Source organism: Eurosta solidaginis, chromosome X (assembly GCF_040869045.1).
Source record: "Eurosta solidaginis isolate ZX-2024a chromosome X, ASM4086904v1, whole genome shotgun sequence".
Classification (NCBI taxonomy): domain Eukaryota; kingdom Metazoa; phylum Arthropoda; class Insecta; order Diptera; family Tephritidae; genus Eurosta; species Eurosta solidaginis.
The window spans coordinates 86,493,538-86,637,716 of record NC_090324.1 but is presented as its reverse complement, the minus strand read 5'-3'; the positions used below and the strand labels follow the sequence as shown (position 1 = coordinate 86,637,716).

The 144,179-nt window shown below is 37.4% G+C and overlaps 1 protein-coding gene and 2 pseudogenes across 1 annotated transcript; all 3 read right to left on the bottom strand.

The window, feature by feature from the left end:
- Positions 1-51,050: 51,050 nt before the first annotated feature.
- LOC137234206 (phosphoglucomutase-like) lies at positions 51,051-52,810 on the bottom strand (annotated as a pseudogene).
- Positions 52,811-53,335: 525 nt separating this feature from the next.
- LOC137235036 (beta-1,3-galactosyltransferase brn-like) lies at positions 53,336-112,872 on the bottom strand (annotated as a pseudogene).
- Positions 112,873-127,038: 14,166 nt separating this feature from the next.
- LOC137235035 (putative nuclease HARBI1) lies at positions 127,039-132,925 on the bottom strand. The gene is made up of 5 exons (XM_067758276.1): positions 132,891-132,925; positions 130,368-130,809; positions 130,167-130,309; positions 130,020-130,104; positions 127,039-127,170 (listed from the first exon to the last, which is right to left on the bottom strand). The coding sequence occupies exons 1-5, from the start codon at positions 132,923-132,925 to the stop codon at positions 127,039-127,041; spliced, it is 837 nt and encodes a 278-aa protein (XP_067614377.1).
- Between the last annotated feature and the right edge of the window lie 11,254 nt (positions 132,926-144,179).

The following is a 144,179-nucleotide window of genomic DNA, read 5'->3' as shown; positions in this document are numbered from 1 at the left end:
ACAAGTCCGTGGGCGCTGATGGATTGCCTGCGGAGCTATTCAAGTTCGGCGGCGAGGAGTTGGTAAGGCGCATGCAGCAGCAGGAATCTAAGTGTTCTTTGCCCAATCCACAAGAAGGAGGATACTGCAAAATGCACCAACTATCGTGGAATCAGCCTTCTTAATATCGCATATAAGGTCCTTTCAAGTGTATTGTGCGAAAGATTGAAGCCCACAGTGAACCGGCTGATTGGACCTTATCAGTGCGGCTTCAGACCTAGTAAATCTACCATCGACCAGATTTTCACAATGCGCCAAATCTTGGAAAAAACCCGTGAAAAGAGAATCGACACACATCACCTCTTCGTCGACTTTAAAGCCGCCTTCGACAGCACGAAAAGGAGCTACCTATATGCCGCTATGTCTGAATTTGGTTTCCCCGCAAAACTTATACGGCTGTGCAAAATGACGTTGAGCAACACCATCAGCCCAGTCAGAATTGGGAAGGACCTCCCCGAGCCGTTCGAAACTAAACGAGGTTTCAGAGAGGGTGACCCCCTATCGTGCGATTTCTTTAATTTGATGCTGGAGAAAATTATACTAGCTGCAGAACTTAACCGCACTGGAACAATATACTATAAAAGCGTGCAATTACTGGCATATGCTGATGACATTGATATCATCGGCCTAAACACCTGCGCTGTTAGTTCTGCTTACTCCAAACTGGAAAAAGAAGCGGTAAAGATGGGTTTGATGGTGAATGAGGACAAAACGAAGTACCTGCTGTCATCGAGCAAAGATTCAGCGCATATGCGCCTTGGCAATCACGCTACAGTTGGCAGCCATAATTTCGAAATAGTAAAAGACTTCGTTTATTTGGGAACCAGCACCAATACTAGCAACAACGTCAACACTGAAATCCAGCGAAGAATCAATATTGCCAATAAATGCTACTTTGGACTAGGTAGGCAATTGAAAAGTAAAATCCTCTCTCGGCGAACGAAAATCATACTCTACAAGTCACTTATCGTACCCGTCCTGCTATATGGGGCAGAAGCATGGACCATGACAACAGCAGATGAAGCGGCTTTGGGAGTGTTCGAGAGAAAAGTTCTTCGAAAGATTTATGGACCTCTACGCCTTGGCGATGGCGAGTACAGATGAAGATTTAATGATGATCTGTACGAGCTATACGCAGACATCAACATAGTCCAGCGAATTAAAACGCAGCGGCTGCGCTGGCTAGGCCATGTTATGCGAATGAAAGATGATGCTCCGGCCAAGAAAGTGTTTCTACCGGAACCCGCCTATGGAAGCAGAGTTAAAGGGCGGCCCCCACTCCGTTGGAGGGACCAGGTGGAAAACGATTTAAACTCCCTTGGTGTGACCAATGGGCGTCGGTTGCCGGAGCGAAGGAGCGACTGGCGCGCCTGGTTGGACGGCCATAACCGTTTAGACGGTTAAACGCCAATTAAGTAAGTTAGTAAGATAGCACGAACCCAAAGACGGTGCCTTGGGCTATTAGAGGATCAAGATTGCCTGCTGGGATTGTGCCCCTGTATATTTTAGGGAACACGTCTGCTCCTAGTATTAGGTGAACCGGGGCAGGACTATGAAACCGCGCGTCGGCAAGCTTTAGATTGGAGTACGCTCTGAAGATTGCACTATCAACCTCTTTAGGCGGTGAGCGCTTGAAAAAGTTCCGCAGAACAATAGCATGCGTTGTTACCATACTCGCATGCCCGTAGTTGCCTCGTAATTTGATGAAGCATCTTTTTGCTTATTTTTCGCCGTCATAGATAGGTTGAAATCTTTTACAAGGCCGTCCGCGATAATTGAGGTACTGGCGCTTGGATCAATTAGCGCACGAACTAAATGTAATCGTCCTCCGGATTCGACCTTGACGACTGCAGTCGGTGTAATCGCTGTGGTATACTGTATGCTCATTAACGCAGCAGGTTCCTGAACACCAGATCAAAAATTATTGCGAACCAGAGGCTGGAAATCGTAGGGTTTCACTCTCCTCCGGGGTTTATTTTGCTTTTGGCGATGTTTTTGGGCATTTTGTTGTCGACGGTACGGCTTAGTCGCTCGTTGCGCATCTTGTTGCCTTCTGTCATGATGCAACAACGGTCTAATTCGTCGGTCGATCATATCAATGCTTCGTGCGGTTGGGAGTGCATCTGACTCCCTTATCTCATTGGTGTCTCTACGGGAAGCACTAGTTCCCGCTTGCGAGACAGGCATTTCACTTTCCTCCAACTCTACAGGCGCATTATTTTCAGCTTCGACCACTGATGCTTCTAGCGAAATATGTCGTCATCGTCGTCGTCTTTGTGGCGTGAGTACCTTGGTGGTTTGTGCGTTGTTCTTCGCAGGTCGGCAGAGGTGTCAATATGGAGAAGAGTGTGGTGGTCATCGTTGCATCGACGACATCTTCCCTCATTTGAACAACTCTCTGTTCGATGAGTGCCTGCCAGGCAATTTGTGCAATAGCGGTGTATGCGCACGGCACGTAAGCAAACTTCCGGTTTTTTGGACCGAAAAATTGGACAGAGCCGAATCGGATGATATCGGCCGCAGAATTTGCACTTGAGGCTGTATTGTCCTCCGAACTCAATGCGTTTGCGCATAGCAGAATAGCGGGTCATATTGTGCTGTAATGACATTTTTCCCCGTTGAGGTTACACTGGTATAATGGAAAATGTCATGTATATATGCTGGTGAGCAATAATTCTACCGATTACCTCAATTAGAAACTGAGGTGGTTTGAGCGGCTTTAATAATAGCGGCTGCGACTTGTGGCTAAAGTGTTTATTCTGGGTGGCAAGTATGTATTTTTATCCAGAAATCAAAATTTTGTAACTTATTAGACTCGAGCATATATACATGTTTCTTTATTGAATATGCGATCCAAAAAATAAAAGATTTCGTACGACCATTCTGCAAATAAGTAAATTAAATCTTCAGCATCAACACTTGACATATTTTGGAGCGATTTTTGTTAATCTGAAGTATTTAGTATCCTTCCCCCTTTAATCAATTTTCATTAAATTTGCCTTTATACGGACTTAAATAGTAAATTTTACAACGTTTTCATACATTTCATATCGATTCCGGGATCTTGCATTCAGCCCACACAACTAGTTGCATGTTGTGAACGCTGCATGATCACACCTGTCGATACCTTTGGTGCATTTATCGAATTGAAAAAATGCATCACCACCCACCACTACTTTCATGATGACCGGGAACAAAAGAAGAACAAAATCAAAACAAAGTGCCGGTAAGTGGTAGATTTGTATGCAAGAAAACAGGGTGCTGGAAAATGTACCCAAGTGCAATGGCCCAATTTCAGAAATGCGATAATTTGAAAAAGTTGAATTTTAATGTGATTTTAATTATAGTCCGCGTGTTATGTTTACTTAATTGTTCAAATAAATTGGCAAAATCAGAATGAGCATTAGAGTGGGTCGGTGCCCTTGAAAAAAAAAAAATCGAGAAAAAAAATTTTGAAGGAACGTGAAAATATTTTTCAGATGGGTTTTTATTTTGGATGTGCACTAAACAAAGTGTATAATCCGCCGAAAGCTGATATGAGTTGGAGTGTGTTGCCAACAAAAATTAAATTTTTTTCTTTTTGAACTTATCCGTATTTTTGTGAAGTTCGATTAAATTTCAATGAATGCAAAAATTATATAAATCAAAAGATATGCAAACGCGAAAAGTTGATATGAAAAAAAATGAATTTTATGGGCAACTCCAATACCATTGGTAATTTGGATTACAGCATCATATTAAAAAAATGTTTGTATTTTCGAGTAAAATGAACGAGATGCGATGAGAAAAAAAAATGTTTTGAACTATGAAAATACGAATGAATGTCGATGGTGGTAGTTTAAAGTAAAAAGTAAGAATTTTTTTTTTTTGTTAAAATTTGCCTAACTGCTAATTGGCTGATTAGGGTTTTTCCTAGAACTAGTTTTCAATGGTATCTGTTGGTAGTAGTACCAACTTCACTAACAGTCGTGTAACCTGACCATATTCTGTAATAAGGTCTACTGCGAACTCGGTTATCGAAACCGGGATATAAATTGATCACTCTTCCCATTCTCCATTCGTTAGGTGGCAAATTATCCTCTTTGATGACGACAAGATCTCCGACCTTTATGTTAGTTTGAGGTTGCTTCCACTTATTCCGTTTGTGTAGTTCAGCTAAATACTCCGACTTCCATCTTCGGCAAAACTTATGGTGTAGAGTTTTCATTTTCTGCCATCGATTAAAAATCGAAACCGGATTCTCGTTCGTATCTTATTCTGGTGGGGCTAATAGATGTCCTCCTACTAAGAAACGACCCGGGGTAAGAGGTTCTAAGTCAGAAGGTTGGTTAGAAGCAGGGTTTAAAGGTCGCGATTTGAGACACGACTCTGTTCGACATAGGAGCGTGCTAAATTCCCCAAAACGTGTCTTTTCCCTCAAATGCTGCTTTTTAGAATGTGCTTTAAAGCTTTTAACGCCCACTTCCCAGAGGCCGCACATATGCGGCGCAGATGGCGGTATGAAGTGCCATGCAGTGCCATGCAGTAGTTGATGTGCATGCTTTGATAAGGTTTTATTACGCGAATCAGCAATAAAGGCCTTAGGTTCCTTTTTAAGAGCCCTTGAAGCTCCGACAAAATTCGTTCCGTTTTCGGAATACATATTTTTCGGGCACCCTCGTCTAGCAATGAACCTGGCAAAAGCTGCTAAAAAGGATGCGTTACTTAAGTCACTTTTGGCTTCTAAATGAATAACTTTGGTAGCAAAGCAATCAAATAAACAAACGTAACCTTTTGAAATGCGGCAACCACGGCCGCGATAACTTTTAATATCAAATTGTCCTGTAAAGTCAACCCATGTATTGGTAAACGCTCGCGAAAGGTAGTTCGCTCCTTTGGCAATGCACCCATAAGTTGGTTTTGCGATCGTTTTATATAGATCGTGCATATCTTACAATTATGAATAACAGACCTAATCATTGTTTTCACTCGAGGAATCCAATATTGCTTCTGATAAGTCGCAACATTAGTTGGTTTTCACCGTGAAGTGATATGTCATGGATAAATTGAACTATCAGACGTGATAACCTACAATTATATGGGAGAATAATGAGGCAACGTTCGTTGAACGGTAAATCTGCAGATGCCCCATTACTCCCTTTTATCCGCAAAACATTATCTTCGTGAATAAATGGATTGAGAGAAAGTATTTCACTATTTGAATTTATTAGTTCTCCTGCTTCGAGTTTATTAATTTCTGAACTAAAGTGTTACCTCTTTGCAATGATTATTAATCGAGTAATCGTTAATTTAATTTCGCCTGCTACAACTGAGCAATTCGTTGGTTCAAGAATATCACTAACATTGCCTGTGGTTGTAATATGTACTTTGACACTTTTTCCTCGCTATTAGTAGTATAGTCTGTATTTTGTGGCGGGCATTTTTCTTTACCTTCTTGAAGCCAAGAATGACCCTGCCACCACAAGGAATTGTTAAGCAACTCGTGTGCTTGTACACCCCTACTAGCAAAGCCTGCTGGGTTGGTTCCGGAATCTACATGAGACCAACTTGAATTTCCTACTTTATCTAGGATTTTAGTAATGCGATGGGCCACAAAGGTAGACCATGAGCATGGGGGTTTGCGTATCCATGCGAGAACTATCGTAGAATCGGTCCAAAGATGCAATTTCAAGTTACCTAAATCAAGATTATTGATAACCTAAATCAAGAAAATGATTTCTGCGAGCAGAACGGCCCCACAAAGCTCCAAGCGCGGCAGAGAAATAGTTTTAACTGGAGCAACTCTAGTTTTCGCTAAAAGTAAGTTGACTTGTATCCTGTCTTCCCTTTCCATGCGTAGATAGACAGCAGCAGCATACGCTTTCTCCGATGCATCGCAAAATCCATGAATATCGACGTTGTCCTTTGGAGAAAATAGTACTCATCGTGGAATCCTCATTTGCTCGATTGCAATGTGGTTTTGCGCGAAAATTTTCCATTGATCCTGCGTGGCTCGTGAAACCGGTTCATCCCAATTAGTACCCTCTAACCAAATGTTTTCCATCAAAATTTTAGCAACTATAATAATTGGTGCCAGCCACCCTAATGGATCGAAAAGCTTGGCAATAGCCGAAAGTGTTTCTCTCTTAATTAGAATTTGATTAATTTCAAAAGATTTGACTTTGAAATAGAAATGATCAGAATGAGCATTCCATCTAATACCAAGTGCATTGGCACTGCTCGTATCTTTGAATTCGAGAAAATCTTCATGCAAAGATGCGCTTTTGAAATCCCGCCTAAAGTCTCACTAAAATTCGAAGTCCATTTTCGTAATGGAAAAACAGCTGATTTCAAACCCGTATTAACTTGATCTCGCGCTTTAATTTTCGATTTCTCAAAATATTCGATGCGATTGGGTATACGGGTTCCGAGTCATCAGCTACCTGCAATATAGTGTTAATTGCTAAGGAAGGAGCACAATTAACTCCGAAAGTCACAGTCTGCAATTCATAAAGACTGAGAGGTTCATTCGGACTAGAACGAAAAGCTTATCTCTGATATTTCGTATGGTCACTATTAACCAGAATCTGGAGATACATCTTCTCAATATCGCTATTGGAGACGTATTTATAAAGTCGCCAACGTAATAACAACATAGTTAAATCAGACTGAAGCACCGGCACTGGAAGGAGAACGTCGTTAAGGCTTTTGCCATTTGCTGTTGCAGACGAGGCATTAAGAACCACCCTAACCTTTGTTGTTGTACTTTCCTCTTTGATTCCCGCATGGTGAGGTAAGTAATCATTGTCAGTAGCCTTAGCTGACTGTATTCCAGGTAATTTGGACATGTGGCCCATGGATTCATATTCCATGGCCACCCTATAATATTCCTGTTGTAACTCGGGCCTTTTCGCTAGTCGTGATTCGTTTGAATAAAATTGTGAACAGGCCTTTCCTAACAAAGGGCCCAAATAAATGCTCTTTGGGAAATCTGATCGGAAAGGAAGTGAAAGGATATATCTTCCCTGATCATTCCGCACTGTTACGTTTGAAGAACTCTTCGCATCGTTGCTCATCTTGCGTTAGAATTTTTGCTTTTGGTACATCTTCCAGTCCCCAAAAGCTTCCTAATTGTTTCACTAATGAAACTTCATTGAAATAAGATGCCCGATGGTTACATGGCTTTACTGCGTCCGCACGACCAATTAAAATCCACCCGAACACAGTTTCTTGGGCTAAAAGTGTATTAAGCACATTTTTCCTACTACCCTCTAATATTATTTGTGGGTAAACGTCTCCACCCAAAACAAGATCAACTTGCTCGTTGATGAAGAACCGCTTATCCGCCAAGATAAGATCTTGAAAAGCATGTTGCGCCAACGCCGAAATTTGGCATGTTGGCAAGTTCCCACTTGTGGCAAAATAAGAACCATAGCCTCGATAGCAATCAGGGGGTCGACAGGTGACCGCAGTTGGATCATGCACGCTTCCTTTACCTGCGCAGAAACCGTGTTATTGATGCCTGAAACTTGAGCATGCATTTTACGCGTTGGCAAGTTTATTCTGCGTCTGAGCCTCTCCGTAATGAAGGAACACTCTGATCCTAAATCTATAAGTGCACTGGCAGAAAAGTTTGTATCATTGTGATGTATGTTAACCCGCGCCGTACCTAATAAAATCCCTTTGCTTGTATTAGCATGATGGATTTTACATTGCTAGCAGATGGTTTGTTACTCCTAGTAGAGTCGCGCGTTTGTTGGGCTTGTGTAGAAGTGGATTGTATATTATCCGTTGGTTTCTGTGATTTGTTATACGGTTGCTTCGATCGTTGATTCTGTAAATGCAATAAAGAATGATGTCGAGAGTGGCAAGTGCCGCAATTGTACGGGCTAGTACTTCTCGACACCGAATGTCCCGAAGAGAGGCAATTGAGGCAGCAGCCATTGGATTTAATAAAACTAATCCTTTTGCTAACCTCTAACTTTTTGAAATTTGGACATCTGTGAATTTTGTGCTCTTTTGATTTGCACATTTTGCACGCATTATTGGCGACACTAGATTGATATGCGCCAAGCTTCTTTTGCGAAGGTTCTGGGGAGGATTTATTCGAACTATTAGATTTCTGAATCTTTGGCTTGGCCTCTCGGAGACCTGAAACGCTTTCCAAAGTTTGAAATCTATCTGTGAGAAACTTGTCCATGTCCTCCCACTTAGATATGTCCGTTTTATTTTCGACTGACTGCTCCCAAAGCGATATTGTTAGTTCAGGTAATTTAGTTGAACATAAGTAAGTAATAATTGCATCCCAGTTAGCAATGTCAATTTTGTGACATTTAAGGGCGGATATACAATTGTTGATATTCCTCTGCAATTTTTTAATAGAAGTCCCGCACTCTGACTCTATTGAATCTAAATTGAAAAGAATTTTCAATTGAGAATTAATAAGAACTAGTATAGCCTGTGGTCGAATTTCGACCAACTTGTATTTTTTTTCAACTCAGTCTATGCATCAAGTGTTGGAAATATAGCAAACTGGTCTAACTTAAATTTTTCATTAAAATTTTGAATTTGATCTAAGACGTTGTAATTTTTGATTGTATTTTCTTAAATTTTCTACAATCTTTTCAAATGTAATTATAACGTTTTGGTACGGAGCTCCTTAAACAAGAATATAAAAATTATGTAAAATCAAATGAAATTGACATAGAATTATGGTTAAATTACATGAAGTTGAATTGAAAAATAGGTTTTTCTACACCACCAGGAAGGTCCCCGTTGGCGCGCTACCGAAGTTAGTTTTGGGTGCTCGGTTCCCCAGTAGGCATATATCACCCATATACATATATCGCCCATTTACTTCAATAGTGTCATAATTATAGTTAAAAACGAAGAAATGTGCTAAAGGAATTTAGCCCATTTCACGCCACCCGTTAGGTATGCAATTGGCGCTTTACCGAGTTTAATTTTGTATAAATACATGTGTAATATGTAAGTGTGACACGAAACGAAAATTTCGAGTAGAATAGAGGATACCTTCATAAAAAATACAATAAAAATAAAAAAAAATTATGTAATGGGAAAGAACGCAGAGTTTATTAAAAAAATGTTAATGAAAGAAAAAAATAAAGTACTTAAAGTGCGAAAAGTTAAGTGAAGTGAATAAACAGTTCCATATAAAAACGTAATAAGTGCACTTAGACTTTTTTCCGGGTGTTAATGTTATCATAATTTTCGGATATTTAATGTTGGGATTCCCATTGAGATCTATGTACTAATTAGTACTAAATTTGTAAACGCTTCATTTCATGAATATATATTCCCATATCTACCATAAAATAACGTCTGTGAACGATATAATACTAAGATATAAAAAAACAGAATAAATTACAAAGAAAAGAGAAACAAACAAAAATATTGAAATTATTCACGCAAACATATTTACTAAAACGAAATTAATTTCTTAACTTTAAGCGACATAAACAAATTAGGGTTATGGGATCTAAGCATCCGATTAATGGATATATAATCCAACAAAGCCTAATATGCAACGTGAAATTTTCCGATTCATGCATTTAAATAATAATAAACTAACTTGAAATAAGACAATATATAATAAAATAAAATAAGAAATAAAATAAATTAGCATGAAAGACTATATAAAAAATTTAATGTTATATTTTTGTAACTTTTTTTGCTCAGTATAAGACGTACTTTATCTAAAAAAAAAATCTAAAATGCCATTAATTGTTATAAATAAATTTAGTTAGTTTCAACAAAAGTTAACTCATTATTTGTGATTTCATGTTTTTTTGAAAACAACTAAAATAAAAAACATAGAGTCTGTTTAATAAAGACCTATATATTTACGTGTAAGTGAAATTTGCCACAGAAAATGGGCCGGTCAAAAATTAATCCTATTTAGGATTTTTTGGTACGCTACAAATTATTTTGGAACACTTTTTTAGGATTTTAGTAGAGGCTATTATAGGTAAGTGGCAACAATGGGAAACCATGTTTTAATCTTTCACTGTCTAGCGCGTACGCTTATGTAGGCTTGTGTCTTAGAGCACTTACATAATTGGTCCACAGATGGCGCGCTTTTGTGCAAGAAAGTAAATATCGATATTTGGAGAGATTGTTGGATTTGCAAAAAAACTTTTAATTTTAATTATAAACAAATAGAGTAATATTTGTTAACAAAAATAGGCCTGTGCACTGCGGCTGATCCATACGAATCGATTCATATAACTTTTATATGATTTTACGTATGCTAACTATGCGAAACCGCCTGTCAATTGATTGTATGGAAATTTTGTTAGCGTATTAATATATTGTGACGAATATTAGCAACACTTAGGGGTACTGTCATCTCTAAGCCGATACTAAGGAGTGACTTGTATGCATATAAACAAATGAATTATTATGTCTACTCATATGTCCATACAAGTAGCGGAGAGAAAACGCACAAACACATGCATATATCTGAGATACTCCCAAACATATGCAATAATTTGTGCAAGTATCACTCACATATACACGCGCATATGAGAGGCTATAGGCGGGAATCTATAGTTATATCTGATAAGATTATGCTGATAAATAAGTAGTTCTAGAAATGGAAACACCTAGAAGTATGCAAGCGACACAGCAAAGAGTATAAAAGAGCGCCAGTCGAGGCACGATGAATAAGTTTGATTTAAGCACGCTATATGTCGAGTAATAGTAGTGTTAATATGAAGTACCTTAAAGTAGTCTAATAAAGACCATTTTGCATTATTGAATATTGGAGTTATTTATTCAACAGTTTAGTGATTTGTACGTTAGCAGAAAGTTGCAAATAAGAGGCATTGCACTAGATTCGTTACAATATAGATAGTGGGTAATATACTGCCTATGCAATACGGCCGCCATGATGCCGGTTGCCGTTTTACCCTAAAATCGAAAACGTTTTTGGGTCGTTATTTTCGTTTAATATACAACGTGAAATTTTCCGATGCAATCAAGTTGCATTTAAATAATAATAAACTAAGTTGTAATAAAAGATAATATAATAAAATAAAATAAGAAATATCAAAATAAATTAGCATAAAAGACAATATAAAAATTTTAATGTAATATCTTTGTACCAAATTTTTTTTTTTTTTTTGTTCAGTATAAGATGTGCTATATCTAAAATGAGCATAAAATCTGGAAATGCAATAAACATTTTAGGTCAAATTTGCAATTAATTGTTTTAAATAAATAAATTTATTGAGTTTGAACAAAAGTTGACTCATTATTTATTATTTCATTTTTTTTTGAAAGCAACTAAAATAAAAAACAAAGATTCTGTTAAATAAAGACCTATGCATTTACGTGTGAGTAGAATTTGTCCAAAAAAAATTAGCCGGTTAAGTTATTACTTCTCTTTAAAGTTTTTTTGTGCGCTAACACTTATTTTAGAACACTTTTTTAATGATTTTGGTACAGACCAATGTAGGTAAGTGGCAACAATGGGAAACAATATTTTATTCATGGTTCAACTATATACAGGTTGGCTCATCTGTAAAGCAACAAAATATGTCTGTTCAAATTGTCAAAATCTGTGTATTGGTGTTGGTGCGAATGGTATGGAATGGAAACATAAAACTTAGCAGTTTTTGTATGTGTAAGTAAAATGTTGCCAATGTGTTGGTTTCATTTTGAGTTTGCAATCTCCTTTTGACAATCCCTTCGACCATGCAATGACATAAATAAAATCAGCTGATGAGATGAGCCAACCTGTACATAATTGAACCATGATTTTATTTGAGCTGAAAATGAGTTAGGCAGTAGTTCTCTCACCGTTTGGCGCGTACGAATATGTACATATGTAGATGAAACATTTGAGCAACGCGACAATGCAGCTTTTGGAATTTCGAATTCAAGAGAGTTTGTGAACATAATTGGTCCTACAGATGGCAATTTCGATATTTGCACAGATTTTGGAATTTACAAAAAAACTTTTTCTATTAATTATAAACAAATAGAGTAATATTTGTTAACAAAAATTGGCCTATGCACTGCGGTTGATCCATACGAATCGATTCATATAACTTTTATATGATTTTACGTACGCCAATTATGCGAAACAGCCTGTCAATTGATTGTATGCAAATTTTGTTAGCGTAATAGTATATAGATTCTCTTATACTTATACCTATCGCTAAGGTTTTTCCAAGCGGAGTCAAACCCTTCATTGGTCAACGGATATTTCTCAACAATTTCTTTTGCTTCATCTTGTGTCTTTTGATTTAAGCAGTAAAGCTTTCGACTTCTTCAAGTGTGCCATTTTTAATATATATGGCCGTAACATATCACGAAACGTCGGCCATGAAATATAATCACCCTTGAAAACTAAGGTATCGCAAGGTGGCAAACGGATATTATGACGCTTTAATTGCTTTTCGTCGTTTTCCTTGCCTTTTGCTTCCTTTTCAAGCATTTTGCTTAAACTATGTATTTTTGCCATCGTTCTTATGAAGGCTGCATAGCATATTTTTTGCTTTTTACGAATTGAGGCAATTGTCTTATCAGGAATGGATACATCTGTCAACAATCCGTCATATGCTGCTTTCACTTTGTCGTACATAGCGTTAAGATCAGTTTGCCGAATTTTCAGCGAATGTATTGTATGGTCACTTATAGGAGTGCTTAGAAAATCTTGGTCATATTCTACTATCTACTGAATCGGTGAGTCTAATAAAGGTTTCCATTTTGTTAGAAAAAACTAATGAAAAGCTTCGAAATTAATTAAAAACGAAAATTGCAAAATAAATTTATATTTTAAGGGTTTGTACACACAAAAATTAATTCCAGCAGGAGAAAATATATGTTTTTAGACAAAGAAACGCAAAAAACTGATATCTTTAATATTTCGGTAAAGTAGTTCTCTGGGCCAGTTTCGGTCCAGTATAATGGATGGGTGAGAGCTTTGTAATGCTGTGCTAAGATACTCGTGGTTATGGTAACCAATTTATATGTTTCCTGTACAGCCATAAGCTGTGTCGGATATTCCTTATCAGGGTAGGGGAAATAACCGATAGCAAAGAACTTTGTTGTACGAGGTCGAAATATTAACTTGTGAACTTTTCCTTGTACAGCCCTAGGCTGTGTCGAATATTTCTTACCAGAATATGGGGAAAATACTCGATAGAAAAAGACTTTGTCGTACAAGATAATTTTTAGTAGCACTGATTTTATGTTTTGGCAATCAGATGACCGCTCGTACCTAATTGCACATATGTACATATGTATATGTATGATAGTAAAATATCAAAGTGGTGTATTTCTCGCCAGCCAGCAAAATTTTAATAATTAAAAACAAGTGTAGTTATTTTGTAAAATAATTGAAGTGACTTTTAAAACTATAATAATTTAAGTGATTTCGTGAAATGAACAATTGTTTTTATATATGTGCACTGGCCAAGTGTTAAAAAGTGAGGTTAAAAGGAAAAGTGTGATACTCCTATTCTCTAGCCTTTTCCCTAGCTTTATAAGAGGTCACTGAGGTAGAAACCCTCGGCCAACCCCTGCAGTCGAATGCAGTCAAAACCTCCAGACGAATATACTCTAAGCGCAAATGAAGTCAGAAACCTTCAGGTGCGCTCTTGGTCGGTAGTAATAAAGCCTACCGACTCATATGCCTGTCTCCTGAAACTTTAAAAGCAAATTAATTTAATGTAAAAATATTTGTGACTAATCAACAAAAAATTTACCGAAATCACAAAAAATTATTTTAACACTCTTTTTGGCCTTTGCGTGCACTATTTATGGAATCAAGAAAAAGAAAATGTACGTACATGTGTGCGTGGGTCACAAACAAAAACAACCCTTAACATCAATTAATTGCAAAATCACTTTTAACAATTTTAATAAAATTTAAATTTAATCAAATTAATTTTATTAAGCAATTTCAAACCAATATTTTTTAAAAAAGTGCACTGAAATTTTTCACACGTACCTTTTGTTTAAAATTCGCAGATTTGTTGATGTATGTATGTGCTGGCTAAAAAGTGCGCTGGACCGCCAATTCAAAGTTGGATGACAATGTATGTATATCCTTCACTGGACCACCAGTAATTATTATTTTTTCCTTGCTGGATCACCAAAATAGCACCCAAATAAAGTTTTGAGTGAAATTATCCTCGCAAAAAATTTATATGGAAATTTGGTAGCTGGAAATAAATTTGTTTCTCTTTTAACGGCCCCGAAGGACCATGTTCGAGGGAGCAGGAGACCTTGGGCTCGTCCGACGAGATAAATTATTTATTTACTTAATTAAATATGCAAAATTGTTTAATTAATTACAATATGATATTGTAATGTGTTGGTGTGTATATGTATATGTATATATGAAGATATTAATATGAGTTTAATTTTTGTTACTTACGTGAATCGTGGTGGCTGGAGTTTGCTGATAATCCTTGCTGTGGTCGCAAAAGAAGTGGAAGAGCCACCGTTTGCAAGTGTTTCGCTAAACCTTGAAAACGGTAAAATCTTTCCATTCTTGTAGTTAACTGTTTGACTAAAGTAGTCAACAGTTGATGTTAACATAATGTTAACATCTCACAAACTAGGGCGACACAAAATATTTATGTTTTGGACCGTAGGCATAAACAGCAACTGTTGTGAGGTTAACGAACTTGTCATGAAACTGGTGGTTTTTGGTTTTGGTTACCCTCTCGTCGTCCTGCCAGCTTGTCCAATTTTCGGTTCAGCGATCTGTATTTTTGTTGTAGTTCCTGATCGATCTCTGCCTTTATGCGGTCGAAACATTCCATTAATGCAGTCGGGGGTACCTGTTCTGCCAATCTTAAATGGACAGATAATAACTCGGTATTTAACTCATCATTCTTGGAGTATAAGCTTTCCAACTCATATTTTAAAAAATCTCTTTCCGCTTTTCTAACGGTTTTCCTGCTAGACTTTGTATTTGCCTTTATTGTTATTTTAGCGAATTTTGGAGTAACATTCACTTCCAGGCATTGTTTGTTGAACCAAATGCTCGCCTTTGTTATATGCGTTTTCAGTATACGTCGCTTGCAAATTGTTTGTAGTCCGTTCGCGTCCAAGTTAAAAGCCTGACGAGCATTAGCTGACTTATTTTGTTGTGTTGATTTTCCGACAGGGTGGATAAATGATGTATATTGGAAATTTGGTTTCCAGACAAACCGGTTTCGGCGTTGTGTCATCATCGGTGTCGATTTTCGTTCTGATTTGTTGTTGTCGTTTGTCCCGTATTTATAGTTCGTAGGTACATGAGCAGGTATTGTCAGAATTGATGCTTGTGTATATTTAGCTATGTGAATATGCTGCGTGTTCATTCAGAATCGAGGGTGGTTTCTACTGATCGATTTGTGTGGCTGCCTGAGGTAGGTAAAAATCCGTTAATTTATTCGTTTAACAAGCACAATATCATGGACCAAAATACAGTAAGAAAAACGGAGCAAGCGATTGTAGATGCGGAGATCGCAATATCATTGATACCACAAGAAGTAAAGGAGCACGCAAGACACATGTGCAGGGAAATCATAAAAAAGAAGGTAAAAGCACAGGAAGGACAAAAATCTAATACAGAGGAAAAAACAATAAAGAATCTACGGCACAAACTAAGGAAACACAATATTGTCACAACGAAAGCGGACAAGGGAAACACCACTGCGCTAATCGAAAAAGAGAAATACATATCCAAAACCGAAGATCTCATAGAGGAAATGTAGTATCGTAGAATGAAAGAGGATCCCACAGATGAACACCAAAAACAAATCAAAGTTGCTACAAAAAATGCAACAAATATAGTATATTCTAACATGGCACATAGATTGGTCCAAATGAACCCTTCGGCTCCTCCACTGATTGCGCTACCAAAAATGCACAAGCGCGACAATCTAATGAGGCCCATTATTAATTTTAAATCGGCACCATGTTACAAACTGTCCAAATATTTAAAAACGATATTGAAAGATACTCTGGAGCTAAGGAACGAATATGCAATAGCTAACACAAGAGAACTAATAGAGAGACTTGAGACCGTAGAGCTAACAAAGAACAGCAAATTGGTATCTTTTGACATAAAATATATATACCCATCAATAACACTATCGGAGACTCTGGACATAGTAAGCTCAACAATAGTTCATAATACAAAAAACAAAGTGAAAATTATGCAAATCACAAATACGCTAAGAACCACTTTACGTCAAAACTATTTTCAATTCAACAATAAAATATATAGAAAAACAAACGATCTTGGAATGGGAAGCCCCACATCAGCCATTCTTATGGAAGTGTTCATGCAAAATCTGGAAGAAAAGTAGATACAGGAGCTGAAGTCCAAATTAGGCGTGCCATTTTATGCTAGATACGTGGATGACATAATATGCGTTTTAACTACTAATAACGAAGAGCTTGTACTGGAGTACCTCAATAAGCAGCACGAAAATATAAAATATACAATGGAAACCGAAAAAGGCGGAGGAATCAACTATCTAGACCTCTCGATAAATATTGATAAAGAAGCCAAAATATTTAACTATGACATATATAGAAAGCCAACGGCCACCGACACAATAATGCATAATACCTAAAATCACCTCCAAAGCATCAAAATGCAGCATTAAGGCATTTGGTACATAGACTTGAAAGAACACCTCTTATACAAGAGGCATATAAGAGAGAATTTAAGGTCATATATAACATCGCTGAAAACAACGGATATAAAAAAGCACTAGTAGATAGGCTCAGAAGGACAAATGTTGAACTATAATATATCAACTGAAATTAGAGCAAAATAGATTTTGTGGGCGCTAATGTTCAGCGCAGAAATCTGATTGTTTGCTTTATTGATGAAATTCAGGAAGCAATATCGTGGACCAAAATACAGTAAGAAAAACGGAACAGGCGATTGTAGATGCGGAGATCGCAATATCATTGATACCACAGGAGGAACAGGAGCACGCAAGACACATGTGCAGGGAAATAATAAAAAAGGAGGTGAAAGCACAGGAAGGACAAAAAGGAAATGCAGAGGAGAAAACAATAAAGAATTTACTGCATAAACTAAGGAAAAACAATATTGTCACATCGAAAGCGGACAAAGGAAATACCACTGTGCTAATCGAAAAAGAGGAATATATAGCCAAAACCGAAGAACTCATAGAAGAAATGAAATGTCGTAGAATAAGAGAGGATCCCACAGACGAATATATAAAACAAATCAATGTTGCTATAAAAAATGCAATAAATATAGTAGATTCTAACGTGGCACATAGATTGGTCCAAATGAACCCTTCGGCTCCTCCACTTATTGCGCTACCAAAAATCCACAAGCCGGACACGCCAATGCGATCCATCATTAATTTTAAATCGGCGCCATGTTACAAACTGTCCAAATATTTAAAAGCGATATTGAAAGATACTCTGGAGCTAAGGGACGAGTATGTAATAGCTAGCACAACAGAACTAATAGAGAAACTTGAGACCGTAGAGCTAACAAGGAACAGCAAATTGGTCTCTTTTGACATAAAAAATTTATATCCATCAATACCACTATCGAAGACTTCGGACATAGTTACCTCAACAATAGTTCATAATACAAAAAACAAAGTGAAAAGTATGAAAATCGCAAATACGCTAAGAACCAGTTTATGTCAAAACTATTTTCAATTCAACAACAAAATATATATACAAACAAACGATCTTGGAATGGGAAGCCCCACATCAGCCATTCTTATGGAAGTGTTCATGCAAAATCTGGAAGAAAAGTACATACAGGAGCCGAAGTCAAAATTAGGCGTGTCATTTTATGATAGATACGTGGATGACATAATATGCGATTTAACTACTAATAACGAAGAGCTTATACTGGAGTACCTCAACAAGCAGCACGAAAATATGAAATATACAATGGAAACCTAAAAAAGCGGAGGAATCAACTATCTAGACCTCACGATAAATATTTATAAAGAAGCCAAAAGATTTAACTATGACATATATACAAAGCTAACGGCCACCGACACAATAATACATAATACCGCAAATCACCCCCAAAGCATAAAAATGCAGCATTAAGGCATTTGGTCATATACTTGAAAGAACACCGCTTACACAAGAGGCATATAAGAGAGAATTTGAGGTCATATATAACATCGCTGAAAACAACGGATATAAAAAAGCACTAGTAGATAGGCTCTGAAGGACAAATGGGAAACTATAATATTGTTAAGAAATGTTTAAAGACCGACAATTGTTTAATATGTAATATGGAATTTAATTTAATAAAAGAATTTAGAAAAAGTACAATAAATAAAAAAAATAAATGTAAGGCGCGATAACCTCCGAAGAGATCTAAGGCCAGCTTCTCTTCCAATTTGCGTCGTGCTCCTCTTGATTTTTCCCTACAAATTGGCCGGACGGGACCTACATGTTTTATGCCGACTCCGAACGGCATCTGCAAGGCAGATGAGTTTTCACTGAGAGCTTTTCATGGCAGAAATACAATCGGAGCGCTTGCCAGACACTGCCGAGGGGCGACCCCGCTTAGAAAAATTTTCTTCTAATTGAAAAATCTTATTTCTAAAATTTTGATGTTGCTTTGCCCGGGAGTTGAACCCAGGGCATACGGTGTGATAGGCGGAGCACGCTACCATCACACCACGGTGGCCGCCACAAAAAGTACAATACAAAATTTAATTATTTAATATAACAAAATTAAGTACGTTTGTCGTGATGGCCGTTCATCTACCAACTGACTAGCTGCTCTTCGTCTCACTTCTTAGCTGTCGTCGTGATTTCGCTCTCTCTCATCTCTTTATTCTCCAGGCTTGCCATCTGACTTTGACAGGCCTTTCCTGATCGATCATATCTCCGTACGATTCTTCGCTGTCGTACCCATCGTTATTATTGCAATTGTTGTGGTGATCGGATTTTTCAATCTCTAAGTCGTCGTCTACTAAACTTTGAGTACACCATGGTTTCATGTTTTCATTTGTGAATACGCCTACATAGGGCTTTCGTCGAGTTAAATTATCTGGCAGATCTTCTACTACGTAGCGGTTTTTAGGTAAAATTTTGGTTACCAAATACGGTCCTTTGTACGACGGATCAAGCTTGTGCGAGGTACCAGTGGGTTGAGGTACATAGTTAACCATGATCAAATATCCTACGTTATATGTTTTTGGCGTTTTATGGTTCGCATCAAACCGTTGCTTCCATTTGGCCCTTTCAGAATTAATTCGTTCAGCCACTGATTCCATTCGGAAGTCGTCGTGGCGCCTAGTATCATCACGTTAATTTTGTACGGCCTGAATCAATCGATTGGTGGTGACGTTACGAAGTTTATATGTAAAAATGGGGCTATTTGGACTCTGATTGGTTGTTGCATTACTTTGAGAGTTGATGCACCACTGAAGTTGTGGTAGTGCTTCGTTCCAAACCTTGTCGGATTTAGTGCTGCATTTAAGCGATGCCAAAGTAGTATTATTAACACGTTCTGCCTGACCGTTGGCACGAGGTGTGCGTACTGCTACGTTTGTATGACGGATGTCGTATCGTTCGATAAAGTTTTGAAACTCCTTGGAAGTAAATGGAGTGCCTCTGTCCGAAACAATTTGCTTGGGACATCCGTAAACCGTCATAAAATAACGTATTGCCTTTAATACTGGAGTTGTTTTCGTATTCCGTAATGGTCGTATAACTACATATTTCGTGAAAGAACAAACAATGACAAGAATGTACAAATATGTACGCAACGGAATTGTAGTGGTACAACATCGGTAATATGTAGCTGGGCTTCTTTTTTACCCCCTGTGACTTTATTGATACAACATTCTGGACATGATGATATGTAAGATTTCACATATTGACGCATACGAGCAAACCAAAAGTCTTTGGATAACCGTTCACAAGTCTTTTCCAACCCGAAGTGACCTGCTTCGTCATGGCACGGTCTTGTTAATCGCCATTTTACGCCCTTCGGAACTACCAGTAGTTTATTTCCATTGACTTTACGATATAGACGTTGACCTTGTAGTACGTAGTTATCCTTCAGTTGACGTGCATTAAATATTTCCTTACCGTTAAGAACATCGACGATCTCTTTTAGGGTTTCATCCTGTCTCTGCATTGCCGACACCCAATCGTTGTCGATACTGACCAATTGGTATACTGATTCCGCTATCGTTATTTGTTCCGTTGGTGGAAGAGTTGGACTTCGGCTTAAGCCGTCAGCCATTGTATTCTTTGCACCTGCCCGATGGATATATTGAAAATCAAACTCTTGTAGTTTGAGCCACCATCTAGCCACTCTGGATAACAATGGGGTAGTTGCTTTTGTCACGGCTATAGCATTACAGTCCGTGATGACGTTAAATTTCTGTCCAATTAAATACATTCTGTATCGTTGCAAAGTTTCAACTATTGCCAGAACCTCTAGCTCATGGCTGGCATAGTTTCGTTCAGCTTCGTTACATTGTCTACGAAAATAAAATACAGGTTTCCATTCAGTGCCGTTGTCGTTTTGTAGTAATACTCCGGATAGTCCTATGGAACTCGCATCCGTATGCACCTCATGTGGCTTAGTTGCATCGTACATTGTTAGTACAGGCTTCGTAATTATCATCGTTTTTAGTTTTTCAAAAGCGTCGTTTTGTTCCTGATTCCAAACAAACTCTGTATTCGTTTTAAGCAACATCGTTAATGGACGAGCCAATATACAATAATTTTTAACAAATTTTCTGAAATAACCTGTCACTCCTAAAAACTGTCGCACCTCTTTGGTTGAAGATGGTTTTGATATTCTTCGATGACCTTTGTCTTATTTTCGCCGGGACGTATTACCTCACTGTTGATATCGTTACCAAGAAACTGAACCTGTTTGGCCATAAACCTACACTTAGATGGCCTAAGCGTGAGACCTGCTACTTCGATAGCTTCCAAAAACTCTTTAAGTACCGTGACACCTTCGTCGACTGTCTTCGTGGCTATAATGACCTCATCAACATAGCTTACCACCTGTTCACGATGCATAAGTGATTTGATTAAGTTTACAACTATTTCCTTAAAAACCATCGGCGCGTTGACTAAACCAAAAGGCATAACGTTATGCTCAAACAAACCCTCGTGAGTTAAAAATGCTGTAAACTTTTTTGATTCTTCGTTCATCGGTACCTGGTAATAACCGGGCGTCATATCTAATGTCGTATAATATTTATTACCCGAAAGACGTGAGAGTTGTTCCTCCACTATTGGCATTACGTAATTTTTTCCTTACCGTAACTTCATTAAGTGCACGATAATCGATACACATTCGATTTTCGCCATTGGATTTTTTACTAGAAGTACTGAAGCTACATGTGGTGAACTACTTGGACGTATAATATCGTTGTCCAACATCTCTGACAAAATTCTCGATAGCTCTGGGCGTTGTCAAAAAGCAACTTGATATCGTTTACCAAGTATAATACTTGATTTAGTTAACTCTATCGTCATTTGTGCGTTTTTACATCTACCAATGCGGCTTATATCTTCCGCAAAACAATTTTGCTAAGCAACTAAACGATTACGTACCTTGTTTTTCTCTTCCTCAGATAATTCGCTGAATATATTAAAATTATTTAACTTAGCTTCGTCTAGATGTAACACATCTCTGTCCATAACCATGTTATATCAATTGTTTTGTAAGACATCCCGACCCAATGAAATTTCGTAGGGCAGTAGTCTATCCGCGACAACATAAAGAGTTATTTCTTGTTGAACGTCATTAATATTTGCGACGACGTTGACTTGCTTTGTCACTTGCACCTTGGATCCGCCGAATCCCGTAAAGCATCTGTTAGCCTCCAGTATCTCCATACCATCTGTAGCTGATTCGCGTATCAAAGAACAAACGCTTCCGGTGTCAATAAATGCTTCGAACTGTTTTCCATTTAACTCAACCGATTTCATGACCGGAGGAGCTTCGTTGCTTTCATTGTGGTTACCAATCTTTGTGACTGTTGGTTTCTTGTTGCAGCTCTTGGCTTCGTGCCCTATTTTCATACTTACAGTACAACGTATCTTTCGTTGAGGTTGTGGACACTTGATTGCGATATGACCGTTCTCATTACAATTGAAGCACTTTATTCGCGTTGGCTTCGAATTAGATTTCGTTTCGGACTTCAATGCTTGCTGCGTTGGAATTGTGGATGTCGTTTTAATACTGCTTGCCATCGTCAAGTTCTTCAGTGCAAGTAGTAATTGACTACATTGCAATTGACTCATTGCTGCTAGTGCTTTTGTTAATGCACCGTCGTTGAGACCACTAATTATATGCGTATTGATGGAAACATCATCAACCAAACCCTGTCTACCTATAGTTAGCATAGAATAATAATATTCTACATAGTCTTCACCATTTTTCGGCTTGCGTCTCATAAGCATTTTATGTGCCTCAGCTGCATTGTGTGTTGAAGGAAAATCGATTTTAAATGCGATCACGAATTGCGACCATGATTGAAAAAGAGGTTGTGCATCCAGCCAACGTTTGGCCATACCCTTCATTTTGTGCTGAACTGCAATCAATACCATTTCTTCTTTCCAACCGTGGCATTTTTGCAACTGCTCAATACGGATTAAAAACTGCGCTGGTGATGCTGACGTTTTGAGTGGGTCGAATTCGGGCATCACCCCGATCATATCTTGAGTAGTTACTCTTGGATACCATACTCCACGTAAATCATCAGCTAACGCCCAAGGTGGTTCATTTACAACTGACTCAGCCTCGTCGTTATCGTTAGATGCTGGTTCTGGCGCGCTGTTGTTTGGTACCTGTGGTGGATTTAAATTGAATGTCCCAAGTGCTGACGTTAACCCAGCCATTGCTTCCCTCAAGCTGTTGAGTTGTGTTCTTAAATCATTTGTTGACTCGACACTCTCGTCTTCAAGTTCTGCCGGATCTATTTCATCCACGCCTAAAACTTCTTGAAGCTTCGATACTTTGGCTGCCTTAATACCAGTTGTTGGCAAACCATTAGCCGCAGCAGTGTATTCAACTGAATTACCCTTAGCGTATTCAGTTTGATCATTGTGCATGTAAAATAAAATATTTTATTACTAGGAAATACAATTCGTTTATATTTTATTTCACCCTCCTTGTAAATTTTAGCATTTGCCGTTCGCTAAAATTATACTACCCGTTCTTATTTCTTTCTCTTCCGCTGTATTTTACTTTGATTTTTCGTCGTTGTATATTCCTATTCGTATTAATTTGCTTTGCTACAAATTATGTTACCGATTTTCAATGCTGTATACACACTAATACCTATGGCTGTGTGTATTTCGCTCTTCAAATGTGTACGTTGGTTCTTTCAGCAGTGACGATGAGTTGAAGTCGATTCGCTTCGTAGCTGCGCAGTCGAAAATGTATGCGCAAAGAAAGTAGCGCCTCTGTTGGTTTTCGACGTCAACTGCTCTGTCGTTTATCTGCTGGTCGTTGTTTGTGAACTTAAGCGTAAAAGTTATACAAAATTTGACGTTTTGCGTATTTGCAATTCGTTGCAAAATTCGTGTATTAAATAATTTTCGTTATACAACCTTGACGATACGTTGTGGCGTTTTATTGCAGTACTAATACCTCACTGCGTCGTTGAGACTTCTCTGTCCAAAAGCTGCTGCCGTTTAGCAACCACTTGCAATTTGCGCTGCTTTCCACGTTGAAAGTTCTCGAAGAATTTTTTTCTTATACTTATGTATATTTGTACAACGTTTCGTTTTGTTGTAGGCGTTTGATATACAATCCCACTTCTGAGTTGTTAAAAAATGTTTAAAAAACCGACAATTGTTTAATATGTAATATGGAATTTAATTTAATAAAAGAATTTAGAAAAAGTACAATACAAAGTTTAATTATTTAATATAACAAAATTAAGTACGTTTGTCGTGATGGCCGTTCATCTACCAACTGACTAGCTGCTCTTCGTCTCACTTCTTAGCTGTCGTCGCGATTTCGCTCTCTCTCATCTCTTTATTCTCAAGGCTTTCCATCTGACTTTGACAATATATTAACTGAAACTGAAACAAAATAGATTTTGTGGGCGCTAATGTTCAGCGCAGAAATCTGAATGTTTGCTTTATTGATAAAATTCATTCCTATTTATACAAAAGTTCTTAACCTTTACATATGTACATACTTACATTAATATTTACATACTAGGGGTGCATGGCTCAATAGTGAGAAATGGTTTGTCAGCAAATTATTATATTGACCTACATATTGTCAATATGGTTCCCGCTTGAGCAGTTTGTTATGACGCATCAATATATTGGGTGAGTTGGCAAAAGCGAATGAACTCATGGTGGTTATCTGGGTCAATTAGATATGAACGTTTGTTGTAACGTTAACGTTAAGCGTGTTTGAAGTGAGGTGAATTCCACGCAATACTACAGAAACAAAAAGAAATAATGAAAAGAAAATAATAGTTGAACGACTATGACATATACTGGAAAAGCAACATATAAATTGGCAAACTTCTTTCAAAAATACAACACTAACACAGCATTCAAAACATCGATCTAAGGCGAAAACCAAGAACTAGCACTAACTCAGAGGATATGTTTAGCAGCCACGGCGTATACAAGCTTACCTGCGGATGCCAACATAGTCACATAGGACAAACAGACGGCAAATAAGAACGAGGTTCAGAGAACATATTAGAGATTACAACAAAAAAATACGGAATCCAAACATTATACCAGAGTCTAACTTCGCGAATCACATGGTCGAGAATGAATGTTCCCCAGCAAACATCATTAAAACAGTTAGGGTTCTTCACATGCAAGCAAAAGGCCGACGTCTCAACGTACTCGAAAACATGGAAATCTACAAACAGAAAACATTCGACGGTAGAATAATAAACGAATAGATAAACACAACTTCTGACACAATATTCGAGCCCTTAAAACTTTTTTACAAGAAACAAAGTACAACATACAGACATAGGTACAACAGACAAACACACAACAAAAAATAAACCCAAAACAATCAACGCACGAAAACAACAAACCCACGAAGAAGGTCAAACGACTAAAATTACGGATTTTTACCTACCTCAGTCAGCCACACAAATCGATCAGTACAAACAACCCTCGGTTCTGAATGAACACACAGCACATTCCCATAGCTAAATATACACAAGCATCAATTCTGACAATACCTGCTCATGTACCTACGAACTATAAATACGGGTCAAACGACAACAACAGATCAGAACGAAAATCGACACTGATGATGGCACAACGCCGAAACCGGTTTGTCTCGAAAACAAATTTGACAAGGGATGACGCAAAATCGTTCCAATATACATCATTTATCCATCCTGCCGGAAAATCAAACAAATCAAAATAAGTCAGTTAATGCTCGTCAGGCTTTTAACTTGGACGCGAACGTACTACTAACAATTTACAAGCGACGCCTACTGAAAATGCATAAAACAAAGGCGAGCATTTGGTTCAACAAACAATGCCTTGAATAGAATGCTACTCCAAAGTTCGCTAAAATAACAATAAAGGAAAACACCAAGTCCAGCAGGAAAACCGTTAGAAAAGCGGAAAGGGATTTTTTAAAATATGAGTTGGAAAGCTTATACTCGAAGAAGGATGAGATAAATGCCGAGTTATTATCTATCCATTTAAGATTGGCAGAACAACTACCTACGACTGTATTAATGGATTAAGATAGAGGTCGATCAGGAACTACAACAAAAATACAGATCGCTGAACCGAAAATTGGTTAAGCTGGCAGGACGACGAGAGGGTAACCATAACCAAAAACCTCACCAGTTTCATGACAAGTTCGTTAACTTCACAACAGTTGCTGTTTATGCCCATGGTCCAAAACATAAATATTTTGTGTCGCCCTAGTATGTGAGATGTTAACATTATGTTATCATCAACTGTTGACTACTATAGTCAAACAGTTAACTACAAGAATGGAAAGATTTTACCGTTTTCAAGGTTTAGCGAAACTCTTGCAAACGGTGGCTCTTCCACTTCTTTTGCGACCACAGCAAGGATTATCAGCAAACTCCAGCCACCACGATTCACGTAAGTAACAAAAATTAAACTCATATTAATATCTTCATATATACATATACATATACACACCAACACATTACAATATCATATTGTAATTAATTAAACAATTTTGCATATTTAATTAAGTAAATAAATAATTTATCTCGTCGGACGAGCCCAAGGTCTCCCGCTCCCTCGAACATGGTCCTTCAGGGCCGTTAAAAGAGAAACAAATTTATTTCCAGCTACCGAATTTCCATATACATTTTTTGTGAGGATAATTTCACTCAAAACTTTATTTGGGGTGGTATTTTTGTGATCCAGCAAGGAAAAAATAATAATTATTGGTGGTCCAGCGAAGGATATATATTGGTGGTCCAGCGCACTTTTTAGCCAGCACATACATACATCAACAAATCTGCGAATTTTAAACAAAAGGTACGTGTGAAAAATTTCAGTGCATTTTTTTTAAAAATATTGGTTTCAAATTGCTTAATAAAATTAATTTGATTAAATTGAAATTTTATTAAAAGTGTTAAAAGTGATTTTGCAATTAATTGAAGTTAAGGGTTGTTTTTGTTTGTGACCCACGCACATATGTACATACGCACATTTTCTTTTTCTTGATTTCATAAATAGTGCACGCAAAGGCCAAAAATAGTGTTAAAACAATTTTTTTGTGATTTCGGTAAATTTTTTGTTTATTAGTCACAAATATTTTTACATTAAATTAATTTGCTTTTAAAGTTTCAGGAGACAGACATATGAGTAGGTAAGGCTTTATTACTACCGACCAAGAACGCACCTGAAAGTTTCTGACTTCATGTGCGCTTAGAGTATATTCGTCTGGAGGTTTTGACTGCATTCCACTGCAGAGGTTGGCCGAGGGTTTCTACCTCAGTCACCTCTTGTAAAGCTAGGGAAAAGGCTAGAGAACAGGAGTATCACACTTTTCCTTTTAACCTCACTTTTTAACACTTGGCCCGTGCACATATATAAAAACAATTGTTTATTTCACGAAATCACTTAAATTATTATAGTTTTAAAAGTCACTTCAATTATTTTACAAAATCACTACACTTATTTTTAATTATTAAAATTTTGCTGGCTGGCGAGCAATACACCACTTTGATTATTTACAATCATACATATACATATGTACATATGTGCAATTAGGTACGAGCGGTCATCTGGTTGCCAAAACATATGTTCATATATATAGAGTAGGCCGGGTCGATTTGTGGGGAGGCAAAAAAAAAATCGCCCATTGCTCTGTGAAAATCATATTCTACGGATCAAAATAAGAAACTTTGCCGAAGGAACCATACCCCTAAAACGAATTCTGATGCCCCCCCCCCCCCCCCCCCCCCTTTGGCTCGTAGCGGCAAATTTTGAAAAATCCCACTTTGAAATGCCTATGCTTTTCCTTTTTGGAGTTTATTTTTCTCTTTAGTTATTTATTCATCATCTGTCATCACTGTGATGCATTTGCATGTCTTAAACATAGTTGTGTGGGTTTTTTATTCAACCGTTTTAAAAAATGAAGGTATCACTGTGACACAATTGCAGATCGTAAAATTGCTTGTGTTGTTTTTTTTAAGCCTTTTTTTTAAGCCACCACAAGACACAGAAGGTAGAATTGAAATTGCCCCTACCCAAAAGTTCGACCCAAATTGGGGGAAATCAGAATTCGTTTTAGAGGTATGGTTCCTTCGGCAAAGTTTCTTATTTTGATCCCTAGAATACGATTTTCATAGAGCAATGCGCGATTTTTAAATCGACCCGCCCTAATATAGAGTGTCTGGTTGTGTTAGCTTTTGTTAAAATCAGTGCTACTAAAAATTATCTTGTACGACAAAGTCTTTTTATATCGAGTATTTTCCCCGTATTCTGGTAAGAAATATTCGACACAGCCTAGGGCTGTACAAGGAAAAGTTCACAAGTTAATATTTCGACCTCGTACAACAAAGTTCTTTGCTATTGGTTATTTCCCCTACCCTGGTAAGGAATATCCGACACAGCTTAGGGCTCTAAAGGCAACATATTAATTGGTTACCATAACCACGAGTATCTTAGCACAGCATTACAAAGCTCTCACCCAGCCACCCTTATACTGGACCGAAATTGGCCCAGAGGAACTACTTTACCAAAATATTAAAAATATCAGTTTTTTGCGTTTCTTTGTCTAAAAACATATATTTTCTCATGCTGCAATTAATTTTTGCGTGTATAATCTGTGGTGGCAATACACAAACCCTTGAAATATAAATTTATTTTGCAATTTTCTTTTTAAATTAATTTCGAAGCTTTTCATTAGTTTTTTCTAACAAAATGGAAACCTTTAGCAGACTGACCGATTCAGTAGTAGAATATGACTAAGATTTTCTAAGCACTCCTATAAGTGACCATAAAATACATTCGCTGAAAATTCGGGAAACTGATCTTAACGCTATGTATGACAAAGTGAAAGCAGCATATGACGGATTGTTGGCAGATGTATCCATTCCTGATAAGACGATTGCCTCAATTCGTAAAAAGCAAAAAATATGCTATGCAGCCTTCATAGGAACGATGGCAAAAATACATATTTTAAGCGAAACGCTTGAAAAGGCAGCAAAAGGCAAGGAAAACGACGAAAAGCAATTAAAGCGTCATAATATCCGTTTGCCACCTTGCAATACCTTAGTTTTCAAGGGTGATTTTATTTCATGGCCGACGTTTCGTGATATGTTCACGGCCATATACATATGTATATTAAAAATGGCACACTTGAAGGAGTCGAAAAGCTTTACTATTTGAATCAAACGACACAAAGTGAAGCAAAAGAAAATGTTGAAAAATATCCGTTGACCAATGAAGGTTTTGACACCGCTTGGAAAACCCTTAGCGACAGGTATGAGAATAGGAGAATTCTTATTAATTCTCAATTGAAAATTCTTTTCAATTTAGATTCAATAGAGTCAGAGTGCGGGACTTCTATTAAAAAATTGCAGAGGAATATCAACAATTGTATATCCGCCCTTAAATGTCACAAAATTGACATTACTAACTGGGATGCAATTATTACTTACTTATGTTCAACTAAATTACCTGAACTAACAATATCGCTTTGGGAGCAGTCAGTCGAAAATAAAACGGACATATCTAAGTGGGAGGACATGGACAAGTTTCTCACAGATAGATTTCAAACTTTGGAAAGCGTTTCAGGTCTCCGAGAGGCCAAGCCAAAGATTCAGAAATCTAATAGTTCGAATAAATCCTCCCCAGAACCTTCGCAAAAGAAGCTTGGCGCATATCAATCTAGTGTCGCCAATAATGCGTGCAAAATGTGCAAATCAAAAGAGCACAAAATTCACAGATGTCCATATTTCAAAAAGTTAGAGGTTAGCAAAAGGATTAGTTTTATTAAATCCAATGGCTGCTGCCTCAATTGCTCTCTTCGGGACATTCGGTGTCGAGAAGTACTAGCCCGTACAATTGCGGCACTTGCCACTCTCGACATCATTCTTTATTGCATTTACAGAATCAACGATCGAAGCAACCGTATAACAAATCACAGAAACCAACGGATAATATACAATCCACTTCTACACAAGCCCAACAAACGCGCGACTCTACTAGGAGTAACAGACCATCTGCTAGCAATGTAAAATCCATCATTCTAATACAAGCAAAGGGATTTTATTAGGTACGGCGCGGGTTAACATACATCACAATGATACAAACTTTTCTGCCAGTGCACTTATAGATTTAGGATCAGAGTGTTCCTTCATTACGGAGAGGCTCAGACGCAGAATAAACTTGCCAACGCGTAAAATGCATGCTCAAGTTTCAGGCATCAATAACACGGTTTCTGCGCAGGTAAAGGAAGCGTGCATGATCCAACTGCGGTCACCTGTCGACCCCCTGATTGCTATCGAGGCTATGGTTCTTGTTTTGCCACAAGTGGGAACTTGCCAACATGCCAAATTTCGGCGTTGGCGCAACATGCTTTTCCAGATCTTATCTTGGCAGATAAGCGGTTCTTCATCAACGAGCAAGTTGATCTTGTTTTGGGTGGAGACGTTTACCCACAAATAATATTAGAGGGTAGTAGGAAAAATGTGCTTAATACACTTTTAGCCCAAGAAACTGTGTTCGGGTGGATTTTAACTGGTCGTGCGGACGCAGTAAAGCCATGTAACCATCGGGCATCTTATTTCAATGAAGTTTCATTAGTGAAACAATTAGGAAGCTTTTGGGGACTGGAAGATGTACCAAAAGCAAAAATTCTAACGCAAGATGAGCAACGATGCGAAGAGTTCTTCAAACGTAACAGTGCGGAATGATCAGGGAAGATATATCCTTTCACTTCCTTTCCGATCAGATTTCCCAAAGAGCATTTATTTGGGCCCTTTGTTAGGAAAGGCCTGTTCACAATTTTATTCAAACGAATCACGACTAGCGAAAAGGTTCGAGTTACAACAGGAATATAATAGGGTGGTCATGGAATATGAATACACATGGCCAAATTACCTGAATACAGTCAGCTAAGACTACTGACAATTATTTCTTGTCTCGTCATGCGGTAATCAAAGAGGAAAGTACAACAACAAAGGTTAGGGTGGTTCTTAATGCCTCGTCTGTAACAGCAAATGGCAAAAGCTTTAACGACGTTCTTCCAGGGCCGGTGCTTCAGTCTGGTTTAACTATGTTGTTATTACGTTGGCGACTTTTTAAATACGTCTTCAACAGCGATATTGAGAAGATGCATTGCCAGATTCTGGTCAATAGTGACCATACCAAATACCAGAGAATAGTTTTTCGTTCTAGTCCGAATGAACCTCTCAGTCTTTATGAATTGAAGACTGTGACTTTCTGAGTTAATTGTGCTTCTTACCTACCAATTAGAACTTTATTGCAGCTAGCTGATGACTCGGAACCCGTATACCCAATCGCATCAAATATTTTGACAAATTATATGTACGTCGATGACGTCCTTGCTTTGGGTCACTCCATAGAATTGACAATTAAAGCGCGAGATCAAGTTAATACGGTTTTGAAATCAGCTGGTTTTCCATTACGAAAATGGACTTCGAATTTTAGTGAGACTTTAGGTGGGATTCCATAAGCGCATCATTTGCAGATTTGAAGATTTTCACGAATACAAAGATACGAGCAGTGCCAAGGCAGTTGGTATTAGATGGAATGCTCATTCTGATCATTTCTATTTCAAAGTCAAATCTATTGAAACTAATCAAATTCTAAGTAAGAGAGAAATACTTTCGGCTTTTGCCATGGTTCAACTATATACAGGTTGGCTCATCTGTAAAGTAACAAAATATGTCTGTTCAAATTGTCAAAATCTGTGTATTGGTGTTGGAGCGAATGGTATGGAATGGAAACATAAAACTTAGCAGTTTTTGTATGTGTAAGTAAAATGTTGCCAAATGTGTTGGTTTCATTTTGAGTTTGCCATCTCCTTTTGACAATCCCTTCGACCATGCAATGACATATATAAAATCAGCTGATGAGATGAGCCAACCTGTACATAATTGAACCATGGCTATTGCCAAGCTTTTCGATCCATTAGGGTGGCTGGCACCAATTATTATAGTTGCTAAAATTTTGATGCAAAACATCTGGTTAGAGGGTACTAATTGGGATGAACCGGTTTCACCAGCCACGCAGGATCAATGGAACATTTTCCCGCAAAACCACATTGCAATCAAGAAAATGAAGATTTCACAATGGGTATTATTTTCTCCACGTCGAGATTCATGGATTATGCGATGCATCGGAGAAAGCATATGCTGCTGCTATATATCTACGTGTGGAAAGGGAAGACGGGATACACGTGAACTTACTTTTAGCGAAAACCAGAGTTGCTCCAGTTAATACTATTTCTCTGCCTCGCTTGGAGCTTTGTGGGGCCGTTCTACTCGCAAAAATCATTTTCTTGATTTAGGTTATCAATAATCTTGATTTAGGTAACTTGAAATTGCATATTTGGACCGATTGTACGATAGTTCTCGCATGGATACGCAAACCCCCATGCTCATGGTCTACCTTTGTTACCCATCGCATTACTAAAATCCTAGATAAAGTAGGAAATTCAAGTTGGTCTCATGTAAATTCCGCAACCAACCCAGCAGTCTTAGCTAGTAGGGGTGAACAAGCACACGAGTTGCTTAGCAATTCCTTGTGGTGGCAGGGTCCTTGTTGGCTTCAAGATGGTAAAGAAAAATGACCGCCACAAAATACAGACTATACTACTAATAGCGAGGAAAAAAGGGCCAAAGTACATACTACAACCACAGGCAATGTTTGTGATATTCTTGAAAGATTTTCTAGCCTACCCAGAGCTTTGAGAGTGATTTCATATATTTTTAGGTTTTCTAAGAGAAAATATCAACGACCAACGTCTTGCTCAGTTGCAGCAGGCGAAATTTAATTAACGATTACTCGATTAATAATCATTGCACAGAGGCAGCACTTTAGTTCGGAAATAAACTCTAAGCAGGAGAACTAATAGATTCAAATAGTGAAATACTTTCTCTCAATCCATTATAAGGCATCTGAAGATTTACCGTTCAACGAACGTTGCCTTATTATTCTCCCATATAATTGTAGGTTATCACGTCTGATAGTTAAATTTATACATGACTTTTCACTTCATGGTGAAAACCAAGGAGCGAACTACCTTTTCGCGAGCGTTTACCAATACAGGGGTTGACTTTACAGGACCATTTGATATTAGAAGTTATCGCGGCCGTGGTTGCCGCATTTCAAAAGGTTACGTTTGTTTATTTGTTTGCTTTGCTACCAAAGCTATTCATTTAGAAGCCACAAGTGACTTAAGTACCGCATCCTTTTTAGCAGCTTTTGACAGGTTCATTGCTAGACGAGGGTGCCCGAAAAATATGTATTCCGACAACGGAACGAATTTTACCGGAGCTTCAAGGGCTCTTAAAAAGGAACTTAAGGCCTTTATTGCTGATTCGCGTGATAAAACCTTATCAAAGCCTGCACATCAACTACTGCATGGCACTTCATACCGCCATCTGCGCCGCATATGGGCGTCCTCTGGGAAGTGGGCGTTAAAAGCTTGAAAGCACATTTTAAAAAGGTAGCATTTGAGGGAAAATACACGTTTGAGGAATTTAGCATGCTCCTATGTCGAATAGAGTCGTGTCTCAAATCGCGACATTTAAGCCCTGCTTCTAACCAACCTTCTGACTTAGAACATCTTACCCCGAGTCATTTCTTAGTAGGAGGAAATCAATTAGCCCCACCAGAATTAGATACGAACGAGAATCCGGTTTCGGTTGTTAAACGATGGCAAAAACTGAAAACCCTACACCATACGTTTTTCCGAAAATGGAAGTCGGAGTATTTAGCTGAACTACACAAAGGGAATAAGTGGAAGCAACCTCAAACTAACATAAAGGTCGGAGATCTTTTTGTCATCAAAGAGAATAATTTGCCACCTAACGACTAGAGAATGGGCAGAGTGATCAATTTATATCCCGGTTCCGATAACCGAGTTCGGGTCGTAGACCTTATTACAGAATATGGTCAGGTTACACGACCGTTAGTGAAGTTGGTACTACTACCAACAGATACCATTGAAAATGAGGAACCTACTTCAAGGGAAACAAGATCTAGGAAAAACCCTAATCAGCCAATTAGCAGTTAGGCAAATTTTAACAAAAAAAAAATTCTTTCTTTTTATTTTAAACTACCACCATCGACATTAATTCGTATTTTCGTTGTTCAAAACATTTTTTTCTCATCGCATCTCGTTCATTTTACCCGAAAAATACAAACATTTTTTTTAATATAATGCTGTGATCCAAATTACCAATGGTATTGGAGTTAGCGCACATCCAAAATAAAAACCCATCTGTAAAATATTTTCATGTTCCTTGAAAATTTTTTTTCTCGAAATTTTTTTTTTTTTCAAAGGCACCGACCCACTCTAATGCTCATTATGATTTTGCCAATTTATTTGCACAGTTAAGTAAACATAATACGCGGCCTATTATTAAAATAACATTAAAATTCAGAAATTACCGCATTTCTGAAATTGGCCCATTGCACTTGGGTACATTTTCCAGCACCCTGTTTTTCTTGCATACAAATCTACCACTTACCGGTACTTTGTTTTGATTTTGTTCTTCTTTTGTTCCCGGTCATCATGAAAGTAGTGGTGGGTGGTGATGCATTTTTTCAATTCGATAAATGCACCAAATGTATCGATAGGTGTGATCATGCAGCGTTCACAACATGCAACTAGTTGTGTGGGCTGAATGCAAGATCCCGGAATCGATATGAAATGTATGAAAACGTTGTAAAATTTACTATTTTAGTCCGTATAAAAGCAAATTTAATGAAAACTAAAGGGGGAGGATACTATATACTTCAGATTAACAAAAATCGCTCCAAAATATGTCAAGTGTTGATGCTGAAGATTTAATTTACTTATTTGCAGAATGGTCGTACGAAATCTTTTATTTTTTGGATCACATATTCAATAAAGAAACATATGTATATGCTCGAGTCTAATAAGCTACAAAATTTTGATTTCTGGGTAAAAATACATACTTGCCACCCAGAATAAACACTTTTAGTCATAAGTCGCAGCCGCTATTATTAAAGCCGCTCAAACCACCTCAGTTTCCAATTGAGGTAATCGGTAGAATTATTGCTCGCCAGCATATATACATAACATTTTCCATTATACCATTGTTACCTCAACGGGGAAAAAGTTCATTACAGCACAATATGACCCGCTATTCTGTTATGCGCAAACGCATTGAGTTCGGAGGACAATACAGCCTCAAGTTTCTGCGGCCGATATCATCCGATTCGGCTCTGTCCAATTTTTCGGGCCAAAAAACCAGAAGATCGATTACGTGCGGTGCTCATACACCGCTATTGTACAAATTGCCTGGCAGGCACTCATGGAACAGAGAGTTGCTCAAATTAGGGAAGATTTCGTCGATGCAACGACGACCACCACACTCTTCTCCATATTGACACCTCTGCCAACCCGCGAAGAACAACGCACAAACCATCAAGGTACTCACGCCACAAAGACGACGACGATGACGACATCACTTCGCTAGAAGCATCAGTGGTCGAAGCTGAAAATAATGCGCCTGTAGAGTTGGAGGAAAGTGAAATGCCTGTCTCGTAAGCGGGAACTAGTGCTTCCCGCAGAGACACCAATGAGATAAGGGAGTCAGATGCACTCCCAACCGCACGAAGCAGCGATATGATCGACCGACGATTTAGACGGTTGTTGCATCATGGCAGAAGGCAACAAGATGCGCCACGAGCGACTAAGCCGTACCGTCGACAACAAAATGCCCAAACACATCGCCAAAAGCAAAATAAACCCCGGAGGAGAGTGAAACCCTACGCTTTCCACCGCGATTACACCGACTGCAGTCGTCAAGGTCGAATCCGGAGGGCGATTACATTTAGTACGTGCGCTAATTGATCCAAGCGCCAGTACCTCAGTTATCACGGACGGCCTTGTAAAAGATTTCAACCTATCTATGACGGTGAAAAATAAGCAAATAAGCAAAAAGGATGCTTCATCAAATTACGAGGCAACTACGGACATGCGGGTACGGTAACAACACATGCTATAGTTCTGCGGAACTTTTTCAAGCGCTCAACGCCTAAAGAGGTTGATAGTGCAATCGTCAGAGCGTACTCCAACCTAAAGCTTGCCGACGCGCGGTTTCATAGTCCTGCCACGGTACACCTAATACTAGGAGCAGACGTGTTCCATAAAATATACAGGGGCACAATCCCAGCAGGCACTCTTGGTCCTTTAATAGCCCAAGACACCGTCTTTGGGTTCGTGCTATCTGGGGCCTGCTAAAAACATATAAGTCGTTATTTTTTTTTCTTTCATTTTTCATTCAACTTTTGAATTTATATACATATATGAATTGTTAAACTTTATATAATTAATTTGTTGAATTTATACATGCACTTTTTATACGCCAACCAACTGAATTTATAATATAATAAGTGCAACTGAAAATTTGAATACACGTACATAACTTTATTTCTAAAATTGTTCCTAGAGAGAAAACTGCCAACAGGTAACCCGGAATCTTGGTGGCTGCCTGCGGTTCTTCTACGGGATTGCTTATCGCAAGGGGCCGGTATGTTTATGCCCGCGGTCCAAAACATAAATATTTTGTGTCGCCCTAGTATGTGAGATGTTAACATTATGTTAACATCAGCTGTTGAGTACTTTAGTCAAACAGTTAACTACAAGAATGGAAAGATCTTACCGTTTTCAAGGGTTGGCGAAACTCTTACAAATGGTGGCTCTTAAACTTCTTTTGCGATCACAAAAAGGGAAAAGCAGCAAACTCCAGCCACCGCGATTCACGTAAATAACAAAAATTAAATGCATAGTAATATCTTCATATATACATATACATATACAAACCAACACATTACAATATCATATTGTAATTAATTAAACAATTTTGCATATTTAATTAAGTAAATAAATAATATTATAACGTGAAAGCTAATACAACATTTTTGATTTTTAATTTATCTCGTCACTGTCCAAATATTTAAAAACGATATTGAAAGATACTCTGGAGCTAAGGAACGAATATGCAATAGCTAACTTGAGACCGTATAGCTAACAAAGAACAGCAAATTGGTATCTTTTGACATAAAAGCTTTATACCCATCAATACCACTATCGGAGACTTTGGACATAGTTAGCTCAACAATAATTCATAATACGAAAAACAAAGTGAAAAGTATGCAAATACCAAATACGCTAAGAACCACTTTACGTCAAAACTATCTTCAATTCAACAATAAAATATACAGACAAACAAACGGTCTTGGAATGGGAAGCCCCATATCAGCAATTCTTATGGAAGTGTTCATGCAGAATCTAGAAGAAAAGTACATACAGGAGCTGAAGTCCAAATTAGGCGTGTCATTTTATGCTAGATACGTGGATGACATAATATGCATTTTAGCTACTAATAGCGAAGAGCTTGTACTGGAATACCTCAACAAGCAGCACGGAAATATAAAATTTACAATGGAAAGCGAAAAAGACGGAGGAATCAACTATCTAGACCTCACGATAAATATTGGTAAAGAAGCCAAAAGATTTAACTATGACATATATAGAAAGCCAACGGCCACCGACACAGTAATACATAATACCTCAAATCACCCCCAACAGCATAAAAATGCAGCATTAAAGCACTTGGTACATATAATTGAAAGAACACCTCTTACACAAGAGGCATATAAGAGAGAACTTGAGGTCATCGCTGCAAACAACGGTTATAAAAAAGCACTAGTATATAAGCTCAGAAGGACAAATGGAGAACCAAAAAGAAATAATGAAAAGGAAAATAATAGCTGCACGACTATGACATATACTGGAAAAGCAACATATAAATTGGCAAACTTCTTTAAAAAATACAACATTAATACAGCATTCAAAACATCGTGCAATCTAGGGCGACAACTAAGAACTAACAGTAACTCAGAGGATCCGTTTAGCAGCCACGGCGTATACAAGCTTACATGCGGATGCCAGCATAGTTACATAGGACAAACAGGACGGCAAATAAGAACGAGGTTCAGAGAACATATTAGAGATTACCACAAAAAAATACGGAATCCAAACATTATACCCGAGTCTAACTTCGGGAATCACATGGTCGAAAATGAATGTTTCCCAGCAAATATCAATAAAACAGTTAGGGTTCTTCACATACAAGCAAAAGGCCAACGTCTTAACGTACTCGAAAACATGGAAATCTACAAACAGAAAAGATTCGACGGTAGAATAATAAACGAACAGATAAACACAATTTCTGACACAATATTCGAGCCTTTAAAGCTTGTTTACAAGAAACAAAGTAATAATACAGGTACAACAGACAAACACACAACAACAAATAAACACACAAAAATTAACACACCAAAACAACAAACCCACAAAGAAGGTCAAGCGACTAAAATTACGGATTTTTACCTACCCCAGTCAGCCACACAATCGATTAGTAAACCACACTCGGTTCTGTATGAACACACGGCAACATACACATAACTAAATATACACAAGCCTCAATTTTGACAATACCTGCTCATGTACCTAGGAACTATAAATACAGGACAAACGACAACAAAAGATCAGAACAAAATCGACACTGATGATAGCACAGCGCCGGAAACCAGTTTGTCTCAAAACCAAATTTGACAAGGGATGACGGAAATCGTTCCAATATACATTACATTACATATAAATTTTAGAGGAATCAACTTACAATAACTGTGTGGGTATTTGCCAGAGGTCTGCTTCGAGTACTAATAAAATTAGTGCACTTAGTCATGAGCCAAAAAATTGTGTCTAAATATGTACTTAGTCAAGTACAGACAAATACTATGAGTGACAAGCACATAAAATAGAAAATACATACGAGTGCCCCGCAACACATATGTCCCCATACATATATGACATTGTTGAGTATAAACTGAAATCACAGTCGCGTTAACTCAGTAGCATGTTGGTTTCGTGTGTAATACACTGTATACTTCGTTTATTATCGGTTTTTCTTTAGCGCTGTATTCAGTTTAGTTTCGTGTACATCGTTGTGTTGCTAGCGTCAGAAGACTGATATGACTATATTCGTTTTATTGTACTGATAGTCATACTGGTTCAAATTAGTGTTTTCGTATAACACAGTTGACTTTCTTGCTCAATAAGACAATTGACTATTGAACTGATTCGTGGCTTAATGAGCGGTTATTCATTTTATGAAGCATGACTATGCAAATGTGTTTTAGTGGATATAAGTGCTTGATATTCTTTGTTTGTGTACGCACTAATACTTTTTTTGGTTAGTCCACTAATAACCTTAAAACATGAATAATTGCAGCCACTGGTATGTGCCTACCACTACCTTAATGACGCAATGCCGACGGCAAATGGAATGCTTTTGTTGATGTTGATGATATGATGATGCTGATGGTTGTAACGCCAATTGAGATGATTGTTTGATGGCAGGAAGCTTTACTGTTCACCTTTTGTGTGCGCCAAGTGACTACTTGATGTCGAGGATGCCTTGGTGTAGCTTTGATAAAAAATGGGTTAAGGAGCAGTGCTGCTGCATTCGATAATATGAGCCCAATGTTAAATGGAGGGCCGAGCCTTCTATTAATATAATATTACCTTGACCTTGTATTTCCGATCTGGAACGCTATGGTGGACGGATTGCTATACAATTGGATGTCCAGAGCCTGGTTGACTTGATGGTGGTACTTTGCCGTAACGCGATTGTTGGCAAACAGATTAATTTAACCTTCGCATTTTAACTAGCTCAGTGATACGCGTGAGCACAGCGAATTTTTATGGCACAGGGGTACAGCCCAAGTCCTTTTCAATATAGATTACGCAATGATACGCTTGGGCGCAGCAGTATAAAGTTGCATAAAAAAGTTTAATTTATTTTATAGGACTGTCCTGTCACGGTCGCTAAATGTTTCTTTAAACGTCTTCACAGTTTATTTGCTTTTAGTCAACTAACTTGTAATTATAATGAAATGATATGCTAAGTAGAAATATGTATGTATGTAAATCTTATTATAAGAGAGAGGCATAATAACTTGCAATGCTCTATAACCTAGAGTACAGGCATTGACTTCAAATGCCAATAAATATATCATTTATTCTTATGTTACAGTTAGTGCGTGAATAAATAGAGTGAATACATGGGCACTATCTTAACAACAGTAGTGCGTAAAGAAATTAAATGCATAGATGGGCACTCTCACCCAACAGCCTTTATTATAGGATACTACATCGAGGACAATAACCTGATTATTAATTTATCGATTAGAGCTAGGTTCTATTTATCATGTATCCCTCAAGTTTAGGCAACATTTATCTTTTGTTTTTTAGTTTACCTCAGGCAAAATAAGGCGTTTCTATGAAGCGTACGATGTACTCTTTTAACCTTATTCTAAGGTTTACTTGTCAGAAGTGAAACCAATATTCCTTATTGCTTACAATCGATTATGTCAGTTTTTGCTGTGGCTGCGCCCTTAGCTGTTGTTTGCGAGTGTTAAGTTGTTTACTACTTCATCTGCATATACTTCTGTTGCTATTGTACAGCATTTATTTACTAGCATTCCGTTCTAGTCAGTTCGTCTGAGTACAGTATCATCCTCGGCTCAACTGCAATTTGTCAGGCTTTCTTGGTTGAGCTGAAAATTTAAATAGGCCTCAAGTTTGGCTTTGTGCTTCCTTGTGGCGTTATGGCGGATTTTGGGGATGCAATGCTTCCCTGACCTGGAGGCAGGGTGGTATTTTTGCGCTCATAACAGGAATTAGTGTGACAAATAACTTTGAAATACATATTACTTATTTTGTGCCTGGCGTGGTGCCATTTAAAAACCAAATTACTATTGATTTTGTGCTGGCGTGGTGCAATCTAAAAACCTAAGTACTATTGATTTTGTGCCTGGTGTGGTGCCATTTAAAACCAAAAAATTTACATTTCTAGAAATAACGGAATTTAAATATTGAATAACGGAGCTACTGTGAATAACGGAGGAACATGTGAAATGAAACGACAATCTAGAAACCCCATTTTGATTATGTGCCTGGCGCTATGGTCATAGAACACTGCCATTAATCCCAAATCCCCCAAAAAAAACAAAAAATTTATTTACTAGCGACCTAGTGACGTACCGAAATTGCTGGTATTCTCCGCCCTGCCCTTCACCTAAGTCTTATGATTCCAGTCGAACAAATTTCATTTTATTCCGTGATTTGCCAATGGTTTTTATGCGGTAGACAATATCTTTGATTCGTTTTATAACTTTATACGGGAAATATCGAGATTAACCCTTTCTCAGGTTGTGGGTTTTATAACAGCACTAAATTAGCTTCCAGTCCGAAGAAATTACTTTGTCGTACCTGGTGATGTCGTGTATTTCGCTCACAACTTCCCCCAAGACACCAGTGGATTTCCTGGCATTTCTTACCGCCTCTGCACTTGTCCTACACTTCAAATCAGGTGGCAACCAAAGCTCGTTGCCGTAAATTTACGTCACGGGCGTCTGTGCCGTTATCCTCATGTACAGTGGATAGATAGGTCAGCTTCTATTGAATCGTTCCACTATACCAACGAATTGCGGATGTTTATTTTACAAATAAACTTTATTCAAGGATATTGCATATATTTTAGGCTTAACCATGTTATTTCTTTGCTGCTACAGCGCGAGTGACTATTTCTTGTAAGAGTTCTAACAGTCAGTTAATGCAATATATCGAGCCCTTCCCGCAATTTAAGTGTAACCAACAAAAATACAGGTATTAGTTTTTTGCTGAAAACCGATAGTTTTGCATGATTTGATTCATCTCACAAATTTTTTATAATAGAGAATAGTACCGTTATCAAGCTAAATCAAAAAGAAATTTTAGTGTAAGTGAATTTTGAAGTTTGTGTTTATTTTTCTTTGTGACCGCAAATTGCTACTTACCTCAAAAGTGCTTTTCTGTGGTATCTTACGAGTAATGTTTATTTTCACTTTTATCGTGTATATTTTATATTGTACGCAAAAGCACTTGTTGCAATTATACTGTATATGCATGATTTAAGGCATCCATTTTGCAAGAGAAAAAAATATGGCTGAAAACGAAAATATATATTTTAGTTTGATACAAATCATTTCTGTTTAAGTTTCGTGAAATCCAATAAAATTGTTTTATATTTTGATATCGAGCTTTACAAAATAAGGCGATTAATTATTTTATATTATCTTTAAAATAAAATAACAAAACTGTGTTTTTATACCAATGAACGATCAAGAATAACTCACTGGTGCCATATAGCGATACTGAGTCTTAAAAGACATATTCTGGGGAATTAGAAAACGAGATATGCGTTGGAAGAGGGTACAAGAAAGAAACGAAAACTTCCTAAGACTTGGGGGGTAAAAACGAAAGCAGTTAAACCAAAGAAGTTAAACCAAATCTCCGCGTAGGTAAAAGGTGTGGAAACAAGTGTTGTGAAAAGCTTAGTGAGCAAGATAGGTTGGTGCTAAATGAACACTTTTGGGGATTAGGCAACAAGATACGACAAAGAGATTGGCTTCTATCGTGCATGACCCGAAATGCGTTCAAAGGAGAACATCAGATAGTCTTAAAAAACAGTGAAGCTATGCATATTTCATTACCTATGGCGAAGAGCGTTTTAAAGTTTGTCAGCAGTTTTGTACTGAAAACACTTAAAAACAAAAACAAAAACAATTGAGTACACTTAATATTTCCCAAAACAGGTTAATATGTGTTAGAAAAAAACACAACTCTTCAATACCTCTTGCCTGACCAAAAAAGACCTCCTCCCCATAACAAGTCTGACCAAATAAATGTGGCTCTTTTGAAATCATTCATTGAATACCTACCAGCAGTTCCTTCCCACTATTGTAGGAACAAAAGTTCTAATTTATATATTCCACAGTACTTTCGAAAATGTGCCAAATTTATATAGCTGTTACACGCAGCACTTGATAAATACAAATCAGGAGCAAGCTCAGTTATCCCTAAGAGTTTTTCGTACCATTTTCAAAAATGAATACGATATAGGCTTCCATTTGCCAAAAAGGGCAATGCATTATTTGTGAAAAGTATAAGAATTCGGACAGAGAAGCACAAAAACTTTTACAACAAACTGAGGAACATAAAATGCACATACGGGACAGAGATAAATCAAAAGAAATTTTCTTAGAGGACCAAAGAAAAAGCAAAGAGAATGGAACGTATATCTGCGCCAACTTCGACCTTCAGAAAGTATTGAATACACCACACGGAAAAAGCGTAAACCTTTTCTATTCAAGAAAATATGCTTTTTATAATGAAAGCGGTTACGAAAACGGCACAAGAAACGGTTATTGCTTTTTATGGGGTAAATCGGATGGAAAACGTTTCAAGTGCAATTTTCCAATACATCAATATCGTGGATGAAAGGGGGACTCATTCTGATATAAGTCTATATTGTGATAGTTGTGTTGGGCAGAACAGGAACAGACCTATGCAAGTAATGATAATAGATTTCTTAGAGAAGGCTGCTAACATAGAATACATTAAATTAACTTACCTGTTGCCTGGGCATAACATGATGCCCGTGGACTCCATACATAGCTGTTTAGGCCCAATGCCTAACTTTTATCTAATTGACGGCGCCCCTCCCTAACGTTTTAATAATATTTCCAGCCACCCACACTCACGCCGCATTTGTGTGCACGCATGCACATGCATGCGTTTCATACGCATGCACGTGTGTGTGGGGGTTGTCAGCACCCATGCACGTATATGTGGGGGTTGTTGTGTGTGTGGCTTTTTTTCCCCTCCTTAATACCAGAGGACCTTTTCGCGGCTTAGCGGTTGTCCTCAACGGGATAACCGGCCTCTTTTCTCGATTGACCGCCAACCAGCACACATCGCAAGGATCACCATCGTCACTTAAAACACCAAGGTAATATTGTCACCACAGTGTATATTTTCCGTCACTCTAAATTAAATATTATATTATAACGAGGAAATTCCTCTTTGTGTTCTTATTTATTTCTTTTGAGCGAACCATCCATTCCAAGATCGACCCTTGTGCGCCTACCCACTGCCGGTTTACGACGCACCCAGGCCGAACATTGGTCCTTACGCACCGAAAAAAGAACTACAAGCCTTAAATTACAGTCCACAACGCAGCAAAATTTTGCCTACTAGACAATTTGCAGAAGGATTTTGCCTACAAAAAATTTATTTGCCACAGCAGATCACAGCAGCCAAAAATTGACAAGGAAAAAGTTGGAGTTTTTATATTGTACATAGGTGACCAGAGCCACAGAATATTCGCCAACCACAGCACAGCAAAATCAAATTTTCTTACGACAAACTAAGAAGTAAGTGTTATATTTCTTGCCACTTTTTTTTGAGTGTTGTTTTTTTTGCAAAATAATGAAGAAACCCGTGTAGTGCGCGAAAAAAAAAAATTAAAATCAAGAAAAAAAAAAAGTGAAAACAGTGAAGTGATTTAGTGAGCACCAATTTATTTTCTATTTTCAAAGGTTAAATCACTCGGTTTGTTAGCCTTTATTTCAGTCCTTGTGATTATCTGGTCTATCCCCCCACCAGTGGTAAGGTTTTCCAGACACAACACAAGGAAGAGGGTAACCTACCCTCACTTTCCGCACCATACTAAATAGGCTTTTGTTGTTGTTTTTTTTTTTGTACTTCACAAACACGAAATTAAGTTCACTTTAATTAATTAATCCGGTGCTCACTTCACCTTTTAAACACTTTTTACACTTTTTTGGCGCTTGTTTTGCAATGTCGCACGCATTTTTTCACTTTCACCAAAATACACCCATTATTTGTGGAGGTGGCGAGTGGTCCCCTTTTTGTTGTTGCCGCTGAGACAAAAAATTTGGAAATTAAATCTTTTGCTGTTGTCCCTGCTGTGATAAAAGGTCCAAAAATAAACCCTTTTTGTTGTCGCTGTTGTGACAAAAAGTTGAAAAATAAACCTTTGAACCGAGACAAAAAGTCTGCAATATAAAAATAAATAATAAAGCATCGAATTTCAATAGAGTTTATTTACGGCTGGGCAGGTATTTTTTACTCAAAATCGTCCCATTTCTCTAATCGGCAATTATTTCCTTTATAAATTCAAATAAGACCATGGAAACCTACATCAGACTGGTAGAATTAATCGCAGAGTTTGATACAGAGTACAGCCTTATTCCGGAAAGCGACCATAGCAAACACACCCTTGCGATACAGCAGGAAGAGTTGCGGTCCTTGTGGAAGAAGGTAAAGTCTGCGTTTGATTCGCTGCTAGGATCTGAGGAGGTGTCAGGGGATGGCGTCATGGCGGTAAGAAAGAAGCAAAAAGCAGCATACGCAATCTACATGCAATGCTTAGCGTATATATCTGCTGAGGCAGAAAAGCACAAGAAAGATGAAAAGAACGTCAACCCTGAGCAAGAACCTCATGCGCATAAAATTCGCCTCCCTGCTTGCGACACGGAAGTTTTTAAAGGGGATTATCTGTCTTGGCCAACCTTTCGCGACCTGTTCACGGCAATATATATAAACAATTCTAGTTTGAAAGGGGTGGAAAAGTTATTCCATCTCAACAACAAAACGCAGGGCGAAGCAAAAGATATCGTTAAGAAATGCCCCCTCACAAATGAAGGTTTCGAGATGGCTTGGAAAAACTTGTGTGAAAGATACGAAAACAAACGTATCTTAGTTAACACACAACTACAAATTTTATTCAACTTAAAAAAGGTAGAAAGTGAGTGCGGCAGTTCAATAAAAAAGCTGCAAAATGATATAAATAATTGTATTTCGTCCCTCAAATGCCACAAAATTGACACTTCCAATTGGGATGCAATCCTGACCTATCTATGCTCAACCAAGTTACCAGAGAGTACGCTGGCTCTTTGGGAGCAAAGTATAGACCATAAAATGGACATATCCAAGTGGGAGGATATGGATAAATTCCTGTCTAATCGGTTTCAGACACTTGAAACAGTGTCTGGTTTTACAGGGCATACCACTTCGAAAGTGCAAAAACCAAACGCGTCGCGACAATCGTCAGAAACCCCTACGAAAAGACTAGGTGCCTTTCAAACGAAGGTATCCAAGCAAACAATAAAATCAATTTGTAAACTGTGTAAATCCCCTGAACACAGATTACGCAACTGTTCACGCTTCTGCGAGTTAACCCCAGTAGAAAGGATTAAATTTATAAAATCCACAAGTGGCTGCCTGAATTGCTTATCCCCAGGACACACCGTGACGAAGTGCACCATTTCCTACAACTGTTCCAAATGCCACTCTCGTCACCACACGCTCCTGCATGCGGATACATCTCAGCACACGGCTGTACGCAATCCTTTCAAAGATGCGGATAATATCCCAACAACTTCGGCACAGGCGCGACAATCTGCGAACCAGAATGTAAAATCCTGTCATGCCAATTCCAGCACAGGCGTGCTATTAGGAACTGCTCGCGTACACATCCGTCATAATGGTACTGACTTCTCCGCACGGGCATTAATTGATTCAGGGTCTGAATGTTCCTTTATAACTGAAAGACTGAAACGCAGAATCAATTTGCCAGCGAGAAAAATGCATGCCCAAGATTCCGGCATCACAAATTCGGTGTCAGCTCAGGTGAACGAAGCATCCAAAATTGAATTACGTTCACCAGTGGATGCCTGCTTCAGCCTGACTACACCCGTTCTAGTCTTAGCCAAAATCACTGGGAATCTTCCATCCTGCCATATCAACGCCATGACTATGCAGGCATTCCCAGACTTGGTTTTGGCAGACAAGAGGTTCTACATCAACGAAGATGTAGACCTCATACTTGGAGGAGACATATATCCCCAAATTATACTGAGCGGTCTGAAAAAGAATGTACTAAATACACTTTTGGCCCAAGAGACAGTGTTCGGTTGGATACTAACCGGTCGCATCGAAGCAACGAGTCCAACGAAGAGCATCATGTCATTCTACAACGAGGTTGCGTTGGACAACCAATTAAAAGCTTTCTGGGAGGTAGAAAATGTTCCCAAAAACAAAATGCTTAATGAAGAAGAAAGGTATTGTGAACAATTATTTAAGGACACAACAAAACGTGATGAAAGTGGAAGATATACAGTTTCGCTACCATTCAGGCAGGATTACCCTGAGAAGATTGCATTAGAAACGTCCCTAAAGCGCGCATGTTCACAATTCTTCAGAAATGAGCGATTACTGAAAAACCAAGAGTTAGGGAAAGAGTATGTTCGGGTGTTATCCGAATACGAAACGCTTGGACATATGAAAAAAATTAAAAATAATGTACCATCCGACGATTCGGATAATTATTTCCTGCCCCACCACGCCGTTGTAAAGGCGGAAAGTACCACTACCAAGGTGCGCGTCGTCTTCAACGCGTCAAGTCCGACAGCAAATGGCATTAGTCTAAACGACATACTCCACCCAGGACCAGTACTCCAAGCAGACTTGCCTATTTTAATTTTACGTTGGCGACTGTATCGCTTTGTCTTTAATAGTGACATAGAAAAGATGTATAGGCAAATTTGGGTGACCGATAATCACGCCAAATTTCAAAGAATTGTCCATCGAACATCCCCCAACGAACCCATCAGTCTTTACGAACTAAAGACTGTCACATTTGGTGTAAACTGCGCCCCCTACCTCGCGATACGGTCACTTCTACAATTGGCTGATGATGTAGAAAATACCCACCCAATAGCATCGGGTATATTACGCGAAAGTATGTATGTCGACGACGTTTTATCCGGAGGGCATACAATAGCGTCAACTATCAAAGCAAGAAACGAGATTCGCGAAGCATTACACTCCGCTGGCTTTCCATTGCGCAAGTGGACATCAAATTGTGAGGAAATCCTTCAGGACATCCCCAAAACGGATCTGCTCAGCGAGGACTTCCTAGCGTTTGAAGAGGCTAGCTCGGTGAAAGCACTCGGAATACGATGGAACGCGCATTCAGACATGTTTTACTTCACCGCAGGAGTTTTAGAGAATGGCGAGAACATCACCAAACGCGTAATCCTATCCGCTATAGCCAAACTTTTCGACCCTTTAGGCTGGCTTGCACCAATGGTCATAGTAGCAAAAATACTAATGCAGAACATCTGGTTAGAGGGCACCGGGTGGGACGAAACTGTCTCCCCAACTACCTTAGAACGGTGGGAAAATTTCACCCAACACTATAACGAAATAGATAACATTAGGATACCGCAATGGGTAAATTTTACGCCCGAGGACGACATCGAAATACATGGTTTTTGCGATGCGTCGGAAAAGGCATATGCAGCAGCAATATACATGCGCGTAAAAAGGGACGATAAAATTTTCACAAATCTCTTGCTAGCCAAAACCCGAGTAGGCCCAGTGAAAACCATCTCACTGCCACGTTTAGAACTTTGCGGCGCCGTGCTGCTCGCAGAAATCATGGAATCAATATTCCGAAACATTCATTTGGGGCCAGCAAAAGTTCACCTCTGGACAGATTCAACCATCGTACTCGCATGGATAAGAAAGCCGCCCTGTTCCTGGTCAACCTTCGTCGCACACCGAATCACTAAGATCATCGATATGGTCGGTAGCAAGGACTGGCTTCACGTGGACTCGGAATCCAATCCAGCGGATCTAGGAAGCAGAGGACTACTTGCATCAGAGTTGGTCAACAATTCGTTGTGGTGGCAGGGACCTTCATGGCTGCAAGAAGACAATTCTCACTGGCCAGCACAAGAGATCGAATACAAAACGTCCGTTGAGGAGAAGAGGGCACAAACATATGCCACGAAAAGGGTAGATCATGTAGATATTCTCGACCGTTTTTTCAAATTTACCCAGGGCTTTGAAGATTCTATCCTATGTTACGAGGTTTTATAAAAGAATTCACCCAAGAACAAAAGCCTCGTTCCACGAAAAACCGTGTATAATCTCAGCCGATGAGATTAAGGCAACGACTCAAGCATTAATACGAGTCTGCCAGAAACAGTTTTACGGGACAGAATATTTAAAATTGAAAAATAGGGAAGCGATCGACCGAAAGAGTGAAATACTGTCACTCAACCCATATATCGACAAAGATGACATTATTAGAACAGGGGGGCGTCTAGGGGCGTCAAAAGACATGTCATACAACGAGCGTCATCCGATCATCTTGCCGTACAATTGTAGGCTGTCTCGCCTTACAGTTATGATGGCTCATCATGACTCCCTTCATGGCGAGAACCAGCTCATGCTCCGTCTCATCCGAACCCAATACTGGATACCGAATGTCAAGACCATGATCAGAGCCGTCATCCACAATTGCAAAACCTGCATTATTCATCGAAAGCAGGCACAGTCCCAACTTATGGGTACCCTTCCCTGCGAACGGACTACTTTTACCCGCGCGTTCACCAATACCGGGGTAGACTTTGCGGGGCCTTTCGACATCAAAAGCTACCGCGGTAGAGGATGTCGACTGTCAAAAGGCTACGTATGCCTTTTTGTCTGTTTCTCCACTAAGGCCATTCACTTAGAGGCCACTAGTGACCTCAGCACCCCATGCTTTCTCGCAGCCTTCTCGCGTTTTATCGCGAGAAGAGGATGTCCGAAGAACATCTACTCCGACAATGGTACAAACTTTGTCGGAGCTTCCAGATCTCTACGATCGGAATTCAAAGCCTTCCTGGCAGAAAGCCGAGACAAAACAGTCTCCAGGTATAGCCATCAAGCATTAACTTGGCATTTTATTCCCGCTGGCGCTCCACATATGGCCGGCTTGTGGGAGGCGGGAGTGAAGAGCTTCAAAAGCCACTTCAAAAGGATCGCGTCTCCCCAGAAGTACACCATAGAGGAGTTCCAAACCCTTTTGTGCAGGATTGAGGCGTGCCTCAACTCGCGCCCTCTCAGTCCAGGGTCGAATGACCCAACGGACCTGGAACCACTAACCCCAGGAAATTTCCTAACGGGCAGGCATCTTCTGGCGCCGCCAGAACCGGATGTAAACGAAAGCCCGGCCTCCATAATAAACAGATGGCAGAAGCTCAAGGCCCTCCATCAAACCTTCTGCCGTCGTTGGAAAACCGAATACCTTTCCGAACTTCAAAAACGAGTGAAGTGGAAACAGTCAAAGCAAAATCTTAAAGTGGATGATCTAGTTGTCATCAAAGAGGACAACTTATCTCCCAACGAATGGAGGTTAGGTAGAGTCATCAACGTACACCCCGGCGAAGATAACCGAGTACGTGTAGTCGACCTCATAACCGAGAAGGGTCAAGTCAGACGACCTTTGGTCAACCTGTCCTTCTTCCCACGGAGATAGATTGTGAGAGGACCAAAAGCCTCTCTTAACAATCCCCCCGATCCTCCATATCCCGCCTTTCAAAAAATATCCCACAAATTCACTCGCTCACCCCGAGCGAGGACACCAGAAATCTCCCCACTCACTCGTTATTCCATAACGAGTATACCAGGAAAGCTTTTACGCAGACCCTCGGTCTGCCACAGAAAACCAAGGCACTCGGCCCATAATCTTTTAAATTTTTAAAATTTCGAAACCCAGCGCTCGCCCACCGAGGCCAATCAACCACCCTAATGCAGATCCCCATCTGCCACAAAACACTTATTTTTAATTTTCAAAACCAACCCACAATTCACCCGCTCTCCCAGAGCGAGGACAGCAAATCAACCCAACTTCACCCGCTCACCCCGAGCGAGGATGACAGAACACCTACACACTCGGCCAAAGGCACGAGGCCAACCAAAATGTATCAATGTATGTATTGAAATAACTATTAAAAAATAGTAAAAATGGAAACCAACCGTTTCCTTCTTAACTATAAATACAATCAAATAAAAATCCATGCGCAACTACCCATAGAGGTTGCACCTACCCAATACGTGCCTCCTTTCGAAAAGGAGGTATCTTCTTTTCCAGCAACTGCAGAAAAAATGAAATTCTGAGTTTTTTTGTTCGTATAATCTTTTTTTTCTTGTAATTGGCTACATTGAAGGCGAAAGCACCAAGGACAACCGATGTTTCACTCGATTAGGCATTCAATAAAGCAATAAGGAGACAGTTGAGAATTTGTATTTTGTATCAAAGATTGAGTTCGATAGGGCTTTAATGTAGAAAACTTTGATAATTATTTCATTAGCGCTCCGCGTGAAATTGGTATTATATTTGTAAAACAACATATTCATGCTTATATAAAACACAAACATTAAATTTTATACTAATAAAACTTTTTTTTAAAAAATGCAATTAAAATAAAAAGGGCATCAGATATACATACATAATTTGGTCAAAGTGTTCGTAGTGGTTTTTTGGTTTGAGTATAAATAAAGTTTCAAAAACTGTATAAAGTGCAAAACAAACTCGCATAAAATCCCTATGTGATAACAGTAGGGGCATTGCGTCCAGTAAATTTCGGCAGCTGACAAATTTCTAAAGCAATATCAATCAATGGTTTAAGCATTTCGCTAGCCAAACCAAGTACATTATCCTTCTCATAAGAGTCAATGTATAAACGTACAGTAGCCCCAGAACTGCCTGTACCACTCAACCGGAATATAATGCGACTGCCATCCTCAAAAACAATACGTAAACCCTGCTTCGTAGCAACAGATCTGTCTACTGGATCAGTATAACTAAAATTGTCTGCAACCTTAACTTTATAAGTTTTGCTATCGCTTATAAAGCTCTTGCCTACAAATTCTGGACTTGTTATATTCTTCTCCCTAGTTGCAATCATTTCATTACACGGTTCCAGTTCACATTCCTCATAATCGTACCGTGTAAAATAGTTGCGCCCATAGGTGGCCCAATGAACTTTGAGGATATCTTCGGTTCCTTTGCCGGTGTGCTGCATAACAGATAGCCAAGCCAAAATGATTTGAACCGGTACCGAAACTCACTTCCCCACATAAACATAAACGTCCTGCATCCATAAGATTACCAAAGTATTTCCAACCGGTAGGCACTTCAAATTCCTCTTTACCCAACTTTTTACCAACCAAATCAACCGCTGATGCAGTTGGCTTTTTTTTAGCGAAGCCTTGTATACCATTCTTCTTAAAATATGGTATACATTCTAAATTATTTTCAATTACTGCCAATGAGTCGCTTGGTGTAACAAAGAATACACGGTGACCAATTATCATGTTGCGGTCTACATCGCCATCGAATGCAGAGCCAATACCGTAATCACCCTGTGCTACAGCTTGTACTAAATCCTTGGCGTAGGTTAAATTCGGATCAGGATGTAGGCCTCCAAAATCAGGTAGTGGTGTTGTATGTACTACACAACTCTCTGCGGCACCCAAACAATTCAAAAAGATTTCACGTACATATGAACCTGTTACGCCGTTTAATGCGTCGATACGCATTTTAAGCGGTTTTCCAATAGTTCTGCCACTAACAAAATCACGCAGGTTTTCAAAATCGAAAATCTCTTTCATATGTGACACATAATTTGCCACTGAATCGATAACATCAACAACGAACGGCTTGCCATTCACTTCATATTTGTTTGTACCTATTTTATTAATTTCAATCTCTAAACCATTGACAATTTTGTATTCTTTAATTGCAGTGGATAGTAGGTAGATGTTATTGGTTACTGCATCTGGGGCGGGTCCACCATGTTCGCAATTGAATTTGATACCGAAATCATTTTCGGGACCACCAGGGTTATGAGATGCGGTGAGCACAATTCCACCGAGGGCCTTCTACTGACGTATCAAACTTGAAACTGCCGGAGTAGACAGTATACCATTTTGCCCAACCAGTAATTTTGCAACTCCATTTGCAGCACACATACGTATAATAAGCTCTGCTGCTTCCTTACAATAGTAGCGCCCATCACCCACAACAACAAGTAGAGCTCCATTTAATGCTGCACCATTCGCATCCAAAATACATTGCACAAAGTTTTCAGTGTAATTTTGTTGCGTAAATACTTTTACCTTTTTGCGTAATCCACTGGTGCCGGGTTTCTGGCCCTCATATGGCTTTGTCGTGACTACAGTAATATTTTGCATTTTCGAAGAATTTACAATTCCATAATTTAATTAAAAGCAAAATGATTGTATGATAAAGATCTACTAACGTTCGCTATACTCAAATTCTGACAATTACCCATGAGTACAACGCCCATGCCACGCAAACTGGTACGGATGTTTTGCATCTGTTTTAGATCCAACAGTGTCAGCGCCGACAATAAAACGTTTCGGATATTCATCAAAATGTTCAACAACTTTCAGGAAATCTTAACCTTTTCAAACAGCTTTGTTCTCCCTAACCATTGAGAATCAAGTAGTGTATTAGGGACTCGTATTTCGAATTGAAGAACAAAGCGCAAACGTGTGCAATCGACGGTGTCTTTGACCAAAACTCTATTTATGGATTTGAATTTCAAATAAGAACGAAAAAGGGACCCGTACTTGGCGAAACAAACAGCAAGCAGATCTATTATTAATACCTTCATATAATTTCGGCGTGTGTTCAATGAGTTAACAAATGTAATAAAGGAATTAGTTTTTTTATTCATTTTTCAAAATCTGACGGTTTCGTTATCAAATTTTGTAAAATACACGCAGAATGAACATTCCGTGGAACACGGAATGTTATGTCGACTCCAAGTATTTACGTTATGCGAAACCAGTTGAGCGGCACTCATTACAAATCTTTTCTAATTCTATGTCATTTTGAAATCCGTGCGAAGCAATAACAAATTGAAAACTTTGGGGCCCCTTATATTTGGGCCTGCAAAAGTAGAAGTCGGTGGTTTAATTTCATATCAGATTTCAAGGCAGCTATCCCCAAGAAAACGTCATCAAATCTAAACTGTTTTAAATGTAACGCAGTTTTGTAAAGCTTCATCAACCAACGCATTCCGACTTAAAAGGAATGCCCCAGCTATGCCATATGGTGGCCATAAATTAAATGGGCATTCACTGAGTGGTACATACCATTTACTAAATTTGTGTCTATGGGGAGCTGTCTGCAATACCAACCCAGCGTATAGATCATCTTTTAGGCCTTCTGCAACATAAGTATTAGAGTTGGGTCTGGGATACAAATTTGGACTAACTAGAAATTTTAGCAAACTTTTCGCCGATACATAGTAATCATCGTCGACAAAAAGAAAAAAAAAAAAACTCACTATTCGCGCAGTAGTTGAAGGCCCACTGCATACCCATAATGGTTTTAATAGTAATGTTAAAGTAAACGTCCAAGAAGTCTATCTGCACTATGTCCTTTTCATCTGAAGATTCGTTAGCCACGATAAGTTGTATTGACAAATCATTGCTATACCCAAACAAAAATATCCGTCTGATTTGAACATCAGAGAACCGAGGTTCGTACCCCCAAGTACGACGGCTGACATTGCGATGACCAAGATTTGCCAAAGCAGATTTTACTATTATTGTTAATTTGGGCGCCGCCGAACCGCATTTGTCTGCAGCATTTATAAATGAATAGTTATAATCCACTGGCGTGCCTGCGGGATAATAGGAATATCAAACCTAATCTATCTCGTGCCAAATTCCAATATAATCCACGGCATACAAAGCTAATCCAATAATAATAATATTTTTCAAATAACTTGCGGAATGACATCCCATTTTACAGGGTAATAGAGATGGACGAGAGAACCCATATAAAAATAATATATATGGATAGTTATATATTAATGTTTAACCAATCTACAAATATACATACCTACATTCACACATGACATAATGGCGCTGCATCTCGGTTTTCATTGGCCAGCTTTTCGCACTCCAACTTCAATGTATATTGTGCTTGTAGAAAATTGAATTCCTCCTTGATGCGTTCAAGTGTATCAACGCTAGTAAATTTCAATGGCCGCTGTGGTGGTGGCCCCCCGCCGAGGGATGACGCACCGGTGCAGGATACATTTTTGCACTAATCCACACAACTGTCCTTACTGTTGCTGCGGTTGTAGTTTGCGGCCAAGGTCAGTTCTAAATTGGAGCTGTGAAGTTCTTAGGTTCGGTGTGCCTAATAAAATTATTGAAAGTCCAACACTATCCAGTTTTGTAAACAGCTAGGCAGTAGGAAAGCAAAATTTGTTTGCCGGTTCTGATACCACTAGTGTAATTTGCTGTGCTTTTGCTTTACAATGTGCCTCATAAACTAAGGAAATATTTTGTGCACAGGCGTACGCCACGCCGTAGTAAAAAATGAAATGAACGAACGGAAAATCACTGTATACATTTCCCGTTGTTTGAATTCTTAGGAATTTTACATTCCATACACGGGTGTGTATGAATGTGCACAATGTGTTTGTCTTTGCTGCTGGTAAATATTTACCAGTGCACGGACCTTTTTAAAGGCAAAATGTTGGGAGACGGAAAATGGTAGTAGAAGTTTCGTGAAAACGATAACTGCGGTTTATATTGGTACCAAAAAATTCCCAATTTATCGTAAAACAAACAAATCACAAAATAAATCACATCCCAAAACGTCTACCTACCACAACAATTTTCCAAGGTACCAAAATTACTGCCGCCAAATAACCAAGTTCAGCATGTTATCGTTTACGTAAAACTTCTTATTGTCGTTCAAATTATGCAAAAGAGAAAAAAACTGAGAAAATTAGCGCAGAAAATATTCGCGTACTCAGTCATTATATTTCTCTACTCAAAAATCTATTTCCTGTTTAAGTTCTTCACAAATTTTTCAAAATTTACTGATTTGGTCAGTATCGCCTCCTAATGTTAGTTGGGTGGGCTCTGCAATTCAATACTTTAAAATTATCGCAGTATACGTTTTCAGTGCGAGAATACTGAAATATTGGTAGAATCTAAGTTTTGGTAGCAGAAGTAGTAGAAAATGAAAACTGGGTCAAAAGGGTTGGTCAAAAACCAATGCGGTAAAGTCCGTGCACTGACTGCCCATATACTTATACCAACGTATGTACATATATATGCCGAGTTTTAAATGTGCATTATATTAGGGATGCATAAAATGATGCAAACGGGTACCGAAGAACCCGTTTCCGAAAAATCGGTACCGGAGCCAAATACCCTTCGGGAACCGTGCCATTTGCTAAAGGCCATCAATTAAACAGGACTACAAGCGTACTTGGGGAAAGGTTGAATAAATAACCGAAAGGTAATACAAAAAGAGAAAAATGATACATTCTACAAATGATTCTCCTCATCCAAAACGAACATTTTTTAAGCCGGAGTCGTTGGTGCCGTATGTCGTGTCGCTGTATCCGGATCCCTAACGTAATCAGCTGTTTATCGTTACGACGGTAAACCAAACCCCAATTGGTTGGCTACGATACGGTTACAACCCTAGCGGCACCAATAATCGATTGCATTGATTCTCATAAGGTTGGTCGAATCAGCTGTTATAAGGCTACCGATACGGTTACCGGTAAAGCACCAATGTCTCCAGCTTTATTTTTTCTTTACATCGCATACAATTTTGCTGTCAAAACATTTTTTTTTTGTGGCGGGCAGGGAAGTTGTTGGGTTTTAGCACCAACAACACAAATAACAGCGAATCAAAAGAACCCACGCTATACACTTTCTACCCGGTCCGGCACCAGAATGTGCGAACCGAAAAATCGTAAATGCTCATTTTCTGCAGCACTAGTGTGCCCGTGGCCAACTAAAACGCTACCGGGTGACACAAAATAAACAAAATAAGGCACTAAAGACCCAGGCACATAACGTGCGGGGAAAGAGGTCATGCATATAATGCACGCCACATATGAATATTTTTTTTATGCAGCGACAGATGTTTCCCCTTATGCGCGCGCTAATAAAATTTCCCAAATCCCCAATAATACAACTAGGGACCACTCGCCCCCGCATTTTCGAGAATGACTCGACCCAGTCAAACATATTGCATTTCTTTCAGAAAAATGGGTCGCTTTGCCGCTATGCAACGAAGCGCTGCCAAGAATGTCATGCGTTATACGTCGGAATGCCGCGCTTGTTTTAAGCAACATCCCATACGCCTGTGCCCCATCTTTCGGGCCAAAAAACCCGAGGAGCGTCTTTACTTAGCGATCCGCGGGAGCTGCTGTGGAAATTGCTTGGCTCTAGACCACCGCTCGGACGCGTGCCCAAGCCAAGGCCGATGTAAAAAATGCGGCGAAAAACACCACACGATGCTTCACATCTCCTCAATTGATGAAGAGGAACAGCTACTCCACAAAGCCCGCTCCAAGCCATGGAGTGTACAAGTTGAGGAGGAGCTGGAATCACCCCGTGAGCGGATTGACGACTCCATATCGTTATATGCGTCAGATGCTGGAACGGAGACTGGGCCTCTTCGTCCAGCTCGAATCCACCGAACCGGAGCGGAGACTCGGTCTCTTCGCCCGAACACAACACCAGCAGCCAAATCGTTTAGACCGCTTTTGCAGCATGAAAGGAAGCGGCTCCAGCACAACACATCTACAGTCCAGCGCCGTGTTCGTGACGGCCGAGCGGAGACTCGGTCTCTTCGCCGGCAAACTAAGAACCCTCAACGAAGACAACCACCGCGCGATCGCAGAGCGGAGACAAGGCTTCTTCGCCTGCAACAAAGATATCACACCCATCATCAACCACGAGATCGCAGTCATGGATCCAACTCGCTGCAGCTCACTACCGTGTCCGCCTTCCGGGCAGGGCTCCTAGCCCCGCATTCAGCTGCCACCGCCACCATGATACCGACGGTAGCGATCACCCCCACCGCGGTCGTGAAAATAGAAGCAGGGAGGCGGCTACACCTCGTTCGCGCCTTAATCGACGGATGGTCCCCCACCACAGTGATTGCGGATGAGCTCGCCCAGGAGCTCCAACTTCCTACCAGCAACATTGGCGGGCAAGCAGGATGTCTGCTGCGTATCCGAGGAAGACACGGACAGAACAGAAGGATTGCGACCCATGCTGCGGTCGTAGCCAATTTTCGGCGCACGACACCCACAACCAGCATCGACAGTGCCATCGCAGCCCCGTACGCACATCTTCGTCTGGCGGATCCGCAGTTCTACTCATCCGCCCCGATCCGCCTCGTCCTAGGCACAGATATATATGCCGAAATAATACTCCAAGGGATTCTGCCCACCACGTTTGGCCCTTTGTTAGGTCAGAGTACCATCTTCGGTTGGGTACTCTCGGGCACAGCGAAGGCCTAACAGCAAAATGTTCGGTAACGACCGAAATACATGAATTTTTACACTTTTTATCCTTTTTATTTTATTGAATTTCTGTTGTACACAGTCGCAAGAGGTGTGCATTGTGAGTTCGTACAAGTGAAAAATCTTTCTATCCCTCCATTGCCATGCCTACGTGTCAAATCATAGCTGACAGGGAGAACGGCTGTCGCGAAGGGCCAGAGAATGGAAGAAAGGTTTCTTTTTCTTGTGTTCGCCGTTATTAAATTGAGGTGCCATGAATTGCACATTTGTTTCAAATCAGCTTTTCCTTTAAATTTGTATACAGAAAACATATTAATACTCACTCGCTGTTCACTATTGTGAACGTTTTATCGAAAATTCGCCACTTGTATGAATTCACAAGGGAGGTGTGCGTTTTAAAAGCTTGTATCATTACAATAAGTTATTTTTTATTGAATTTTCTTCATGCAAAATTCACAAGCATAGAATTTCCAATGAATTTGTAATAAACGGCAAGAAATATGAACACGTATATCTTCTTACGTCTTTTCGCAATCCCTAGCTCTAGGCAAACCTGGCTCACGCCTTACACCATAACGGGAGAATTGGTGAATGACCGAGGCAGCAGCAACCAAGCTCCCACACTGCGCAAACCATTTTGCGTGCCGCCAAGCCGGCGGACTGGCCGGCATTATGTTAAGTTAGATATAATTAATTATAAGTTTTTTATTTTTTTTCTCTTCTTCACGGTCGGTGATCCTTGGCGGACTGTGATGTTGCGTACCGCAAGGGGGGCGGCATGTTTAGGCCCAATGCCTAACTTTTATCTGATTGACGGCGCCCCTCCCTAACGTTTTAATAATATTTCCAGCCACCCACACTCACGCCGCATTTGTGTGCATGCATGCACATGCATGCGTTTCATACGCATGCACGTGTGTGGGCGGGTTGTCAGCACCCATGCACTTATATGTGGGGGTTGTTGTGTGTGTGGCTTGTTTTCCCCTCCTTAATACCAGAGGACCTTTTCGTGGCTTAGCGGTTGTCCTCAACGGGATAACCGGCCTCTTTTCTCGATTGACCGCCAACCAGCACACATCGCAAGGATCACCATCGTCACTTAAAACACCAAGGTAATATTGTCACCACAGTGTATATTTTCCGTCACTCTAAATTAAATATTATATTATAACGAGGAAATTCCTCTTTGTGTTCTTATTTATTTCTTTTGAGCGAACCATCCATTCCAAGATCGACCCTTGTGCGCCTACCCACTGCCGGTTTACGACGCACCCAGGCCGAACATAGCACTATTGAGTCTATTATTCGCGATAGAAATGTTTGGGCTCCAAGTGAATGGTATACAATTATTTCGAACGCAAGAACTATACCAGAAAATTATACATGCATTTCAATTCATAATTCGGATTTTAAAGATTGGAAAACTTTTTCTCAAGCTTTGCTTCCAGCTTCAGTTAAAATATCATTTACGTCTTTGCGTTGCGCTATCTTCGAAAAAAATTCTCCATTGGTTAAACTAAACTATGGTTATTTTGACGATAGCGAAAAAAAGGTAAACGATCTCAGTACCATGGCGCGGTCAAGACGAAATTCTCTCATACTTAGTAAGGGTCCTGTTACCATGTATGATCACTTCTTACACACTTCATCTTTAAAATATAACGACCTAAAAGCTCTTTGCGAAAAGAATATCATACCAACACAATTTCACTATGAATATATTAGCTTATCCCATACTGGAATGATAATAGATACGTTGCCTGAGACAGAAGAAGATGACTGAATTATTTTGTTTATAACAATACTGTTTAATATATTGTGTTCAAATTTGGAATTGTATAAGTTTCCTTTAATTTCAAATGTATGTATGTACTAAAAAATTACAATAAATACGCCTTTAATGTGCCCATATGTAATCTGAAAAAATATAATTGAATAACTTAAAATTTAAAGTAACCAACAAAATAGTGTTTTGAAAGTGAGCCAACATGACAGCAAAAAAACGTAAGTACAGATAACAGGGCTTTCGGTACAGTGTGGTCAAACACCGAAGTCTTAATTGTAGGCTCAAGAAATATTTTATACACATACCAAACTTCATGATAGTAGCTATTTTTTGTCAGAAGATAATTACAAAAAACCTTCTACTCTAAAATTTACTTTTTGTTGGTTACACTTAAATTGCGGGAAGGGCTCGATATACTTGTACTTACATACACTAGTAGAAAGTGTATCTTAAATTTAAACCAATAAAATGTTAGTCAACTTTTTAAATTTTATTTAAGCAATATGTAAACATTTGAAAATACTAAAAGTATTTTGAGTAAAACTTGGTTTACTTTCTAGACTGCAACCACAAGAACAACGAGACAACTGATTCAAGTCTCTATGAACCTAAACATAAAACCAACAAGTAAGGAAGGTTAAGTTCGGGTGTAACCGAACATTGCATACTCAGTTGAGAGCTATGGTGACAACATAAGGGAAAATAACCATGTAGGAAAATGAACCGAGGGAAACCCTGAAATGTGTTTGTATGACATTTGTATCAAATGAAAGGCATTAAAGAGTATTTTATGAAGGAGTGGGCCATAGTTCTATAGGTGGACGCCATTTAGGGATATCGCCATAAAGGAGGATCAGGGTTGACTCTAGAATTTGTTTGTACAATATGGGTATCAAATGAAAGGTGTTAAAGAGTATTTTATGGGGGAGTGGGCCATAGTTCTATAGGTGGACGCCATTTAGGGATATAGCCATAAAGATGGATCAGGGTTGACTCTAGAATGCGTTTGTACGATATGGGTATCAAATGAAAGGTGTTAATGATTATTTTAAAAGGGAGTAATCCTTAGTTCCATAGGTGGACGCCGTTTCGAGATATCGCCATAAAGGTGGACCAGGGGTGACCATAGAATTTGCTTGTACAATATGGGCAGCAAACGAATGGTGTTAATGAGTATTTTAAAAGGGAATGGGCCTTAGTTCTATAGGTGGACGCCGTTTCGAAATATCGCCATAAAGGTGGACCAGGGGTGACTCTAGAATGTGTTTGTACGATACGGGCATCAAATTAAAGGTATTAATGAGGGTTTTAAAAGGGAGTGGTGGTTTTTGTATAGGTGGTCGCCTTTTCGAGATATCGCCATAAAGGTGGACCAGGGGTGACTCTAGAATGCGTTTGTACGATATGGGTATCAAATGAAAGGTGTTAATGATCATTTTAAAAGCGAGTAATCCTTAGTTCCATAGGTGGACGCCGTTTCGAGATATCGCCATAAAGGTGGACCAGGGGTGACCCTAGAATTTGTTTGTACAATATGGGCATCAAACGAATGGTGTTAATGAGTATTTTAAAAGGGAGTGGGCCTTAGTTCTATAGGTGGACGCCGTTTCGAAATATCGCCATAAAGGTGGACCAGGGGTGACTCTAGAATGTGTTTGTACGATACGGGCATCAAATTAAAGGTATTAATGAGGGTTTTAAAAGGGAGTGGTGGTTTTTGTATAGGTGGTCGCCTTTTCGAGATATCGCCATAAAGGTGGACCAGGGGTGACCCTAGAATGCGTTTGTACGATATGGGTATCAAATGAAAGGTGTTAATGAGCATTTTAAAAGCGAGTAATCCTTAGTTCCATAGGTGGACGCCGTTTCGAGATATCGCCATAAAGGTGGACCAGGGGTGACCATAGAACTTGCTTGTACAATATGGGCAGCAAATTTTGCTGTCCAAACATTTTTTTTTGTGGCGGGCAGGGAAGTTGTTGGGTTTTAGCACCAACAACACAAATAACAGCGAATCAAAAGAAAACACGCTATACACTTTCTACCCGGTCCGGCACCAGAATGTGCGAACCGAAAAATCGTAAATGCTCATTTTCTGCAGCACTAGTGTGCCCGTGGCCAACTAAAACGCTACCGGGTGACACAAAATAAACAAAATAAGGCACTAAAGACCCAGGCACATAACGTGCGGGGAAAGAGGCCATGCATATAATGCACGCCACATATGAATATTTTTTTTATGCAGCGACAGATGTTTCCCCTTATGCGCGCGCTAATAAAATTTCCCAAATCCCCAATAATACAACTAGGGACCACTCGCCCCCGCATTTTCGAGAATGACTCGACCCAGTCAAACATATTGCATTTCTTTCAGAAAAATGGGTCGCTTTGCCGCTATGCAACGAAGCTCTGCCAAGAATGTCATGCGTTATACGTCGGAATGCCGCGCTTGTTTTAAGCAACATCCCATACGCCTGTGCCCCATCTTTCGGGCCAAAAAACCCGAGGAGCGTCTTTACTTAGCGATCCGCGGGAGCTGCTGTGGAAATTGCTTGGCTCTAGACCACCGCTCGGACGCGTGCCCAAGCCAAGGCCGATGTAAAAAATGCGGCGAAAAACACCACACGATGCTTCACATCTCCTCAATTGATGAAGAGGAACAGCTACTCCACAAAGCCCGCTCCAAGCCATGGAGTGTACAAGTTGAGGAGGAGCTGGAATCACCCCGTGAGCGGATTGACGACTCCATATCGTTATATGCGTCAGATGCTGGAACGGAGACTGGGCCTCTTCGTCCAGCTCGAATCCACCGAACCGGAGCGGAGACTCGGTCTCTTCGCCCGAACACAACACCAGCAGCCAAATCGTTTAGACCGCTTTTGCAGCATGAAAGGAAGCGGCTCCAGCACAACACATCTACAGTCCAGCGCCGTGTTCGTGACGGCCGAGCGGAGACTCGGTCTCTTCGCCGGCAAACTAAGAACCCTCAACGAAGACAACCACCGCGCGATCGCAGAGCGGAGACAAGGCCTCTTCGCCTGCAACAAAGGTATCACACCCATCATCAACCACGAGATCGCAGTCATGGATCCAACTCGCTGCAGCTCACTACCGTGTCCGCCTTCCGGGCAGGGCTCCTAGCCCCGCATTCAGCTGCCACCGCCACCATGATACCGACGGTAGTGATCACCCCCACCGCGGTCGTGAAAATAGAAGCAGGGGGGCGGCTACACCTCGTTCGCGCCTTAATCGACGGATGGTCCCCCACCACAGTGATTGCGGATGAGCTCGCCCAGGAGCTCCAACTTCCTACCAGCAACATTGGCGGGCAAGCAGGATGTCTGCTGCGTATCCGAGGAAGACACGGACAGAACAGAAGGATTGCGACCCATGCTGCGGTCGTAGCCAATTTTCGGCGCACGACACCCACAACCAGCATCGACAGTGCCATCGCAGCCCCGTACGCACATCTTCGTCTGGCGGATCCGCAGTTCTACTCATCCGCCCCGATCCGCCTCGTCCTAGGCACAGATGTATATGCCGAGATAATACTCCCAGGGATTCTGCCCACCACGTTTGGCCCTTTGTTAGGTCAGAGTACCATCTTCGGTTGGGTACTCTCGGGCACAGCGAAGGCCTAACAGCAAAATGTTCGGTAACGACCGAAATACATGAATTTTTACACTTTTTATCCTTTTTATTTTATTGAATTTCTGTTGTACACAGTCGCAAGAGGTGTGCATTGTGAGTTCGTACAAGTGAAAAATCTTTCTATCCCTCCATTGCCATGCCTACGTGTCAAATCATAGCTGACAGGGAGAACGGCTTTCGCGAAGGGCCAGAGAATGGAAGAAAGGTTTCTTTTTCTTGTGTTCGCCGTTATTAAATTGAGGTGCCATGAATTGCACATTTGTTTCAAATCAGCTTTTCCTTTAAATTTGTATACAGAAAACATATTAATACTCACTCGCTGTTCACTATTGTGAACGTTTTATTGAAAATTCGCCACTTGTATGAATTCACAAGGGAGGTGTGCGTTTTAAAAGCTTGTATCATTACAATAAGTTATTTTTTATTGAATTTTCTTCATGCAAAATTCACAAGCATAGAATTTCCAATGAATTTGTAATAAACGGCAAGAAATATGAACACGTATATCTTCTTACGTCTTTTCGCAATCCCTAGCTCTAGGCAAACCTGGCTCACGCCTTACACCATAACGGGAGAATTGGTGAATGACCGAGGCAGCAGCAACCAAGCTCCCACACTGCGCAAACCATTTTGCGTGCCGCCAAGCCGGCGGACTGGCCGGCATTATGTTAAGTTAGATATAATTAATTATAAGTTTTTTATTTTTTTTCTCTTCTTCACGGTCGGTGATCCTTGGCGGACTGTGATGTTGCGTACCGAAAGGGGGGCGGCATGTTTAGGCCCAATGCCTAACTTTTATCTGATTGACGGCGCCCCTCCCTAACGTTTTAATAATATTTCCAGCCACCCACACTCACGCCGCATTTGTGTGCATGCATGCACATGCATGCGTTTCATACGCATGCACGTGTGTGGGCGGATTGTCAGCACCCATGCACTTATATGTGGGGGTTGTTGTGTGTGTGGCTTGTTTTCCCCTCCTTAATACCAGAGGACCTTTTCGTGGCTTAGCGGTTGTCCTCAACGGGATAACCGGCCTCTTTTCTCGATTGACCGCCAACCAGCACACATCGCAAGGATCACCATCGTCACTTAAAACACCAAGGTAATATTGTCACCACAGTGTATATTTTCCGTCACTCTAAATTAAATATTATATTATAACGAGGAAATTCCTCTTTGTGTTCTTATTTATTTCTTTTGAGCGAACCATCCATTCCAAGATCGACCCTTGTGCGCCTACCCACTGCCGGTTTACGACGCACCCAGGCCGAACATAGCACTATTGAGTCTTTTATTCGCGATAGAAATGTTTGGGCTCCAAGTGAATGGTATACAATTATTTCGAACGCAAGAACTATACCAGAAAATTATACATGCATTTCAATTCATAATTCGGATTTTAAAGATTGGAAAACTTTTTCTCAAGCTTTGCTTCCAGCTTCAGTTAAAATATCATTTACGTCTTTGCGTTGCGCTATCTTCGAAAAAAATTCTCCATTGGTTAAACTAAACTATGGTTATTTTGACGATAGCGAAAAAAAGGTAAACGATCTCAGTACCATGGCGCGGTCAAGACGAAATTCTCTCATACTTAGTAAGGGTCCTGTTACCATGTATGATCACTTCTTACACACTTCATCTTTAAAATATAACGACCTAAAAGCTCTTTGCGAAAAGAATATCATACCAACACAATTTCACTATGAATATATTAGCTTATCCCATACTGGAATGATAATAGATACGTTGCCTGAGACAGAAGAAGATGATTTTGTTTACAACAATACTGTTTAATATATTGTGTTCAAATTTGGAATTGTATAAGTTTCCTTTAATTTCAAATGTATGTATGTACTAAAAAATTACAATAAATACGCCTTTAATGTGCCCATATGTAATCTGAAAAAATATAATTGAATAACTTAAAATTTAAAGTAACCAACAAAATAGTGTTTTGAAAGTGAGCCAACATGACAGCAAAAAAACGTAAGTACAGATAACAGGGCTTTCGGTACAGTGTGGTCAAACACCGAAGTCTTAATTGTAGGCTCAAGAAATATTTTATACACATACCAAACTTCATGATAGTAGCTATTTTTTGTCAGAAGATAATTACAAAAAACCTTCTACTCTAAAATTTACTTTTTGTTGGTTACACTTAAATTGCGGGAAGGGCTCGATATACTTGTACTTACATACACTAGTAGAAAGTGTATCTTAAATTTAAACCAATAAAATGTTAGTCAACTTTTTAAATTTTATTTAAGCAATATGTAAACATTTGAAAATACTAAAAGTATTTTGAGTAAAACTTGGTTTACTTTCTAGACTGCAACCACAAGAACAACGAGACAACTGATTCAAGTCTCTATGAACCTAAACATAAAACCAACAAGTAAGGAAGGTTAAGTTCGGGTGTAACCGAACATTGCATACTCAGTTGAGAGCTATGGTGACAACATAAGGGAAAATAACCATGTAGGAAAATGAACCGAGGGAAACCCTGAAATGTGTTTGTATGACATTTGTATCAAATGAAAGGCATTAAAGAGTATTTTATGAAGGAGTGGGCCATAGTTCTATAGGTGGAAGCCATTTAGGGATATCGCCATAAAGGAGGATCAGGGTTGACTCTAGAATTTGTTTGTACAATATGGGTATCAAATGAAAGGTGTTAAAGAGTATTTTATGGGGGAGTGGGCCATAGTTGTATAGGTGGACGCCATTTAGGGATATAGCCATAAAGATGGATCAGGGTTGACTCTAGAATGCGTTTGTACGATATGGGTATCAAATGAAAGGTGTTAATGATTATTTTAAAAGGGAGTAATCCTTAGTTCCATAGGTGGACGCCGTTTCGAGATATCGCCATAAAGGTGGACCAGGGGTGACCATAGAATTTGTTTGTACAATATGGGCATCAAACGAATGGTGTTAATGAGTATTTTAAAAGGGAGTGGGCCTTAGTTCTATAGGTGGACGCCGTTTCGAAATATCGCCATAAAGGTGGACCAGGGGTGACTCTAGAATGTGTTTGTACGATACGGGCATCAAATTAAAGGTATTAATGATGGTTTTAAAAGGGAGTGGTGGTTTTTGTATAGGTGGTCGCCTTTTCGAGATATCGCCATAAAGGTGGACCAGGGGTGACTCTAGAATGCGTTTGTACGATATGGGTATCAAATGAAAGGTGTTAATGAGCATTTTAAAAGCGAGTAATCCTTAGTTCCATAGGTGGACGCCGTTTCGAGATATCGCCATAAAGGTGGACCAGGGGTGACCCTAGAATTTGTTTGTACAATATGGGCATCAAACGAATGGTGTTAATGAGTATTTTAAAAGGGAGTGGGCCTTAGTTCTATAGGTGGACGCCGTTTCGAAATATCGCCATAAAGGTGGACCAGGGGTGACTCTAGAATGTGTTTGTACGATACGGGCATCAAATTAAAGGTATTAATGAGGGTTTTAAAAGGGAGTGGTGGTTTTTGTATAGGTGGTCGCCTTTTCGAGATATCGCCATAAAGGTGGACCAGGGGTGACTCTAGAATGCGTTTGTACGATATGGGTATCAAATGAAAGGTGTTAATGAGCATTTTAAAAGCGAGTAATCCTTAGTTCCATAGGTGGACGCCGTTTCGAGATATCGCCATAAAGGTGGACCAGGGGTGACCATAGAATTTGCTTGTACAATATGGGCAGCAAACGAAAGGTTTTAATGAGTATTTTAAAAGGGAGTGAGCCTTAGTTCTATAGGTGGACGCCGTTTCGAAATATCGCCATACAGGTGGACCAGGGGTGACTCTAGAATGTGTTTGTACGATATGGGTATCAAATTAAAGGTATTAATGAGAGTTTTAAAAGGGAGTGGCGGTAGTTGTATATGTGAAGGCGTTTTCCAGATATCGACCAAAATGTGGACCAGGGTGACCCAGAACATCATCTGTTGGATACCGCTAATTTATTTATATATGTAATACCTGCCAAGATTTTAAAGGTTTTTTATTTCGCCCTGCAGAACTTTTTCATTTTCTTATACTTAATATGGTAGGTGTCACAACCATTTTATAAAGTTTTTTCTAAAGCTATATTTCGCTTCAATAAACCAATCCATTTACCTCACCATGTTTCATCCCTTTTTTCGTATTTGGTATAGAATTATGACATTTTTTTCATTTTTCGTAATTTTCGATATCGAAAAAGTGGGCGTGGTCATAGTCCGATTTCGTTCATTTTTCATACTAAGATAAAGTGAGTTCAAGTAAGTACGTGAACTAAGTTCATTAAAGATATGTCGATTTTTGCTCAAGTTATCGTGTTAACTTCCATGCGGAAGGACATACGAACGACTGCGTATAAAAACTGGGCGTGGCATCAACCGATTTCACCCATTTTCACAGAAAACAGTTATCGTCGTAGAATCTATGCACCTACCAAATTTCACAAGGATTGGTAAATGTTTGTTCGACTTATGGCCTTAAAAGTATTCTAGACGAATTAAATGAAAAAGGGCGGAGCCACGCCCATTTTGAAATTTTCTTTTATTTTTGTATTTTGTTGCACCATATCATTACTGGAGTTGAATGTTGACATAATTTACTTATATACTGTAAAGATATTAAATTTTTTGTTAAAATTTTACTTAAAAAAAAAAATTTTTTTAAAGTGGGCGTGGTCCTTCTCCGATTTTGCTAATTTTTATTAGGCGTACATATAGTAATAGGAGTAACGTCCCTGCCAAATTTCATCATGATATCTTCAACGACTGACAAATTACAGCTTGCAAAATTTTAAATTACCTTCTTTTAAAAGTGGGCGGTGCCACGCCCATTGTCCAAAATTTTACTAATTTTCTATTATACGTCATAGGATCAACTCATCTACCAAGTTTCGTCGCTTTATCTGTCTTTGGAAATGAATTATCGCACTTTTTCGGTTTTTCGAAATTTTCGATATCGAAAAAGTGGGCGTGGTTATAGTCCGATATCGTTCATTTTAAATAGGGATCTGAGATGAGTGCTCAGGAACCTACATACCAAATTTCATCAAGATACCTCAAATTTTACTCAAGTTATCGTGTTAACGGACGGACGGACGGACGGACGGACATGGCTCATACAAATTTTTTTTCGATCCTGATTATTTTGATATATGGAAGTCTATATCTATATCGATTCCTTTATATATGTACAACCAACCGTTATCCAATCAAACTTAATATACTCTGTGAGCTCTGCTCAACTGAGTATAAAAATGTTTGAAAACTTTCAAGGTTAGGTTAGGTTGAACTGGGCGGTCCATGAGGACCTCACATAGACTGAATAAATCCGTAGTGTTACCAGAAGTTTGTTTTAACAACCAAACTGAAAAACCCTACCAAAAACCAGGACCTATGTTATAAAATAAATCCATCCTCTTGGCAAATACTAGAAGCTTCCTAGGATTTAAGCCACTTGCTGCTTCTAGATCTGACAGCTGTATCACTCCTAATAGCTGGAGTCTTAGCCTGGCAAGCGCAGGGCAAGAGCACAAAACGTGCACGATCGTTTCCTCCTCCAGCCCGCACTTCCTACATCTGCTATCACTGACCAAACCTAATTTAAAGGCATGTGACGCCAGAAGGCAGTGTCCAGTCAGAATACCCGTTATGAGTCTACAGTCCTCTCTTTTTAATGATATAAGCAACTTTGTTAGTCTAAGGTTGTAAGACCTACACATAATCTTCGACACTTTACAGCCCCGCGCTTGAGCCCATGCCTTTCCTGCTTGGTTGATCATGTGCACTTCTCGTCTTCGCTTAATTTCGCCCAGTCTAATTGGGACGTCTATGAAGCCAGCTTCAAGGGATGCGCCCTTTTTAGCTAGTTCATCCGCTTTTTCATTCCCATTTATTCCCATATGCCCCGGGACCCAATAACGATGTATGCTTCTCCCTGTCCCGATTCTCTCCAGGGACTGCTTACACTCTAACGCATTTAGATGCTGTGCTATGCGAGAGTTTTGCCTTAGTTGCTGTTTGACTGTCAATATAAAAGTTAACACGACTGCAGCTTGGGCTATTTTCTTCCAGGGTTTCTACTGCTTTGTTTACGGCTACTATTTCCGCTTGGATAACGCTACAGTAATCCGGCAGCCTGTAGGAACTGCTTATTTCCGGATCAGCACTGTATACCGCATATCCTACTCCTTCCACTACTTTCAAACTCAGATGAAATTTTCTTTAAGGTCACAAGCAATTGTTTTTAAAAGAATAAATTCAAAAATATATTAATTCTCTGAACTAAAAATCAATTATTGTTAAAAGAAATACCAATCCTGTCATGAAATCCAAACGTAGAACATATGAAATAAAATAATGAAAAAAAATTTTAAGTTAAACGGTTTTATTGAAAGCAATACGTACATGAAATAATAATAATGCGAAAAGCTAGAAAATAATTAGGTAGGTCCTAGGTACTAGTCATCACACTCCTTATCAATCTAGGGCGTTGATCAGACAATTAAATAAAAGCGTTGGGCGCGTGAAATTTCTAAAAATGTGAGGCGTAGCATAACCTGATTAAGGTTCAGTTGGTTTTACTTATGACTATCAATAGAAATATGACGCGTCCAACGCTTTTATTTAATTGTCTGATCAACGCCCTAGATTGATAAGGAGTGTGATGATTAGTACCTTGGACCTTCCTAATTATTTTCTTTCTTTTCGTATTATTATTATTTCATTTAAGTATTGTTTTCAATAAAACCGTTTAACTAAAAAATTTTTTTTAATTATTTTATTTTCAAGTTTTTAGTCTTTATTTAAATGCCTATTTTTTCTCATTCTATTTAGTTCATTCAGTGGCTCATTATTACAAGGACTCTTTCCTGACAATTTGTTACAACCTAAGTCCTCAATACATAATCCTTCCAAAGAGTTTACTCGACTCTGCGCCACGTATGCTTGTCCCTCCTCCAACTCCAAAATATTTTGATGTCACTTCTACTGGACTGTATGCAATATTTGTTCCAAATATGAGCCAAATCGGGTATCTTAGGTCGCTTTCTATTCATGTATGTATTATGTGTTCCAAATATGGACCAAATCAAATCGGACCACAAATACCATTTTTGTGAATATCTCGATCCTTGCGCCACCTAGCGGCCATTTTTTTTGATAGGTCGCTTTCTATTCTTGTATGTATTATGTATTACAAGCATGAGCCAAGTCGGACCACAAATACGATTTTTGTGAATATCTCGATCCATGCGCCACCTAGCGGCAATTTTTTTTTCATAAGTCGCTTTTTATTCTTGCTTGTATTATGTGTTCCAAATATGAGCCAAATCGGACCACAAATACGATTTTTGTGAATATCTCGATCCATGTGCCACCTAGCAGCGATTTTTTTTCACAGGTCGATTTCTATTCTTGCATGTATTATGTGTTCCAAATATGAGCCAAATCGGACCACAAATGCGAATTTTGCGAATATCTCGATCCATGCGCCACCTAGCGGCGATTTTTTTCACAGGTCGATTTCTATTCTTGCATGTATTATGTGTTACAAATATGAGCCAAATCGGCCCATATCGGCGATTTTTTTCTTATTATTGCTATGTCATCGGGTTCTGAACTATATTCCAAGTTTGAAGCTTGTAGCTTATCGGGAAGTTACTTAAATTTCAATTACAAGATTCGTTCACAACGGCCGTGCGGCCGTGCATGCGGCCTGCCTGTCAACTCAAGCTAAATAAAACCGTTTAAAAATGCAGGCACTATTAAAGATGCAAATGGTTTCAATTTGGGATGGTAAATATTTCAAGCTGACCCACTTTATATGTTTCATAAGCCGTTTGTGTTTAGCGGATGTGGAAACACTAATACTAGGTTCAAACACACACCAAATTGGCAATTTATACTGTAATAATAAATTGCCAATTTAAAAAAAATTGCGTAATAAATTGTTTCAAACTGCAAATGCAACATTGTAAAGTGTGTTTATTGAGTATACTTAAACGTCAATTACGCATGGCTGAACTATATGGTTGGCTCATCTAATCAGCTGATTTTATGTCTGTCATTTCACTGGAGTTGGATTGTCAAAAGAAGATGGCAAAATCAAAATGAAACAAAAACATTGAACACATTTTCTTACAACACACAAAAATTTCAAAGTTTTATATAATTTTCTTCCGATCTGTTTGGATAATATTTATGTATATTTTAAGCTACGCAGATCTATTGTGTTGGGTGCAAATAAAAATAAGAATAAAGATTATTCCACCTTTCAGCTCGACGTTTCGCCAAATTTCCTTGGCATCTTCAGGAGCGTGACAAATGATTAACGAAAAACACAATTTTTACTAAAACATTTAAACATTTAAAACATTTGAATATTGCGGAAAGTTAATAAAGTACAAAAAATCGATACCACCTACATGCGGTAAACTTGTCATACTGTGTATGTGAGTATGACAAGTTTACCGCATGTAGGTGGTATCGATTTTTTGTACTTTATTAACTTTCCGCAATATTCAAATGTTTTAAATGTTTAAATGTTTTAGTAAAAATTGTGTTTTTCGTTAATCATTTGTCACGCTCCTGAAGATGCCAAGGAAATTTGGCGAAACGTCGAGCTGAAAGGTGGAATAATCTTTATTCTTATTTTTATTTGCACCCAACACAATAGATCTGCGTAGCTTAAAATATACATAAATTCAAAGTTTTATGTTTTCATTCCATTTCATTTGCCTAATAATGTGCGTGTTCATTTTGACAGTCTGAACAAAGGTATGTTCTTGCTGTAGAGATGAGCCAACCAGCTATCAAATTACTATTGTGTAAGCTAAATCGAGTTGTATGAACAGCACTCAATTCAAATCGAAATTTCCTCAATTTATTTTTCTGTTTGAACATAGTATAAATTTATATTTTATCAATTATAATACCTGTGTTTTTTTATTACGTGCTTATACATCTGCACTTAAACTTTCTATGGACTGCTAAGGGCACAGCTTTATCCACACTTATGAAGTAGATGATAAATCAGTACTTCCAAGTTTCATTATGTAGCTTTTTCAATACCTAATTAAAAAAAAACATGTCAACAAATGAAATGTAACTATTTTTGTGTAGGTTGGACTGGCCGGTCCATGAGGACTTCACACAGACTGAATGAGTCGGTAGTGTTACCAGAAGTTTATCTAACGACCAAACTCAAAAACGCTATCAAAAACCAAGAACTTTGTTATAAAATAACCCTTGTCAAATACTAGACGCTTTCTAGGACCTATGCACATACTGTTTCCAGATCTCGCAGCTGTAGCACGGCCGCAGTTTAAGCTATTGCCTTTCAATTTTTCTACTGCTTTGGTTACGCTTAATACTTCCACTGGGAATACGTTACAGTGATCTGGCAGCTTGCAGGATCAGTTTATTATCTGATCAGCACAGTATACCGCAGACCCTAATCCGTCCACTACTTTGGAACCATCTGTGTATACATGTATCGCCTCGTCCGCAATTTGAGCACCCTTGCACCACCCATCCACATATATTAAGGTTTTAAGAGCCTCTCGAAGCGCAGATAAGGAATCAGGAGGTATGTTCGTCCTGCAATTAATAAGGCTATATTATAATGACCGTATGGTCTGTGCTCAATCTGCCCCGAGACACTGAGACTCATTGCTGTTTTTAACGATATGTCCTTTGACACCAGGTCTACAGGTGGAATGTGCAGAATGGCATACAGTGCAGTGCAGGGCTGCGTTATGATAAGCAATGATATCCTGCATACATCATTATGTACGCATTATGAAAATTGCAAAGTCAAGCCGTAAGTTTTACGAATAACTCATCTCACACAATCCCCATTGTTAAGACCACCCAAGATCGCCCATTTGGAAACATTGTTGAAAGCCCCGGCAATGTGTAAGAAGACTACTAGAGCATACTCCTTTTATTCCAGGGCTTTCTCTATGTTCGTTACAACCTTATGCAGTGTAGTGTCTACCGACTTGCCTTTAGTTTCCACGTTGGACTTAATGTACACATCAATAAACCTCTTAAAGGTTTTGAGCAGAAATGGTGTTAAGCTCATGGCCTGAAGTTTTTGAAATACATGTGACAGATCTTCCCCGCCTTTGGTAGGAAAGCTACAGAAAAGTGCTGTACATCATTCATTCTAATGCATTCCACTACCGCTCTACTTGAAACCTGTTGCATGGCTGGGAATATACCATCTGAACAAGAATGGTGGTCGAAATGTGAGTGCTGTCTCCTGGCATTTCTGAATTAAGTCCCGATGGGAAATGTGTATTGAACAGCACCTCAAGGGACTCCTCACTATTACGTGACAATTCTCCGTTCTCTTTCTTTATTAGTCCCTGGACTATGCTTCCCCTTGTTAAGTTTTTTTGTACCGTGCTGTTTCGATGGGGCACTCTATGTCCGCACAGACATTTTTCTATGATATTCTCTTCGTTTTGAAAATTTCACGCTTGAAGATCCCTATACTCTTCCCGACATGCTTCGGTTTCCGCGGTCTTTGCAAGCTTAAACATTTATTTTACCTGTCCTCTGAGATAACTCATCTCATTTTTGTTTCTACATGTTTCTGGAATTTCATCCAGTCCGCTGACCTAGGGTTTATAAAGGCTCCTCCCTTTTCTACCGTCATAAGGGGGATGTTGAAGCTGTTCTAAGCATGGTCGGAGAAGGATGGTCTAGCAAAAACCATCCAATCATACTTTGATATATCACGTTCAGAGATCAATGTATTATCAATAACATTGCTGGCTGTTGCACCAACGTATGTGGGGACACTTCCCTTGTTGTATATCTGCAAAGATTGCAGGATGTAAAAAAATAGAGATTCGCCTCCCCCATTCGTATCTCTGTAACTGAACTAGCCCCTTGCACTCCACATGTGGAACCTCCGCAACATGGGCCATGAAGCAGGATGCCAGTATATATGCCTGCTTATTCTTTTGCTCAACGGCCACCACTACGAGGCCTTCAGTAGTGTAATTACCATGACTGCAGCTCGCACTAGTCCTTCCGTTTGCGCGTAGTAAACGCCAAATCCGCACGCGCTGAGTTCAGAAACCTTTCCTCCCGATGAGAACCACGGCTCCTGGATCAGCGCCACGTCAAACGAACCCTCCTCAAGGGATAGGAGGAGCTCGCTCGATGCCGCTTTACTGTGTTAGAGGTTTATATGTAAGACTCGCAACACTAATGGGCTGTTTGTTCCCCTCCAGCACCTTCGTCGTGACGTCTTCGTCCTCACCTTGCCCTTTTGGTTTAAAGTTTTCGAGGCCCCCTTCAGCCTCTTCCACTTCTTGCAAATTGCGATTGGTATCTTCGGGACTTCTTTTCTGGTGTAGTAAATAATAACAATAAAGTCTATCCAAACAAGTATTGCATTCGTAATATCAAAATAATCGGCTGTATAAGATATGTACCATATAGAGAACAGATGTACATACTTAAGCGACTTTTAAGATATATGTCATATTTTTTGTAGTCAACATGAAACATATATGACCATGTATAACTTATCTTAATAATATATGTCAAATACTCAAATATTTGATGAAATATACAGATTCTAGCCAGGGGCAGATATGACCGTTTATATGGGGTATATACCATATATACCACCGCTCTCTTTGATTTTTTCAGACAACAATATGTGCTATTCAGGTAAGCATTTGGTGAAATTTGAAGCTTCTTGCTGTTAAAATCGAGCAGAAATTATGACAAGTTTTTTATGTGAACAAACGGTTGTATGGGATATATGCTATATACGTAAACATTTGGTGAAACTTGAAGCTTCTCGCTGTTAAAATGGGCAGAAATTACGAAAAGTTTCTTATCTAAACAATCGGTTGTATGGCATATATACTATATAAGATCGATCTCTATGATTTCTTCAGACAACAGTATATGTTATTTATGTACGCATTGGGAAATTTTTGAAGCTTCTAGGTGTTAAAATGGGGCAGAAATTACGACTGGTTTGTTATCTGAACAATTGGTTGTATGGGATATATACTATATATACGACCAACCTATAATTTTGTTTCAGACAACAATTAACATACGTAGACATTTGGTGAAATTTGAAGCCTCTAGCTAAAAAGATGGGACAGAAATTAGGAAAAGTTTCTTATCTGAGCAATCGGTTGAGGGGGTCATATGCTATATATACGACCGATCTCATCGATTTGTTCAGATAGAAATATGTGCTATATACGAAAGCATATGGTGCAGTTTAAGGCTTCAATCTGATAAATTGAGGAAGATATGACAAAAATGCTCTTTTCTGAAAAATCGTTTGTATGAGGGATATATTTAGCATATAGGTCCGATTTGGTCGGGAAATGTCTAATCGGACACCCTAATATACCCGTTCACCAAATTTTATCAAGGTATTTCAAAAATTGAGGGACTAGTTTGCGTTCAAACAGACAGACGGCCAGACAGACAGCAGACATGGCTAAATCAACTCAGCTCTTTATCCTGTTCAATTCGGTATAATTATTGGTGGGTCTATCTCTTCTTCTTTAAGGGCTTACAATTTTCAGATGCGAGATAAACTTAATATATCATTTAATTTTCATGAAAGGTGTAAAAATACAAATGTATCAGAACCTCAATGTAACAACTATTACATATATTAAATACATGAATATAGCTTAAACACTCTAGTCCCGATTAAAGATGTTTAAGGCGAGTCGCACAAAGGCCAAAGTTCAAATTATCCCACGAAGACTCAAAAGTTAAAGTAATTTTTATTGTTTCTATCTAAAGCAATATTTGAACCTTGACCTCTGTGCGACATGCCTTCCAATCGGAACAAAAACATATTCGGCATATCCTTAACGATGTTTTTACCATGCCAATTTCAAATAAAAAATTGTCTTTGTCAAGGAATCTTTGGAACTATCGAATGCTAATAAAAGATTAATCTCACGACAAACGATGGCTATGGATTCGGCAATACCGCTCACTTTACCTCACGTATCTCATTTTGGAAGTGTATTAAATTCAAACGTGAATATTACTCCTACGACGCCCTTAGGTCCAAATTCACCTATTTCAAGTACGGCTAACATATCAGCTATTCGAAAGAAAATTACTGTTAAAACTCCCATATCAATTGCGGGTGGTAAGTAATTAACTAGTTCACAACGTACGTAAATTTATTTAAAAAATCACAAATTGTTTATCGGAATGGAAATACCTATAATGTCAGTCAGTATCTTTAATTCGGTTCTGTTTTTTTCTGTCAAAATAAAACATAATAACTAAAAAAACATTTTATTGTGCGAGGTGTGTAAAACTTACTAAAATTTACCAATTTATAAGATGTCAAGACGATTAAATCCCAGATCCTAACAAAATTAGAGTACAGGTGATAGTAGTGTCATAACAAAGAGAAGAAACAACACAAATGCCTCGTGCATAGAGTGATATATATGTAGAAATAAATTGGTTTGACGTGTTTATTAATCGAAATCTTCTTCTTTACAATTGAAATACTTATGTATTTTTCACGATGGGCAAATTCTTCTCCCAGTTTTTATTTTTTATAAATACACTTTAAAGAAAAATATGGCCTTGTAAATTCTCTTTCAAATCTCTTTTTTAGAAAACAGGGCGTTGTCCTTACACTTTTCGTCCAGTTTGGCAGAAATATTCGCGGACGTTTTTTACTCGATATTTAATAGTAGACCGCTGAGCCCTCCTTGTCAGGCAGGTGATCGTACGACCAAGATGGACAACTCAAGACCTTATGTTAAAAAGGAGGATAAGATAGGAAGAACGGATACGCAAGCCAAGTAAAAAAAGTGCTATAAGCTATGCATCGGATTCGGCGAGAAAAAGTAGGGGAGAGCCAACGAACATCGTGATAGAACGTAAATTAAATCCAAACGGAGTAAAGTCGAGAAGGGTTCGGAGCGGAGGAAGTAAGAGAGCTCTGTTGCAGTAGGGTAGAGAACTAAGAATTTTGCAAAGCTAAGGAGCAGTGATCGGCTCTGCGTCTTGGGAAGTTAGCGCTTGGAATATGCGCATGAGGCAGTACAAGTAAGTCGAATGCAGTTCAAGGGCTTTGCTGCGAAAAACCATAGATACTGCAACCGGCATGAGGAGGAAGAAGCCTTGAGCGTCAGTATGAGAAAACAACGTTCGACTGAGTCCAACAGTCTTTGAAAAGGTAGAATGGACCTAGGGAAGTGAAGAGGGGCGATAGTATGGATACCTTCCGTGATGAAGACGGTAGATATGCTGCGACTTCTGCACAATTGAAACCCGAATATACTAACACAGGACTGAACAGTTCTTATGGCATCATTCTTTATTCCGAAATAAACACACAGGCGTAGGATATGTTATTCAAGAAGCTTGGGAAAATGTCTGAGGCTCAGGTAAAATTTGTCAGTGAATCATTAAAAAAAATTCTTAGCGAAAACAATCCTAACACCCTGGAAGCGGTCGAGGTTGAAAAGAACCATGAAAGCCCTAAAATGGGGGACAGGAGGAGAATCAGCTACAGGATCCCCCAAAGGGGGATGGGTTGAAACTTTAGAAGTCTGGGTCTACGAGACGTTTCTATGAAGCGTACGATGTACTCTTTTTACCTTATTCTAAGGTTTAGCTGTCAGGACTGAAACCCATATTCCTTATTGCTTACAATCGATTATATCAGTTTTTGCTGGGTCTGCGCCCTTAGCTGCTGTTTGCGAGTGTGAAGCTGTTTACTACTTCATCTGCATATTCTTCTGTTGTTATTGTACAACATTTATCTACTAGCGGCCTAGTGACGCACAGTGTTTCAACTGTATGGAGTTAGGTGGAAAAAAGTTAAAACCATTATAGTTGTGCTCCTATATTAACTTAACCACTGACTGGATGATACAGAAGCCCCCATGCTTCTAATACTAAAAATTTGAGTGTGTGAGTGTGTCTACATATACATTAGGGTGCTTAAAAAAAAAATGTTTTCCCAACTCTTACCCTTTTAAATCCATTTTATTGTAAAGATAATTATACTTTGTCTCAGATTTGCTCAACAGTTCTTTATTGAATAAAAATAGAACTACAACGTACTTCTATATACGGTTATCATTCACTTATGTCTTTACTCACCCTTATCGCGAAGTTCACGCGGAAAAGTGTTCGCCTTCACTTCCTTTGTTCGGGTGAACTTTTTCCGCCTATCGGCAATTTCGGGCGAAGAAAAGTTCGAAACAGCTGATGCACTATTGTGAATTAGCAGCGAACAAATAATTTACTTGCAATTGTGTAAATTTTGTAACCAAGCATATATTTCCTTAAAATACAACAAAAATAATAGAGATAAAAAATGTATAAAATAATGTTTAGTATTGCACTTAGGTTGGTGTTGATTGAGCGCGAGGAGAATATAAATTTGAAAGCGATTCGGAGGTAATTAAGAGAAAATTCTAACCATTTGGAGCTAAGTGATTCACTGTAAGCTAATAATTACTATTTTCAGCACTTTTGAATAACAAGTTAATTTTTTTTTTAATTAGCTTTGGTAAATATTACAGGCTAAACAAGCCGCCATTCTAATATTTGCTAGATTCTTACCAACTCCTTGCCACCATTGAAGCAAAAATTTGGAGTTCCGCCAATTGTAAAGTTGAGTACATGTCTTCGTTTTTTCGCATTGTGAAAAGGCGTTGGAAAGGACGATGAAGTGGGCCTTAGCCAATCTTGTTTCAGTGAGGTGCTCAACATTTTGGAATCGTTGCTTTGTCCACAATGGATAACTTGGCCGACTGATACGTTGTCATAAAAAATAAAATTTACATACTTAGCAGTACAGGAATTTCACTTTTCCCACTCAGCTTCCGATTGTGCATTATTTATTGATTTATTTCTAATAATAAAAGTACATATAATTATAAGAGTACCAAATTTCAAAACAAAAATTACTTACATTTTTCTTCGTTCCCCTGTAAAATGTAAATGAACAAATTTGGGTTTCCGCGCTGTTCATTTCGCCCGAACAAAGAGTTGCCGATAAGATGAAATCTTTTTCGAACACGAAAAATTGTTTCGCCACCCTCTGCGAAAATAAAACTCGCGATAAGGGTGACTGTAAATAAATATTTCAAAGCTGCAATCGTCTCTGACTTTTTTTTACTTTTGCTTGATTTGGCTTTCTCTTTCATTAAATATGCTTTGGTTCTCTCCTCGGATTTGCCAACTTTTAGGGGCAATCTATATGATATATGTAATAAAAACTCAAATGTTTTTATCAGCGCATGGAGTGTATACAACCCATAATCATAATTTTCAGTCTTTGCAATGTAAGAAGCAACTGGTACTTCGTTTTGTGACGTCGCAGCGTCAAGTTCGGTTTTCCCCACAACTCAACGGTGTGTTATTAAGGGACTCTACTCACGCGGTTTAGAATAAAATGGCGGAAAGTGTGGGAGTCGAAATGACAAAAATTTAATTAAAAATACTTACGAATTGTGCGCGTTATCAGTTCATCGTAAAAATATGCAAATTGTGCAAAGAAAGATTCATTTGCTATCGGGCAAAAATCCTAAAAAACATTAAAATAAAAATATGCACTTTGTGCAAAAATATACATATAATTGCTATCGGGCATAATGAAATTTAACATTAATATGTTAATAAATTTATGCAACATATAAACAAATTTAAAAGAAATAAAAGCATATAAGTAAAACTTTCGTTTTACACATATATATAACTTTTATGATACCATCATCAAAGTGCAATAAACGGAACATGTAACGGGATAGAGAATACCGTATATAAAAACAAGTAAGGAAGGCTAAGTTCGGGTGTAACCGAACATTACATACTCAGTTGAGAGCTGTGGAGACAAAGTAAGGGAAATCACCATATTGTAAAAAAACCTAGGGTAACCCTGGAATGTGTTTGTATGACATGTGTATCAAATGGAAGGTATTAAAGAGTATTTTAAGAGGAAGTGGGCCATAGATCTATAGATGGACGCCATTTAGGGATATCGCCATAAAGGTGGACCAGGCCTGACTCGAGAATTTGTTTGTACGATATGGGTATCAAATGAAATGTGTTAATGATAATTTTAAAAGGGAGTGGGCCTAAGTTCTATAGGTCTTTTCGAGATATCGCCATAAAGGTGGACCAGGGGTGACTCTAGAATTTATTTTGTACGATATGGGTATCAAATTAAAGGTATTAATGAGTATTTTAAAAGAGCTTGGGTCTAAGTTCTATAGATGTACGCCTTTTCGAGATATCGCCATAAATATGGACCAGGGGTGACTCTAGAATTTGTTTGTACGGTATGAGTATCAAATGAAAGGTGTTAATGAGTATTTTAAGAGGGCGTGGGCCTTAGTTCTATATGTGGACGCCTTTTCGAGATATCGCCATAAACGTGGACCAGGGGTGACTATAGAATTTGTTTGTACTGTATGGGTATCAAATGAAAGGTGTTAATGAGTATTTTAAAAGGGAGTGGGCCTAAGTTCTATAGGTGGACGCATTTCGGAATATCGTTATAAAAGTGGACCTGGGTTGACTCTAGAATGCGTTTGTACAATATGGGTGTCAAACGAAAAGTGTAATAAGTGTTTTAAAAGGGAGTGGGCCTTTGTTCTATAGGTGGACGCCTTTTCGAGATATCTCCATAAAGGTAGACCAGGGTGACTCTAGAATTTGTTTGTACGATATGGGTATCAAATGAAAGGTGTTAATGAGTATTTTAAAAGGGAGTGGGCCTTAGATCTATAGGTGGATGCCCTTTCGAGATATCACCATAAAGGTGGACCAGGGGTGACTCTAGAATTTGTTTGTACGATATGGGTATCAAATGAAAGGTGATAATGAGTATTTTAAAAGGGCGTGGGCCTTAGTTCTATAGGTGGACGCCTTTTCGAGATATCGACATAAAGGTGGACCAGGGGTGACTCCAGAATTTGTTTATACGATATGGGTATCAAATGAAAGGTGTTAATGAGTATTTTAAAATGGTGAGGGCCTTAGTTCTATAGGTGGACACCTTTTCGAGATATTGCCATAAAGGTGGACCAGGGGTGACTCTAGAATTTGTTTGTACGATATGGGTATAAAATGAAAAGTGTTAATGAGTATTTTAAAAGGGCGTGGGCCTTATTTCTATAGGTGGACGCCTTTTCGAGATATCGACATAAAGGTGGACCAGGGGTGACTCCAGAATTTGTTTATACGATATGGGTATCAAATGAAAGGTGTTAATGAGTATTTTAAAATGGTGAGGGCCTTAGTTCTATAGGTGGACACCTTTTCGAGATATTGCCATAAAGGTGGACCAGGGTGACCCTAGAATTTGTTTTTACGATATGTGTATCAAATGAAAAGTGTTAATGAGTATTTTAAAAGGGCGTGGGCCTTATTTCTATAGGTGGACACCTTTTCGAGATATTGCCATAAAGGTGGACCAGGGGTCACTCTAGAATTTGTTTGTACGATATGGGTATCAAATGAAAGGTGTTAATGAGTATTTTAAAAGGGAGTGGGCCTTAGTTCTATAGGTGGATGCCTTTTCGAGATATCGCCATAAAGGTGGGCCAGGGGTGACTCTAGAATGTTTTTGTACGATATGGGTATCAAATGAAAGGTGTTAATGAGTATTTTAAAAAGGCGTGGGCCTTAGTTCTATAGGTGGACGCCTTTTCGAGATATCGACATGAAGGTGGACCAGGGGTGACTCTAGAATTTGTTTGTACGATATGGGTATCAAATGAAAGGTGTTAATGAGTATTTTAAAAAGGAGTGGGCCTTAGTTCTATATGTGGACGCCTTTTCGAGATATCGCCATAAACGTGGAGCAGGGGTGACTCTAGAATGTGTTTGTACGATATGGGTATCAAATTAAAGGTATTAATGAGGGTTTTAAAAGGGAGTGGCCCTTAGTTGTATATGTGAAGGCGTTTTCGAGATATCTACCTAAATGTGGACCAGGGTGATCCAGAACATCATCTTTCGGGTACCGCTAATTTATTTATATATGTAATACCATGTACAGTATTCCTTCCAAGATTCCAAGGGCTTTTGATTTCGCCCTGCAAAACTTTTTCATTTTCTTCTACTTAATATGGTAGGTGTCACACCCATTTTACCAAGTTTTTTTCTAAAGTTATATTTGGCGTCAATAGACCAATACAATTACCATGTTTCATCCCTTTTTTCGTATTTGGTATAAATTTATGGCATTTTTTTCATTTTTCGTAATTTTCGATATCGAAAAAGTGGGCATGTTCATAGTCGGATTTCGGCCATTTTTTACACCAATACAAAGTGAGTTCAGATAAGTACGTGAACTGAGTTTAGTAAAGATATATCGATTTTTGCTCAAGTTATCGTGTTAACGGACGAGCGGAAGGACACACGATCGGCTGTGTATAAAAACTGGGCGTGGCTTCAACCGATTTCGCCTCACAGCAAACAGTTATCGTCCTAGGAGCTAAGCCTCTACCAAATTTCACAAGGATTGGTTAATTTTTGTTCGACTTATGGCATTAAAAGCATCCTAGACAAATTGAATGAAAAAGGGCGGAGCCACGCCCATTTTGAAATTTTCTTTTATTTTTGTATTTTGTTGCACCATATCATTACTGGAGTTGAATTTTGGCATAATTTACTTATATGCTGTAAAGATATTAACTTTTCTTTTAAAATTTGAATTAAAAAAAAAAAATTTTTTTAACAAGTGGGCGTGGTCTTTCTTCGATTTTGCTAATTTTTATTAAGCAGACATAAAGTAATAAGAGTAACGTTCCTGCCAAATTTCATCATGATATCTTCAACGACTGCCAAATTACAGCTTGCAAAACTTCTAAATTACCTTCATTTAAAAGTGGGCGGTGCCACGCCCATTGTCCAAAATTTTACTAGTTTTCTATTCTGCGTCATAAGCTCAACTCAGCTACCAAGTTTCATCGCTTAATGCGTATTTGGTAATGAATTATCGCACTTTTTCGATTTTTCGAAATTTTCGATATCGAAAAAGTGGGCGTGTTTATTGTCCGATATCGTCCATTTTAAATAGCGATCTGAGATGAGTGCCCAGGAAGCTACATACCAAATTTCATTAAGATACCTCAAAATTTACTCAAGTTATCGTGTTAACGGACAGACGGACGGACGGACGGACGGACATGGCTCAATCGAATTTTTTTTCGATACTGATGATTTTGATATATGGAAGTCTATATCTATCTCGATTCCTTTATACCTGTACAACCAACCGTTATGCAATCAAAGTTAATATACTCTGTGAGCTCTGCTCAACTGAGTATAATTACAAAAATACATATAACTGCACCGAGGACAAATAACGGGATAGAAAATATCCTCATATTTTAATGTACAGTCATGTACACATGACTAGAGTGACTATAATTTCTATAAAATTTAACATTAAATACGAAGGAAATCCTTTTACAAAAATAATAAAATTGAAAAATAATTACCATAATTTAATGGATAATTAACAACTAAAGACAAATTGAATATAACCTGGCGTGGTGCCATGAAAAAACCGAACCATATTGTATTTTTCACGATGGGGAAATTCTTCGCCCAGTTATTGCTCCTGAAACGTTGAAGAACGACTACACAAAAAATTGGCAGAGCCACGCCCATTTTTAAAAATAGTTTTTATTTTTTATAAATACACTTTAAAGAAAAATATGGCCTTGTGTATTCGCCAACTCTTTCAAATCTCTTTTTTTATAAAACAGGGCTTTGTCCTTACACTTTTCATCCAGTTTGGCAGAAATATTCGCGGACGTTTTTTACTCGATATTTAATAGTAGACCGCTGAGCCCTCCTTGTAAGGCAGGTGATCGTACGACCAAGATGAACAACTCAAGACCTTATGTTAAAAAGTAGGATAAGATAGGAAGAACGGATACTCAAGCCAAGTAAAAAAAAGTGCTATAAGCTATGCATCGGATTGGGCGAGAAAAAGTAGTGGAGAGCCAACGAACATCGTGATAGAACGTGAATTAAATCCAAGCGGCGTAAAGTCGAGAAAGGTTCGGAGCGGAGGAAGTAAGAGAGCTCTGTTGCAGTAGGGTGGAGAACTAAGAATTTTGCAAAGCTAAGGAGCAGTGGTCGACTCTGCGTCTTAGGAAGTTAGCGCTTGGAATATGCGCATGAGGCAGTGCAAGTAAGTCGAAGGCAGTTCAAGAGCTTTGCTGCGAAAAACCATAGATACTGCAACCGGCATGAGGAGGAAGAAGCCTTAAGCGGCAGTATGAGAAAACAACGTTGGACTGAGTCCAACAGTCTTTGAAAAGGTAGAAGGGACCTAGGGAAATGAAGAGGGGCGGTAGTATGGATACCTTCCGTTATGAAGACGGTAGTTATGCTGCGACTTCTGCACAATTGAAACCCGAATATACTAACACAGGACTGAACAGTTCTTATGGCATCATTCTTTATTCCGAAATAAACACACAGACGTAGGATTTGTTATTCAAGAAGCTTGGGAAAATGTGTGAGGCTCAGGTAAAATTTGTCAGTGAATCAGAAAAAAAATTCTCAGGGAAAACAATCCTAACGCCCTGGAAGCGGTCGAGGTTGAAAGGAACTATGAAAGCCCTAAAATGGGGGACAGGAGGAGAATCAGCTACAGGAGCCCCCAAAGGGGGATGGGATAAAACTTTAGAAGTCTGGGTCTACGAGACGTTTCTATGAAGCGTACGATGTACTCTTTTTACCTTATTCTAAGGTTTACCTGTCAGGACTGAAACCAATATTCCTTATTGCTTACAATCGTTTATATCAGTTTTTGCTGGGTCTGCGCCCTTAGCTGCTGCTTGCGAGTGTGAAGCTGTTTACTACTTCATCTGCATATACTTATATTGTTATTGTACAGCATTTATCTACTAGCGGCCTAGTGACGCACAGTGTTTCGACTGTATGGAGTTAGGTGGAAAAAAGTCAAAACCATTATAGTTGTGCTCCTATATTAACTTAACCACTGATTGGATTATACAGAAGCCCCATGCTTCTAATACTAAAAATTTGAGTGTGTGAGAGTGCCTACATATACATTAGGGTGCTTCAAAAAAATGTTTTTTCCCAACTCTTACCCTTTTAAATCTTTTTCATTGTAAAGATAATTATACTTTGTCTCAGATTTGCTCAACAGTTGTTTATTTAATAAAAATAGAACTACAACGTACTTCTATATAAGGTTATCATTCACTTATGTCTTTACTCACCCTTATCGCGAAGTTCACCTTCACTTCTTTTGTTCTGGTGAACTTTTTCCGCCTATCGGCAATTTCGGGCGAAGAAAAGTTCACTTCGAAACAGCTGATGCACTATTGTGAATTAGCAGCGAACAAATAATTTAATTGCAATTAAGTAAATTTTGTAACCAAGCATATATTTCCTTAAAATACAACAAAAATAATAGAAAAAAAAAATGTATAAAATAATGTTTAGTATTGCACTTAGGTTGGTATTGATTGAGCGCGAGGAGAATATAAATGTGAAAGCAATTCGGAGGCAATTAAGAGACAGTTCTAACCTTTTGGAGCTAAGTGATTCACTGTAAGCTAATAATTACTATTTTCAGCACTTTTGAATAACAAGTTAATTTTTTTAAATTAGCTTTGGCCAATATTACAGGCTAAACAGCCGGCATTCTAATATTTGCTAGATTCTTACCAACTCCTTGCCAGCATTGAAGCAAAAATTTGGAGTTCCGCCAAGTGTAAAGTTGAGTATATGTCTTCGTTTTTTTCGCATAGTGAAAAGGCGTTGGAAAGGGCGATGAAGTGGGCCTTAGCCAATCTTGTTTCAGTGAGGTGCTCAACATTTTGCTTTCGTTGCTTTGTCCACAATGGATAACTTGGCCGACTGATACGTTGTCATAAAAAATAGAATTTACATACTTAGCAGTACAGGAATTTCACTCAGCTTCCGGTTGTGCATTATTTATTGATTTATTTCTAATAATAAAAGTACATATAATTATAAGAGTACCAAATTTCAAAACAAAAATTACTTACATTTTTCTTCGTTCCCCTGTACAATGTAAGTGAACAAATTTGAGTTTCCGCGCTGTTCATTTCGCCCGAACAAAGAGTTGCCGATAAGGTGAAATCTTTTTCGAACACGAAAAATTGTTTCGCCACCCTCTGCGATATAGTGAACAAAAACTGTGAATATTTTCGGGTGAAAATAAAACTCGCGATAAGGGTGACTGTAAATAAATATTTCAAACCTGCAATCGTCTCTGACTTTTTTTACTTTTGCTTGATTTGGCTTTCTCTTTCATTAAAAATGCTTTTGTTTCTCTCCTCGGATTTGCCAACTCTTAGGGGCAGTCTATATGATATATGTAATAAAAACTCAAATGTTTTTATCAGCGCATGGATTGTAGACAACCCATAATCATAATTTTCAGTCTTTGCAATGTAAGAAGCAACTGGTACTTCGTTTTGTGCCGTCGTCGCGTCAAGTTCGGTTTTCCCCACAACTAAACCGTGTGTTATCAAAAATTTTTGAATATAAAGATATTGCATGCGCGAACTTCGGTGGAAAGCAGCGGAGCGTAACAAAATTCTAGTAGGTCACTTTCACCACACCAAAAACTTTAACACAATTTTTAACATAATTTAAGCACAGAAATACACTGATTGGAGTTTTAGTGAGTAAAAGTTAAAATTCTGAACACACTAGCTGAATAAAAAGTGTACAAATAATTATTAAATAACAAATACAGACAGTGGTAGTTTAACAAATTCTGCTGTGGTAAGTGGTGAATGTGACCTACTAGAATTTTGTGAAGCTTGCCTCACACGATTTTTCGTCTATGCAATGTCTCTATATTATATCGTTTCCGGTGTTATTAAGGGACTCTACTCACGCGGTTTAGAATAAAATGGCGGATTGTGCGGAGTCGAAATGACAAAAATTTAATTAAAAATACTTACGAATTTTGCGCGTTATCAGTTCATCGTAAAAATATTCAAATTGTGCAAAGAAAGATTCATTTGCTATCGTGCAAAAATCCTAAAAAACATTAAAATAAAAATATGCACTTTGTGCAAAAATATACATATAATTGCTATCGGGCATAATCAAATTTAACATTAATATGTAAATAAATTTATGCAACATATAAACAAATTTAAAACAAATAAAAGCATATAAGTAAAACTTTCGTTTTACACATATATATAACTTTTATGATACCATCATCAAAGTGCAATAAACGGAACATGTAACGGGATAGAGAATACCGTATATAAAAATTACAAAAATACATATAACTGCACCGAGGACAAATAACGGGATAGAAAATATCCTCATATTTTAATGTACAGTCATGTACACATGACTAGAGTGAATATAATTTCTATAAAATTTAACATTAAATACGAAGGAAATCCTTTTACAAAAATAATAAAATTGAAAAATAATTACCATAATTTAATGGATAATTAACAACTAAAGACAAATTGAATATAACCTGGCGTGGTGCCATGAAAAAACCGAACCAAATTGAAAATAAATTTAAAAAAACCTGGCGTGGGACATTTTAAATGCCATTTTACAAAGCGCGGATAGTTGAAATTGGAATAGACACACACATGGAAAAAATATTAAATATATGAAATGGGAAAATAAGACACCACATGGCAATATCGGGAGGACTTTAAGGCTTCAATTACTAAAACTCTACATAAATAAACATGTTACCACAAATTGCACTAGCTGGATGATTTAGCACAACAATTTGTCACTTTTATATTTCTATAACAATTGGAGGATGTCTACTGCTAATGGCTTGGGCATATTGGGGGTACCACTTGGCATGTTTTTTATTGTAGGAAACGAACATTACAAATTTACATAAATAAAACAAGTCATCACATTTGGAACTAATTGGGTTAATTAACACATATGGTGGCATGACATACGGAGCTACAAAACTTGACTAAAAATAAATCTCTTTCGACATAATTTTTGGATACATGAGTATATGAGTAACCACAAATAAGAGATGATATACACATTGAAATTATGGAGACATACACATGGATTATTCACATTGTGAAATCATAAGTGACGTTAGTCTTTTTAATACTTTGTTTACAATCTATATATATATACAAAAACAAAAAAAAATCACTACATATTGCAATAGCTGGATGGGAGAGAAAATAGTAAGCTGTAACTTAAAGCTACTATATAAATGTATATAAAAATTCATGAACAGAGCAAACACAGTAATACAGACACAGAAATATAATTCACGAGGAATTAAAAATCTTGAAAAAGCATATGGCAACAAGCCATATATTAAAACTTAACATTTACAAGAAAACATCTTTGTGCTACGGGTTTTTACTTTGTGGCACTTGGCAGTTGCTTAGGCACGTCTAAATGTTGCAAGTATATTACCCTTATACGTTTGTTAACCTGGCGATTTAAGAGGCAAATTAAGGGTCCTCTTGCCATCTTTTGGAATTGAAAGATTCAATTCCTAAAACAAAAAAAAAAAAAAAAAAAAGAAGCAACTGGTATGTTCATTTGACTAGGTTTGGCATCGCAAATGTACCAATTTTGGTTACCCTTCGTCCCTCGTATGTTACATATTTTTCCATCAACCACTGGTGAGAGGAGAGTATGTTTCACTAGGAAATTTTTACAATCAGTTAAATAATAATAATAATAAGTCCTCGTCAGTTGCAGCAGCATTTTCAAACTTTTGCTTGTACGTGCTACGCCTTGAAGTCCCATCTAAGCCCCATTTGTTGCTGATTCGACTTTGTCAGCTTCAGAAAGGGACAAAGTGTCTAAGACGCACTTAGTGGTTATGACTAGCAAAGATTGCAATGTAAAACTAGCAGAAATTTTATCCACATGACTGCATTCATCAGGTGGAAAGCATATTTTCTTAGATTTCGTTAAACTATAGAACGATGGAAAGACATCGTGATCTACACCCAGAGCTGCATTTCTCAATAATTTATAGCTATTGGTAGTTAATGTAACGTCAAGGTAGAGGCCTATCGCTTCATCCCCAGAGAGACACCTTTGTTTTGAAGCATTTACCTGCGCATTTTTCATATCTTTAGCACTGTCTAAGTCATCGCTTAGGTCTTTAATAATGCTAGCAGCATCTTTTATCCTTGCGAGCCTAGGGCGTGCTCGGCAGCGAACAAAATTTCCTCCAAAGTATAATTGTTAAGTATAAATTCTACCCTTTTCTTTTAGTTTACTGCCCACAATCTTTGAAGTCCTTTGAGCGTCGACCGAATTGTTGTTCTTTTGTAAAAGTTTCTTCAACGGCATACGAAGGAGCATCTGGTTCCTCCAGTAGAAAAACTATATCCTCACCATTCAACCATTGCTCATACTTAGAAGAGAACCGCTCAATCCGTTTACCGGCGAAATTCCACTTCTTATCAATTTTCAACATCAACAATTTTATGTTTCTTTTTAGTTCATCTTTCGCATTATCGGATATACATAGTTTATTCTTTGTAAGTATGTTACTATATATTTTTTCAAGTCTTTCATTTTTAGGGTAGCTTTGCCACAATTGGAAAAATTCTTTTCGTGAAATTATATAAGATGGAACTGAAAATCGAAAAATTTAAAAAATTATAAATTACACATTTTTGCAAATCCGTGCGCTACAATCGGCTTATATGAGCAGAAACTAGATAAAATTCTCTACAATATGAATCACCTTTTATTGAGTTACTAAGGGGTACTCACTTTTTTTGCTACAAATCTAAAAAATTTACAATTCCTTGTTGTTTTTTTAAGCTATAGCATAGATTTTAACGCGGGCTTGGCGACTAAATCAAAAAAAACCGTAACGGATATTTGTCAAGAAAGGTTCGAAAAGGTTCGAAAAAGGTTCGGTATTAGCAACAGGCCAAATACATAAAATTTGATCTCTATCATAAAGTTAAAGTTAAAGTTAAAGTAAAAGTTAAAGCTAAAGGTAAATTAAAGTTAAGTTAAAGTTAAATTTAAAGTTAAAGTTAAAGGTAAAGTTAAATTTAAAGCTAAAGTTAAAGTTAAAGTTAAAGTTAGAGTTAAAGCTAAAGTTAAAGTTAAGTTAAAGTTAAATTTAAAGTTAAAGTTAAATTTAAAGTTAAAGTTAAAGATAAAGTTAAAGTTAAAGTTAAGTTAAAGTTAAAGTTAAGTTAAAGTTAAAGTTAAAGTGGAAGTTAAAGTTAAAGTTAAAGTTAAAGTGGAAGTTAAAGTTAAAGTTAAAGTTAAAGTTAAAGTTAAAGATAAAGTTAAAGTTAAAGTTAAAGTTAAAGTTAAATTTAAAGTTAAAGTTAAGGTTAAAGTTAAAGTTAAAGTTAACGTTAAAGTTAAAGTTAAAGTTAAAATTAAAGTTAAATTTAAAGTGAAAGTTAAAGTTAAAGTTAAAGTTAAAGTTAAAGTTAAAGCTAAAGTTAAAGTTAAAGTTAAAGTTAAAGCTTAAGTTAAAGTTAAAGTTAAAGTTAAAGTTAAAGTTAAAGTAAAAGTTAAAGTTAAAACTAAAGCTAAATTTAAAGTTAAGTTAAAGTTAAAGTTTAAGTTTAAGTTAAAGTTAAAGTTTAAGTTAAAGTTAAAGTTAAAGTTAAATTTAAAGTTAAAGTTAAAGGAAAAGTTAAAGTTAAAGCTAAAGTTAAAGTTAAAGTTAAAGTTAAAGTTAAAATTAAAGTTAAAGTTAAAGTTAAAGTTTGTATAAAATTTGACTCTGCACTTTAGCTATGCAACAAAGGGGCACGGGGTAAATAAATGCACGGTTTGATATTATATAATATAACGCGGCGGTGGGCGGGCGATCAAAAAGAACGGCGAACGATGCTAGCTGGTTGGTAGTTTTAAGTAAACTGAAAAACTGAGAGTGAGTGCGTTGGTGGTTGGCAAGCCACAGCTGAGCTGCACTGCCTGCGCTTGGCCGCACTGGCCTGCTGTTGCCAGACGGAGGGGGCGGACCTAGTCCGAAAATTGGATCATGTCTACCGGTGGTTCCTCGCGCACTCGTAGCGCTCCTCAGGCTTCATCGCGAGGAACGCCCGGCACTTCCTTAGCACGGGTCGCTGCCCACATAGACGGCATTTATGTATCTCGGTAGATCTGCCGGTCCTGTAAAGACAAGAAAGAAAAATACGTATTTTTCAAAAAAAATGGGTTAGAAAAATATGTTGGTGAGGGTAGCTTAGATATCTTTCCAGATTTGACTGCGTGGTATTGGTTGCACAATCTGCACGAAGCCGTTTTATTGAACTCGGTGTGATATGCATGGGTTTTATTATTATTGGGTTGGGTCGAGTTTTGATTCACCATTCGTGGTGTAAAACTCGAAAATTGGGGCTTCGCCTTGCCTGGTCTGTAGGTACTTAGTCTTTCTACTACCTCGTATCTACTGGTGAGGAATTTATTCATGTCCTCCCAAAGGGGCAGCTCCTTCCGGGAGCTGAGGGATTGTTCCCATAGTGAAAGGCTTTCACTTGGCAGCTTTGATGAGCACAGATAAACGAGGATCGGGTCCCAGTCCGTTGTCGGGATTCCTTGGGTGTTTAAAGTTGACATGCAATTGTTGATTGTTGTCTGCATCTTCTGGATTTGTTCTCCGTTTTCTGTGAATATTGTGGGCAGGTTGAACAGCGTTTTAGTTGATTGTCGACGAGTATCCTTTTATTTTCGTACCTCCATCTAAGTGCTTCCCAGGCAAGCTCGAAATTATCATCGCTCAGTGGGTATTGTTTTACAATGAGTCCTGCTTGCCCTTTAGTTTTCAGGCGTAGGTGGCATAATTTTTGAGCGGGTGATAATTTAGGGTGGTTTTTATAGACTGCCGTGAACATATCTCTAAAGGATGGCCAGTCTTCGTATCCGCCATGAAAAACTTCGGTGTCACATGGTGGTACTTTTAAATAAAAACCGTTTGCGTTTGAATTGTTCATTGGGTGGGCGGGAATTTGTTGTTGGTTGGTGCTAATAGTATTAAAAAGCTGTAAGGCTTCTAAAATTTCCGATTTGCATGTTTGGTACGTTTCCATGCATTTAGCAAATTTTTGCTCAACCGGCCGCTTACATCTGTATAATTATCAGAGAAACTTACATCTCGATGGGACTCTTGCACCTTTGCCCATATTTTATCTAGGTCTTCTAATTTGACCTTAAGCATACACTCTGATAAATCGGTAGCTTGGGAGGGTGACCATATTGAGCAGTAAACCTCTACTTGGTTACCGTCATATATGAATTTCTGCAGGCATTGGTCTGCAGTGGTCAATTTTTGGGGTTCGTCCGACGATTTCGGCATTAAAACTTAATGTAGTATATCAAAGAGGGGAGCTTTTATTAAGCTGTGAAAATAAAAAAAAAAAATCGTAAAAAAAATCTTATTTTTTTGAAACCAGCCTAATGTACGCTTGGTTCTTTATACGGGCTTGTCTCAGCGCTTCTGAGTACAAGTAATGTGGGTATATAATAATATAAATATTATAATATTTGTGTTCACTGGGTATTTTATTTTTTATTTTTTGAGACCGGCCTAATGTGTACCGGCTTTTGGTTTGTTATATGTACTTGTCTCAGCGCTTCTGATCACAAGTAATATGGGTATATAGTACGTATGTATGTATATATATATATGGGTAAAAGATATTTGCCGGTAAACTGTGGTGTACCAACAACCTTTTGTTTGCCGTGCCAATGCACTTGATCTGTATTGACAAAGTAAATGTATGCAAAATATGTAACCGATGATCTTTTTTGTTGCTTCCTTCTATTATGTAGTTACATATGGTCATGCAATTACTTTGTTGAGGGTGGGTTTTTGGCTTATGCAAAAAAATATACAAGTGCGTGTGGGTATTAAGGGTGCATATAATTGTAGGTTTGTATGCAAAATTAATCTTGGGTGCACCGGTAAAATAAACTTTAGGAAAAGTGACAAAAATTTGGCAAAGTTTGTTTCTATGGGTTTTTGTAAAATATATTTTATGTAATATATGTATATAAGGGTAAATTGGGCAGCGGTGAATTTCACGCTGGAAAAATATGTAGCTCGGGTGATATTACCGAACTAAGTGGGTATATACATATATTACATATATACGTATATACCTTTATAATTAAGTAGGTATTTAGCGCAACGAACATATTGGGTATATAGAACCGTGCAATAGATTTTCCGTTTGTACGGGAATGCAAATTTATTTGTTGAAAAATGTATGTGTTTTTTGAAGGGACTGTACCTGTTGGTAACAGTGAGTAAGCAAATGAAAAATTTTGCCGTTTAGGCTTTTTGACGTGGGTTATATACCCAGGGTCCGGATCTTTAGATCGGAGGGATATATAAGTTTGGGGATTTTAGATTTGGGGTCCATACTTTAGACGGAGGGAATATATATGGGAATATATTGGGTAAACGGTGTAATCACTTAGACATTTTTATGTGAACTGTGTGTGACTTGTTGGTTTTGTGTTGTCCTTTAACTTTTGTTGTAATGTGCTCCTCGTTGATATGCTGTGTTTTAATGTTGTACCTCCTTTATGTTGTGTGTCTTTGGTGTAATGGTGATGTTCTTTTGATGTGTGTCCTTTTTCAGTTATTTTTTCCAACTTTAATTTTTATTAGCTTTAAACTTTTCTTTCCTTTCTTCACCCACTTTTCTTTCCACACCCTTTAATATTCTTTGATTTTTTGTAAATAGATCTTATGTTTTTTCAAAAACTTTTTCCTTTTCTTTTCTTCAAACTTTTTCTTTTTCAACACCTCCTATGGTTTTCATAGCTTCCCTTTTTTATTTCCAGATATTGTGTTCACTTTTGTGTTGGATTTGTATGTATTTTTGATTTTTTTTTTTCAATGTAAATTTTATTATGTTTTGTAAAATACGAATATTTTTCCTTTTTCTAATGTGCACTTATATGTTTTTAATATGCTTTATTTTGTTTGAGCAAAACTTAATTTGTGGTCTTAAAAAAATTTTTTGATGTTTTGTGAAATAAATTGTTTTTTTTTTTTTGTGTCACTGTTGTACAAATTTTTAAAGGTATATCAAATTTTTTCCTTCCTTAAGCTTTTCTTTTGCACCTTTATGTAAAGTTTATATTTTTTTTATTCTTTTGTTTTCTAAGTTGTGTTTTTGGACATATATTTTTTCAAATTTTTATTTTTTTATTTGTTTTTTTTTTTTTTTCACTACCCAAACGTCTAGCACTTTATTTGTTTTTATGTACACACGTGTATGTATGTATTTATGCATGCTTCTTTTTCTGTTGTTTTTAAAATCAACTTTTTTTGTATAAATCAAGTAACCACACAAGTTTGTATTATTTATGTATGTTTCTGGTTTTTTTTTTGTTCTTTGTAACACTTTTTGATGTTAGCTTTTTTTTGTAAAAATTTACACTTTTTTTGTTAACATCCGTGCCGACCGGGGTTTTTTTTTTGTTTTTTGTTTTTTGTAAAATATATGCACGTATGCAAAATATGACTTTTTATTTATTTATTCTTTGTTTTTTGCCGCTGGTTGCCTTTTTGGCACAAAAGGACCATGTATAAAATTTGACTCTGCATTTTAGCTATGCAACAAAGGGACACGGGGTAAATAAATGCACGGTTTGATTTTGAGTTTAAGGATTATAATTTAATTTCACTTTTTTTCTCTGCACACATCAATTTAAAACAAAAGGAAATATATATATACATATATAATATAACGCGGTGGTGGGCGGGCGATCAAAAAGAACGGCGAACGATGCTAGCTGGTTGGTAGTTTTAAGTAAACGGAAAAACTGAGAGTGAGCGCTGAGCTGCACTGCCTGCACTTGGCCGCACTGGCCGGGTGTTGTCAGACGGAGGGGCGGACCTTGTCCGAAAATTGGATCATGTCTTCAACAAAGTTAAAGTTAAAGTTAAGTTAAAGTTAAAGTTAAAGTTAAAGTTAAAGTTAAAGTTAAAGTTAAAGTTAAAGTTAAAGTTAAAGTAAAAGTAAAAGTTAAAGTTAAAGTTAAAGAGAAAGTAAAAGTAAAAGTTAAAGGTAAACTTAAAGTGAAAGTTAAAGTAAAAGTTAAAGTGAATTTAAATTTAAAGTGAAAGTTAAAGTTAAAGTTAAAGTAAAAGTTAAAGTAAAAGTTAAAGTGAATGTTAAATTTAAAGTTAAAGTTAAAGTTAAAGTGAATGTTAAAGTCAAAGTTAAAGTCAAAGTTAAAGTTAAAGGTAAAGGTAAAGTTAAAGTTAAACTTAAAGTTAAAGTTAAAGTTAAAGTCACAGCTGAGCTGCACTGCCTGCGCTTGGCCGCACTGGCCGGGTGTTGCCAGACGGAGGGGGCGGACCTAGTCCGAAAATTGGATCATGTCTTCAACAAAGTTAAAGTTAAAGTTAAGTTAAAGTTAAAGTTAAAGATAAAGTTTTTTTTTTTTTTTTTTTTTGTTTCGTGGAAGGAGGAAATGCTTTATGCACTGACCGGGATATTTAAGCCTCACTGCGTGACTCTCCGAGTGTAGGACTCCCTTCTTCCATGAAGGCCTACCCACTAAAACCTAACCTCCCACGGCCCGCGCAAGTCCCCGTACCTGGGACCGCGTTTAGCATTACTTCGGGTACGGGTGCGCGCTACGTGAGCTCTATGGCTACTCTCACGCTAATGGGCTAGGCATCCGTCTTCTCGTTTACTGGTAAGTATATGCCTCACATATGTGCTGACCGTATCCCATCTGTCTCTTCGACAGGTCATGTTATTAATGACACTGCCCGGGGATAGGTCGCCAAGTACCTCTTCTACCCTCCTTCGCTGATGGGGGAAGTGCCTGCATTCGAAGAAGGTGTGGCGTACATCGTCTATTTCCCCACAGTACAGACAGCTCGGGCTATCAACCTTACCCATTCTGTGTAGTTATTTGCGGAAGTAACCATGTCCCGTTAGAAACTGGGTCAGGTAAAAGTCTACCTCTCCGTGCGGTCGCTTCAACCATGGATCAAGTTCAGGGATTAGTTCCCTAGTCCACTTTCCTACGATGCTGTTGCTCCACTGGTCTTGCCAACGTCGGATCGATTCTTCTCGCGCATGCATGGCAACAGCAGCTCTACTTGCTTGCGATCCGTTGTCATATATTGTTTTTCTTTCCTCAACGAGAAGATATATCGGTATGGTTCCCGCAACGACCAGGACAGCTTCAGCTGATACCGTGCGGTAAGCCGAAGATATTCGCAGCGCCCCTCTGCGTTGGACCGAGGTGAGGGCGACTCGGTTCTTTCGGTATTTCATTGCGTCCGCCCAGATTTCTGCACCATATAAGAGTATAGAATCCGAGGCTGATGCAAGCAACTTCCTTGTGCATGGCCTTGGGCCACCTGTGTTTGCCATTAATCTACTCAACTGCGCTATTATGCGCGCAGCTCTTTCGCAGGTCCCTCGTATGTGATCCGAGAAGTTGAGTTTGCTGTCTAACCTCACTCCCAGATATTTCGTTGAAGCGAGTGTTTCTATTGGCTGGTCCCCAACCATCATGTTCCTGGTAGTGGGAATACGTCTCTTTGTGAGGATGACGATCTCCGTTTTGGCTGTTGCTAACTGGAGACCGTGCTCAGCCATCCACCTATTTACATTACGCATGACCTGGTTTAATTTTAGCTGTGCCAGCTCGCAGCTTGGTGCTGATATCACAGCTGCCACGTCGTCTGCAAATGCAACGAGGAAGGTGCTTTCTGGCATGTCTAATCGAAGAAGACTGTCGTAAGTTATATTCCAGAGATCGGGACCTAGTACCGAACCCTGGGCTGCTCCACCTGTTATTTTTACCCTTTTTTGACCGTGAGTACTTTCATATATTAGATACCTCTCTCTTAGGTAGTCCCTTAAAATTTCTAACAAATATTGCGGTACTTTGAAAGTGCTTTCTAGTGCCTCAAGCATGTCCTCCCACCTAGCTGAGTTAAAAGCGTTTTTGACGTCCAGCGTGACCAGCAACACTATAGGTCTTGCTCTGTGGCACGCTGTCTCGGCTTTCTTGACTGCGTCTATAACTTCTGCTATGGCATCTATTGTAGAGTGCCCCCTCCGAAAACCATGCTGTCTGGGCGACAGTCCTCCGGCGTCCTGTAACGCTCTGGTGAGGCGTTGCTTCAGGAGACTCTCCATCAATTTCCCTGCTGTGTCCAACATACATAGGGGCGGTAGGATGATAGAGAACTGGTATCTCCTTTCCCTTTTGGAATGAGAACCAGTCGTGCAGTCTTCCATATGGTGGGGAAAGTTCTTTCTTCGAGACATTTGTTGTACATGTGCAACATAAGTTCTGGGCAGTTATTTGCAGCTAGTCTAATTCTAAGATAAAGTTAAAGTTAAAGTTAAAGTTAAAGTTAAATTTAAAGTTAAAGTTAAAGTCAAAGTTAAGTTAAACTTAAAGTTAAAGTTAAAGTTAAAGATAAAGTTAAAGTTAAAGTTAAAGTTAAAGATAAAGTTAAAGTTAAAGTTAAAGTTAAAGGTAAATTTAAAGTTAAAGTTAAAGTCAAAGTTAAGTTAAACTTAAAGTTAAAGTTGAAGTTAAAGTTAAAGTTAAAGTTAAATTTAAATTTAAAGATAAAGTTAAAGTTAAAGTTAAACATAAAATTAAAGTTAAAGTTAAAGTTAAATTTAAAGTTAAAGTTAAATTTAAAGTTGAAGTTAAAGTTAAACTTCAAGTTAAAGTTAAAGTTAAATTCACAGCTGAGCTGCACTGCCTGCGCTTGGCCGCACTGGCCGGGTGTTGCCAGACGGAGGGGGCGGACCTAGTCCGAAAATTGGATCATATCTTCAACAAGGTTAAAGTTAAAGTTAAAGTTAAGTTAAAGTTAAAGTTAAAGCTAAAGTTAAAGTTAAAGTTAAAGATAAAGTTAAAGTTAAAGTTAAAGTCAAAGTTAAGTTAAACTTAAAGTTAAAGTTAAAGTTAAAGTCAAAGTTAAAGTTAAAGTTTAAGTTAAAGTTAAAGTTAAAGTTAAAGTTAAAGTTAAAGTTAAAGTTAAAGTTAAAGTTAAAGTGAAAGTTAAAGTAAAAGTTAAAGTGAATGTTAAATTTAAAGTGAAAGTTAAAGTTAAATTTAAAGTTAAAGTTAAAGTTAAAGTAAAAGTTAAAGTGAATGTTAAATTTAAAGTTAAAGGTAAAGTTAAAGTTAACATTAAAGTTAAAGTTAAAGTAAAAGTTAACGTTAAAGTTAAAGTTAAAGTTAAAGTTAAAGTGAATGTTAAAGTCAAAGCTAAAGTTAAAGTTAAAGTTAAAGTTAAAGTTAAAGGTAAAGGTAAAGTTAAAGTTAAAGTTAAAGTTAAAGTTAAAGTTAAAGTTAAAGTTAAAGTTAAAGTTAAAGTTAAAGTTAAAGTTAAAGATAAAGTTAAAGTTAAAGTTAAAGTTAAAGTTAAAGTTAAAGTTAAAGTTAAACTTAAACTTAAACTTAAAGTTAAAGTTAAAGTTAAAGTGAATGTTAAAGTCAAAGTTAAAGTTAAGGTTAAAGTTAAAGTTAAAGTTAAACTTAAAGTTAAAGTTAAAGTTAAATTTAAAGTTAAAGTTAAAGTTAAGGTTAAAGTTAAAGTTAAAGTTAAATTTAAAGTTAAACTTAAAGTTAAAGTTAAAGTTAAAGTTAAAGTTAAAGTTAAAGTTAAATTTAAAGTTAAAGTTAAAGTCAAAGTTGAAGTGGAAGTTAAAGTTAAAGTTAAAGTGGAAGTTAAAGTTAAAGTTAAATTTAATATTAAAATTAAAGTTAAAGTTAAAGTTAAGTTAAAGTTAAATTTAAAGTTAAAATTAAAGTTAAAGTTAAAGTCAAAGTTAAAGTGAATGTTAAAGTCAAAGTTAAAGTTAAAGTTAATGTGAATTTTAAAGTTAAAATCAAAAAGTTAAAGTTGAAGTGGAAGTTAAAGTTAATGTGAATTTTAAAGTTAAAGTCAAAAAGTTAAAGGTTAAGTTAAAGTGGAAGTTAAAGTTAAAGTTTTTTTTTTTTGTTTGTTCCGTGGAAGGAAGAAATGCTTTATGTACTGACCGGGATATGTAAGCCTCACTAAGAGACTCTCCGAGTGTAGGACTCCCTTTTTCATGAAGGCCTACCCACTAAAACCTAACCTCCCACGGCCCGCACAAATTCCCGTACCTGGGATCGCTTTTAGCATTACTTCGGGTACGGGTGCGCGCTACGTGAGCTTTATAGCTACTCTCACGCTAATGGGCTTGGCATCCGTCTTCTCGTTTACTGGTAAGTATATGCTTCACATATGTGCTGACCGTATCCCATCTTTCTCTTCGACAGGTCATATTATTGATGACACTGCCCGGGGATAGGTCGCCTAGTACATCTTCTACCCTCCTTCTCTGATCGGAGAAGTGCCTGCACTCGAAGAAGGTGTGGCGTACATCGTCTATTTTCCCACAGTACAGGCAGCTCGGGTTATCAACCTTACCTTTTCTTTGTAGTTATTTGCGGAAGTAACCGTGTCCCGTTAGAAACTGGGTCAGGTAGAAGTCTACCTCTCCGTGCGGTTGCTTCAACCATGGATTCAGTTCAGGGATTAGTTCCCTAGTCCACTTTCCTACGATGCTGTTGCTCCACTGATGTTGCCAGCGTCGGATCGATTCTTCTTGCGCCTGCATGGCAACAGCAGCTCTACTTGTTTGCGATCCGTTGTCGTATATTGCTTTTCTTTCCTCAACGAGAAGATATATCGGTATGGTTCCCGCAACGACCAGGACAGCTTCTGCTGATACCGTGCGGTAAGCCGAAGATATTCGCAGAGCCCCTCTGCGTTGGACCGAGGGGAGGGCGACTCGGTTCTTCCGATATTTCATTGCGTTCGCCAGATTTCTGCACCATATAAGAGTATATAATCCGAGGCTGATGCAAGCAACTTCCTTGTGCATGGCTTTAGGCACCTGTGTTTGCCATTAATATACTCAACTGCGCTATTATGCGCGCAGCTCTTTCGCAGGCCCCTCCTATGTGATCCGAGAAGTTGAGTTTGCTGTCTAACCCCACTCCCAGATATTTCGTTGAAGCGGGTGTTTCTATTGGCTGGTCCCCAACCATCATGTTCCTGGTAGTAGGAATACGTCTCTTTGTGAGGATGACGATCTCCGTTTTTGTTGTTGCTAACTGGAGACCGTGCTCAGCCATCCACCTATTTACATTACGCATCACCTGGTATAATTTTAGCTGTGCCAGCTTGCAGCTTGGTGCTGTTATCACAGCTGCCACGTCTTTTGCAAAGGCAACGAGGAAGGTGCTTTCTGGCATGTCTAATCGAAGAAGACTGTCGTAAGTTATATTCCAGAGATCGGGACCTAGTACCGAACCCTGGGCTGCTCCACCTGTTATTTTTACCTTTTTTTGATCGTGCGTGGTTTCATATATTAGATACCTCTCTCTTAAGTAGTCCCTTAAAATTTCTAACAAATATTGCGGTACTTTGAAAGTGCTTTCTAGTGCCTCAAGAATGTCCTCCCACCTAGCTGAGTTAAAAGCGTCTTTCACGTCCAGCGTGACCAGCAACACTATAGGTCTTGCTCTGTGGCACGCTGTCTCGGCTTTCTTGACTGCGTCTATAACTTCTTCTATGACATCGATTGTGGAGTGCCCCCTCCGTGCTGTCTGGGAGACAGTCCTCCGCCGTCGTGTAACGCTCTAGTGAGGCGTTGCTTCAGTAGACTCTCCATCAATTTCCCTGCTGTGTCCAACATACATAGGGGCGGTAGGATGATAGAGAATTGCTATCTCCTTTCCCTTTTGGAATGAGAACCAGTCGTGCAGTCTTCCATATGGTGGGGAAAGTTCTTTCTTCGAGACATTTGTTGTACATGTGCAACATAAGTTCTGGGCAGTTATTTGCAGCTAGTCTAATTGCCTCCGCGGGTATTCCGTCGGCCCAGGTGCTTTCCTTGGTTTCATAGTTCGCACGGCAGTTTTAAGCTCTTCTTCTTGGAATGGTTCCACGTTGCGGTCTTTATGGGTAACGTACCCGCCCTCCCCAGGCAGTTGGGTGGGAAACAGGCCATCCACAATGTTCCTTGTTTGTTTCTCGTCCATCAGTTGGTTTTGCGAACGGAACTTCTTCATTACTATCTTATATCCCTGCCCCCAGGGGTCTCGATCCACTTCCTCGTAAAGCGCTTTCCAGCACGTAAGCTTGCTTTGCTTAATGACAGCGCTAAGAGCTTTCTTCACTCCTTTGTACACTTCCGACTTTTCTAGAGCCTCAGGCCTGCCGCGCGCGAGAGTTGCTAGCCTTCGCATCCTGTGGCATATTTTCCGCAGCTCCGCAATTTCGCTGTTCCACCAGTATACCTGCTTTTTACCACTCCACACTCCCCTCCGTGGCATAGAGGGATTGCAAGCATGGCGAAGATAGCTCATTGTCTTTTCAGCCGTCTCTTCCGTCGGACTGGAGTTGTTGATTATCCGTCGGGCATCCCCCAGTACTGATGCGGAGAACGTAGCAGAGTCGACCTTGGATGCATCCCATGCTATTGTTCTACGTGGCCCCTTCGGAATCTGCCTCTCACCGGGATCGTTCAGGTGGAAAGTGATGTAGTTGTGATCGCTGCCAGTCAGATCCCCTATGACTCTCCATCCAGCAGCGGTCAGCAGCAGACATTCTGACACTAGTGTTACATCAGGGATCGAGTATCCAAAGCCTGGCCGTCGGTATGTAGGGGTCGTACCAGTGTTAAGCACGTTCAACCGAGCCTGGCTGCAATCTCAAGGACTAACCTTCTACGGGTGTTAGTCTGCGGCATTCCCCATTCGACGGCTCTTGCGTTAAAGTCTCCCGCCACAACCAGGTTACTAGTTAAGTCCCTCAGGTCGCCTTCAATAAGTCCAAGCTTGTCCCTGAACGTTGAATGGGATCACTCGGGGACAAGTAGCAGCTTACTATTGTGGTATTATTCGTAGTTAGGCGGACGTAGCCTTGTCCGGCAACATGATTCACAATATTGGCGTTTGCATCTGTCATCCAGATTGCGGCGGTGCCGGTGTTGTCTATGTGCCAATCATTTCGGGCTCTATAAGTTTCGCTGATGATAACGCAGTTAGCTTTATGGTCTAAGACCAACTGTTGTAGTAGCTCATCAGCAAGCCTGCTCCGGTTTAGGTTGCCTTGGATAAAACTAATCACTATTGAATTACGATTTTGGCCTTTGCAACAGCGAGTGCCGTTCTGAAAATGCTGCCTGCAAAGTTAAAGTTAAAGTTAATGTTAAAGTTAAAGTGAAGGTTAAAGTTAAAAATAAAGTTAAAGTTAAAGTTATAGTTAAAGTTAAAGTTGAAGTTAAAGTTAAAGTTAAAGTTAAAGTTAAAGTTAAAGTTAAAGTTAAAGTTAAAGTTAAAGTTAAAGTTAAAGTTAAAGTTAAAGTTAAAGTTAAAGTTAAAGTAAAAGTCAACGTTAAAGTTAAAGTTAACGTTAAAGTTAAAGTTAAAGTGGAAGTTAAAGTTAAAGTTAAAGTTAAAGTTAAAGTTAAAGTTAAAGTTAAAGTTAAAGTTAAAGTTAAAGTTAAAGTTAAAGTTAAAGTGGAAGTTAAAGTTAAAGTTAAAGTTAGAGTGGAAGTTAAAGTTAAAATTAAGGTGGAAGTTAAAGTTAAAGTTAAAGTTAAGTTAAAGTTAAAGTAAAGTTAAAGTTAAAGTTAAGGCTAAAGTTAAAGTTAAAGTTAAAGTTAAAGTTAAAGTTAAAGTTAAAGTTAAAGTTAAAGTTAAAGTGAAAGTTAAAGTTAAAGTTAAAGTGAATGTTAAAGTTAAAGTGAAAGTTAAAGTTAAATTTAAAGTTAAAGTTAAAGTTAAAGTTAAAGTTAACGTTAAAGTTAAAGTTAAAGTTAAACTTAAAGTTAAAGTTAAAGTGAAAGTTAAAGTTAAAGTGAATGTTAAAGTTAAAGTGAAAGTTAAGTTTAAACTTAAAGTTAAAGTGAAAGTTAAAGTTAAAGTTAAAGTTAAGTTAAAGTTAAAGTAAAGTTAAAGTTAAAGTTAAAGTTAAAGTTAAAGTTAAAGTTAAGGTTAAAGTTAAAGTTAAAGTTAAAGTTAACGTTAAAGTTAAAGTTAAAGTTAAAGTGAAAGTTAAAGTTAAGTTAAAGTTAAAGTAAAGTTAAAGTTAAAGTTAAAGTTAAGGTTAAAGTTAAAGTTAAAGTTAAGCTAAAGTTAAAGTAAAGTTAAAGTTAAAGTTAAGGTTAAAGTTAAAGTTAAAGTTAAAGTTAGAGTAGAAGTTAAAGTTAAAATTAAACTGGAAGTTAAAGTTAAAGTTAAGTTAAAGTTAAAGTAAAGTTAAAGTTAAAGTTAAGGTTAAAGTTAAAGTTAAAGTTAAAGTTAAAGTGAAAGTTAAAGTTAAGTTAAAGTTAAAGTAAAGTTAAAGTTAAAGTTAAAGTTAAGGTTAAAATTAAAGTTAAAGTTAAAGTTAAGCTAAAGTTAAAGTAAAGTTAAAGTTAAAGTTAAGGTTAAAGTTAAAGTTAAAGTTAGAGTAGAAGTTAAAGTTAAAATTAAACTGGAAGTTAAAGTTAAAGTTAAAGTTAAAGTCAAAGTTAAGTTAAAGTTAAAGTAAAGTTAAAGTTAAAGTTAAGGCTAAAGTTAAAGTTAAAGTTAAAGTGAAAGTTAAAGTTAAAGTGAATGTTAAAGTTAAAGTGAAAGTTAAAGTTAAATTTAAAGTTAAAGTTAAAGTTAACGTTAAAGTTAAAGTTAAAGTGAAAGTTAAAGTTAAAGTGAATGTTAAAGTTAAAGTGAAAGTTAAGGTTAAACCTAAAGTTAAAGTTAAAGTTAAAGTTAAAGTTAAAGCTAAAGTTAAAGCTAAAGTTAAAGTTAAAATTAAAGTTAAAATTAAAGCTAAAGTTAAAGTTAAAGTTATAGTTAAAGTTAAAGTTAAAGTTAAAATTAAAGTTAAAGTTAAAGTTAAAGTTAAAGTTAAAGTTAAAATTAAAGTTAAAATTAAAGTTAAAGTTAAAGTTAGAGTTAAAGCTAAAGTTAAGGTTAAAGTTAAGTTAAAGTTAAAGTTAATGTTAAAGTTAAAGTAAAAGTTAAAGTTAAAGTCGGTATGTAGGGGTCGTACCAGTGTTAAGCACGTTCAACCGAGCCTGGCTGCAATCTCAAGGACTAACCTTCTACGGGTGTTAGTCTGCGGCATTCCCCATTCGACGGCTCTTGCGTTAAAGTCTCCCGCCACAACCAGGTTACTAGTTAAGTCCCTCAGGTCGCCTTCAATAAGTCCAAGCTTGTCCCTGAACGTTGAATGGGATCACTCGGGGACAAGTAGCAGCTTACTATTGTGGTATTATTCGTAGTTAGGCGGACGTAGCCTTGTCCGGCAACATGATTCACAATATTGGCGTTTGCATCTGTCATCCAGATTGCGGCGGTGCCGGTGTTGTCTATGTGCCAATCATTTCGGGCTCTATAAGTTTCGCTGATGATAACGCAGTTAGCTTTATGGTCTAAGACCAACTGTTGTAGTAGCTCATCAGCAAGCCTGCTCCGGTTTAGGTTGCCTTGGATAAAACTAATCACTATTGAATTACGATTTTGGCTTTTGCAACAGCGAGTGCCGTTCTGAAAATGCTGCCTGCAAAGTTAAAGTTAAAGTTAATGTTAAAGTTAAAGTGAAGGTTAAAGTTAAAAATAAAGTTAAAGTTAAAGTTATAGTTAAAGTTAAAGTTGAAGTTAAAGTTAAAGTTAAAGTTAAAGTTAAAGTTAAAGTTAAAGTTAAAGTTAAAGTTAAAGTTAAAGTTAAAGTTAAAGTTAAAGTTAAAGTTAAAGTTAAAGTTAAAGTTAAAGTAAAAGTCAACGTTAAAGTTAAAGTTAACGTTAAAGTTAAAGTTAAAGTTAAAGTTAAAGTTGAAGTTAAAGTTAAAGTTAAATTTAAAGTTAAAGTTAAAGTTAAAGTTAAAGTGGAAGTTAAAGTTAAAGTTAAAGTTAGAGTGGAAGTTAAAGTTAAAATTAAGGTGGAAGTTAAAGTTAAAGTTAAAGTTAAGTTAAAGTTAAAGTAAAGTTAAAGTTAAGGCTAAAGTTAAAGTTAAAGTTAAAGTTAAAGTTAAAGTTAAAGTTAAAGTGAAAGTTAAAGTTAAAGTTAAAGTGAATGTTAAAGTTAAAGTGAAAGTTAAAGTTAAATTTAAAGCTAAAGTTAAAGTTAAAGTTAACGTTAAAGTTAAAGTTAAAGTTAAAGTGAAAGTTAAAGTTAAAGTGAAGTTTAAAGTTAAAGTGAAAGTTAAGTTTAAACTTAAAGTTAAAGTGAAAGTTAAAGTTAAAGTTAAGTTAAAGTTAAAGTAAAGTTAAAGTTAAAGTTAAAGTTAAGGTTAAAGTTAAAGTTAAAGTTAAAGTTAAAGTTAAAGTTAAAGTTAAAGTTAAAGTTAAAGTTAAAGTTAAAGTGAAAGTTAAAGTTAAGTTAAAGTTAAAGTAAAGTTAAAGTTAAAGTTAAAGTTAAGGTTAAAGTTAAAGTTAAAGTTAAAGTTAAGCTAAAGTTAAAGTAAAGTTAAAGTTAAAGTTAAAGTTAAAGTTAGAGTAGAAGTTAAAGTTAAAATTAAACTGGAAGTTTAAGTTAAAGTTAAGTTAAAGTTAAAGTAAAGTTAAAGTTAAAGTTAAGGTTAAAGTTAAAGTTAAGGCTAAAGTTAAAGTTAAAGTTAAAGTTAAAGTGAAAGTTAAAGTTAAAGTGAATGTTAAAGTTAAAGTGAAAGTTAAAGTTAAGTTAAAGTTAAAGTAAAGTTAAAGTTAAAGTTAAAGTTAAGGTTAAAGTTAAAGTTAAAGTTAAAGTTAAGCTAAAGTTAAAGTAAAGTTAAAGTTAAAGTTAAGGTTAAAGTTAAAGTTAAAGTTAGAGTAGAAGTTAAAGTTAAAATTAAACTGGAAGTTAAAGTTAAAGTTAAAGTTAAAGTCAAAGTTAAGTTAAAGTTAAAGTAAAGTTAAAGTTAAAGTTAAGGCTAAAGTTAAAGTTAAAGTTAAAGTTAAAGTGAAAGTTAAAGTTAAAGTGAATATTAAAGTTAAAGTGAAAGTTAAAGTTAAATTTAAAGTTAAAGTTAAAGTTAACGTTAAAGTTAAAGTTAAAGTGAAAGTTAAAGTTAAAGTGAATGTTAAAGTTAAAGTGAAAGTTAAGGTTAAACTTAAAGTTAAAGTTAAAGTTAAAGTTAAAGTTAAAGTTAAAGCTAAAGTTAAAGCTAAAGTTAAAGTTAAAATTAAAGTTAAAATTAAAGCTAAAGTTAAAGTTAAAGTTATAGTTAAAGTTAAAGTTAAAGTTAAAGTTAAAATTAAAGTTAAAGTTAAAGTTAAAGTTAAAATTAAAGTTAAAATTAAAGTTAAAGTTAAAGTTAGAGTTAAAGCTAAAGTTAAGGTTAAAGTTAAGTTAAAGTTAAAGTTAATGTTAAAGTTAAAGTTAAAGTTAAAGTTAAAGTTAAAGTTAAAGTTAAAGTTAAAGTTAAAGTTAAAGTTAAAGTTAAAGTTAAAGTTAAAGTTAAAGTTAAAGTTAAAGTTAAAGTGAAAGTTAAAGTAAAAGTTAAAGTGAATGTAAAAGTAAAACTGAAAGTTAAAGTTAAATTTAAATTTAAAGTTAAAGTTAAAGTTAAAGTTAAATTTAAAGTTAAAGTTAAAGTTAAAGTTAAAGTTAAAGTTAAAGTTAAAGTTAAATTTAAAGTTAAAGTTAAAGTTTAAGTTTAAGTTTAAGTTAAAGTTAAAGTTAAATTTAAAGTTAAAGTTAAAGTTAAAGTTAAAGTTAAAGTTAAATTAAAAGTGAATGTTAAAGTTAAAGTGAAAGTTAAAGTTGATAATATGCAATAGCTTTACCGCGGCAGTCCCCGAGTGCCACATGTCCTTTTTTTTTTTAAAACACAAAATCCAAAATCAATGATAAATATTTTACTTGGATTATCCATAACTCGTACTGAATAGATATCGTATAAAAAATTACGGTTTATATTATATTTATTACCGCTAATCGCACTTAAACCGGTTAATCAATATTAACCGGATTTCACAAAGTTCCACACAAATGCACCGTTTGTCGAAGATAGGTGGCAGCTAATTACCCGAAATTTTGCGCACACGACTTTTAGTAATTGCCCTCTAACATAAACACATTTTCGCTTTATCTATCACTATGACTTTTTTCCACCTGCCGCCTTATAGTCGAAACACTGTGTGACGTATCGAAATTGCTGGTATTCACTGCCCTTCACCTAAGTCTTATCGTCCCAGTCGAACAAATTTCCCTATCAAAATGCTGACAGCCTCTCCAAATTAACCGACTTCATTTTTTTCCGTGATTTTCCAATGGTTTTTATGCGGTAGACAACATCTTTGATTTGTTTTATAACTTTGTATGGGAAATATCGAGAATAGCCCTTTCTTTGGTTGATGGTTATATAACAGCACTAAATTAGCTTCCATAAACCTTCCGAAGAAATTACTGTGTCGTACCTGGCTTCGTTTTCATTGATAATCCTGGTGCGATGTCGTGTATTTCTCTTATATCTTCCCACCAAGACACCAGTGGATTTCCTGGCATTTCTTACCGCCTGGCACTTGGTCTACACTTCAAATCAGGTGGCAGCCAAAGATCATTGCCGTAAATTCACGTCGCGGGCGTCTGTGCTGTTATCTCATGCACAGTCGATCGATAGTTCAGCTACTATTGAATCGTTCCACTATACCAACGAAGTGCGGAAGTTTATTATACAAATAAACCTTATTCAAGGATATTGCATATATATTAAGCTTAATAGTGTTATTTCTTTGCTGCTACTGCGCGAGTGACTATTTCTTGTATGAGTTCTACAGTCGGTTAATGCAATATATACTTATACTTATATACACTGGTAGAAATTGTATCTTAAATTTAAACCAATAAAAGGTTTAGTCATTTTTTTACTAAATACTAAAAGTATTTTGAGTTTGGTACACTTTCTAGACTGCAATCACAAGAAGAACGAGACAACTGATTCAAGTCTCTATGAACCTAAATATAAAACCAAAAAGGTTTGAAAATTTCCAAACTCAGATGAATTTTTCTTTAGTACTATTTTCAAACAGAAAAATAAATTGAGGCAATTTCGATTTAAATTTAGTGGTGTTCATACAACTCAATTAAGCTTATACAATAGTAATTTGATAGCTGGTTGGCTCATCTCTATAGCAAGAACTTACCTTTGTTTAGACTGTCAAAATATGCGTGTTGGTATTAGACGAATGGAATTGAATGAAAACACAAAACTGTGAAATTTTTGTCTGTTGTAAGAAAATGTGTTCAATGTTTTGGTTCCATTTTGAGTTTGCCATCTTCTTTTGATAATCCCTACTCCAGAGAAATGAAAAAAATCAAATCAGCTGGTGAGATGAGCCAACCATATAGTTGAGCTGTGCGTAACTTACGCTTAAGTGTACCCAATAAACACACTTTACAATTTATTATTACAATTTATTATATGATAAAGTTAAAGTAAAGTTAAAGTTAAAGTTAAAGTTAAGGTTAAAATTAAAGTTAAAGTTAAAGTTAAGCTAAAGTTAAAGTAAAGTTAAAGTTAAAGTTAAGGTTAAAGTTAAAGTTAAAGTTAGAGTAGAAGTTAAAGTTAAAATTAAACTGGAAGTTAAAGTTAAAGTTAAAGTTAAAGTCAAAGTTAAGTTAAAGTTAAAGTAAAGTTAAAGTTAAAGTTAAGGCTAAAGTTAAAGTTAAAGTTAAAGTGAAAGTTAAAGTTAAAGTGAATGTTAAAGTTAAAGTGAAAGTTAAAGTTAAATTTAAAGTTAAAGTTAAAGTTAACGTTAAAGTTAAAGTTAAAGTGAAAGTTAAAGTTAAAGTGAATGTTAAAGTTAAAGTGAAAGTTAAGGTTAAACCTAAAGTTAAAGTTAAAGTTAAAGTTAAAGTTAAAGCTAAAGTTAAAGCTAAAGTTAAAGTTAAAATTAAAGTTAAAATTAAAGCTAAAGTTAAAGTTAAAGTTATAGTTAAAGTTAAAGTTAAAGTTAAAATTAAAGTTAAAGTTAAAGTTAAAGTTAAAGTTAAAGTTAAAATTAAAGTTAAAATTAAAGTTAAAGTTAAAGTTAGAGTTAAAGCTAAAGTTAAGGTTAAAGTTAAGTTAAAGTTAAAGTTAATGTTAAAGTTAAAGTAAAAGTTAAAGTTAAAGTCGGTATGTAGGGGTCGTACCAGTGTTAAGCACGTTCAACCGAGCCTGGCTGCAATCTCAAGGACTAACCTTCTACGGGTGTTAGTCTGCGGCATTCCCCATTCGACGGCTCTTGCGTTAAAGTCTCCCGCCACAACCAGGTTACTAGTTAAGTCCCTCAGGTCGCCTTCAATAAGTCCAAGCTTGTCCCTGAACGTTGAATGGGATCACTCGGGGACAAGTAGCAGCTTACTATTGTGGTATTATTCGTAGTTAGGCGGACGTAGCCTTGTCCGGCAACATGATTCACAATATTGGCGTTTGCATCTGTCATCCAGATTGCGGCGGTGCCGGTGTTGTCTATGTGCCAATCATTTCGGGCTCTATAAGTTTCGCTGATGATAACGCAGTTAGCTTTATGGTCTAAGACCAACTGTTGTAGTAGCTCATCAGCAAGCCTGCTCCGGTTTAGGTTGCCTTGGATAAAACTAATCACTATTGAATTACGATTTTGGCTTTTGCAACAGCGAGTGCCGTTCTGAAAATGCTGCCTGCAAAGTTAAAGTTAAAGTTAATGTTAAAGTTAAAGTGAAGGTTAAAGTTAAAAATAAAGTTAAAGTTAAAGTTATAGTTAAAGTTAAAGTTGAAGTTAAAGTTAAAGTTAAAGTTAAAGTTAAAGTTAAAGTTAAAGTTAAAGTTAAAGTTAAAGTTAAAGTTAAAGTTAAAGTTAAAGTTAAAGTTAAAGTTAAAGTTAAAGTTAAAGTTAAAGTAAAAGTCAACGTTAAAGTTAAAGTTAACGTTAAAGTTAAAGTTAAAGTTAAAGTTAAAGTTGAAGTTAAAGTTAAAGTTAAATTTAAAGTTAAAGTTAAAGTTAAAGTTAAAGTGGAAGTTAAAGTTAAAGTTAAAGTTAGAGTGGAAGTTAAAGTTAAAATTAAGGTGGAAGTTAAAGTTAAAGTTAAAGTTAAGTTAAAGTTAAAGTAAAGTTAAAGTTAAGGCTAAAGTTAAAGTTAAAGTTAAAGTTAAAGTTAAAGTTAAAGTTAAAGTTAAAGTGAAAGTTAAAGTTAAAGTTAAAGTGAATGTTAAAGTTAAAGTGAAAGTTAAAGTTAAATTTAAAGCTAAAGTTAAAGTTAAAGTTAACGTTAAAGTTAAAGTTAAAGTTAAAGTGAAAGTTAAAGTTAAAGTGAAGTTTAAAGTTAAAGTGAAAGTTAAGTTTAAACTTAAAGTTAAAGTGAAAGTTAAAGTTAAAGTTAAGTTAAAGTTAAAGTAAAGTTAAAGTTAAAGTTAAAGTTAAGGTTAAAGTTAAAGTTAAAGTTAAAGTTAAAGTTAAAGTTAAAGTTAAAGTTAAAGTTAAAGTTAAAGTTAAAGTGAAAGTTAAAGTTAAGTTAAAGTTAAAGTAAAGTTAAAGTTAAAGTTAAAGTTAAGGTTAAAGTTAAAGTTAAAGTTAAAGTTAAGCTAAAGTTAAAGTAAAGTTAAAGTTAAAGTTAAAGTTAAAGTTAGAGTAGAAGTTAAAGTTAAAATTAAACTGGAAGTTTAAGTTAAAGTTAAGTTAAAGTTAAAGTAAAGTTAAAGTTAAAGTTAAGGTTAAAGTTAAAGTTAAGGCTAAAGTTAAAGTTAAAGTTAAAGTTAAAGTGAAAGTTAAAGTTAAAGTGAATGTTAAAGTTAAAGTGAAAGTTAAAGTTAAGTTAAAGTTAAAGTAAAGTTAAAGTTAAAGTTAAAGTTAAGGTTAAAGTTAAAGTTAAAGTTAAAGTTAAGCTAAAGTTAAAGTAAAGTTAAAGTTAAAGTTAAGGTTAAAGTTAAAGTTAAAGTTAGAGTAGAAGTTAAAGTTAAAATTAAACTGGAAGTTAAAGTTAAAGTTAAAGTTAAAGTCAAAGTTAAGTTAAAGTTAAAGTAAAGTTAAAGTTAAAGTTAAGGCTAAAGTTAAAGTTAAAGTTAAAGTTAAAGTGAAAGTTAAAGTTAAAGTGAATATTAAAGTTAAAGTGAAAGTTAAAGTTAAATTTAAAGTTAAAGTTAAAGTTAACGTTAAAGTTAAAGTTAAAGTGAAAGTTAAAGTTAAAGTGAATGTTAAAGTTAAAGTGAAAGTTAAGGTTAAACTTAAAGTTAAAGTTAAAGTTAAAGTTAAAGTTAAAGTTAAAGCTAAAGTTAAAGCTAAAGTTAAAGTTAAAATTAAAGTTAAAATTAAAGCTAAAGTTAAAGTTAAAGTTATAGTTAAAGTTAAAGTTAAAGTTAAAGTTAAAATTAAAGTTAAAGTTAAAGTTAAAGTTAAAATTAAAGTTAAAATTAAAGTTAAAGTTAAAGTTAGAGTTAAAGCTAAAGTTAAGGTTAAAGTTAAGTTAAAGTTAAAGTTAATGTTAAAGTTAAAGTTAAAGTTAAAGTTAAAGTTAAAGTTAAAGTTAAAGTTAAAGTTAAAGTTAAAGTTAAAGTTAAAGTTAAAGTTAAAGTTAAAGTTAAAGTTAAAGTTAAAGTTAAAGTGAAAGTTAAAGTAAAAGTTAAAGTGAATGTAAAAGTAAAACTGAAAGTTAAAGTTAAATTTAAATTTAAAGTTAAAGTTAAAGTTAAAGTTAAATTTAAAGTTAAAGTTAAAGTTAAAGTTAAAGTTAAAGTTAAAGTTAAAGTTAAATTTAAAGTTAAAGTTAAAGTTTAAGTTTAAGTTTAAGTTAAAGTTAAAGTTAAATTTAAAGTTAAAGTTAAAGTTAAAGTTAAAGTTAAAGTTAAATTAAAAGTGAATGTTAAAGTTAAAGTGAAAGTTAAAGTTGATAATATGCAATAGCTTTACCGCGGCAGTCCCCGAGTGCCACATGTCCTTTTTTTTTTTAAAACACAAAATCCAAAATCAATGATAAATATTTTACTTGGATTATCCATAACTCGTACTGAATAGATATCGTATAAAAAATTACGGTTTATATTATATTTATTACCGCTAATCGCACTTAAACCGGTTAATCAATATTAACCGGATTTCACAAAGTTCCACACAAATGCACCGTTTGTCGAAGATAGGTGGCAGCTAATTACCCGAAATTTTGCGCACACGACTTTTAGTAATTGCCCTCTAACATAAACACATTTTCGCTTTATCTATCACTATGACTTTTTTCCACCTGCCGCCTTATAGTCGAAACACTGTGTGACGTATCGAAATTGCTGGTATTCACTGCCCTTCACCTAAGTCTTATCGTCCCAGTCGAACAAATTTCCCTATCAAAATGCTGACAGCCTCTCCAAATTAACCGACTTCATTTTTTTCCGTGATTTTCCAATGGTTTTTATGCGGTAGACAACATCTTTGATTTGTTTTATAACTTTGTATGGGAAATATCGAGAATAGCCCTTTCTTTGGTTGATGGTTATATAACAGCACTAAATTAGCTTCCATAAACCTTCCGAAGAAATTACTGTGTCGTACCTGGCTTCGTTTTCATTGATAATCCTGGTGCGATGTCGTGTATTTCTCTTATATCTTCCCACCAAGACACCAGTGGATTTCCTGGCATTTCTTACCGCCTGGCACTTGGTCTACACTTCAAATCAGGTGGCAGCCAAAGATCATTGCCGTAAATTCACGTCGCGGGCGTCTGTGCTGTTATCTCATGCACAGTCGATCGATAGTTCAGCTACTATTGAATCGTTCCACTATACCAACGAAGTGCGGAAGTTTATTATACAAATAAACCTTATTCAAGGATATTGCATATATATTAAGCTTAATAGTGTTATTTCTTTGCTGCTACTGCGCGAGTGACTATTTCTTGTATGAGTTCTACAGTCGGTTAATGCAATATATACTTATACTTATATACACTGGTAGAAATTGTATCTTAAATTTAAACCAATAAAAGGTTTAGTCATTTTTTTACTAAATACTAAAAGTATTTTGAGTTTGGTACACTTTCTAGACTGCAATCACAAGAAGAACGAGACAACTGATTCAAGTCTCTATGAACCTAAATATAAAACCAAAAAGGTTTGAAAATTTCCAAACTCAGATGAATTTTTCTTTAGTACTATTTTCAAACAGAAAAATAAATTGAGGCAATTTCGATTTAAATTTAGTGGTGTTCATACAACTCAATTAAGCTTATACAATAGTAATTTGATAGCTGGTTGGCTCATCTCTATAGCAAGAACTTACCTTTGTTTAGACTGTCAAAATATGCGTGTTGGTATTAGACGAATGGAATTGAATGAAAACACAAAACTGTGAAATTTTTGTCTGTTGTAAGAAAATGTGTTCAATGTTTTGGTTCCATTTTGAGTTTGCCATCTTCTTTTGATAATCCCTACTCCAGAGAAATGAAAAAAATCAAATCAGCTGGTGAGATGAGCCAACCATATAGTTGAGCTGTGCGTAACTTACGCTTAAGTGTACCCAATAAACACACTTTACAATTTATTATTACAATTTATTATATGATAAATTGCCTAAATTTTATAAATTGTCTATTTAGTGTGGTTTTGTAAATAGTATAAAGTCGCAAGCAATTGTTTTTAAACGGTTTTATTTAGCTTGACTTAACAGGCCGCACGGCCGTTGTGAACGAATTTTGTAATTAAAATTTAAGTAACTTCCCGATAAGCTACAAGCGTGAAACTTGGAATATGATTCAGAACCCGACGACAGTGCAATAATATGAAAAAACCGATAGGTGGCACATGGATCGAAATATTTCAAAAAATCGTGAAATTTCTAAAAATGTGAGGCGTAGCATAACCTGATTAAGGTTCAGTTGGTCTTACTTATGACTATCAATAGAAATTTGACGGGTCCAATGCTTTTATTTAATTGTCTTGTCAACGCCCTAGATTGATGAGGAGTGTGATAACTAGTACCTAGGACCTACCTAATTATTTTCTAGCTTTTACAATTGTAACGAAATTAGTTAAACTCCGCTTATTTTACACCTTCTACTAACGTTCCTATCGCTAAACTGTTGAATAAATAACTCCAATATTCAATAATGCAAAATGGTCTTTATTAGACTACTTTGAAAGTACTCCACAATAACACTTGTCGTTAGCTTAATGTGAAAGTGTGCTAAGTCAATTTTTACGAATTTTACAGGAGACGAAAAAAACTGAATACTTTTTGAAATAACCTTTTTTTTCAAAACTGTGAATGAGGATACCTTAATTGCAATACTTTTGAGTGTAGCTTAACTTTAACTTTAACTTTAACTTTCAATTAACCTTTAACTTTAACTTTAAATTTAACTTTAACTTTCACTTTAACTTTAACATTCACTTTAACTTTGACTTTAACTTTAACTTTAACTTTAACTTTGACTTTAACTTTAACTTTAACTTTAACTTTAACTTTAACTTTAACTTTAACTTTAACCTTAACTTTAACTTTAACTTCAATTTTAACTTTAGCTTTAACTTTAAATTTAACTTTAACTTTAACTTTAACTCTAACTTTAACTTTTGTTGGAATTTACGATATCTTCTTTATACATCTTCACACAGTTTTGTTTTTGCATATTTTAAGTCTCTTTTGTATTTCGCTCTTTTAACATTTTGTACAACTTTATGAAATTAGTACTGAATTCAAGCTCACTGAATAATGATCAAATTATATTAATATTCCTCCATTTAACTTTAATTTAAAACACTGCCCTCAATAGGTTATGGGCCCAGGTGCTTAGAGTGATTTACATATACTTATTAAATTTATGGACGAAACGAATATTTTTGTAACTAATATCTCCGGCGTCGAAAGAAAAATTTCGGTGGATAATTTACCCGTTAAAGAAGAAAATTCTCTAAAGAAAGAATATTCTGAGTGTGTACAGCAAATGCCCAAAAATATGGCAGAATCAAGAGTATATCAAATTCATCGTTTTGATGGTACAAACTATCAGCTTTGGAAGAGACAAATGGAAATTTATATGACGGAAAATAAGCTTAAACCGTACATATTGGGTACAATTACACGACCTATCACAGATTCAGCGGCCTGGGATGAAAAGGATGCAGAGTCGCAAGCTTTCCTAATGCGTGGCTTACAGTTGGAGCAGCTCAAGCACTTAAGCGATTGCTCAACAGCTGCACAAATGTGGGCAAGGCTGAAAACCGTACATGCGGAGAAAAGTGAGCAATCAGCCCAAGTACTCTTAGGAACATTTATGAATTTGAAAATGGAAGAATCGGAACATGTTTCCGATTTTATTGCAAGCATAACTTCGCTGGCACACTGACTAAAAGATTTAGACTTGGAGCAGAAAACACCAATGGTTATTGCTAAAATTTCAAGCAGCCTACCTCCAAAGTTCGATTACGTGAGAACTACATGGTATGCAGTGTTAAGTACCGATCAAAGCATTGAAAAATTAACGGATCATCTTATTAACGAAGAAGCTATAATGAATTTAAGGAAAACAGAAGGCAGTTCAACTCAAGGGCAAATAGGCAACACAGGTACAGCATATGCAATAAGCAGAAACAAAATCAAAAGCAATGAAAATAAAAGCAACAACGGAACCAAAAGACCAGGCAAATGCAATTATTGTAACAAGTCAGGGCATTGGGCGCGAGAATGTTATAAAAAGGCGCGAGATAATTCGGACCGCTATGACAGCGAACGCAATCATACATCGAACCGCAGAAAAAGTGATAGGCAAAATATGATGATTGAAAAACAAACAACAAAATCCCATGATGTAAAAAGGAATGAAGAAGAACTGTTTACTCTTCAGTCGCTGTTAATGAGTACGTCCAATGACAACGCTAAAAGTAATTGGTATGCTGATTCGGGCGCATCAGATCACATGTGCTTACAGAGGGAGTTCTTTAAAAATTATACAACCTTCCCAAAAGGCTTTTGCAAAGTTCGAGTTGGTGATGGCAGAAAGTTAAATGCAGTTGGCCAAGGTGATATCGTCATGCGCGTTTTAAACCCGGTTAAGGCCGATGCTGTTTATATACTCAAAACCTACTCTACGTTCCCGAATTGGATAGAAATTTTGTGTCAATTTCACAAGCTACAGAAATAGTTATTGATGTAGTTTTTCTTAAAGGTGGTCATCGCGTTATATTTAAGAAAGGTGATAGTTTTTTGGTCGACGGATATCGTGAAAATAAGTTGTATAGGATGAACTTGAAGCCTGAGAATGTAGCTGAATTAAACACTGCAAGTTCAATAAAGATTTGGCACGAATGTCTAGGTCACGTCAGTTATGACACTTTACGTAAAATGAACAACAACAACATCTTCAAAGGGCTGGATATTGACACTGTAGATGGTGATAACCCATTTTGTGAAGGTTGCGTTTTTGGTAAGCAACATCGTTCAAGCTTCAACAAGTTTAGTACAAATCGATCCAAGATTCCTGGTGAGACGTTTCATGTAGATTTATGTGGAAAAATGAGCTCGCCTTCGATTGGTGGAGCGAATTATTTTATGTTACTAAAAGATGATTATTCTAGATATTGCTTCGTGTATTTTCTGAAGGAGAAGACTGACGTTTTGGATGCATTAAAGCAATTTTATGCTGACGTTCGAGCAGATGGCCATAGCATCAAGAAACTTCGATCTGATGGTGGTTTAGAATTTTACAACAATGCGGTGAAGCAGTTCCTTCTATCAAAAGGTATCAAACAACAATTCTCCACTCCCAGAACGCCTGAACAAAATGGTTTTATAAAAAGGCAGAATAGAACTGTAGTGGAAACTGCTAAGGCTTTACTACATTTTAAAGATTTACCATTGTATTTATGGGGCGAAGCTACAAATACGGCTGTGTACCTTAGAAATCGAACATCGTCAGAAGTAATTGGTGGAGTCACTCCGTTTGAGCTATGGTTCGGACGCAAACTCTGTGTTAAGCATTTGAAGGTTTTCGGCAGTGAAGTATTTGTGCATATACCAAAAGATCAGCGAACAAAATGGGAGAAAAACTCAATGAAATGTATCATGGTTGGGTATAACGATGATAGTAAAGCATACCGAGTCTATGAACCTGTTTGCAGGAAAATGTATATAAGACGCGATGTGATTTTTAATGAAAAGCAAAATGATTTGCATGAAACCACAGAAATATATACCCAAAACGATATGCCACAATATCAAGCCGAAGAACCTAATGAAGAAGGTCAAAGTAATGACAACGTTGGGATCGCAGCAGATTCCAGACCCACATTACCAAGAAGCCCGTATAACACACGTTTGAGGAAGAAATCCAATATGGAAGATGAAAAACTTAATTGCGCTGAGGTCTATTTGGCACAACTTGAGCCAAATAATATCGAAGATGCAATGAACAGCGTAGATGCCAGAAAATGGCAAGTAGCTATTGATGAGGAGTTGCAGTCCTTACAAGATAACAAAACATGGATATTAGTTCCCCGCACTCCTGATAAACATTTTATTACGAACCGTTGGGTTTTTAAAAGGAAATTAAATGCGAAGGGAGAAATCTAAAAATTCAATGCCAGACTTGTAGCACGAGGGTGTTCACAAAAATTTAAAATAGACTACGATGAAATATATGCACCCGTAGTAAGGTATGACTCAGTGCGAATTTTACTATCAATCGCTGCAGCTGAGGATTTTGAAATATATCAATTTGACGTCAAGACCGCGTTCTTGCACGGAGATTTAGATGACATAATTTATATGGAGCAGCCATATGGATTTGAAGTAAATGATCAAGTTTGTTTGCTAAAAAAGGGGATATACGGCCTTAAGCAGGCTTCCAGACAATGGAACAAAAGGATAGTCGAATTTTTATTGAGTAGCGGATTTGCACAATCATCAACTGACCAGTGTATGTTTACGTATACATCGCAGCATTTTATTGTATACCTGGCGCTTTACATTGATGACGGTTTGCTTTGTGGAAATGACACAAATTTAATTGTAAATATGCTATATAAATTACATAAAGAATTTTGCATAACATATAAAGAAGCAGAGTTTTTCGTTGGTATGCAAATTAAGCGGGATCGAAAGAAGAGAAGATTAAAGATCTATCAGTCTGCTTATATAAATAAAATACTTCATCGTTTCAATCACACTAATTGTTCTTCTGTCTCTTCCCCAACATTACCTGGAGTAAGTTACACAAAATCCGAGAGTATCGTCAATGCTGAAATTTTTCCTTACAGGGAAGCTATTGGTTCGTTGATGTACCTTATGGTATGCTCGCGTCCAGATATTGCTTTTGCAGTTGGTGTTCTCAGTCGATATATGGAAAAGCCGAGTGTAACTCATTGGAAAGGGGTGAAGCGTATTTTTAGATATTTGAAAGGTACTACTACACAGAAAAATCAGAATAAGCTAATTAGTTTCTGCGATTCTGATTGGGCTGGAGACCTAGATACTAGGAAAAGCACCACAGGCTGCGTTATTTTGTTGAACAACGGTGCTGTAGCATGGAGTTCAAGAAAGCAAACACTGACAGCCACGTCAACCACTGAAGCCGAATTTGTGGCTTTATGCTCAGCAGCTAAAACTACTATTTGTTTAAGGAAGCTCATGTCGGATTTGGGTATCGCACAGCGTCAGCCAACAACGATTTTTTGCGACAATCAGCAAGCAATCATTTTAGTATTTAATCCACATTCATCAAAGCGTACGCGACATATTGATACACAATATTTTTATACACACAATATTTTATACTGATGAACAGCTTGCAGATCAGTTAACCAAGCCGTTGTCAGTCGAAAAGCATACAAATCTAATATCCAATTTTGGAATGTCAAAAGATAATTAATTATTTGTGTTTAGAAGATATCGAGAGGGAGTGTTGGAATTTACGATATCTACTTTATACATCTTCACACAGTTTTGTTTTTGCATATTTTAAGTCTCTTTTGTATTTCGTTCTTTTAACATTTTGTACAACTTTATGAAATTAGAACTGAATTCAAGCTCACTGAATAAAGATCAAATTATATTAATATTCGTCCATTTAACTTTAATTTAAAACATTGCCCTCAATAACTTTAACTTTAACTTTAATTTTAACTTTAACTTTAACTTTAAATTTCACTTTAACTTTAACATTCACTTTAACTTTATACTTTCTAGGCTGCAATCACAAGAAGAACGAGACAACTGATTCAAGTCTCTATGAACCTAAATATAAAACCAAAAAGGTTTGAAAATTTCCAAACTCAGATGAATTTTTCTTTAGTACTATTTTCAAACAGAAAAATAAATTGAGGCAATTTCGATTTAAATTTAGTGGTGTTCATACAACTCAATTTAGCTTATACAATAGTAATTTGATAGCTGGTTGGCTCATCTCTATAGCAAGAACATACCTTTGTTTAGACTGTCAAAATGTGCGTGTTGGTATTAGGCGAATGGAATTGAATGAAAACATAAAACTGTGAAATTTTTGTCTGTTGTAAGAAAATGTGTTCAATGTTTTGGTTTCATTTTGAGTTTGCCATCTTCTTCTGATAATCCCTACTCCAGTGAAATGAAAAAAATCAAATCAGCTGGTGAGATGAGCCAACCATATAGTTGAGCTATGCGTAACTTACGCTTAAGTCTACTCAATAAACACACTTTACAATTTATTATTACAATTTATTATATGATAAATTGCCTAAATGGTATAAATTGTATATTTAGTTTGGGTTTGTACAGAGTATAAGGTCGCAAGCAATTGTTTTTAAACGGTTTTATTTAGCTTGACTTGACAGGCCGCACGGCCGTTGTGAACGAATTTTGTAATTAAAATTTAAGTAACTTCCCGATAAGCTACAAGCGTGAAACTTGGAATATAGTTCAGAACCCGATGACAGTGCAATAATATGAAAAAAAACCGATAGGTGGCACATGGATCGGAATATTTCAAAAAATCGTGAAATTTCTAAAAATGTGAGGCGTAGGTTATCGCGCCTTACGTTTATTTATTTATTTTATTTCGAACGTTTCTGATCTGGCTCTTTTGCCCGATGGTGCGCAGACAATAACTTATTTTTAAGTTCAAACAAATGGTGTGTTGTGTCTTATTCCATAAAGACAACTGCCACATACTTTATCTACAACCTAAATGATAAATCTCTTAATCGTTGTCAAGAGAGTAAAGACTTGGGTGTAATTTTTGACTCCAAACTCTCTTTTTATAGGCACATTGATTTCGTTGTTTCAAAATTTGGTGCAATAGTTGAGTTCAGTAGACGTAACACCAGTGACTTTAAGGACCCTATGACGTTGAAGGCACTTTATATATGCTTGGTCAGAAGTGGTATTGAATATTGCTCAATAATATGGAATCGTTTCTATGACTCTAACTCCTATAAAATTGAGAAAGTTCCAAAAAATGTTTACAAAAATTGCTTTACGTATGCTTCACTGGCCAGACGACCTCCCATCATATACCAGCAGGCACAAATTGCTTGGTCTTCAGGCTTTGCATGACAGAAGAACTTTTATCTCACTCATGCTTGCCTATAATGTAATAAACTTTAGCACGAATTGCTCTGATTCATCTACTATGTTCATTCCATATATTCCACTGCGTGATCTTCGGCATAATAGATTATTTATCGAAACAACTCATAAAACGTATTATGCTATGAATGAACCCATAATTAGGACTATACATCTAGCAAATCGATTCAGTAGTGTTATTAATTTTAATAACAGCTTATATAAGTTTAAGCTTGAATTGTTTTCTATTTTAAACTAGTCTGTAAGAAAGCATGTAGTTATCGACATTTAAGAATTGAAGTAGATTATAGTCAGCGCAAAGCATTTATCATACACCAAAAGCATGTATCAATTGGGTAAATCCAATTTCAAGGGGTTGTGTTCGCAACCCTCTAAAGGGGTTGCCAGAACGATATATAGCTTCTCCAACCCAATTTTCAACTCACCTAACCGTGGCGAATTCTCTTTCATTGACAGCCGAGGCTCTGGCGACCCCAAGTTCTTCATGGAACTAGGGGGTAGGAAGGACGGGATGGCCTAGAAGGTTTAATGTGGTCATATAAATCGCTTCCGAGATGGTCGAGCTAGTAGTACCTTAATAATGCTTTTTACCGGAACGTACCGGATCTATATCCGGCAAAGGGCCATCAACATCGGTAACACTTCCCAAAGTCTTCGGGGAGTGTCTTTATCGTTAATACAACAACAACAACAAAGCACGTACTTTTAGACTGAATGAATGAAATAAATAAATAAAATGCGCGCACAAAGAAATGACTAGTAATTCAGATTGATATTATTGACAGGTTGACTTAGCACATTTTTTTTAACAGCTGACGACTTAGCGCATTTACACATCATTGCCCACAGCACGTAAAAATGAAGAAGTTAAATATTTTTTTTTTTTTTTTGTGATCGATGTATTTTCAGTTCAGTTTTAAAACTGCATTAAAATACAAATTTTCAAAAAAAGTGACTTAGCACATTTTCACATTAAGCTAACGTTCCGCTTCGCAAACAATAGCGTGCTCAAATCAAACTGCTTTCTGACTACTCAGCTTTTACGTTCCTTCTTTTAGAATTATCTACCTGGTCACCAGTCATACGCGCGGGTATTTGTAGTGTGTAACCATATGCGTGCATATATATGAGTACTACTTTGGCTGATGATGACATGCGTTTGTGAGTATCTCTCTGCTGCTTGTATGTATGTGTGTACATGATGATTGATTTGATTACGTACATATTGCTTATCATCGGCTTAGTGATGGTAGTATCGCTTAGTTGTACTAATATTCGTCACACTGCCCTTCACCTGAGTCTGATCGTCCCGAAGACAAATCTCTCGATCTAACCGCTGCCAGCCTCTCCAAATGAACCACCCTTCTATTTCGTGATTTCCCAATTGTTTGTATGCGGTAGATGACATCACTGATCCTCTTCACAACTTTATACGAGCCTTCCCAACTGCACCAAAATTTGGATGGAACACCTTTCCGCCGGTGAAGGTTGTATAGCAGTACCAAATCTCCCTCCAGGAAACCTTCCGAATTATTGTTCATGTCGTACCTGTGTTTCATCTTACTAGTCATTATCCTGGACCGTTCCCTCACACTCTGTTGTTTGGCCAATGAACTAATTCGTAGAGCTTGTGCCTGACGGATTGGCTTCGCATAATCAGTATTGTTCCGACGTTTTACAACAGAAGTGCGCCCTGGCTTCAAACTACCCTTGCACTCTTTCTGGGAAATTCTTTAGTTCGTTTTAGTGCATCTATTAGGGTCTGTCAATACCAGTGTTTTTTTCGAGTATACCTTCGGTTTTGATTTGTTTAGCCCATTCATTCCATCAACCTTTGCCCGATTTACTTTCTTTGACTTGTCTGTTGTATCCCCTACACCAGCACTCGCTTACTGCTGAACCCTTTCTCCAAACTGAAGTTAAGTGGTATATCCTGGTTCTTATATCGCATCGTCTTGCTTTGCATGTCGACCTAGATGCGTTGGTCCCTTGCGGCTGACTCGCTTTAGTTTAACGATTGATTGATTTTGTAGATTTGCTCATTTCCTTCAGCTCTGCGTTTACGACCACCCACATTGTTGGAACTGTTAGGGTTGGTGTTGCAATAACGCGCAATGTGCCCTGGATTTCCACACTTATAACATTTGACTGCATCATTATTCTTCTGCTGCGTACCCTTCAATGCTTCCAAAATTGTGTTTAACCACTCTGGTCTTTCTACTTCCACACGATGAGCCTTGTACGCTGGTTTACTCAATAGGGAGGCAGTCTCCTGAGTCAATGCATGTGATACCGTTTCTGCGAATGTGGGTTTTGGGTTTGCATATGACGCTCGCTTCGTTTCCACGTCCCGTATGCCATTTATAAAACTCTGGATTTTTACTCTCTCGGTGTATTCCACGGGTGCTTCCGCATTTGCCAAATGAGCCAACCTTTCAACATCCAAAGCAAACTCTTGCAAAGTCTCACTAGCTATTTGGTAACGATTTTGCAACTCAATTTGGTATATCTGTTTCCTGTGTTCGCTTCCGTATCGCCTCTCTAGAGCGCTCATCAATGTTTCATAGTTGTTCCGTTCGTACTCTGGAATTGTATGCAAGATTTCAGCTGCAGGCCCTTTCAATAGCACGAGCAGTGCAGGAACTTTATGTTCAGCATTCCAGTTGTTAACTGCTGACGTCTTCTCTAGCTGAAGCTTGAATACCGGGAAAGGAGCTGTCATTTCACAATAAATTTAGCAAATAACGCAAATTAAAATATATTACTGGGCTACTGAGCTGATCTAATTGTCTGCTGGGTTTGCTCAGTTATTTTAATAAGTTACGGTGCAATTTCCAACATAGAAAACTATATAATAACAAAATCCATGCTAATGTTGTTTATTGCTTTTGAAAATTACTGCAATTTCAATGCATAGCGGCATAATCGTATGATTTTGCTGTTCTTGCATTGTGCTAACATTTCTATTTATACGGGGATCAAATTGAACAACAGCACAGCTATCGAAAAGAAGGCGAATCGAGTGGACAGCAAGGGCAGCAATTTTTTTAACGCGCCATGTTAAATTAATTTGCCTATAAATTTGTTGAATGTTAATTCAAATTTTATCGTGTTTAATTAAATGTAATTTAAATACATATTAAAAAACTTTCGCCTTTTATTTAAAGTCGCCGACATTAAAGTTTAAAAAAACTTGCCCTTGCACTCGATCAAATCGTCACGGTAAATTTAATTCAACAAATTATTTGTGAACGTGAGCTGTGCCTTGTTATCATCATCTGGACTGGCATATATTTTTATAGATTAGTCAATGTTAATTTATTTGGTGGTAAATTGTGTAAATCTCCGTCAAGTGGTCATAGTCAACGTCATCGTTTATATGGTGTGGTCATAGTTAACGTTCGTTTATTTGTTGGTAAATTGTGCAGTTATCTGTCAATTGGTCATAGTCAACGTTCGTTTATTTGGTGGTAAATTGTGCAAATCTACGTCAAGTGGTCATAGTCAACGTCATCGTTTATTTGGTGTTTGGTGTTCTCCGTCAATCTGGTCATAGTCATGGTTCGACATCTAAGTTACTGCAATGAGTAAATAATAAATTGGTCAGTATCATAAAGTCGTAAGTTACAAAGCAAGTAAATTTGATTTGTTGGAATTTCGGCATTAATCGATTTTTATTCTATTTACATTAAATAAATTGTTCGTTTTATACTAGGAGTTTTTTCATAGTTACAGGTGTAGGGTGTCAAGGCAGTCGGCATTATAAATATAGGCTCACATGTAAAGGTTTAGGCAACTGCGCGACACTAATTTCCTCAGAAATCTTCATTGTTTTTTAATTGGCTTGTTAATATAAACCCTCGTCAGAAAGTAAGAACTACTTCCGGTAAAGCGAACGATAGCGACACCGGGTCTGATGGAGAAACTACGGCAGTGAACATAGGTGAGTGCACCGCAGCATACACACCGTCGCGTGGTGCAAACGAAACACTGGCATCTTTGGTGGCAAGCATTGCACCGCTTCGGGACTCTGTAGAAGAACTTCGAAACGAAGCGAGTCGTAGTCAAATAGAGGTGCAGCAGCTTTGACAGCGAATCGAGGCAGAGGCTAGTAATTTCGTTCCAACTGCGGCACCGACAGCATCGCAAATAACAATACCACCAGCACAGATACAAGCATCGTCGTCATCAAATCCAATATGGCTGGTAGAGAGTTCCGCCGTAAAATTACACCCACTACATACCTTCGATGGCAATCCAGAGCATTGGCCTCTATTTTGGCCGAACTTCAGCGACAGCACAGCCCAGTTTTCCTACAACAACAGACAGAATTTAATGCGACAGCAGAAAGCACTTCAAGGTAATGAAAAGCGGTCAGTAACGTCAATGCTAATATACCCTGATGACGTTCCTAAAGTTATGAAGGAACTTGAATTTAACTTTGGACGCCAGGACTTGCTGATACGCTGCCAGTTACAGAAAGTGCAGCAGTTTCCTGCCGTTAACAATAGCAACCTTGAGCAAATTTTACAATTTTCGAATCGTGTCGCCAATATTTCAGCGTTTTTCAAGTCAGCCAAGTGTGAGCACCATCTTATGAACCCCATGTTGCTGGAAAAATTGATTTCTAAGCTTCCTTCATCCAAACAATTTGAATGGAGTAAGTATGCCGCTAATGTTTCTCGTTTCCCCACTGTTGATGTATTTTCAGATTGGTTGAGCGATTTGGCAAAATAGTTGCGACTATTCTCGGGGTTAGTAACAGTTCTCTGCGTTCTAGCCAACAAACATTACCACAGCCGCGATATATGCACAAACTAATCGTCAGTCCGGACCAAATGGAGGGTCGGCTCGCAGAGTTCTTCATAGTAACCACGAGCAACTGGCTTTTCCTTCATGCAACGAATATCACACTCTGCCAGAATGCCGAATGATGCCTGGTAAAAGGTCATAGCCTTTTAAATTGTCGTCGACGCAAGCAATGTTCCATCAACGGTTGCAAACATATGCATCATAAGATGTTGCAAAAGGATGTAAGATCATCCTCTACGTCGTCGTCCGACCGGGAACGAATTTTGAATTTCCGAGGGGCCCAGGTAACCAATCTTTTTAAAGTTGTCCCAGTTACATTGTCAGGTCTTCGAGGAAAAATGTCTGTCTACGCGATGTTCGATGAAGGGTCATCAGTGTTGCTTTTGGAAGAAGATGTCGCAACACGGTTAGGTCTACGAGGTCGTGTCATGCCTCTCACTCTTCAATGGTACGGTGACAGCCAGACAAGAGAAAGCTCCAGGAAAGTGTCTCTTGAAATAGGAGAAGTAAATAGTCGCCATACATACTCACTGAAAAACGTTCATACGATAAAGGTTCTCCATTTGCCATAGCAATCATTTGAAAAAAGTAAGTTAAATCATTTAAGATCGTTGCCTATAGAGAACTATGAACATGTCGAACCAGTCGTACTGTTGGGTTTGGACAATTGTCATTTGTGTTTGTCCAACAAATTTGTCGAAGCCGGACGTGATCAACCAGTAGCAGCGGAAACTAAGTTGGGTTGGGTGGTATACGGACCACACCAACAAGAAAGCGTTGACATGCCCAGGGTGCTTCATATACGTAATTCGGAATCATATAAACAGTTAAGCAATTTAATGGAGGAGTATTTTTCAAATGAGAGCTTTGGAGTCCGGAGTACCAAAATCGTGTTAGAATCGGATGAAAATCAAGGAGCCAGGAAAATCTTGTTAGAAACCACAAAAAACATCGGCCAGAGGTATGAAGTAGGATTACTTTGGATACAAGATTTTACCGAACTCCCGTCGAGTTATGCAATGGCGAAGCAGCGCCCCTTGAGTACTGAGTCTATAATGCAGAGGGATGCCCTTTATGCTGAGAGTTATAAAAGGGAAATCGCCAAATATGTAGAAAAGGGGTATGCCAGAAAGCTGACACAAGATGAAGCCGCTATTGAAAATCCCAAAACATGGTATCTCCCTCACTTTGGTGTTGTCAATCCGTCGAAACCGGGAAAACTGAGTATTGTCTTTGACGCAGCCGCCGTTACACTCCGCACTACTGAAGGGCCCGGAACAAGAGCAACCGCTTATAGCGATCATCCATAAATTTCGCCAAGGTATTGTTGCAGTAGCCGGAGATATACAAGAGATGTTCCTCAGGTACGAATAATTGATAAAGATCAAGATTTTCAACGTTTTTTGTGGCGAGATGGTAAGTCAAAAGAACCACCTACCTATGTAATGTTGTCGATGATATTTGGAGCTATTTGTTCACCTTGCTGCGCTGAATATATAAAGAACGTCAGCGCCGCTAAATTTGAGACCGCCATGCCAAGTGGTAGCCATGCTGTCATAGCTAACAAAGGCTTAAAATAAATATTGACAAAACATAATTTATGATATTAAAGAGAAAATCTTCCGTAGAAGAAAATACGTGGCTGAAAATAGCAAATTGTACGATACATAAAGTAAATGAAATGAAATACCTCGGAATAATAATTGATGAAAAACTAAAGTTTAACGAACACCTTAAATATACAGAAGCTAAAATATCAAAAAAAAAATAAAAAATCGGATTCATGATTCGAACCTGTAAACATGTGAGCAAATATTATAAAATAAGGGCATAAAGATCCATTATAGAACCTCACCTCATATATTGCCCTACAATTTTATTCACATTACCGGACTCGAATATCTCAAAACTCCAGGTGAAGCAAAATAAAGCAATGCGGTTTATCCTTAAGAAAAGTTACGATACACCAATATATGAAATGCTTGTAAGCCTAAATTGGTTAAGCGAAAAAAAAACTCATCGCATACTATACTTTAAAATTTATACATAACATTAAAATAGGAAATCAGTCGAAATATCTAAACGACCGACTGATATACAACAACGAGGTTCACGATTACCAAACAAGAAACACAAACAAGTTTCGCCTGCCAGCAGTACGATCGGAGTTCGTCAAGAAAAATATATACTACGAAGGACTGAGAGAATATAACGATCTTCCAATTGAAATAAATCAATGCCAAAACATCAATGAATTTAAGAAACTACTGTATAATTACTGTAAAGCACTACCTTTTAGATAATGAACTCATAGATATACAAATAATTTAGGTCTACAAGACTGTATAAAATAAATAATAATAATACTAATACGTTGATGATCTGGTCATAAGCTTTGATAGCGCCGAAGAAGCTCTAAGTAACACAAATGATCATTATGAAAGCCATTAAAATAAATGCCACCGCAGGTTTTAAATTACGCAACTTTATATGTAACAATAAAGAGGTTCAATACAAATTAAATGGAGAAAATTTAGAGAGTAACTCGGAACTCGTCAAAATTGATCGCAATACAAAAACTGAAAAGGTGCTTGGTATGTATTGGAATACCACTAATGATGCTCTTGAATTTCAATTTCAGTTTTACAAAATCGCCCGGGATGTTCTGAATGGCACGCGAACGCCAACAAAGCGAGAATTGTTAGGCATACCTATGTCAATTTATGACGCATTCGGACTTCCGGCAAACATCACCATATTTTTGAAGCTGTTAGTTCAGTCATTATGGCGACTAGAAATTGAGTGGGATGAGGTGTTACTTCAAGACTTCGCACATCAATGGATGTCATGGTGGGAAAATTTCCAGTCGGTGAAGAATTTCACGGCGCCGCGCTGTTATTCTGCATTATTGTCTGTTGCTGATGATATTCAATTACATATTTTTGTGGATGCAAATTCCTCTGCATATGCCGCCTCCGAATATCTCCGAATAAAACGAGGGAACGAGGTCGATGTTACGCTGGTTTCGGCCAAAGCAAGATGCACCCACTCAAGGGTGTGACAATACCACGTTTAGAGCTACAAGCCGCCGTTTTGGGGTGTTGCCTAAAATAATCATTGGTCCCAAATCCAAAATTTGTGGCATAAACTCAATTTATAAACTTTGAAGTGTTCAAAAAAGGCATGTAGTTTCCAATAGTTCATATACTATTACACCTAAAAACTAGTTTTATTCAATACATCTGGCAACCCTTAGTTTCTGACAAGCCACCAAAGTCAGCTGTATCGACACAATAATATTTAAGTTTTGCGTATTTTTTTTTGCTGTAAACTATTTATTAGTGGAAAACCTAAGTTTGATTGAAAAAAATATACTTTTTTGTGGATAACGTAGGAAAAGTAAGTACAACTTACTTTTAACAAGTTTTCTCATGTTTCCAAGTGTATTAGGGTAGCTTTGAAGTGCTTTGCGAAAGGTATTTTATGTCAAAAAAATTTTATAATTTTTTTGTTTCGTAGACAAAAAGTTATATAACTACACAATACTTCACAAAAGTAAAAATGCTATATTATTTAGTAAAGTGTACTTAATAAAGCCGTGCAAAAATATTATAGCCGTTTTTAAAAAATTCGATATTTTTCTAGTGAACTTCTATCTCAGCAATTCCGAATTTTCGACATTTGGGTATTAAATGGAAAAAAACTAAGAATCAATCTCAAAGTGGGTGTTCGGAAAAATAAGTGCAAATCTCACAAAACCGAAATTCAAGAAATTAACAAACAAATTGCAAATTTTGACACCTATGTTAAGAAATTTAAAAAAAATTCAATTGAGATATTGAACGATTCAATAGTAAAGATGAGAAGTGGTATTCTCGGCATATGGTAATAAAAATTGGAGAAATAGATTGTGTGAAGTCTAGTAAGGTGGACGCCCCTCCTTGACATATTCTGAAGGCGGTACTAGATTAAAAAGAAAATTAGCTGCTGAGCTTTTGGCAAAAGATGAGCATAATACAGATCTGCTTACCCACGCAGCTGCTATGGGAGCTGGGATATCAAAACGTAACGACGTGGCACTTGTGTTAAAGGAGATATTCACCCCTATTACGGTTGTCAATATCAAGTCAATATTGTCAAAAATAGTGTCGACGCTCATGAAATGGTATCGGCGTTGTCAATGTGGATAACTATTGACAGCTGTTGATGCTTTTTTGGTATTGACTACAACAATATTGACATTCTATTGACGCGTGTCAACATAAAATCTGTCAACACAGTTTTTGGTGACGACAAGCGCTCAATTAAATATTCTGCTGTAAAAATTTGGTAAAATAATTCTGAATTATACCTTTTTACACACTTTATTTTTTAGCTTTTATTTAATTTAGGAAAATGGATAAAAAAAATGAAAATAACAAACAGCAAAGCTTCAGCGCTTCCTTCTGAAGATGATCTATAGGGCGTCATCAAATACGGTTCCAGAGGGTAGCCTGCATCGCCTGTAAATGTTTGTTTGCTTTTGGTTAACTTCAATATAAACATACATATCATGCTTTTTTTACGAATAGCCAAGCGTTGCGCACTCCAGAATCATACCGCTCACGTAACACCTGTTTTGCAGAACTAATGTTCCATATCAGGGAGTCGTGGGATGAGCCTGCATATCGCGCATCGAAGTAACTTATCTTCATTTTATGATCACAAATCTATAAGTAAAATTTATCAAAACCAATTAAATCAATTGGTGGCAAAATTTCTACTTACAATTATTGTATTTAAGCTGAAAAACCCTTTTCTGTTAAAATACAGATTTTGGTCCAACTTAGTGGGCGCCGAAATTTTAATGTGCGTTCCATCTACACAACCTATTACGCCGGGGAACCCTGCCTTTTGGAAGAAATGCCTTTTTGCTTCTGTCTGCTCCTCCTCGGACATTTCGAATTTTATAAGCAGAGGGCATATTACCTTCTCCAGAGCTTCAAGTGTTTCAGCCAATATCGCGGACAGGGTCGGTTGGGATAAGGCCAAGTTGAAATCATTTCCAACACCAACTTGGTATGAGCCTTGTGCCAAGAACCTTAGCGTAGTTGCCAACTTTATTTTATTAGAAATAATTGTTGTTCGCTTCGCTACTTTCATTGATGGAACGATTTTCTCCAGAACGAATTTGAAAGCTTCTTTGCTTAGCCGAAAATAATCAACAAATCTGAAATAAATTAAACATAAACATGAAAGGTGGTTGAATCAATTTAGCAAACATCTAACAATTCGATTATATTTTCCATTAGTACACACCGCTCTAGGATGTAGAATCGTTTTTGGTGTACTAATGGGAAATTTAATCATCCACTAATATCTTCACAAAAGTTTATAAAGAAGTTCTTTATATTTAGCGTGTAATTTTCGCTTGTGCACTAATAGAAATTGCAATGAGCAGTTATGGTACTCATTTCGTATCTGGCAAATTGAATATTTGAGATATTTGGCGCATTTCGCTTCTTCTGAGGAGCAACATCTCCTTCCTCTCCTCATCGCTTGAGCTCGAACTTTCGTAAAAAACATCTTTAAATCTTTAAACAAAACTTTAACACTTTTTATGCACAACAAATTGTAAATAAACAATTGTCAAAAGTATAAGGATCGTAGTTTTGCTTTGAAATTATCGATAACACGTCAACGTCAATACATTGATGAAGTAAATACCAGAATTGTATTGACGTGACGTTGATATTGATACGACGTGATGTTGATATTGATACGAAGCGACAGTTGACGTTGACCACCATAATAGGGGTGATTGACTACACCTAGCAAAAATAGTGAGGTTAGAAAGAAGCTTGAGTATCAAGAGCCCATTCCCATAACTCCTAATTAAGATTTGGCCTTTTTGTTTGAAAATGGTTAACTAAAACAACATATAACAACACGAGACTTCTAAATAAAAGTAAAAATTGCGATATATATCCGAGTTATAAGCAGTTGATTGAGGCTAAAGTAAAATGTAGACCTTCTGGAATTCATGTCTCTGAAATTGTCGCTAATGTATCATTACAAAATCTGTTGAATCATACTGTTGAGCGCATAATTACAATGCAACAGGACATTTTTGATCAATTTCCTGACATTAGGAATGTGAAACTAATAGCCAGCTTTGGTTTTGACGGTTCGACTGGACAAAGCATATATAAACAGAGATTCTTACAAGAAGAACCGAAATCGCTTGATCAATCTTTGTTCGCCACAACGGTAATACCAATACAGTTACTCGATCCTACTGGCCGAATAATTTGGATTAACCGTTCTCCGCAATCTATCAGGTTTTGCAGGCCCCTTAAAATAGAATTTGCCAAAGAAACAACGGAACATATTTTAAAGGAAAAGGCTAATTTGGATACACAATTGAAGACTTGCAACCATTTGTGTGCTTTAAAAAGAGAACTATTACTGCCGAGTTTGAACTGCACATGACTTTAATTGATGGAAAAGTCTTGAATATATTGACGGGGACTAATTCCTGTCAATCATGTCCGATATGTGGAGCAAAGCCCACGAAATTTATAAAAACTATTGACCTGAATTTCGAATGTTTCAAACCAAGGCCTGGAAGTATGCAGTATGGCGTGAGCCCCCTTCATGCGTGGATCCGTTTTCTGGAGTTTGTGCTGAAAAAATCTTATAGGATCGGGGTAAATAAATGGAAAGTAAGAGAGTCAAATGATAAGGCTATGGTGTAAGAACGTCAAACAAAAATTCAAAAGAGGTTATGGGAAGAAATGGGAGTGCACGTGGACAAGCCGAAACAAAACGGAAGTGGAAGTTCCAATGATGGCAACACGGCTAGGAGAGCGTTCTCGAATTGTGACTTGTTTGCGTCAAAATTAGACTTTGATAAAGAAGTCCTTAAACATTTTCATACAATTTTAATAACAATTTCCTGTGAATATAATGTTAATGCTTCAAAATTTCAACTATTCTGTGAAAAAGCTGCGCTTCTGTATTTGGAAATGTATCCGTGCTATCCAATGTCTCTGACCGTTCACAAAATTTTAGCTCACGGTTCTCAGATTATTTCCGCTTCTGCACTTCAGGTTGGCTGTCTCGGAGATAATGCTTCGGAAGCTCGAAATAAATTGTATTAGCACGATAGGCTATGACACGCTCGAAAAAACAGTCGAACTAACAATATATTTGATGTTTTCCATAGAGCTATGGACTCTTCGGATCCACTGCTATCTACCCTTTGTCTTACTAAGAAAAAATCTCAAAATCTACGTAAGGCTCTCCCACCTGATGTAATTAGTCTTTTGGAACCAGCAAGTCATATTTCTAATGAAGATTGCGCTAATATATCTTTCAATGACAACGATGACGTTTCAGATGAGGACGATTTGCAAAGTTTAAATTAATATTCATTTGATTTGGATGTGGAATCTATATAAATTTTAATTAAAATGGAAAAAATCGATTTGTCAACTTTCTACTACTTAGCTGCATTAGTTTCACTTATGCCAAAAAAATGGAATTGGGACCAATGTGCACTGTCATGACTTTCGCATCAATAGTACAACATTTTGGAGCGATTCCAAAACTGTCATATTGTGGATTCGTTCAACTAGCAGAAGTTACAAACGGTTTTTCACATGCCGCATAGCTGAGATTTTAAGTACGACGACATCAGATCAATGGCGATGGGTTCCTACAGCGCTTAACGTAGGAGACGAATCAACGAGAACGTCTACAAAATTTCAGTACGGTACACGCTCAAGATGGCTAAAAGGTCCATCCTTTCTCTATGAAGAAGAAGCACGCTGGCCGCGGGAAACATCCGAATTGATGTCTGAACAATGTGCTGTGGAGGAAGCACCTAAAAGAGTCATGCTTACAAGCCAAAGGGGTATCGCAATCAAATTTTGTAATTTTTCTTTACATTTAAAGCTCATCAGAGTTCTGGCCTGGGTACTAAGATTCGCCAAAAATACTAGATTTGATATTCGTCACAAGGGGGAATTAACTCCATGGAAATTGCCGATGCGGAAAAAACAATTTTACGTCAAGTTCAAACCGAATCATTTGCCGAAGAAATACATTCCATTAAAACGAAGAAGTCAATATCGAAGTCGTCAGCCATATATCAGCTAGACAACGCTGGTTTGTTGAAGGTCAACGGTAGAATTGATGCCGCCTATTGTTTACCTCTTTCTGCGCTTCGGCCTGTAATTCTGCCACAAAATCACCACGTCACGCGTCTAATCGTGCAGCAATACCATAGTAAGCTGCATCACCAAAATGATCGTATGGCAATAAATCAAATACGCCAAAAATTTTAGGTTCCAAGCCTAAGTGCCGTGTTGAAATCCATCAAGAGGGAGTGTCCAGTGTGCATTTACAACAATGCGATCCCAGTTACACCACTCATGGGCCAGTTGCCAACAGATCGCTTTACGCCATACGTTCGCCCATTTCCTTACGCCGGTATCGACTATTGTGGGCCATTTTTTGTTGCAATTGGTCGAAGAAGGGAGCAGCGATGGGTTGCACTATTCACTTGCCTGACAACACGAGCCATACACTTAGAAATAGCGGAAGATCTATCGACTGACGCATTTATTATTACCTTTAGAAATTTTGTCAACCACCGAGGAGTGCCAGTAAACATTAGAAGCTACAACGGTACTAACTTCGTGGGAGCCCAAAAAGAACTTAATGAAGAAACCCGTTTATTTGACTTTAATCTTAATGAACAGGAAATGTCTCGCCAAAATATTCAGTAGGTATTCAATTATCCATCTAACCCATCAGCAGGACGTTGCTGGGAGCACATCGTACAATGTATCAAAAGGTTATTACAACGGGTCTTAAAGGAAGAAGCTCCACGATCGGAAACGTTCAGAAGCGTACTGATAGAAGCCGAAAACATCGTAAACAGCCGCCCGCTAACTGAACTGCCTGTAACGCCACAAGACGAGGAGCCTTTGACACCCAACCACTTTATGCTAGGATGCCCCAACTCAACGCAAACTCCTAGTATAAACGACGAGCATGTATGCCAATGGCGAATATCGCAAAATATAAAAGATCGACTGTGGAAGAGATGGACCACCGAATACTTGCCTCAACTTTTACGACGCTCTAAATGGAGAGATCAAACAACGCCTTTAAAACCGGGGCAATTAGTGATTGTATGTGATCACACTGTACCACGAAGCAAGTGGATGCGAGGTCGGGTGACTGGGGTATCTACTGCGAAAGACGGCAAAGTATGGAGTGCTGTGGTTCGAACCGCATCCGGATTAATACGTCGACTAGCCAGTAAGTTATCCGCTTTAATGGTTGGTGAATCCTCACCTCCCACCGGGGGGTGGGATGTCATTTCACAATAAATTTAGCAAACAAGGCAAATTAAAATATATTACTGGGCTACTGAGCTGATCTAATTGTCTGTTGGGTTTGCACAGTTATTTTAATACAAGTTACGGTGCACCTTCCAACATAGAAAACCATACAATGACAAATACATGCTAATGTTGTTTATTGCTTTTGAGCATTACTGCAATTTCAATGCATAGCGGCATAATCGTATGATTTTGCTGTTCTTTCATCGTGCTAACATTTCTATTTATATAGGGACCAAATTGAAAGTAGCACAATTATCGAAAAGAAGACGAATCGAATGGCCAGCAAGGGCAGCAATTTTTTTAACGCGCCATCTCAAATTAATTTGCCTTTAAATTTGTTGAATGTTATTTTAAACGCGGCCACCGTGGTGTGATGGTAGCGTGCTCCGTCTACCACACCGTATGCCCTGGGTTCATACCCCGGGCAAAGCAACATCAAAATTTTAGATATAAGGTTTTTCAATTAGAAGAAAATTTTTCTAAGCGGGGTCGCCCCTCGGCAGTGTTTGGCAAGCGCTCCCGGTGTATTTTTGCCATGAAAAGCTCTAAGTGAAAACTCATCTGCCTTGCAGATGCCGTTCGGAGTCGGCATAAAACATGTAAGCCCCGTCCATCCGATTTGTAGGGAAAATCAAGAGGAGCACGACGCAAATTGGAAGAGAAGCTCGGTCTTAGATCTCTTCGGAGGTTATCGCGCCTTACATTTATTTTTTTTATTTCTTTTATTTTAAATTTTATCGTGCTTAATTAAATGTAATTTAAATACAATTTAAAAAACCTTCTCCTTTTATTTAAAATCGTCGACAGGAACAGAATCGTCAAAGGATGGAGTTTTTACCTTCGGATTAGACGTTGAAGTAACTGGGCGGTTCAATTGTAATTCCTGGATCCTATATTTCAAAGCATCCATCTCTGCCTCTATTTTATCCTGTCGACCACTGAAGCCTTCATGAAACTGGGTTAGTTTTTCTTCCGTATACGCTTCCAGTTTAGATGATATACGGACTTCCTGCTCTTCTAGTTGTGTGGAGAACTGAGATGATATCTGTGCTGAAATTTGTGCCGCCATTTCGGAAATACGTGTCTCCTGTGCTTCAATCTTAGATGTTATTCGTGTTTCTTGGGATTCCATCTGTGATGACATTTGCTTCAGCACTGCTAGTATCGCGTTAGTGTCAACACTTGCCAAAGGATTTGGAATCTCTATCTTCTCCTCCATTTTTGTCACTGACTCTTCCACATCAGGATAAAAAGTATGTCCATCAACTGACTTATCTTATTGTATGTTCATCAACCTTAGTTTGTAGTTCGAGTTTATTGCCAGTTGTATTCAATCCACGGCTTTCCAACTCCTTCTTCAGTTGCTGGATCTTCAATTCACTCCACTTTGCCATGTCCAAGTTGTATTCGAAATCTTCGGAATTTATTCAACAATTCCTCTGCTGATACCAATGTAACGAATTTATTGAAACTCCGCTTATTTTACACCTTCTACTAACGTTCGTATCGCTAAACAGTTGAATAAATAACTCCAATATTCAATAATGCAAAATGGTCTTTATTAGACTACTTTCAAAGTACTTCACAATAACACTTATACTTCGCAACCAATAGCGTGCTTAAATCGAACTGTTTCTGACTACCCAGCTTTTGCTGCTTTTATACTCTTTGCCCAAATGTCTAGACGTTTCTTCTTCTAGAATTCTCTACCTGGTTACCAGCCATACGCGTGTGTATATGTGAGTACTACTTTGGCTGTTGATGACATGCGTTTGTGAGTATCTCTCTGCTGCTTGTATGTATGTGTGCACATGATGATTTATTTGTTTACGTACATACTGCTTATTATTGGCTTAGTGATGGTAATATTGCTTAGTGATACAATATTCGTCACACTATTATATTACTTAATGTAAGTATTGTTTTCAATAAAACCGTTTAACTTAAAAGTTTTTTTTTATTATTTTATTTTCAAGGTTTTAGTCTTTTTTAATTGCGTATTATTTCTCATTCTATTTAGTTCATTGATTGACTCATTGTTACAAGGACTCTTTCCTGACAATTTGTTACATTCTAGGTCGCAAAATCCTTCCTTGTCCCTCCTCGAACTCCAAAATTTTTGATGCCACTTCTACCGGACTGTATGGAACATTTGTTCCAAATGTGAGCCAAATCGGACCACAAATACGAGTTTTTTAATACCTTGATCCTTGCTACACACAGTGGGATTTTTTTTTATGAAGTTTTTCTATTTCTCTATGTAATATGTGTTCCAAATATGAGCCAAGTCGGACCTAAAGTACGATTTTTTTTTAAATATATCGATCCTTGCGCCACCTGACGGCGATTTTTTTCATATGTCGCTTTCTATTCACACATGTATTATGTATTCCAAATATGAGCCAAATCGGACCAAAAATAAGATTTTTTGAAATATTTCGATCCAAGCGCCACCTATCGGTGTTTTTCATATTGTTGCACTATCATCGGGTTCTGAACTATATTCCAAATTTAAAGCTTGTAGCTTATCTGGAAGTTACTTAAATTTTAATTACAAAATTCGTTCACAACGGCCGTGCGTTATCAAGTCAAGCTAAATAAAACCGTTTAAAAGACAGGAACACCCGGCACAACAGTTACGAGAGGCTGAAGGGGGCTTCGAATACTCTAAACCAAAAGGAGGTAGCCGACGTCAACACGAAGGTGTTAGAAGAGGACCAACAGCCAAATGGTGCTGTGAGTCGCACAGGGGAACACCCGGCACAAGAGTTACGAGAGGCTGAAGGGGTCTTCGAATACTCTAAACCAAAAGGGCAAGGGAAGGACGACGGCGCCATGGCGAAGGTGCTGGAGGGGGACAAACAGCTCAATGGTGCTGCGAATCCTACAGATAAACCTCGTACACAGTAAAGTGGCGTCGAGCGAACTCCTCCTAACCCTTGAGGAGGGTTCGTTTTACATGGCGCTGATCCAGGAGCCGTGGCTCTCATCGGGAGGAGAGGTTTCTGGACTTAGCGTGCGCGTATTTGGTATTTACTATGCGCAAACTGTGTAAAGTGGCATTTTGATGCCACTTATTTTTGGGCATACAGACCCATGCACGCACACACCAATAACGAATCTATTTCTTCTACTTTTTAATTTAATATGTTTTTTTTAAATTTGTCTTTCAAATGTCACTTAGTCTTTTAAGTTTTCTTTAGTAAACGTATGTACAGTTTTTATTCGTTGAGTTTACAATACCCGAGGGATGTCACTTAGTCTTTTAAGTTTTCTTTAGCAAACGTATGTACAGTTTTTATTCGTTGAGTTTACAATACCCGAGGGCACTTTAACAAAATATCGCGTTGTTGACTAGGTGCCGGTTCACTTCAAAAGTAAACTGAAGCTGAAAACTGCTGACGCTTCAAAAGCAGCCTTGCCGCTATGCACTTTTGCATTGTATCGACTATTACTATGCCAAATGGTTTACAGGGTGTTGGAGTAAGAACAAGATTTTCTTTTGTTTTTGGTCTCACTTTATTTAAAAGACATTTATTACAATTTTTTACGAATTTCGCTACATCACGTGTCATGTTCTTCCAGTAATATTTAGTTCTTAATTTGGCATATAGCTTTTTTACCACAATGGCCGCCTAACAGTGGGTCTTCGTGATAAAATTGTCATAAGTTTTTGTTTCTGTTCATTGTCTGATACGGTCTCTACAGAGTTCGTCAATGAAAGGTGTTAAAGAGTATTTTAAAAGGGAGTGGGCCTTCGATCTATAGGTGGACGCCTTTTCGAGATATCGCCATGAAGGTAGACCAGGGGTGACTCTAGAATGCGTTTGTACAATATTGGTATCAAATGAAAGGTGTTAATGAGTATTTCAAAAGGGAGTGGACCTTCGATCTATAGGTGGACGCCTTTTCGAGATATCGCCATAAAGGTGGACTAGGGGTGACTCTAGAATGCGTTTGTACAATATTGGTATCAAATGAAAGGTGTTAATAAGTATTTCAAAAAGGAGTGGGCCTTAGTTCTATAGGTGGACGCCTTTTCCAGATATCGCTATAAAGGCAGACCAGGGGTGACTCTAGAATTTGTTTGTACGATATGGGTATCAAATGAAAGGTGTTAATGAGTATTTCAAAAGGGAGTGGGCCTTCGATCTATAGGTGGACGCCTTTTCGAGATATCGCCATAAAGGTGGACTAGGAGTGACTCTAGAATTTGTTTGTACGATATGGGTATCAAATGAATGGTGTTAATGAGTATTTTAAAAGGTCGTGGGCCTTAGGTCTATAGGTAGACGCCTTTTCGAGATATCGCCATAAAGGTGGACTAGGGGTGACTCTAGAATGCGTTTGTACAATATGGGTATCAAATGAAAGGTGTTAAAGAGTATTTTAAAAGGGAGTGGGCCTTCGATCTATAGGTGAACGCCTTTTCGAGATATTGCCATAAAGGTGGACTAGGGGTGACTCTAGAAAGCGTTTGTACAATATGGGTATCAAATGAAAGGTGTTAAAGAGTATTTTAAAAGAGAGTCGGCCTTCGATCTATAGGTGGACGCCTTTTCGAGATATCGCCATAAAGGTGGACTAGGGGTGACTCTAGAATGCGTTTGTACAATATTGGTATCAAATGAAGGTGTTAATGAGTATTTCAAAAAGGAGTGGGCCTTAGTTCTATAGGTGGACGCCTTTTCCAGATATCGCCATAAAGGTGGACCAGGGGTGACTCTAGAATTGTTTTGTACGATATGGGTATCAAATGAAAGGTGTTAATGAGTATTTTAAAAGGAAGTGGGCCTTAGTTCTATAGGTGGCCGCCTTTTCGAGATATCGCCGTAAAGGTGGACCAGGGGTGACTATAGAATTTATTTGTATGATATGGGTATCAAATGAAAGGTGTTAATGAGAATTTTAAAAGGGAGTGGGCCTTAGTTCTATAGGTGGATGCCTTTTCGGGATATCGTTATAAAGGTGGACCAGGGTTGACTCTAGAATGCTTTGGTACAATATGGGTATCAAACGAAAGGTTATAATGAGTATTTTAAAAGGGAGTGGGCCTTAGTTCTATAGGTGGACGCCTTTTCGAGATATCGCCATAAAGGTGGACCAGGGGTGACTCTATAATGTGTTTGTACGATATGGGTATCCAATTAAAGGTATTAATGAGGGTTTTAAAAAGGAGTGGTGTAGTTGTCTATGTGAAGGCGTTTTCGAGATATCGACCAAAATGTGGACCAGGATGACCCAGACCATCATCTGTCGGGTACCGCTAATTTATTTATATATGTAATACCACGAACAGTATTCCTGCCAAGATTCCAAGGGCTTTTGATCTCGCCCTGCAAAACTTTTTCATTTTATTTTACTTAATATGGAAGGTGCCACACCCATTTTACAAAGTTTATTTTCTTAAGTTATATTTTGCGGCAATAAACCAATCCAATTACCATGTTTTATTACTTTTTTCGTATTTGGTATATAGTTATGGCATTTTTTTTTCATTTTTCGTAATTTTCGATATCGAAAAAGTGGGCGTGGTCATAGTCGGATTTCGGCCATTTTTTATACCAACACAAAGTGAGTTCTGATAATTACGTGAACTGAGTTTAGTAAAGATATATCGAGTTTTGCTCAAGTCATCGTGTTAGCGGCCGAGCGGAAGGACAGACGGAGGACTGTGTATAAAAACTGGGCGCGGCTTCAACCGATTTCGCCCTTTTTCACAGAAACCCGTTATCGTCCTAGAATCTTAGCCCCTACCAAATTTCACAAGGATTGGTGAATTTTTGTTCCACTTATGGCATTGAAAGTATCCTAGACCAATTAAATGAAAAGGGGGCGGAGCCAGGCCCATTTTGAAAATTTCTTTTATTTTTGTATTTTGTTGCTCCATATCATTACTGGAGTTCAATGTTGACAAAATATATACTGTAAAGATATTAACTTTTGATATTAAATTTGACTTTAAAAAAAACTTTTTTTTAAGTGGGCGTGGTCGTTCTCCGATTTTGCTAATTTTTATTAAGCATACATACAGAAATAGCAGTAACGTTCCTGCAAAATTTCATCATGATATCTTCAACGACTGCCAAATTACAGCTTGTAAAACTTCTAAATTACCTTCTTTTAAAAGTGGGCGGTGCCACGCCCTTTGTACAAAATTTTACAAATTTTCTATTCTGCGTCATACGTTCAACTCACCTACCAAGTTTCATCGCTTTATCCGTCTTTGGTAATGAATTATCGGACTTTTTCGATTTTTCGAAATTTTCGATATCGAAAAAGTGGGCGTGGTTAAAGTCCGATATCGTTCATTTTAAATAGCGATCTGAGATGAGTGCCCAGGAACCTACATACCAAATTTCATCAAGATACCTCAAAATTTACTCAAGTTATCGTGTTAACGGACGGACCGACATGGCTCAATCAAATTTTTTTTCGATACTGATGATTTTGATATATGGAAGTCTATACCTATCTCGATTCCTTTATACCTGTACAACCAACCGTTATCCAATCAAAGTTAATATACTCTGTGAGCTCTGCTCAACTGAGTATAAAAACTGAGCAAATTTGGAAGAAAAATGTTCCGTCAACTAAATTGTTTTGTTTTAAAAAGTGAATTCAATGAAAAACTGAGTGATTTTTGTGAAATAAATTTTTCTTAAATTCAACTGTGATGAACCAAACCCAAAAGTAAGGTTAATTACACCGTGCAATGTTGTTTTTGTGGGCTGTTAATAACAGAGCAGTGCAAGTCATATAAATGTATATTGAATTCATTTATTTTTGAAAAATTACTTGCAATTTTCAATTAAATTATTCCCAAACACTCTTTGTTCAAATATTTGTGTGCAATAATGCAACGAAGACCCTTAAGCCCTGCCAAATATTATTTACCTTCGGCGGCAAGCAATATTTGATGGTCGAATGGGCTATTTGCACAAATAAAAAAACTGGTATATTATTATTTTTTAAATCACTCGCGCACTTTTCACTTTTACTAATTTCTTATTTTTTTATTAACTAATGTGCTCACTGAAACAACCACGTACCTTTATATTTTTAGATGTGTCCTTGAAGAAGTGGATTCAATAATATATAAACAAATGGCTTTGAGAAATTGCTGTCTTTTTGAAGTTGATATTGCTGCTGCTGATGTTGGCGCAAATAAACTCCTCGAAAAATACCAAGTATGCACTAATGAATCTAACCGATGTCGTTCAATATAATATTTAAACACTGTGGTTGGATCGCAAAATGGTCGCTTTGTATGGTCGCTGTACAATTTGGTTGGTGAATCTGGAACTCCGGCGGAATACTTCCTTTCTACTTGGTGTGTTAAAACAAGTGAGCGCAATAACAGAATTTGTTAAGCCCGCTTGCCAGTCGAACTGTTTATTTATTCCTGCGATGTATATTTGCATGGTTAGCATAACAGGGTTCGACTGGATCTGTTAACAAATATAAAGGAAATGCGAGGGCGACCTAATATATTTTTGAGTTTGGGCTGTTGGCCTAAACAGTACACATAAAACACCTGAATTTAATATAAAAAAAAATTAAAATATTTTCATTGATTTAAATTTTTTAAACAAAGCGTTTCCTTTGCTGTAGAAATTATACAAACAGTTTGGAAATTTTATTAATAGCGGTTCGCAATATAATAGAAGATTTTTTGATAGAAAGCGTTGCGTCTGCGATACAACATAAAGAGAAAAACCACAGACCAAGTGTCCTTTTTAGGACATCCTATCTAGCGGGGCTAACCTAGTGGGGGACAGTCGGTAAGTCCGACTAAGTTCGGTTCGGAAAGGGAGTAGGCATTCTCTAGCCAATAATTTAGAGAAAATTCGCAGACCGGATATTCCTTTGTTTTCAAAAAACACATTATATAATTATCATAACCAGACTTCCCATTTTTTAAAATTTATACCAAGCGCAACAAATATTAACCGGATTTTCAAATAATACTCTGATTTACAAAATATTTACCTGGTTTACAAAATTTTGTTCCTTTAAAATAATAATTTTCGATAAAAATTACCCTGTTTCAAACACATGTCCGATTCTGAGGGCAATTCCAGCGATAAATCAAGCTCTAAAGGAAGGTGTTCACTAGCTCGTCAAGAAGATGTTTTAGGATTTAATGACTCAGATATCGCAGAAAATAAAAATTCAAATTTTCGGTCCGTAACTAATATTATAAATACTCAGCCTTCAGCAAATTCGTCTAATAATTCAGAAAACTTACTAACTAGCACTTCCAATTTTCAGTCAGAACCTGACTTTTCCAATTCCCATTCTACTTCAAATTCTTCTAATTTGTCTTCTGCAAATAACTCTTCAGATTTACAATCGAATAACAATATTTCAATCATGGCAACCTCAGAACAGAAAAAATCTTTCATTACCAGTTGCGCCTCAATTATTAGAGAAAACTACAGTGACGATCCGCTGGCATTAGAATCTTTTATCGACAAAATAAAGTTAATTGAAGTCTTCTCAGATCAAAATTTAGATAGCACTTTTATAGCATTTTTGAAATCCAAACTTGAGGGAAAGGCACGCGAAGCATTGCCAACCGTAATAAATTCAGTTGATGACATAAAGACTGCCTTGAGAAATAGAATAAAACCGGACAACTCGAAAGTTGTTTCTGGTAAAATAGCGTCCTTACATGTCATCAATAATAACTACTCGGACTTTGCTAAGCGCGTTGAGGAACTATCCGACGCATTGGAACGTTCTTTGATTATTGAAGGTATGACACAAGCCAAGGCACATGAAATGGCCGTAGAGCAAACAGTGAATGTGTGCAGGTTGAACACTCGTTCAGAATTAGTCAAATCCATCCTGGCTTCAACTACCTTCAGCGTTTCAAAAGACGTAGTACCAAAAATGATAGTTGAACGTAATAATGAAGTTAAAGAAAGACAAGTACTAGAATTTCGTTCTCGTGGTAATTGGCAAAGTAGCTTTCGAGGAAATATTATAGAGGTAATAATTTCAATAATAGGTACAACAATTCAAATGAAAGATTCAACAATAACAATAGAAATAACTACAACAATAATAATTACAGGTACAATAACTCTAATAGAAGTAATAATGACAGATATAGCACTAATAGAAACAATCAGCCCAGCAGTAGTAACAATAACTTTACTAATAATAATAATAA

Bases quoted from the DNA above. Each gene is read 5' to 3' on its own strand.
- LOC137235035 (XM_067758276.1), bottom strand. From the start codon at position 132,925: ATGACTTGCTGGTTCCAAAAGACTAATTACATCAG. The intron at 130,105-130,166 runs CGTAAAAAAAGC...ACAAACATTTAC, and splicing joins GTGCGCAACGCTTGGCTATT to AGGCGATGCAGGCTACCCTC. The intron at 127,171-130,019 runs GTTATTTTCATT...ATTTATTTTAAG, and splicing joins GCGCTGAAGCTTTGCTGTTT to CCTTTGTTAGCTATGACAGC.